The sequence below is a fragment of the Balaenoptera musculus genome, chromosome 6 (genome assembly GCF_009873245.2).
Source record: "Balaenoptera musculus isolate JJ_BM4_2016_0621 chromosome 6, mBalMus1.pri.v3, whole genome shotgun sequence".
Lineage (NCBI taxonomy): Eukaryota > Metazoa > Chordata > Mammalia > Artiodactyla > Balaenopteridae > Balaenoptera > Balaenoptera musculus.
This window is the reverse complement of record NC_045790.1, coordinates 83,496,899-83,628,025: the sequence shown is the minus strand read 5'-3', so window position 1 is coordinate 83,628,025 and position 131,127 is coordinate 83,496,899. Positions and strand designations below refer to the sequence as shown.

The 131,127-nt window shown below is 40.2% G+C and overlaps 1 protein-coding gene across 3 annotated transcripts; it reads right to left on the bottom strand.

Annotated features, from left to right (window-relative positions):
- Positions 1-60,327: 60,327 nt before the first annotated feature.
- Positions 60,328-129,610, bottom strand: TGFBR1 (transforming growth factor beta receptor 1). 3 transcript variants are annotated; one of them, XM_036855563.1, is made up of 9 exons: positions 129,435-129,610; positions 94,205-94,450; positions 91,045-91,287; positions 84,725-84,955; positions 80,522-80,689; positions 78,574-78,730; positions 68,712-68,836; positions 67,574-67,704; positions 60,328-64,615 (listed from the first exon to the last, which is right to left on the bottom strand). In XM_036855563.1, exons 1-9 carry the CDS (start codon positions 129,517-129,519, stop codon positions 64,490-64,492), a joined length of 1,512 nt encoding a protein of 503 aa, XP_036711458.1. In that variant the 5' UTR covers positions 129,520-129,610; the 3' UTR covers positions 60,328-64,489. The 3 variants fall into 3 exon arrangements, with proteins under 3 accessions (XP_036711458.1, XP_036711459.1, XP_036711460.1); XM_036855564.1 differs by having other exon boundaries at positions 91,045-91,275; XM_036855565.1 differs by lacking the exon at positions 80,522-80,689.
- Positions 129,611-131,127: the final 1,517 nt, after the last annotated feature.

Sequence of the window (131,127 nt, the reverse complement as noted above, 5' to 3'; positions counted from 1 at the left end):
GATGGTTAACACAAAGAAATATTTATAGATTTGTGTCTATACATAGGTTAGTGTACACACATGTATTTCCTTGCCTTCTCACCTGAAAGGGGCTACAAAATGGCAACAATGACTCAGTAGCAAAAAGCAAACCTAGCACCAACTCTTGGTTTCTAATACCATACTCCAGTAAAAGAAAGCGTTCACAGGGAAATGGCTGAGCCTAGAATGGTGCAGGAAATATACAAGATGAGCCTAGAGCTTCTTGTAATGCCCAAAAGTAAGAAATTGCTAAAAAAATTTAAAAACCCACATCGATGGGGGGTATGTCAATGGGACATAGGAGCAACAAAATAAATAAAGTAGTATTGGATCATAACCCAAAATATAAAACAAATACCCATGAGTCCATACTGATATAAATAAATGATTGAATAAATAAATAAATGGGGGAAAATAGAATAGACAAATTACCCATGTAGAAGAATTCCGAATAATTTATGTAGACGTCCCACCCTCAAGAGGTGGAGTGTTAACTCCCTCCTTGCTAATTTTGGGGCCTCGCATAGTTACTTCCTTCCAAAGGGTACAGTATGAAAAAGGAGAAGAAGAGTAACTTGACAGTGGACAAATCTGAGAAACACTACCTCAACCGACTGATCAAGGTCAACATCAACAGTGATAAGTCATGTTGCTAGGGTGTACCCTTGATATGATGTGATGAGATTGGCAATTCGCTTCTACGGCCTTCCTCCCCAAAACCCATAACCTCAGTCTAATCAAGAAAAAATATATCAGACAAATTTCAATAGAAAGACATTCTACAAAACACCTGACCAGTACTCCTCAAAACTGATCATCAAAAACAAGGACACTCTAATGTAATATGTCAGTTAACATCTCAATTTTTTTAAACTACAAATTAAAAAAAAAAAAAAAAAACAAGGAAAGTCTGAGAAACTGTCACAGCCAAGAGGAGCCTAAGGAGACATGGTGACCAAATATAATGTATCCTGGATGGGATCCTGGAACAGAAAATGGACCCTGGTTTAAACGGGTAAAAACTAAGGAAATCGAAATAATTAAGATTATTAATGGACTTAACTTAATGGACTTAAGTTAATAATAATGTATCAATAATGGTTTATTAACTGTGACAACTGTACCATGCTAATATAAGGTGTTAATAATAGAGGCAACTGGGTATGAAATATACAAGAACTCTCTTTGCTATCTTTGCAGTTTTTCTGTATGTCTAAAATCATTCTAAAATAAGAAGTTTATTTTTTTAAAAAGGAAGTTAGCAGCATCTTTTGTGCTTAGGAGGAAGCTAGTAGTAAGACTACTCCTGATGTCAGGCAGGCATCAGCCAGACTTCTTAGTTGCAAGTGACAGAAATTTACTCTAATTTACACAGACAAGGAATTTGTTATAGGACATTGGGTAGCGCACAGAGTTTATGAAAGGGCCCAAACCCCACCAGGGAGGCCATGCAACTGCAGAACTGGCCTGGTGGAGACTCCACTGCTGGTGTCATGAACCCACACTCCACAGTTTACATGGTCAGCCTTCTGATGTTAGATTCAGATGTAGCCACCAGATTGGCCAGCCCCTTGCCAGAATGGCTTCTGTGGGGTCCCTCCTTCTCTGCTTCACTAGCTTGCAGTTCAAAGTGATGAGTCAGCCTGGCTGAGCCGGGGTCATGGTCCAGCTTGGTGCAAAGGATATGGGGCAGTGAGTATCTGGTGTTTTCAGCTTCTACAGTAGGAGGATTCAAGGAGGGGACTTCAGGAAGAAACTGAGGACTGATCTGGGTTTTTTTTCTCCAAGTTGTGATAAGTTGGCACTTTCTTTCACTGGGTCTGCAGACATAGCCAAGTGGAAACTCAATTAAGGGGAGAAGAAATGCTCAGCATTGAAGAAAATAAGTAGGATGTGGATGATCCAAATGGCTGTCTACTCTGTGCTGAGCCAATTTAGATGGGACCAAAACTTTTGTTTTTTAGTAAAAACACTGAACAGGTCTTATGGACTGAATTGTGTTCTCCCAAAATCCACATGCTGAAGCCTAAGCCCCACTGTGACTGCACTTGGAAGTAGGGCCTTTAAGGAGGTAATTAAGGTTATATGAGGCCATAACACTGGGGACCTAATCCAATAGGATTGGTGTCCTTATAAAAAGAGGAAGAGACACTAGAGAGCTCTCCCTCTCTCTCTCTCTTTCCTCCCTTCCTTCCTTCCCCCCCCCCCCACCTTGAGTGTGCACACAGGAAAGGCCATGTGAGGACACAGTGATAGGGCGGCTGTCTGCAAGCCAGGAAGAGAGGCCTCACCATAAACCAGCCCTGCTGGCACCTTGATCAGGGACTTCCAGCCTCCAGAACTGTGAGAAAAAAATGTCTGTTGTTTAAGCCACGCAGTCCGTGGTATTTTGTTATGGCAGCCAGAGCTGACCAATACAATAGGTTTTTCAGGGGCAATTATTCTGGAGATGCTTTTACTTTCTTTCAGTGCTTTTGTTTTCTTTAAGCTCTCGTCATGGTTTTTGTGGAATGCTACGAGAAGAATCACCACCATTGAGAAACCACCTGCCCTGCCCTGGGGACCATTTCTTGCTTAAGTGTCAGAGTTACTCACTGCACGGCTGAAGTCGCAGGGGGAGGGGAGCAGAGTTCTGGCTTGGTGATTGATTAGTCGGCTTAGGTTTTGAGTCTCTGCTCTGCCACCTTCTAACTGGTGATATCGGTCAAGGTGCATTTCTAAGCCTTAGCTGTTCGTGCTTCTGTTCATCTGCTCTCTGGAGCACTTACCACTCTGTACTGGAATCATCTGTTAATGAACTCACTGGCCTGTGTCCTCCTCATTCATCTCTGGCCCCCTGGTGTTCAGCCCAGGGTTGGCACACAGTAAGAAGTCAGAGATTTTGAATAGATGCATGCAGGAGGACGGTGACAGAGTTATGTGCCTTGCAGAGTACCCTCTGTCAATAAGAATTGCTTTCTGAAAAACTTTTGTGAACTTGAATCAAAGAAATGTGGGTTCAAAAAAAAAGAAATGTGGGTTCAAATCCTTGGTCACTTATTAGCAGTGGGACCTTTAGTCAAGTACTGTGCCCAGTTTTTCTTTTGTAAAAGTGAGGCCAGTAATGAGGCAGACGCTGTTAAATGGCCGCCCGAAGGCCATTCCTAACTCCTTTCTCTCTTCTCACCACCACAGAGGCTAAAAGTGCTAACCACTCAGTTTACTTGTGGTAGAAGTGTCCATATAACTCGCTTTAGGGCAGTGAGTTGAGAGGGGCAAGTTTTCAGGTGAGCTCCTGGGAAAGCCATTGTCTCGTGAAACATAAGCGCAAGAAAATAAAGGCTCTCACAGCCATGGCCTCTGCCCTGCTTCCTGCCTTTGAACATAGAAGTGGAACCCAATAGCCATCTTGAGATCATGAAGGAATAAGCCCAAGGAAGGAATGCAGAGCAGGCTGGACTCCTGATGCCGCCATCTGAACTAAGATGACATCCTCCTACAGACATTCTGTTAAGGAGAGGATAAATGTCCTCATGGTCCATGCCACTGTTGGTTGAATTTCTTTTTACTTACAGCCTAAGGCATCATAACCAATAATCTTGCTTCACAGGATTAGGTGAGGGCTAATTAGAAGCATCTGTGTGCCTGGTATGCAGTGAGCACTCAATAAATGGGAATTTACTGTTATGACTATGGACCATGGCCCCATCCCCAGGAGCTCAGTGTGGTTGAGAAGACAGACGGGAAGGAGAAGGAGGAGGAAGGGATGAGGGAGGGAAGAGCAGGGGAGAGGAGGGCAGAAGGGGTGAGGTGGGGGGTGGAGAAAGGCAGAGCCAGGGGGAAAAAGAGGGGGAGGAAGAGAGAAAGGTTGGAGAGAGGGAAGGAGGAAAGAGGGCAGCGAAGGAAGACCCCAGTGATAACTGAAGCAGAAAGGTAAAATAATCATGGTAAAAGAACTCAGAGAGTCCAAAGTTGATTTAAAGGAAATAAAGAATAATAATATTTCTTGTACACTTGGGTTTCTGAGCTGAGACTCGTAACCACTATACTGCTCTGCAGAGTTTCTGTGAACATTTAACAGTGTAATACATGTGAAAGGGCCAGTGCATGACAGACACTTAATAAATGTTTGCCAAATTGAATGGTATCAGTTTGAAACTGGCAACTGCAGAAGGGGTCAAAGAACCTACTTTGTTGCAGCCCATTCATCCTCCCTGAGTGGATATTCCATGCTCCAGGAGATAGAAGCCTAAGGTCTTCCTAGATACAGTTGGAAAGAGGAATTGGAAAGGGGCCAGCTCTCCTTATAAGCCTCAGTAATTGACGTTACTTAACAAGAGCGTGCAGGGCAAGCCCTGCAAAGTCTGGTGACTTCCTTTCACAAAGGACCCTGCAGTGCAAGCAAATGCTGTGTAATGAACAGAAATGCCAATTACTACACTAATCAAATGTTGGTTTTACTCCAGGTAATTCAGAAAAAACCACCACCACCACAACAGAGTAGATTAAAACAAAACAGCTATAAAATCCATTTTAAAGACATTTGAATATAGACTTGATGTTAGATGATATTAGAGGATTATTATTAATTTTCTTAGTAATAATGGTATATGGTGATATAGGAGTGTGTTATTCTTAGGAGAGTTGTGCTACAATACATAGGGATGAAGAGTTATGATGCCTGGAATTACTCTCTAATAGTTTTGAAAAAAAAATTTAAGAAATAGATAAAGCAAATATGGGAAAACATTAAAGTAGATAATAAGCTCATTGAAATTGGTGACCTCGATTTATTCATTTTTGTGTTTCTCTTCATCCATTCACTACTCCGTGCCCAAATCCATTCTCTAGTCTGCCTGGCACGTGGTGGACACTCAGTATATTTGGTGAATTCATATTAAAGATAAAATTCTCTTTACCTGCAAACATCTGCATAACTAAGTAAAGACACGGTTTCAAGCCATTTGCAAGGAAATATCCACAGCTAATTACTTTCTTAAGTAAACACAATCTGTTTAAAATCACAATTGAACACTGATTTTTCCTCCCAGCCTAGCATCAAGCAAAAACCTACCTGCCCTCTGTCCCAAGAGGCCCCTGCCTGCCCCGCCGTTCCCCAGAAGGCAGCTCCCCACCCCCAGCACACCCTCACCAAGTGCTGCGCGCCTGCTGCCCTTACTCGGAGCTGTGTTCAGATTTGCTCCACATGATTCCATTGTCTCCTTGGAACAGCAGCTGCCAAAGACACATTCTTCATGTGGAAAGTCAAAGAAGCACTAGAGAATATAAAAAAGACATTGCCTCTTAAGGCCTTGGCTCTTCCTTTCACATGTCACTGGTCTAAACAAGTCCCTTGGCCAAGTCCAAAACCAGTGAGGCAGGGAAATATATTCTATCATTCTGTGTACCAGGAGGTCACCAGACAGAGGGAGAGGGCGGTGTTCAGGGTTTACTAGAAAGTTGGAGGAGGAGAAACTATCCTTGAGAAGGCTTCAGGGACAAGATGACCTTCATGGTGTTTTTAAAAATCAGCAGTTGTTTACCAAATGGCTCAAGAGGATAGACATCTGGGCAGACATTGCAGGTTGAGGGACCAAGAAGTGGAGAGTATGCACTGAGTTCACAAAGCCTGGTGTGATGGGAAATGAGCCTGGAGAGAGGGGCAGTCAAATCACAGAGGTTTTATAAGCCAGGCTAAGGATTCTGAGGGTTGGACTTTGTTCTAGAAGCCATGGAGAGTCTGTGATAGGTTTTTTTTAATCAATTTTTTTTAATTGAAGTATAGTTGATTTACAATGTTGTGTTAATTTCTGCTGTACAGCAAAGTGGTTCAGTTATACATATATACATTCTTTTTTTATATTCTTTTCCATTATTATTTATCATAGGATACTGAATATAGTTCTCTGTGCTATACAGTAGGACCTTGTTGTTTATCCATTCTGTATATAATAGCTTACGTCTGCTAACCCCAAGCTCCCACTCCATCCCTCCCCCAACCCCCTCCCCCTTGGCAACCACCAGTCTGTTCTCTATGTCCATAAGTGTGTTTCTGTTTCATAAATATGTTCATTTGTGTCATATTTTAGATTCCACATGTAAGTGATATCATATGGTATTTGTCTTTCTCTTTCTGACTTAATTCACTAAGTATGATCATCTCTAGTTGCATCCATGTTGCTGCAAATGGCATTATTTCATTCTTTTTTATGGCTGAGTAGTATTCCATTGTGTAGTGTATATATATATATATATGTACCACATTTTCTTTATCCATTCATCTGTCAGTGGACATTTAGGTTGTTTCCATGTCATGGCTATTGTGAATACTGCTGCTATGAACATAGGCGTGCATGTGTTTTTCTGAATTATAGTTTTGTCTGGATATATGCCCAGGAGTGGGATTGCTGGACCATATGGTAATTCTATTTTTAGTTTTCTGAAGAGCCTCCATACTGTTTTCCACAGTGGCTACACCAACTTACATTCCCACCAACAGTGTAGGAGAGTTCCCTTTTCTCCACACCTTCTCCGGCATTTGTTATTTGTAGACCTCTTAGTGATGGCCATTCTGACCAGTGTGAGGTGGTACTTCATTTTAGTTTTGATTTGCGTCTCTCTAATAATTAGTGATGTTGAGCATCTTTTCATGTGCCTGTTGGCCGTCTGTATTTCTTCTTTGGAGAAATCTCTATTTAGGTCTTCTACCCATTTTTTGATTGGTTTGTTTTTTTGTTGTTGAGTTGTATGAGCTGTTTGTATATTTTGGAAATTAAGCCCTTGTCAGTCGCATCATTTGCAAATATTTTCTCCCAGCCCATAAGTTGTCTTTTCATTTTGTTTATGGTTTCCTTTGCTAAGCAAAAGCTTGTAAGTTTGATTAGGTCCCGTTTGTTTATTTTTCTTATTTCTACTGCCTTGGGAGACTGACCTAAGAAAATATTGATACGATTTATGTTAGAGAATGTTTTGCCTATGATCTCTTCTAGTTTTATGATGTTATGTCTTATATTTTAGTCTTTAGGCCATTTTGAGTTTATTTTTGTGCGTGGTGTGAGGGTGTGTTCTAACTTCACTGATTTACATGAGGCTGTCCAACTTTCCCAATACCACTTGCTGAAGAGGACTGTCTTGCTTCCTTTGTCAAAGATTAATTGACCATGGTGTGTGTTTATTTCTGGGCTCTCTATTCTGTTCCATTGATCCATATGTCTGTTTTTGTGCCAATACCATTGCTGTTTTGATTACTGTAGCTTTGTAGTATTGTCTGAAGTCTGGGAGGTTTATGCCTCCTGCTTTGTTCTTTTTCTTCAGGATTGCTTTGGCAATTCTGGGTCTTTTATGGTTCCATATGAATTTTAGGATTATTTATTCTAGTTCTGTGAAAAATGTCATGAGTAATTTGATAGGGATCGCATTAAATCTGTAGATTGCTTTGGGTAGTGTGGCCATTTTAACAATATTGATTCTTCCAATCCAAGAGCATGGGATATCTTTCCATTTCTTTGAATCATCTTCAATTTCCTTTGTTAATGTTTTATAGTTCTCAGTGTATAAGTCTTTCACTTCCTTGGTCAGGCTTATTCCTAAGTATTTTAATTTTGGGCGTTTGATTTTAAAAGGTATTTTTTTTTTAGCATTCCCTTTCTGATATTTCATTGTTGGTGTGAAGAAATGCAACCAATTTCTGTATGTTAATCTTGTATCCTGCTGCCTTGCTGAATTCGTTTATCAGTTCTAGTAGTTTTTGTGTGGAGTCTTTAGGGTTTTCTATGTATAGTATCATATGTGATGGGTTTTAAACAAGGAAGAGGCCTGACCAAGGCTAACAAGTGGGAAGCAAACATGAGTCTTCTCATTCCCAAGCAGTGCCCCCCATGAGGAGCCCCCACCCTACTTCCAGTCACGCAGACCCCCAAATGCCAATATGTCTTCCTCTGCCCCTCTCGTGTCGAGAATCACCGATAGCTCCTCACCTGAACAGTGAAAGAAGGGTGAGGGGGCCTCTTTTGACGATCCTAGAAAAAAGAACTGCATCATTTCATATGACCTACTTACAAACCTGGGTGGCTGTAGACCATCAATATAAATTCCTAGTTTCTATCATATTTATTTTAGTTGGTGACTATGAATGTTTGAACAGCATACAAATTTATGGTCAGAAAATATTAGCTCCTAAACACTGCAACCCTGCCCCCCAGTCACCTCTTTAAATTCAAATTGTTTCCTCATTCCATCATTTGCGATCAGAGTTTTCATCGCGGGCAGATTTGTACAGGTCGGCCCTAGACCTGGGATTTATTTGTGCCCATAAACAAAACCCCAATATTAGTCACAAACTATTTCTGATTCTCAGTTAACATTCTTAAACATCTTGTATCCCAGGGGACTCTTTGCCCTGTCATATGAAGATGATGTTTCAAGATTTATATTTCCCCAAAGAAGCAAGTAGATCATAAAACCTAATGTATTCCGTGGTTTGGAATGATAATTTCACAAAGAGGTGAAGGAATATTTCACTGTGGATCATTACAACATCAATGTAAGTTGTTAATATACTACTTACTACTTCCCTTTAAATATTCATCCAGCTCCTGTTTATGGAACGGCTTCTATGTCCCCCAGTATGGGCTGTGGGTGGGTCATGTAATGGGGATGGGGGCAAAGCTGGGGACAGCTCCCTGACTGGAGTGGGAGGGCTGTGGATGGAGACAGAAGAGAAGCTGGCAGAGGCAAAATGACCAGTCGTGGGCAGCATGCTGGAGACCACGAGGGGGGAGAGCTTTGGCAAGGAGAAGGGGCAACAGCAGAGTCCAGGCATGATGCTGTACATGGCCACAAGGATGTCTGTCCCTGGAGACTTGGCCGTGATGGGCAGAGGTATACACAGAGTCCAAATGCAGAGAGGATGAGGAAGAGGGTAAGAAAAAGAGGTATGCGATACCGGGAAACTACTGGAACAGAGGAGGATTCAATTTAACCAATGTTTTCTGAGTATCTTTGCCTTGATCTCATGCTTGAGTTGTTTCCAATCTAGTAATGGAGCAGAGAGGCACACGGCAAAGTGTCTTTCAAGGAGGACCATAATAAGAAAACCTGGAGGCAAAGATGAAGGAACTTTGAATTCTGTCCCTTAGGAGTAATCTCAGAAAGCTTCTCAAAATGATGAGGTGGATTGTACTGTGATAAGGGGCGGTCTTTGAAAACAGGATTCAAATCTCAGCACCATCCCTTCCTAACTAAGTGACCTTGGGCCTGGGTCACTTCTCAGTGCCTCAATTCTCCCATCTGCAAAATGTGGATAATAATATGACCCACCTCTTAAGATGGTTATGAGGATGAAGTAGAATAGCATACATACAGCACTTAGTGAAGAGCCTTATGCAGAGTGAGAGTGCAATGAATGTTAGTCTTTGCTATTATTCTAAGTGGTAACAGCCTAAGGACAGTGACGCTGGCTGAAGGCAAATAGGAGCCACCCTTATCTTTAGGCAAGAGAGTGATGGGATCCAGTCTTCATTTTAGAAAGGAGCCTAGAGGAGGTTAATGCTGGTCTCACAGCTAGGGAAGAGGGAAGCCAGATTGTGTCCTGATATAAGCACAGCAGCAAAGGAAGGCTTGTTTGAAACTGGGAAGAACTGTACCTGTATGCAGCAAAGAGGAGGGAGAGGGTAGAAATGCAGATCTTGGGAGGAGAGGGGGGAGGTAATCCCAGTTCCAAGTGGGGAGTTTTTAGATGGATTCTCCTTTCCTACACTCTGTAAACTTCAGTTTGCTTTAAATTTGCACTGGAATTTAAAAATCAATGGAGGGACCTCCTCAGTGGTTAAGAATCTGCCTGCCAATGCAGGGGACACAGGTTCGAGCCCTGGTCCAGGAAGATCCCACATGCCACGGAGCAACTAAGCCCGTGTGAAACAACTACTGAGCCTGCGCTCTAGAGCCCACGAGCCACAACTACTGAAGCCCACGTGCCTAGAGCCCATGCTCTGCAACAAGAGAAGCCACCGCAATGAGAGGCCCGTCCACCTCAACAAAGAGTAGTCCCTGCTCACCACAACTAGAGAAAGCCCGCGCAGCAACAAAGGCCCTACGCAGCCACAAATAAATTAATTAATTAAATAAATTTAGAAAAATAAACTGTGTGCATTTAAACTACAAGATGCACAATTAAAATAAAAAGTATGAAAGAGAAAAAGATGAAGTAACAAAGTTTTTAAAAATCAGTGGAAAGCATTAGAAGATAAAACTGAAGAAATATGGGCCACACAACGTAACAATGTTCCACGGGCCACTGGAGCCACAAAAGGACCAGGTGCCAACATGGGGCTGACAGAGCCTCAGTGTGCTGGAGATGAGGACACGAGAGACTGGACAAAGGGCAACTACGGCCACAGCTTGAAGGTGGAGCTTAGCATCCAGGCCCTGGAGCATCAGGAGGGCAACCAGACCGTGGTTCTCACCACCATCCTGTTAGCCCATCGTCTGGTTGGACTAAGTGTTCTATCATTTTACCTCTGATGATAGTGGGGGGAAGGGCCACATGTGCACATGGTAATGTTCTCCAACTGTCGTTTAGCTGGGACACGTTAGGGGTGCTGTAGATGTCAGGAACAGTCCAAGGGCAAAGTGTTTGTTTGCTTGTTTGTTTGTTTTTCTAATGGAATCAGAATCGGGGAATTTTAGTATCCACATGGATTCTACGTGTATTTATTGAGACAGGTTAGGGGGAGACAATGGTTAGAGATCAACTAGTCCAATCTGCCGATTCCATAGATGAGAAGATCAAGGCTCAGAGAAAAAGAGTCCCAAGGTTCCCTGTGCTTCTGGGCTACGCTTCAGCCCCTCCCCTCCAGCTCCCCGGATCAGCGATCTCTCTCTCCCTGCCACTGCCTCCCATGTCATAACAGCTCAGGGGACACTGAAGGGTGGGAGCTACTGGAAAGGCAGAGCTGGAAGGGCACAGAGAGATCCCATCTCCTGCCCACTGTACAGATCGAGAGACTTGCCTTAGGTAACGCAGCGAGGCAGGGTCGGACAGAACCCGTGAACCATGACCAAGCCTCTCCCAGCTGCCCCGCCTCCCTCGCCCTTTAGGTCTCCTGCGCTATGGGCTCCTCGGGCTCCGCCTCCCTCCCCGTGACAGGAAGGATGCTGGCAACGAACAAAGCAGCTTTGATCAAAATCTCTTGCCTTCACAAATCCATCCTTCAGAGCTCCTTAATTTCTTTGTCTCATTTAAACCTCATGACCAATTGGTAAGATAGGCACGACAAGCAGTGTTATCCCCATTTTACAGATGAGGCAACTAAGGCTGGGGGTGAACACAGTCTGTGAGCATCAGAGCTGGGGTCTGAACCCAGTTCTCTTGTGTTCTGCCAGATCAAGTGTTTTTGTACCTCAGGAGCCATTGTTAAACTAGACTGCTCTCTAAGATTGGAATACATCCCACCCTTAAAGGTTTTTTAAAGCTCTGAGGGTGCGGAAGTCCCTATCATCTTCCCCAGATCGCCCAGGCAGTTGCGACACCCTGCCCCCCACCCCCACTTCGCCACAGGAATATCCGATGTGTGAACTACCGTCGCCCTCTGGTGGCCGATGGACAAAGAGCTCCATAGTCGCAACTCCGAGAACAAAGACCTGCCTCCTCTCACTGGCCAAGCGAGAAGTGGTGGTGGCAGTTCTTTTATTCTGGGGGCCCTGGCCTTGGCTGCCTCAGCTTGACTGACTAATGAGATGCATATCAGCTCAGGAAAGAGCTGTTGAGTGCCAGGCTGAAGGGCCGAGGAACTGAGGTGAAAATGTGACTTCTGTCGGTTGCTTTGGCAGGCATTTGGCTAAGTCATCAGCCACCAGAGTTGCTCCAGTGCTCATGAGGGCAACGCATGCATGTCGGTTCCCTCTTAGGACCCCCCTCAGCCCACCCCTCGGCTGTCACTGAGATCCAGCTTCAAGGCCCAGATCCTCCAGGAAACCTCGCTCACTCCCTCCTGCTCCCCCAAAGCAGGGACAGCTTGCACGCTGGCTACCAGCCCACACCTCCACATGTCAGGGCCAGCAGGACCGTGGCAGATATCTGCTCAACTCTTACATTTCTGAAGGCGGGGGCTGGTCTTGTTCAGCTCCTGGAATAAGGCCAGGCCCGGCCTGGAGCCACTGAGTGAGTTTGTTGAAAGAGAGAAAATTCAGCCCAGCCATCATCTCCCAGGCCTACTCGGGGAATGAGACCACTCTGGAGAAAGGCAGGCTTTGCAGCTGTCGTACCTGTCAGTGCTTTGCTACAGGTTTGAAGATGAGGCCACAGAAAGAGTTTCTAGGGAGAATGGGGTGGACCGAACATCTGACCTGCAACGCTTATTTCTTCACCCGTTTTTGCAGCCTCCGCTTCTCCAAGGCACATCTTTTGGGCAAGCCCCCAGGGAGGAGCGAGTCCGCGGGACCTGGGGTTGATTCTGGGGGAGTTATCCTGGTGCTTCTTTTTCTCATTTAGACAATAAGAGCAAATAATATTGATTGACGGAGGTTTCAGACATTAAATGAGAACTGATGAAGAGCTGTTAGTATCACGGTCAGTCTTCTGGAAATTTCTGGGCTCTGAGCGCTGGGTAGGCATTTCCTCCCAAATGATTCATTCAGTCACTGCTGCAACAGTACAGCATAGTGACCCAGAGTCTGGGCACTGGCGCCGGACTGCCTGAGTTTGAGATCTTGCTCTGACGCTTCCCAGCTCGGTCACCGTATGTGTGTTACGTGACTCACACGGCCCATCTAGAAAAGGGTGATGGCAGCAGCACTCACACCGTAGGGGTGTTGTGAGCATTAAATACATGAATACACGTAAAGAGATGAGAACAGTGCCTGGCACTTAGGAAATGCTCAGAAAAGTGAGCTCTTACTGCATTATTATGTAGAAGCCGCTTGTCATGAGGTTGGCTCAGCCTGGAATGGTGTACCTCAAAGTTGGAGCTGAGCTGCCTTTTACATAAAAATTGATCTTTCTAATGCACATATTTGGTATAAGCTTCTTCACCCTGTGGTCAACATGCCACTGATGTGAGAGGGAAAGTAAAGGAGGCCTTAAAGGCATTTGCTGGTCTAATATTTATTGAATTAATTAATGGGGGGGTTTTCTACATAGATTTGCACTACATGTGTGGATTTGTAAATGAGAAAATGGTAACCTACAACTGAAATATTGGGTGTGATCTCGAACCTGTAACTGCACCAAGCGGAGGCCAGTGGCAGATATGGAAGCCATACATCTACTGAGAACCCTGAAGACCTTCGTACCAACCCAGGACCATTTAATATTTTCATTAATGACTTGAAGGATGGAATCGAGACCCAGCTAATCAGATCTCTGCATGATACAAAGCTGGAAGGGATCTTAGCTACTTTGGAGGACAAGATTAAAATACAATCCAAGCTTGACGAATTGCAGAGAAGGACCTAAATCAATAAAGAGACTGGCAATAAAGATAAATGCAAGCCACTCTGAACAGAGCTGAGAAAATTAGCCAAATACCGAACGGTGATGAGAGAAATGAGTTTTGAGGGGGCCGGGAGGAGCCACCTGGATGTAAATTCATCAAGTTGTACTCTTCGTAAAGTGAAGGCTCAGCTCTGTCATCTAGTGGATCTCAAACTTCAGTGAGTATGAGAATTACCCAGAAACCTTGGGAGAATGCAGATTTCCAGGCCACAGCCCTGAGATTATGATTCAGTGGGTCTGAAATGAGGCTAAGCTGGTTCTGACGCAGGCGTTCCATGGGCAGCGCTTTGAGAAAGCTAGAGCCCAGCAGATAAGGAGGCAGCCTCTGCCCACACCACTATTGCCCAAATATTTACTCTGGACACATCCCGTGGGACACTCTAAAAGAAGTGACTTCCATCTCTACAAGCTTGGGGATGCTGTCTTTTAGAAAGAAAAGTAAAAAATCACAAGATGAGCATATTAATGACTCCAACATTTTCTGCAGCAAAATAAACAGCTTCACTTGGTTTAATCAAGAGTTTCCCAAACTTTGTGACCTGGGAGCCATTTCTTCATGTAACATCCAACAGCATCTTGTGGAGCACACTTCAGAAAATGTGATGCCCTTCAAGCCCCTCCCCCACCAGACTCTCCAGGATTTCTCAGTCCTTTCACTGCCCTGTGTTAAAACTTATCCAGGGGGCTGGAACTTGAAATCCTTTTAGATTCTGCTGTATCTCCTCAACTTCCCTGGGTCTGAACTTTCCTCTTACATTTTAGAAGACGTGTTACCGAGTCCAAGCTCCCTCTGCTCGCCGCACGACAGGCCAATAAATGAGAGACGAGGTGTTGAGGGAAGGAAGACGACTTTATTCAGAAAGCCGGCAGACCGAGAAGATGGCAGACTAAAGTCTCAAAATAACCATCTTATCGGGGTTTGGATGCCAGTTTCTTTTATAGTACAGAGAGGGGGTGGAGATGAGGAAGTAAAGTAAAAAGGCCATAAGTTTTGCAAATATCACCTGGAATGGCCAGCCTTGGTGGGGGGGGGATGTGTTAATTTCTTCTTTCTTGTAGCCATCCACAGGTGGACAGGGTCCGGATGTTTGCCTGAACAAAGGCACTTTGGTTAACATTCAGGCAGAGGGGCAGGGTTCTCCGAGGCAGGCCATTATGTATAGACAGTATCCTTTTAATGAACAAAAGCAGCGGAAAGCAAAGGTTAAAGTAAAAGAAACAGATCCAACATGTAGTCAGATTTGCCTCTTCCCTGTTACAGATGGAAGCAAATTAGTTAGAGCTTCCAGTCTTGGGCTTTCTCTTGCCTAGTAACAGTGCACCACGCATCGCAGGTTGAGGAGGAGAGGGGGAGCGCTTTGCCTTCTTTGTTCATTGTCTTCCTTGAGCTTGTGTCACAAACTGCTACTTGCCTGGTCATGGTCTATTCTCTCCTCTCCCTTGGTAACAGAATCCCCCTCATGGCTGAATGCGGCCACATGCCACGCTACAAAACCCCATGTCTCAGCCTCCTTTGCAGATGAGGTGGTCCATCAAAAGTACACAGAAGTCACTGGGGGGAGGGTGGTTTCTGGGGAATTACTTTAAAGGGGGCCGACACATTTGGAAGGCACCCTTTGTGCTCTTCCCCACATCCTTCTTCTTCCCAGCAGGAGCACTGGCAGCTACCTTGGGCCATGAGGTGAACTTGCAGAGGGAATCCACTTACGAAGGATGGCAGAGCAGAAAGATAGAAGGTTGTGATAACATGGTGAGGCCGCCAGAGCAACCCTGCACTGCCCAAGAGGAAAAAGCGCACTCCTGTTTCGTTTAAGCTGCTGTATCTCAGGTCATTGCTATCAGCAGTTAAATGCAATTTTGAACTCACATGGAGCAGAACCAGCAAAATTTTGGTTCTTTTCCACAAATCTCAGCCACAGTGGGCTACCATCCTGACCATGTCCCTACGTGCCCTTGCTGCACCTCCTGTGTGTCTGTGTGCACGTGTGTTCTTACTGCATCTTTGGCATAGAGCGGTTATGTTTCTCGAGGCTGGCACCATTTCCTGCACAGCCATGCCTGGGCCTTTAGCTGCCTCTCTCTTTTCTCCTTTATTGGAATTAACTACGGAATGGAATTAACTCAGAATGACAGTTTTGAGAGCTTCACATCCCTCTATAATGAACTTCTCTTTTGAAATATGTCTTTAGAACAGTCTTTTTCCTAAAATTTTATAACCTACGTTCCTGTCTGAAACCAGTAAGCAACTCCTAAGAAGAAGTGGGTTGAGTGGAAACTTCCCCTCAAGAATTCCCTTTATATCACCCATGAGACTTGCTAAAAAGGAAAGAAAAATCATGTAATTATAAAGAAAAACAAGAAATGAATGTAATCAAGAGTCAGAAGGATACACATGATTCACTGCAGTGATGCGTCAGAGGGCAGAAGGGTCCTCTCTGCAGCCACTGCCCTCACTCCCACCTGGCTGCCTCCCAGCCCCAGGGCTCCTTGGAGCTCTGGTCTGGGATGCTCCCCTCTGTTAGAGGTCCCACCCAGCCTGGGGCCTGAATTTGGCCATTTAGGTACCTGCCACAGGACAACAGGAGATGTTGCAGTTCCCTTCTGCTTCTGACCACAAGGCCTCAAAGCAACGCAAAGGTCTGAACTTCTCTCCTGTTCTTTGACTGGGAAGCCCACTTGCAAGGAGCTTTTTTCCAAGTTCAGAGCTAGTGAGGCTGTTGCATTTCTGAGAGCTTCAAATGGGAGCTCTCCTGGGAGAAGGAACTAGCGTCCACTGAATGCCTGTGGGCTGACCGGCAGCTACTCATCACTGTTTGCCTTCAGTTAAGCCCACTCTCATCCTCTTCCTGATCCCTGAACCGGCTTCACTGACTTTGCCACCTGGTATCTGCAGGTATTCACGTTGTAAATCCGGATGTACGTAACACAAGCGCTTGCAAAGCACCTATTTTCGCCCAGTAATACAGGCGGCATGTACGCTAAAACGGCATGCTGCTTAAAACGGGCAGGAGCCTCATATCATGCATTGTACATCCCCATCGCCTCCTGGTGATCGAATGGATGAATGAACAAACAAATGAATGCTGAATAAATATTGAACAAATTAAATACTTATAAACATGTACAAACCGTGTTACTCCCATAGGGAAGAAGTTTAAGGTGAAACTCAAAAGGTTTCACTGGAGGATAATCAGACTCTCTCTCCCTGATACTCAAAACAAAAACTACCCTGTTCTTTCCTGAGTAGCTCCCAGATGATATCCTCTCCTTGTAAATTAATCTGTTCCCTCTAAAAACTTCATGAAATAGAAGAGGTGGGTGTCTCTGAAATGTCAAGTCATTTTTTCAATATACTCACTGGGTTGCTTATCAGATGCCTTGTGCTTCATCTTCAGCATCCTTTGGCCAAATAAACCAGTCAGTGCTCAATTCTCCAATTGACTGGATAGCCCAGGGAACAAACCCTCAAATCTGATTACAGGAAAATTCATTACTTTAAGTCCTCCCTCAGGGTTCGGAGCTCATAAAAGAAACCTCCAGAGGCCCTGGCTTAGGGGAAGAGAGGCCCCTGGGCTGCAAATCTACAGATTGGCAATAATTAACCTGAACTAATTATGGTCAAGCCCCAGGTCAGTCTTCCCAGATCAAGGCTTCCTCCTGACAAGTGGGCTTTCAGAGCAAGAACTTTTCACTCAAACACGAAAGGATCATTCAGCAGATTTTAATATAAAAGAGCATGACCCAAAGGCATCCTCTACCAGGCAGAGACCAGCCGGGTAGGAGGCTCAGGGGCAGGGACACAGAGCCCCCAAAGGCAGATGTGCAAGAATGCTTTCCCTGGCCCTGGTTATGAGATTCCTAAGGATTTTAAAACAAATACTACCACAAATATCAACACAGAAAGACAAACAGCAGGCTACGAAAGGAATGTACTTTATATTTAATATATTAAAGGATCACATGGAAAAATAAGAAAAAAAAATTTTCCTAAAGAAAAAATGTTAAATTATTCGGAGAGATAGTTCGCTACGGAAACAATAGCCAATCGACACAATCAACGTGGTATTTTTAATGTTCAACTTTACTCTAGTAACAAAATCAAACAATGAAAGAACTTTTTGTCTTAATAAATTATTAAATTATGGATATAATGCTCATATCCATAGAGTAGTAAATTGGGCACGCTCATACAGTGTTAGTGGGAGTATAAAGTGATAAATCCTGCAACTTTTAGAAGGTGATTTGGCAATAGATAACAAAAGTCTTAAAATATGCATATCATTTAAACTTTTGATTTAAGAAATTTATCCTTAGGGCAGTGGTTCTGAAGCAAGGGCAATTTTCCCACCCAGGGGACATTTGGCCATCTGGAGATATTGATTGTCAGGACACTGGGGGAGGGATGCGCTACTGATACTGACATCTAGTGGGTAGAGGCCAGGTAAGCTGCTCAACATTCTACAAAGCATTCTGCAATGAACAGCCCCCCAGGGATAAGAATTATTGGTCCAAAACATCAACAGTGTCATTGTTGAGAAACCCTGACTTAGGGGGGAAAACTCAAGTAAGTACACAGGATATATATACAAGGATATTTAATGTAGCATTTTACAAAAAGTTAAAAATTAGAAACAGTGATCAATAGAGGACTAATTAAATAAATCATACTCCCTGCATACACTAGAATACCATAGAGCCACTAAAAGTTAAATAAATCTGTGTTGATTGATATAGAAATACATTCATATAGTGCTAAGTAAAAATATCTGGTTTCAGAATCACATGCCTAATATGATAATATTTTTGTATGCATGTATATGTATAGAAAAAGTCTGAGTGCTTTCAACCACCATGTCACACATTTGACAGTGGTTTTCTCTAGGTGGAAACATGATGGGTGATTTTAACTGTTTATTTTAGCTTATCAGTGTTTTCTATTTTTCTTCCAATAGCATGGCTAATGGGGACCTTATAATGTTTAGGAGCAAGGACTTTATGATCAGACACCAAGAATTCTGGCTCAGTCCTTTCCCAGCAATATGAATACCCGAAAGATCTGGTACCAAGGAGCCCACAGCCCACATGCCAACAAGCAGCTGGGGCTGCCCCCCAGAGAGCTTCATCCCAATCCCCATAAAGTCACGTCATGACACGATGTCAGCTAACCCCTTTTCTCTTCCTGGAAATCATCCAATGGCAACAATTTTTATTGAAACTGGAGACAAATAAAACTTAAAATTATGGAAGGGCTGCCCAAAGCAGTGGAAATAGAGCAGGAGAATGAACAGGGGAAACGTATGAGGAGGTGGAGAGGCGGCAGACCTCCAGGAAAGCCAGCGAACATAATTCTGAAAATGCACACCCCATGACATGCAAAACTGGAGTAGCTTGTTTATTGCTGTGGGAAGGTAGGGGTTATCAGCTAGCATGAGGACGCTTTCTGGACATGGTTTGGTTTTAAGAAGCGGGTGGGGGGCGGGGGAAGGAATCTAAGCGAGAGATCACCCAAACTTGCTGTATTTGCAGGAAGCAGTCTTCCTCAAGCAACCAAGGAGAAGAGGGAATTTGCATGGCAAAAACAAAACAAAAAAACAAAACAAAACAAAACAAAAAACCCACTGCTCCCCCACAAAAACAAATGAAAACCAGCTTCTTATCTCCATTGGCTTGGGAGCAATAAAGGCTGAACAAATTTATGTGCAATACTTTGTATCGTTTAAAAAAAAAAAATCATTGTGTTGGGGACATGGTGGCGAAGCAATCAAGCATGCTCCCCATCTTTGCAGAGCTCACAGTCTGGTGGCGGAGCCAGAAGTTAGTAAAATAATTCCACAAATTGCAAATGTGACATGGTGGGCAAGAGCTTGGACTTTGGAGGTGGACACAGTCGCCCGCGTAGCCTCTCACAGAGTCGTTGCTCGTGTGCCAAATGGACACGTGTAACAGCCCTGCCTTGCAGGGCTGCTGTTAAGGCATGCAAGACGCTTAGCGCCATGCCCAGCATAGAGTGGGCGCTCACTAGATGTTTGCTGTTGTTATTAGTAGTACAACTGACAGTAGCAGCAGCAGCAGTAGTAAGAGCACAATGAAGGGAAGACGAAATTTGTGGGGTGGGGCTGAGGGAGGTCTCATTTAGATGGTGGGTCGTGAATGCTTCTTTGGGGAAGAGCTAGAGGGGACAAAAAGAACACTAGTCTCCAGGAATTTACAAAAACCTTGGGAATGATTCAGATTCCGCTCATGCGTGGCACCAATGTCCTAGCTGAGCTTAGCTGGATCTCAGGGGCCGGGAGACCCCCAGCCAACATGACATCTGAGCCATATGATAAAGCAGAAACCCCCTCACCCACCCTGTTCTGCCTCTCTGTCAGCAGGTGCGAGCAGCCTGGCAGGAACTAATGAAATGTTTACTGAAAAGATTAGCTTGTCAGTGGAGCTGGACAGATGGCTATTGATGCTCTGCTCGTCCATCATCCCTACCCCATCTGAGACTAGGTGTGGGAGCAGTTCTCTCTGACCCAGAACTCAGGGTAGGGGCTCAGGCCCCAGGTACAGTGAACACAGGAAATGATGTCTGCAACGTGAGAAGGTCTCTTAGATCTGTGACATGGTCAGAGTGGTCTCTGAGTCACTGGAAGACCCCTTCTCTGCTCCCTTGGATTGTTGAGCTCTGGGATCATGGGAAGAGTGTGAGAAGTCTCAGGCAGGAGTTCACATCCTGCCTTAATTATTTTGTGACCTCAGACTCTGTGAGTTTCAATTATTCTCATCTGTTAAATGGGGGCAATAGTGCCTACCTCATGGAAGTGTTTCATGCCTTAAATCAAGAAATGGATATCAAAGTTCTAAGAACCAACATTGCTGAAGGGACGTTCGTTTGATTTTTAAAAATGAGAAAATTGAGGCCGAGATGCGAACTCTTGTCCTAATCCATGGGTTTTTCCAATGTGTAATCTGGCTTGTAGGGTGTTCTAAAGAGCTTGACCCTTGACCTGGGGGCAGTGCTGAGCTACTGAAGTGTGCCATTTGACAAAATATGGGTTTAGCAAGATCACTCTAGCGGTAGGGAGGTAAGACTGGAATTTGTCACAGCTCAAGTCATGGCAGTGGGAATAGAGAGGCCCCTTGGAGACTGAATGTATAGGGCTTGAGGATTAATTGATTGACTGATTGGAAAGGAGAGATGGGGGGAGGGATGACTCCCATGTGCATGGGAAGCCCTAGGGGGGCAGCAGACAAAGGGAAGATAATGAGCTCATTTTGAACATGGTGAGTGTGAGATGCTTACTCCCGAGTGAGATGTCTGCCAGGTGGCTGGAGATGAGCCTGACGCTCAGGAGCCGATCTGGACTCCGTATAATTCAAGAGGCATCGTCGTTATCACCCGTCACCACCGCCAGCAGCAGCGTCATCTAGTTGGTAACGGACGCCATCACCTAGAGTGGGTGGGGCTGCCCGTGGAGAGTGCTTGAGGAGGAGACAGACAGAAAGGGATGGCTGGAAAATGAAGAGTGGTTCCATGGAAGCCAAGGGACAGTGAGTTTCAGGAAGGAGGGAGGGAGTCATCAACCATAGAAAATTCTAAAAAAAAGGGTCATATTTTTTTTAAAAACCCAAACCGAAAACATGTCTCCTGGATTTAGTAACAAGGAGCTTATTTTGAATTTAGGAAAGACCGTCTCTATGGGGCAACTGAGAGTGGGTGGGAGGTTGAGAGTATACAATGAGTGTAGATGGCTCAACACAAAAGAGGAAGAGGGAGGGAGGGAGGGAGGGAGGCTACAGCTGGAGGAGGGGGGCTGGGGAAGCAGTGCCCTTTTAAGATGGGAGTCACTTGAGAGTCTTCCACTGTGTGGGAAGAATGCAGGAGAGAGTGAGATGGTCAAGTCAGAGAGGAGCAAGGTCCCTGAGGAGGCACAGACTCAGAGCCCAGGTCGGGGACCCAGGACACCTCTGCAACTAAAGGGCAGCCCTGTAGGCAGGGCAGGCCCAGTCCCAGCAGGAAGGAAGGGAACTAAGCAGAGCCCCTCCCCCATGGTGTCTACTTTCTTGGGGAGGGAGGTGAGGTTATCTGATACGGACGTGGAGGGATGGGTGAAGGGCTTGAGGCATGTCAGGAAACTGTGAAACAGTCGCTGGGGGGAATGGAAGAGAGAGAGAGAGGTGACCTCGGGCACTGCCAGGCCAGGAGGAGGCCCAGCTGGGATGGAGACCAGGAACATGTGCAGGAAGAGAAGAGCTGGGTTTGAGTGATGCCCAGGATTCAAACGGGCAGGACGTGGGAACTGATGGCAGGCGGGGGTGAGGGAGAAGTGTCTGCCATGACCCTCGGATTGCTGGGCTGCAGGGTGTAGGTGCCATTCAACCCACGGCACACCTGGGGAGGGGCCGGGAGCGAGCCTGGAAGGGCGTTTTAGAGCAGGCTGCCCGGAGACACTGCACCTGCTGCCCACCCTCCTCATGCCCTCCGAGAAGCCTCTTGCTTCTCACCCTTCATCAGTCAGCATGAAAGCTGACAAACCTGATCGTCTGGCACCTGGGGACCAGAGAGGGTGCTGCCTCTAGATTCAGACCACCGCCAGTGCGCAGCGCGGCGAAGAGAAGCCCGGCCAGGGAGGCAGCCAGCTGCTGTCGGAACCTGCGACTCCGGGCAGTCCTCTCCTCTCTTCTCCACCTCAGTTTCCCCATCTAGACAATAAGAAGATTGTTCCCAGAAATCTGTAAGGACGCCGGTCAGTGTGGACATTCTTCAAAGTGAAGTTTCACTTACGAGTGTGTTTTTTATAACCTGAGGTGCTGGAGGGGATGGAGGGGGGAGCGCAGAGCCGAGTTCAGAAACACAAACCCATGGTTATCGGCGAACCGTCTAAATAAGATCTGAATGTGCAACGTTTCCCATTAATTAATGGCTTCTTTTGAGGTTATTAAGTTAGACTGGGTAGGTGTGTGGCCTTTCTTTCTACTGCCCTTCCAATTAACAGGCAGTTTTCTTGGTAAATGTTAATGTAGAGTAATTGGGCGTGCAGATGAGGGACATGTGGGGGGGGGTTGGGGGGGGTGAGCAGTGCTCCCTTTAGTGTAGGTTAATTGCTAGTAAGTGTTGTTCCTGCAGCCCTGGTCCCCAATGATTAATGGCCTGGGAGTCCAGGCTGAAACCCCTGAGGGTCTGCAGAGGCTTAACCCCTCAATGACCGAGATGAAGGCAGAGAAAAATCCCAGCGGGTCTTCCTGGGTTTAGGAACAAGCCGGTGGTGTGCGCCTCACCTGTGAGACCAGCCAGTCAGCTCTCTTCCCACTGGTCTGTTCTGAGAGTCAGCTATCCATGGATATGTGCTGGCCATCTGCAGCAACAGGGATGGACCTAGAGATTATCATACTAAGTGAAGTCAGTCAGAGGAAGACAACTATATGATATCCCATGTGGAATCTAAACAACGGATACGAATGAACCTATTTACAAAACAGAAGTAGACTCACAGAGGTAGAAAACAAACTTTCAGTCACCAAAGGTGAAAGGATGGGGAGGGATAAATTAGGACTCTGGGTTAACAGATACACACTGCTATAAATGAAATAAACAAGCAGCCCCCTATTGATCACCTCTCTGCTCTGAGAGTGATCTCATCCACCCCTCCCCCTTCCCAACACACACACCTTTTCCCTTTCCCCACCAACCCAGGTGGATTCCTGGCTTCTCTCTTCTTTTTAGAAAGTGTAGAAAATTCAGAGGAGATGCTGTCCAGTCCCCAGTGCTTTCCCTCACAAGATCAATTCAGGGCACTGGAATCCAGCATGGGGACATGACAGTGGGGGAGGGGAAAATGGGCAGAGAGTGGACAGACCATTCAAGGAGCATTCAACAATCTGCTTCATTCTTCAGCTGTGACATCTGCATTCAGAGCTTCCACAGACAGCACCAGGTTTGGGCTAATGGATGAGACCACTGGGCAGCCACTGGAGCACCAAACCCTATCATACAAAGGCCCCAGAAAGATACAAGATGGGAGAAAAAGTGAATTTACTGGAACTCCACACAGATTATTCTGTGTGGTTGCAACATTTCAATAAATCTTTCTTTTTAGGGAGAAAGGAATAACGAGTCCTCTGAGGAACATGCTTGTAAGAAACCATCACAAAGCAGGGTGAGCTGAGCTTTGGTTTTGTGGGGGATGGTACGCACGTTTGGAGACAGAGCTCAAATTGTCAGCACCGAAGAGGAAAAGTTGAGCTGAGGGCTGTCACCAGCAATACTCCTTCTCAAACAGAGCTTGGCCTCTTCTCTAAAGAACAGCTTTTTGGTACAGCACCATTTACGTAAAAATAGAGAGGGGCTACATGTGTGTATGTACGTTTATGTATGTATGCGTGCACTCATGCATGTATGTATTAGTCTATGCATGAAATATCCCTGGAAGGATCCAGCAATATGTTCACACTGGTTGCTTCCAGGGAGGAGAACTGAATAGCCCAGGGACTGTCTCAGTTAGGAGATAGGATAGGCTGCTACAAAAAGTGACCCCAGAATACAAGGCTTAAACAAGACAGCATTTCATTTCTCTCTCACAAACCAGGGCTGGTATAACAGTGATGAAGTGTCAGGGACTCCCCAGGCTCCTTGCATCTGCTACTCTAACCGGCCCTACAGCGTCGCCCTCCCCTGCATAGATGAGGGTGGCTCCCCACTTTGTCTGCATTCCAGCCAAGAGCAAAGAGGAAATCAAAGAAGCAGAGGCACACCCATGCCCTTTAGAGGAGCCAGAGCGAGGCTGAGCAGCTGCTCTGCTCACCTGCCATTGGCCAGAACTCAATGACTTGGCCACACCCAGGAAGTGTCCTCCTTAGCTGAGCAGTCACGAGCCCAGCTAAGATTTGGAGCTTTGTTTCTAAAGGAAGAAGGGGAGAGAAGATATAAGGGGACAGTTAGTAGTCTTTATCTGGAACAGGATGAAAGGGATGTTTCCACTTTATATATCTGTCTTATACCTTTTGAATCTCATAAATTAAGAAAGACTCTTAAGTTTGAAAAACTTATTATATCAGAAGTCACAAATTGAGTACATGCCTTAACCACTCCACCATACCATGGTCCCATATAAGGTATTTTTTAAAGAATTATATCAGTGCTAGAAAATAAGAGAGGGTGCCAGCAGATCAGGAAGTCTGAGAAAATGCAGGAAGCTGGAAAGCAGATGGGATCGGGCTGACAGACAAAGAGCAAAGGTAAACCATAGCCCCGAACACCAGGGCCAAGAACTTCCCTTCTCAAGGGAGTTCCAGAGAAACTCCCAACTCAGAGCCAAGAACTAGAAAACAGAAACACAGGGCCTCGTCAGAATAACTGAGTGAAGAACTGCATACACAGTACCTGGGCCAGTTTGGGCTCCCACATTTCTCCTTCCCCCTACCCCCCAACATACTCTCAATCCATAAAAAGCAACTAGTAGTAGAAATTCTGTCTCTTGGGTCCCTAGGATCCAAGAATTATTATCAAAAAAAATGTGGGTGATCTATCCAGAAAGGGATCTTAATATGGGTGTCAAAACTCAAGAGAGGAGCAGAAGAGAGCTTAGCATCGCTCTAGACATCCGCAATAGACATGTACATCAAGGGGGGGAGGGTGTTTCTCTGCCCAAGAAGAAACCATAGTGAAGTGCTCCAGCGCATTCTTTAAACCTGTCCGTACACTGGCAAGTGTGGGGAGCCCCAGGTAAAGCCTGCTGATGATGTGACCCAACCACTGATGAGCCTGCAACCAGCCCTTCCTTCAAGGGAGAGGCCCCCTGGGGAAACGGGCCTTACCAGCTATCTAGACAGATTAATCTAGTCCTTCATTTGTGAAAGTGGATGAACAGCCATGGGCTGCCACACATTTCAGGGAAACCAAGAGCATGAAAGAGCTAAACAAAGATGAACAAACAGAAGTTATCTTGGAAAAAAACAAGACATAGTAGGGAATGTTCAAGAAGAAAATTCTATCTTTGGAGAGATTTGACAGAATGTTAAATCTCTAAAACAAGAACTAGCTGCCATTAAAAAGGGAGGCATCAGAGAAGGAGAAATCATTTGTGGAAATTTAAAATTATTGTCAAAATTTTAGAAAATCCAGCAAACAGAGGAATAGTAGAATGGTCAAGACTGAAAACCTGACCAGTTATCTGAAAGTCAATGGAATCTCCTAGAACACAGGAAAAACACAAAGCAGTGAAAAATGAAAGAAAAGTCCAGAGACAAAGGAAAGATCTAGGAAGTCAGCAGTCATTCATTCAATACGAGTTTGAGAAAGAACCAAAAAAAAGGGGGGGCTGGGAAGCAGAACCATAGACATAATAGAAAATTTTTCTGAGCTAGGGGAAAACACAAATCTTCAGATTGAAAGAGCCCACCAGGTACCAAGCAGGATAAATAAAAACAAGACCCATACCTAGACACTCGTAGAAATTTCGGAACCCCAAGGACAGTGATAAAGTCTTAAAAGCTTCCAGACGGGGAAAAAAAAAGAGTCAGCTACAAAGGAATAAGAATCTGACTAACATCAGACTTTCCATCACAAACACTTTTAAACCATGTCTTTAAAATTCCAAGGGAATATGAATTTAAGCCTAAAAACTCCAGGCCAAGCCAACAATCAGTGGGGGAAAGATATTTTCAGCTCTGCAGAGAAAGCTTATAACAGATGTACTAAAATTTACAAATTACTCAGGGAGGTACTTGAGCAAAGCAAAAGGGAAAAAAGAATGAGATTTCAAGAAACATGAGATTCAACAAACTAATAAAAAACAGTGACAGCTGAGTAAAAGTGAGGAAAATAAAAGTGAAATTAAAAAACAGCTTTGAATCTTGACAATTTTATGCTATGGGTTAAGTACATGTGATTTTCTTTTCTTCTCTGTAGATCTGATCACATTTTGTTCTGCAGTGATTAATATTTACATAACCACAATATGGTAAATGCTATTTTTATTGGGTTTAAGTATTCAGAAGTTCAAGCCTAGAAGACTTGACTATAGTTCCAGAACAGAATGTAAATGTCATAAACCATGAAAGTGGGAAGAGTGAAGATCGTACGTATTGACGTGGAGGAACACACACTATGTAAATAAGCAAATGTGAGTTGTAGAATAATATGAATAGTATGACCCCATGAATATATGTAATGTTATATATATATTTTATATGCAGAGTAAAACACCTGAAAAACTTTCATTCACTTTTACTTTCTACATTTCTGTGTCTTTTGAATTTTTACAACCATGTCTAACTTTTGTAATTAAAACATTTTAAATAGAATACTAGTTTGAAGATTTACTTAATTATTAGTCTGCCCAAGGGACTTAGGGTTTTTGGTAGGGCCCTGAACAAAAAAGACTGATTGAGTAAAAAGAACTACATTTTGTGGAACCCACAATCTAAGCTAGACAGAAACCTCAGCTGTTCTAAATCTTATAGAAACAAAGCAAAACAAAAACAACAAAAAAACACCCCTAAGACCAAAAACCGGTGAAAGAGCAACACTGCCATCTACTGAGTATGTTTGGAGAATAGGTTGCATTGGAAGGCTTTTTGTTTTGTTTTATAAATATCATTACCTTTTGAGACCCGCACAGACCTGAAATCTGGTTTATCTTCTCCAGGAGCGTGGATTAGTAGCAATATAGTAAGAAATCAGGATCATACAGAGAGACGCTTGGGAAAGCATGAACAGCAGTTTCAGAAGCGCAGTTTGTTCACCGGAGCAAAGAGCTGACACGAGGGACATGGTGTTGATTTCTGACACGGCTGTCCCGGGGCAAAGGCTTGATGTGTGGGACCAATGAAAAGGAGTGGTAGTGTACCAGAAAGACCTTTTAATAAGTATTACTTCCCAAAAATCACATATTGTCCCATGAAATAGGGGATGCACCCCTGGTCACTGAAAATGGGTACCCCAGAAAGGCAGGCGAAGCCTCTATCCTGGAAAGTAGCAAAAGAGTGTCTGCATGTCTGAGAGAAGTTAGAGCACGTGGCCTTGGCAGGCAGGCATCCAACAAATACTTTTCGAATGTCTATTATATATCACATACTGTGCAAGTCCCCTTACTCCCTGAGTCACAGATCCACGGCCTGACTTATGGAATAACTCAGACATAGCCAAGGAACCAAAGGGTCCAAGAGGAATCAAACTATATCTGGTGAGCCATCCTGCCAAATCCAACCTGTATTTAGCAAGCGCTGGATTTCCATATCACACTTACCCACACCTAGGACACATTCCTTAGAAACCCAGGTTCTGCAGTCTAATAAACCGAACTCCTGTTCCTTTTTAAAGTAAAGATTGAAAATATTAACATCCCAATAAGATCAAAGCAGACTTCATTCACTTATTGGTTTAAGAAAGAAACAAAGTAAAACCTATATTAGAATCACAAAATATTAGAGCTGGAAAGGCTTCCAAAATCATCTGGTTCACTAAACTCATAAGCTGGACTGAGGTTGGGAATGTTATAAATAAGAATTCCGGTTGCTTTTTAATTTGGTAGGGCAGTACAAGAAAAGAAATAGAAGGTGAATAATAGGTACAGGACTTGTTTTATATAGTCTATGCTCAATAAGTATTTATTGAGCATGTAAAAATATTCTTTCACTTTAAATAATTTAAGTCAAAAAACTCCAAGGTGCTGTGTTCTAAGGAGGGCCCACTGTTTTTTTTTTTTTTAATATCAAGTATGAGAAAAATAGTATCGACAAGAAAAGGATGATGGAAGTCGTTGATGGAATAAGTAAACAGAATAGCAAGAGGGAGGCCATCCAGAGGCTGACGGGGTGGTGAGTAAGGACAGTAAGAAAGGTCTTCTCTAGGACTTCCCTGGTGGCGCAGTGGTTAAGAATCCTCCTGCCAATGCAGGGGACAGGGGTTCGATCCCTGGTCCGGGAAGATCCCACATGCTGCAGAGCAACTAAGCCTGTGCGCCACAGCTACTGAGCCTGTGCTCTAGAGCCTGTGAGCCACAGCTACTGAACCTGTGTGCCACAACTACTGAAGCCCATGCGCCTAGAGCCCATGCTCTGCAACAAGAGAAGCCACCGCAATGAGAAGCCCATGCACTGCATCGAAGAGTGGGCCCCGCTCTCCCCCACTCAGCAACGAAGACCCAATGCAGCCAAATATAAATAAATAAATAAAAATTTTAAAAGCCCTGGGGGCTGGAATGTCTATAAAAAGCTGGCAGGCCCTCCATTTGGGGATCACCAGAGTGAAGGACTTTGCTTTTGTAAAGTAAATATGCAGCTCCATAGCTGGATTCTGTCAGATCAGTTATATTCTTTTAGGATTCCTTTAACTGGATGTTCATTCATTCACCAAAGTCTTCTTGGGACCTGCTCGGCTCTGGGCTAGGCAAGAGGTTCAAATGGATGAGACACGTCCCCGTTCTTGAGGTATTCCTATCTAGCTGACAGAGATATACCTCGGAACCACTTAAGGACACAAAATTTATACAAGAGCTTAAAGGGCAGAGTGTGTACATATGACATGGCTTCATAAACAGAGTGTGGTGGGGACACAGAGATGACAGCCCCAGAAGCGGTACCGTGATTGACAGGGCACGTCAAACTCAGAACAGGCTCCCTGAAAAGCCAAAGGTCCAGCAGAGTTAGCATCCAAGTAATCCTGGAACCTATTTTGTTAGTCCTGATGTTAGGTGCTTGGAAAGGGAAAAGTGTGAAAACCATCTGCTTCCTTCAAGGTGAAGAGGAAAAGAGTTCTAAAAATCCCCAAGGGGGTTAAATCAGGACTGAAGCACAATTAGAATTTGAGGCAAGTGACTTGGAAATACTGCCGGGAATCAGTGATCTACCAACAGGCAGCATGAGTGAAGGTGGAGAAAATGACATTTGAGCTGGGCCTTGGGGAATGATTCAGTTAACAAGGCAGAGGAAAGGGCACATGTGGTCCCAGCAGCCAGCAGAGTGTGAGCACAGAGGCAAGAAGCAGGGTATGCTAGGAGACATAAGGATGATTTCATAGGACTGGCACATAAAGTATGCTGGGGCCAGGAAGAGTGGCAGAAGAGAGGTTTTGTGTGTTTTTTTTTAACAGATTTATTGAGGTATAATTTACACAGTATATAATCACCCATTATATGTGTATAATTAATGATTTTTTATTGAATTTATAGAGTAGTGAATTGATTCCCAAAATTCAGTTTTAGAATATTCCCCTCATTGCAAAAAAGTCCCCTAGTTTCCACCTGCAGTCTTTTGGTCATGCTTATTTCACTAGCCATGATGGTGTTGAGGTCCATCCATGTTGCATCGTGTACGAGCAGTTCATCCCTTTTGATCACTGAATAGTAAGCCATTGAATAAATATAGCACTTTAAAAAAAAATCAATTTATCAGCTGGTAGACATTTTGATTGCTTCCATTTTTGGCTATGATGAACAATGCTGCTGTGAACATTCACCGGCAATTCTTCGTGTGGATGTCTTCCATTTTCTTGAATTAGGGTCGCCATGCTTAGCAAGTAAAGGCAGATACCTGAAACCACGGGTTAAATCCATTTCACCTGCCTTCTCTAATCAAGGTCATTTAAAGACTTGAATGTTCTCCAAGTGGCAGGCAGTCCAAACAATAGGATGCTTGCCTCAGTTATTTTCTAGGAACTTGCGGCCAGCTGCGTCTAGTTCAAGCTAAGCCAGTTAAGACTAGATAGGACCACCAACCCTTCAACTGGGCATGCGCGAGTGTGACGTTTTGACTGCGCAGAGGCCTGTAGCCTGGTTACGCCTGCGCAGAATGACATAACTGCTCCCTAGCCTCAGACCACCCTGCTGCTTTCTTAGTTATCCCACGAACACCCGAGGCCCTTGCCTTGAGAAAGGCAGATTTGAGATTTGTCCTCTGATCTCCTCGCTTGGCTGCCTTGTGAATAAGCCCTCTCTTTGCTGCAAGCCTGGGTATCTCAGCGTTTTGGCTTCCTGTGTGTCCGGCAAGACGAGCCAGCTAGGAGGTAAGTCCAAATGGAGCTTTTGCCCGTGGTTCGTGGGCCCCTCGCCGGTACTGAGAGCCTGTGCATGAGTCCAAGCAGCTGCCTGGTCCATTAGTTCCAGGGACCATCCCTTGGATTTCCCAGGTGAGGTGCCACTGACCTTCGGCACTTACGTTTTGTTTTGCAATGAAAAAACGGTTTGGGGGGTTTGGGTTTGGAAGACGCCTTCTGGGTAACCTCGTTAAAGAAACGCACCTGTGCACAGGTTGTTTGTGCGATCCTGACCGAGTCGTGGGTTGGAGACCCAGCTGGTGGGATGTGGGCAGACAATATAAAAGGTTACAGCTGCTGAGGTACCTGGGTTAAAGGCCCAGGACTTTTTTTTTTTTTTTTTTTTTTTTGGTCTTTTTTGTTCTGCTTTTGTTTGCCCTTGTCTGTCTAGGTCTGATTGTCTTAATTGTTAGGAATTGGCTATTGGGGATTGAGCTTCTTGGTGCCCAAGAAGCACCAAGCAGGGAGAACCTGTAGAGAGGTTTCGTTGATGCAACTGGAAGCAAAGCCCCTTCAAAATGGGCAATGTTGATTCGGTTCCCTCTTGCAGCCCTCTAGCCTGCATTCTCCAAAAGTAGATGACTTTGAGTTACGAATCCATAGAAGAGAAAGAAAAAGATGGTATTTTTTGTAACACTGTATAGCCACACTATCCTTTAGACTCCAGAGCAAAATGGCCTGAAAATGGATCCTTAAATTACAATAAAATCTTGCAACTAGATTTATTTTGTAAATGGGAAGGAAAATGCTGTGAAATACCTTTTGTACAGTCTTTTATGTTATTGTGTCATAAAATGCAAGATAAAATGTAAGATTATGGCCCAACAGGAAGGGAAGGCAAAGAAACTTGTTTCACTTGATTGTAAAGCAAAGGAGGAGGACTTGCTGTTAATTCAAACACTTCGACTGCTCCTCTCCCATCCCCACACGCTCGTGCTGCTGCTGCTTCAGGCTCGTCCCACCCCCGTCCTGTCCCCGCTGGTCTCTGAGGGTAGAGAAACAGGAAATAGGACCCGTCTTCCCCTCTCATACCTGCCAGGGTACTCGATTTGGCCAGGGAGCTACCCAAACTCAGGTGGGGCAAAATCCCTTAAGGCAGGTCCCCACTGGAGGTGTGATTGCTGAAATGGGGCAGCCGATGGGATTGACCTGGGTCCATTCTCCTTTTTCAACTTCAGATTTATTTAATTGCAAGAACAATATGCCAACTTATAGAGATGACCCAAAAAGAATGGAAAACTTTCTTTCATCGATTTCTTGCAACCCACAACCCAACCTGGGCCGGTGTTCAAAATTTATTCACCCCCCTCCTCATTTCAGAAGCATGTAGAATGGTGCTGGATAGAGCTGGGGAGGAGGCAGGTGAGCTTCATTCAGAAACCCCTGGCGGCCCGAAACAGGATGCTGCCAGCACAGCTGAACCAACAGTGCATCCTAACTGGGATGTGATGCTGGGGATAGGCCCAAACTTGGACATTATCGAGACTGCATTCTTGCAGGATTGTGAAGAGGGAGCCAAAACAAAGAAGCCTTAATAAAGCGCAGAAGGAAATACAGAAACGGAATGAGGAGCCTTCAGAATTTCTAGAGAGGATCTTTAAAGCCTATAGGCATATACAGATACAGTCCCTAAGGCCCCAGAGAATTTAAAGATGGTTACTATGACTTTTATTGGTCAGAGCATCCCTGACAGAGGAAAGTGCAAAAGGTGGAAGGGGCTTTAGGAATGCTTATGTCTCAACTTTTGAAATTGCCTCCAAAATTTTTAACAGCAGGGACCAGGATCTTTTCTACACATCCTCTCCAACATTTGTTATTTGTAGACTTTTTGATGATGGCCATGCTGACAAATGCGAGGTGATACCTCATTGTGGTTTTAATTTGCATTTCTCTAATTAGTAATGTTGGGAATCTTTTCATGTGCTTGTTAGCTATCTGCATGTCTTTGGAAAAATGTCTATTCAAGTCTTCTGCCCATTTTTTGATTGGATTGTTTTGTTTTTGTTTTTAAAAATTTTTTTATTCAAACAGAAGGTCACAAAAATTATAATTATCCTCATCAGTTCACTCAGTCCCATGTAATTTTTTTTTCATCTTGGTCTTTTGTTAGCACTTTTATGAATTCGTCAGTTTTCCATTAGAGTTCTGAAAATGCTTATTCATTCAGTTCAGCAGTATAGTCAGTTACCAGAAACCTGTACTTGTCAGAGTCTTTTCCATGAATTCCTTGAAGATGAAACCCTTTTATAGGAACATATTTGCAAAAGCATCAGAGTACACCCAGAACTGTCTGTAAATGACAAAAGACTTAAAAATGACCACGGTTAAAGATTTGATGAAAGTTCATAATAATGCAATTGACAAGGAAATTTAGTTATTTCTGAGATATACATTTTAAAGTAATAGAATTATGACTTATAACATTATACCAGAACATATAAGATTTTTAGAAATTTCGTGTAATGTCTGAAACATTTATATTAACATATTTCCATACAAATAACCCAAAGAAAGTTTAGTATTAGTTGTTTTTTTTTGTTTGTTTTTTTATACTGCAGGTTCTTATTAGTCATCAGTTTTATACACATCAGTGTATACATGTCAATCCCAATCACCCAATTCAGCACACCACCATCCCCCCCCCACCATGGTTTTCCCCCCTTGGTGTCCATACGTTTGTCCTCTACATCTGTGTCTCAACTTCTGCCCTGCAAACTGATTCACCTATACCATTTTTCTAGGTTCCACATACATGCGTTAATATGCGATATTTGTTTTTCTCTTTCTGACTTACTTCACTCTGTATGAGAGTCTCTAGATCCATCCACGTCTCAACAAATGACTCAATTTCATTCCTTTTTATGGCTGAGTAATATTCCATTGTATATATGTACCACAACTTCTTTATCCATTCGTCTGTTGATGGGCATTTTTTTTTAAACTTATACATTAATTCAAATAATTATTTATTTTTGGCTGTGTTGGGTCTTCGTTTCTGTGGGAGGGCTTTCTCTAGTTGCGGCAAGCGGGGGCCACTCTTCATCGCGGTGCACGGGCCTCTCACTATCGCGGCCTCTCTTGTTGCGGAGCACAGGCTCCAGACGCGCAGGCTCAGTAGTTGTGGCTCACGGGTCTAGTTGATCCGCGTCGATGGGCATTTTTGATTGGATTGTTTTTTGATATTGAGCTGTATGAGCTACTTGTATATTTTGGAAATTAACCCCTTGTCAGTTGCATCATTTGCAAATATTTACTCCCATTCCGTAGGTTGTCTTTTCACTTTGATGGTTTCCTTTGCTGTGCAGAAGCTTTAATCTAGTCCTATTTGTTTGGTTTTGCCTTTATTTCTTTTGCCTCAGACTGATCCAAGAAAATATTGCTATGATTTATGTCAAAGAGTGTTCCGCCTGTGTTCTCTTCTAGGAGTTTTATGCTTTCAGGTCTTACGTTTAGGCCTTTAAACCGTTTTGAGTTTATTTTTGTATGTTGTGTGAGGGAGTGTTCTAATTTCATTGTTTTACATGTAGCTGTCCAGTTTTCCCAGCACCACTGCTTGAAGAGTGTCTTTTCTCCATTGTATATTCTTACTTCCTTTGTCTTAGATTGATTGACCATAGGTGTGTGGTATTTCTGGGCTCTCTTTTCTGTTCCATCGATCTGTATGCCTGTTTTTGTACCAACACCATGCCATTTTGATTACTGTAGCTTTGTAGTATAGTCTGAAGTCTGGGAGATTATGCTTCCAGCTTTATTCTTTGTTTCTGAGGATTGCTTTGGAAATTTGGGGTCTTTCGTGGTTCCATACGAATTTTCGGATTATTTGTTCTAGTTCTGTGAAAAATGTCCTGGGTATTTTGATAGGGATTCCATTAAATCTGTATATTGCTTTGTGTAGTGTGGCCATTTTAATATTCTTCCAACCCAAGAGCACAGGATATCTTTCCATTTCTTTGAATCATCTTCAATTTCCTTTATCAGTGTTTTATAGTTTTCAGAGTATGGGTCTTTCACCTCCTTGGTTAAGTTTATTCCTGGGTTTTTTTAAGCAATTTTTAAATGGCATTGTTTCATTTTCTTTTATTTTATTATTAGTGTATAGAAATGCAACAGATTTCTGTATATTAACTGTGTATCCTGCAACCTTGCTGAATTCATTTATTCTAATAGTTTTTGGGTTGGAAACTTTAAGGTTCTCTATATAAAGTATTATTGCATCTGCAAATAGTGACAGTTTTACCTCTTCCTTCCTGTTTGGGTGTGTTTTATTTTTTTCTCATCTGATTGCTGTGGCTAGGACTTCCCATACTACATTAAATAGAAGTCATGAGAGTGGGCATCCTTGTCTTGTTCCTGAATTTAGTGGGAAGGCTTTTAGCTTTTCACCATTGAGTATTATGTTGATGTGGGTTTGTTGTAAACGGCCTTTATTACGTTGATCCCTCTATACCAACTTTGAGAGTTTTTATCATGAATGGATATTGAATTTTGTCAAATGCTTTCTCTGCATCTATTGAGATGATCATATGATTTTTATCCTTTTGTTTATGTGGTGTGTCACATAGTTTTTGTTTGTTTTTCTTGTGTGTGTGTGATTGTTTTTTTTTGTTTTTTTAAACATCTTTATTGGAGTATAATTGCTTTACAATGCTGTGTTAGTTTCTGCTTTATAACAAAGTAAATCAGTTATACATATACATATATCCCTATATCTCTTCCCTCTTGCATCTCCCTCCCTCCCACCATGAATTACTTGAAGATGAAACCTATCCCACCCCTATCCCACCCCTCTAGGTAGTCACAAAGCACCGAACTGATCTCCCTATGCTATGCGGCTGCTTCCCACTAGCTATCTATTTTACATTTGGTAGTGTATATATGTCCATGCCACTCTCTCACTTTGTCCCATCTTACCCTTCCCCCTCCCCATATCCTCAAGTCCATTCTCTAGTAGGTCTGTGTCTTTATTCCCATCTTGCCCCTAGGTTCTTCATGACCTTTTTTTTTTTTTCAGATTCCATATATATGTGTTACTATATGGTATTTGTTTTTCTCTTTCTTACTTACTTCACTCTGTATGACAGACTCTAGGTCCATCCACCTCACTACAAATAATTCAATTTCGTTTCTTTTTATGGCTGAATAATATTCCATTGTATATATGTGCCACATCTTCTTTATCCATTCATCTGTTGATGGACACTTAGGTTGCTTCCATGTCCTGGCTACTGTAAATAGAGCTGCCATGAACATTGTGGTACATGACCCTTTTCGAATTATGGTTTTCTCAGGGTATATGCCCAGTAGTGGGATTGCTGGGTTTTATGGTAGTTCTATTTTTAGTTTTTTAAGGAACCTCCATACTGTTCTCCATAGTAGCTGTAACAATTTACATTCCCACTAACAGTGCAAGAGGGTTCCCTTTTCTCTACACCCTCTCCAGCATTTATTGTCTGTAGATTTTTTGATGATGGTTATTCTGACTGGTGTGAGATGATATCTCATTGTAGTTTTGATTTGCATTTCTCTGATGATTAGTGATGTTGAGCATCCTTTCACGCGTTTGTTGCCAATCTGTATATCTTCTTTGGAGAAATGTCTGTTTAGGTCTTCTGCCCATTTTTGGATTGGGTTGTTTGTTTTTTTGATATTGAGCTGCATGAGCTGCTTGTAAATTTTGGAGATTAATCCTTTGTCAGTTGCTTCGTTTGCAAATATTTTCTCCCATTCTGAGGGTTGTCTTTTTGTCTTGTTTATGGTTTCCTTTGCTGTGCAAAAGATTTTAAGTTTCATTAGGTCCCATTTGTTTATTTTTGTTTTTATTTCCATTTCTCTAGGAGGTGGGTCAAAAAGGATCTTGCTGTGATTTATGTCATGGAGTGTTCTGCCTATGTTTTCCTCTAAGAGTTTAATACTGTCTGGCCTTACATTTAGGTCTTTAATCCATTTTGAGTTTATTTTTGTGTATGGTGTTAGGGAGTGTTCTAATTTCATTCTTTTACATGTAACTGTCCAGTTTTCCCAGCACCACTTATTGAAGAGGCTATATTTTCTCCACTGTATATTCTTGCCTCCTTTATCAAAGATAAGGTGGCCATATGTGTGTGGGTTTATCTCTGGGCTTTCTATCCTGTTCCATTGATCTATGTTTCTGTTTTTGTGCCAGTACCATACTGTCTTGATTACTGTAGCTTTGTAGTATAGTCTGAAGTCAGGGAACCTGATTCCTCCAGCTCCGTTTTTCTTTCTCAAGATTGCTTTGGCTATTCGGAGTCTTTTGTGTTTCCATACAAATTGTGGAATTTTTTGTTCTACTTCTGTGAAAAATGCCAGTGGTAGTTTGATAGTGATTGCATTGAATCTGTAGATTGCTTTGGGTAGTACAGTCATCTTCAAGATGTTGATTGTTCCAATCCAAGAACATGGTATATCTTTCCATCTATTTGTATCATCTTTAGTTTCTTTCATCCGTGTCTTATAATTTTCTGCATACAGGTCTTTTGTCTCCTTAGATAAGTTTATTCCCAGATATTTTATTCTTTTTGTTGCAATCGTAAATGGGAATGTTTCCTTAATTTCACTTTCAGGTTTTTCATCGTTAGTGTATAGAAATGCAAGAGATTTCTGTGCATCAGTTTTGTATCCTGCTACTTTACCAAATTCATTGATTAGCTCTAGTAGTTTTCTGGTAGCATCTTTAGGATTCTCTATGTATAGTATCATGTCATCTGCAAATAGTGACAGTTTTATGTCTTCTTTTCCAATTTGGATTCCTTTTATTTCTTCTTCTTCTCTGATTGCTGTGGCTAAAACTTCCAAAACTGTGCTGAATTATAGTGGTGAGAGTGGGCAACCTTGTCTTGTTCCTTATCTTAGTGGAAATGTTTTCAGGTTTTCACCATTGAGGATGATGTTGGCTGTGGGTTTGTCATGTATGGCCTTTATTATGTTGAGGTAAGTTCGCTCTATGCCTACTTTCTGGAGGGTTTTTTCATAAATGGGTGTTGAATTTTGTCGAAAGCTTTCTCTGCATCTATTGAGATGATCATATGGTTTTTCTCCTTCAATTTGTTAATGTGGTGTATCAGATTGATTGATTTGCATATATTGAAGAATCCTTGCATTCCTGTGATAAACGCCACTTGATCATGGTGTAAATCCTTTTAGTGTGCTGTTGGATTCTGTTTGCCAGTATTTTGTTGAGGAATTTTGCATCTATGTTCATCAGTGATACTGGCCTGTAGTTTTCTTTCTTTGTGACATCTTTGTCTCGTTTTGGTATCAAGGTGATGGTGGCCTCGTAGAATGAGTTTGGGAGTGTTCCTCCCTCTGATATATTTTGGAAGAGTTTGAGAAGGATAGGTGTTAGCTTTTCTCTAAATGTTTGATAGAATTCGCCTGTGAAGCCATCTGGTCCTGGGCTCTTGTTTGCTGGAAGATTTTTAATCACAGTTTCAATTTCAGTGCTTGTGATTGGTCTGTTCATATTTTCTATTTCTTCCTGGTTCAGTCTCGGCAGGTTGTGCATTTGTAAGAATTTGTCCATTTCTTCCAGGTTGTCCATTTTATTGGCATTTAGTTGCTTGTAGTAATCTCTCATGATCCTTTGTATTTCTGCAGTGTCAGTTGTTCTCCTTTTTCATTTCTAATTCTATTGATTTGAGTCTTCTCCCTTTTTTTCTTGATGAGTCTGGCTAATGGTTTATCAATTTTGTTTATCTTCTCAAAGAACCAGCTTTTAGTTTTATTGATCTTTGCTATCATTTCCTTCATTTCTTTTTCATTTATTTCTGATCTGATCTTTATGATTTCTTTCCTTCTGCTAACTTTGGGGGTTTTTTGTTCTTCTTTCTCTAATTGCTTTAGGTGTAAGGTTAGGTTGTTTATTTGAGATGTTTCTTGTTTCTTAAGGTAGGATTGTATTGCTATAAACTTCCCTCTTAGAACTGCTTTTGCTGCATCCCATAGGTTTTGGGTCATCGTGTTTTCATTGTCATTTGTTTCTAGGTAATTTTTGATATCCTCTTTGATTTCTTCAGTGATCTCTTGGTTATTAAGTAGTGTATTGTTTAGCCTCCATGTGTTTGTATTTTTTACAGATTTTTTCCTGTAATTGATATCTAGTCTCATATTGTTGTGGTCAGAACAGATACTTGATACGATTTAAATTTTCTTAAATTTACCAAGGCTTGATTTGTGAACCAAGATATGATCTATCCTGCAGAATGTTCCATGAGCACTTGAGAAGAAAGTGTATTCTGTTGTTTTTGGCTGGAATGTCCTATAAATGTCAATTAAGTCCATCTTGTTTAATGTATCATTTAAAGCTTGTGTTTCCTTATTTATTTTCATTTTGGATGATCTGTCCATTGGTGAAAGTGAGGTGTTAAAGTCCCTTACTATGATTGTGTTACTGACGATTTCCCCTTTTATGGCTGTTAGTATTTGCCTTATGTACTGAGGTGTTCCTATGTTGGGTGCATAAATATTTACAATTGTTATATCTTCTTCTTGGATTGATCCCTTGATCATTATGTAGTGTCCTTCTTTGCCTCTTGTAATAGTTTTTGTTTTAAAGTCTATTTTGTGTGATATGAGAATTGCTACTGCAGCTTTCTTTTGATTTCCATTTGCATGGAATATCTTTTTCCATCCCCTCACTTTCAGTCTGTATGTGTCCCTAGGTCTGAAGTGGGTCTCTTGTAGACAGCATACATACAGGTCTTGTTTTTGTATCCATTCAGCCAGTCTATCTCTTTGGGCTGGAGAATTTAATCCATTTACATTTAAGGTAATTATTGATATGTATGTCCCTATTACCATTTTCTTAATTGTTTTGGGTTTGTTATTGTAGGTCTTTTCCTTCTCTTGTGTTTCCTGCCTAGAGAAGTTCGTTTAGTATTTGCTGTAAAGCTGGTTTGGTGTTGCTGAATTTTCTCAGCTTTTGCTTGTCTGTAAAGGTTTTAATTGCTCCATCAAAACTGAATGAGATCCTTGCTGGATAGAGTAATCTTGGTTGTAGGTTTTTCCCTTTCATCACTTTAAATATGTCCTGTGACTCCCTTCTGGCTTGCAGAGTTTCTGCTAAAAGATCAGCTGTTAACCTTATGGGGATTCCCTTGTATGTTATTTGTTGTTTTTCCCTTGCTGCTTTTAATATTTTTTCTTTGTATTTAATTTTTGATAGTTTGATTAATATGTGTCTTGATGTGTTTCTCCTTGGATTTATCCTGTATGGCACTCTCTGTGCTTCCTGGACTTGATTAACTACTTCCTTTCCCATATTAGGGAAGTTTTCAACTATAATCTCGTCACATATTTTCTCAGTCCCTTTCTTTTTCTCTTCTTCTTCTGGGACCCCTATAATTTGAATGTTGGTGCGTTTAATGTTGTCCCAGAGGTCTCTGAGACTGTCCTCAATTCTTTTCATTCTTTTTTCTTTATTCTGGTCTGCAGTAGTTATTTCCACTATTTTATCTTCCAGGTCACTTATCCGTTTTTCTGCCTCAGTTATTCTGCTATTGATACCTTATAGAGAATTTTTAATTTCATTTATTGTGTTGTTCATCACTGTTTGTTTGCTCTTTAGTTCTTCTAGGTCCTTGTTAAACTTTTCTTGTATTTTCTCCATTCTATTTCCAAGATTTTGGATCATATTTACTATCATTACTCTGAATTCTTTTTCAGGTAGACTGCTTATTTCCTCTTCATTTGTTACGTCTGGTGGGTTTTTACTTTGCTCCTTTATCTGCTGTGTGTTTCTCTGTCTTCTCATTTTGCTTAACTTACTGTGTTTGGGGTCTCCTTTTCACCAGCTGCAGGTTCATACTTCCCGTTGTTTTTGGTGTCTGCCCCCAGTGGGTAAGCTTGGTTCAGTGGGTTGTGTAGGCTTCCTGGTGGAGGGGACTAGTTCCTGTGTTCTGGTGGATGAGGCTGGATCTTGTCTTTCTGGTGGGCAGATCCACGTCTGGTGGTGTGTTTGGGGTGTCTGTGGCCTTATTATGATTTTAGGCAGCCTCTCTGCTAATGGGTGGGGTTGTGTTCCTGTCTTGCTAGTTGTTTGGCATAGGGTGTCCAGCACTGGAGCTTGCTGGTCATTGAGTGGAGCTGGGTCTTGGCGTTGAGGTGGAGATCTCTGGGAGATTTTCACCATTTGATATTACATGGAGCTGGGAGGTCTCTTGTGGACCAGTGACGTGCACTTGGCTCTCCCACCTCAGAGGCACAGCCCTGACGCCTGGCTGGAGCACCAAGAGCCTGTCATCCATACGGCTCGGAATAAAAGGGAGGAAGAAAAAAAGAAATAAAGAAAGAAGAAGATAAAATAAAATAAAGATTATTAAAATAAAAAATAATTATTAAAAAAAATTTTCTAACTAATAAAAAAAAGAAAAAGAAAGAAGAGAGCAACCAAACGAAAAAACAAACCCACCAATGATAACAAGCACTAAAAAGTATACTAAAACAAAAAACAAAAAAAACCCGGACAGAGAGAACCCTAGGACAAATGGTAAAAGCAAAGCTATACAGACAAAATCACACACAGAAGCGTACACATGCACACTCACAAAAAAAGAAGGGAAAAAAATATATATATCGTTGCTCCCAAAGTTCATCTCCTCAATTTGGGATGATTCATTGTCTATTCATTTATTCCACAGCTGCAGGGTACATCAAGTTGACTGTGGAGATTTAATCCGCTGCTCCTGAGGCTGCTGGGAGAGATTTCCCTTTCTCTTCTTTGTTAGCTCAGCTTCTGGGGTTCAGCTTTGGATTTGGCCCCACCTCTGTGTGTAGGTCACCTGAGGGCGTCTGTTCTTCACTCAGACAGGACGGGGTTAAAGGAGCAGCTGATTCGGGGGCTCTGGCTCACTCAGGCTGGGGGGAGGGAGGGGTACGGATGTGGGGCGAGCCTGTGGCAGCAGAGGCATCGTGACGTTGCACCAGCCCGAGGTGCGCCGTGCGTTCTCCCGGGGAAGTTGTCCCCGGATCACGGGACCCTGGCAGTGGTGGGCTGCACAGGCTCCCGGGAGGGGAGGTGTGGAGAGTGACCTGTGCTTGCACACAGGCTTCTTGGTGGCTGCAGCAGCAGCCTTAGCGTCTCATGCCCGTCTCTGGGGTCCTTGCTGATAGCCGCGGCTCGCGTCTGTCTCTGGAGTTCCTTTAAGTGGCGCTCTTAATCCCCTCTCCTCGTGCACCAGGAAACAAAGAGGCAAGAAAAAGTCTCTTGCCTCTTCAGCAGCTCCAGACTTTTTCCCAGACTCCCTCCCGGGTAGCTGTGGCACACTAGCCCCCTTCAGGCTGTTTTCCCCGCAGCTAACCCCAGTCCTCTCCCTGCAATCCAACCGAAGCCCGAGCCTCAGCTCCCAGCCCCTGCCCGCCCCGGCGGGTGAGCGGACAAGCCTCTCGGGCTGGTGAGTGCTGGTCGGCACCGCTCCTCTGTGCGGGAATCTCTCCGCTTTGCCCTCCGCACCCCTGTTGCTGTGCTCTCCTCCATGGCTCCGAAGCTTCCCCCCTCCGCCACCCGCAGTCTCCGCCCACGAAGGGGCTTCCTAGTGTGTGGAAACCTTTCCTCCTCCACAGCTCCCTCCCACTGGTGCAGGTCCTCTCCCTGTTCTTTTGTCTCTGTTTTTTCTTTTTTCTTTTGCCCTACCCAGGTACATGGGGAGTTTCTTACCTTTTCGGAGGTCTGAGGTCTTCTGCCAGCATTCAGTAGGTGTTCTGTAGGAGTTGTTCCACATGTAGATGTATTTCTCATTTATTTGTGGGGAGGAAGGTGATCACCACGTCTTACTCTTTCGCCATCTTGAAGCTCCCCTGTGTGTGTGAGTGTTGATTGATCCTCATGACCCTGAACTAAATCCAACTCAATGATGGTATGTGAATCTTTTTATGTATTGTTGGAGTCAATATGTTAATATTAATATTTTGAGGACTTTTGCATCTATATTCATCAAGGATATTGGCCTGTAATATTTTTTGTAGTGTCTTTGGTTTTGGTATCAGGGTAATGGTGACCTTATATAATGAATTTGGGAATATTCTCTCCTCCTCAATTTTTTTTGAAATAGTTTGAGAAGGATAGGTATAAGTTCGCCATATGTTTGGTAGAATTCCCCAGTGAAGCAGTCCAGTCTTGGACTTTTGTTTGCAGAGAGCTTTGTTGTTGTTGTTGTTGTTGTTTTGGGGTTTTTTTTTGGTTTTGTTTTTATCACAGATTCTATTCCACTTCCAGTGATTGGTCTGTTCATATTGTTTGTTTCTTCTTGACTCAGTCTTGGCAGGCTGTGTGTTTCTAGAAATTTGTCCATTTCTTCTAGGTTGTCCATTTTGTTGGCATATAACTGTTCATAATATTTACTTATGATTGTTTTTGAATTGCTGTGGTATTCGTTATTCCTCCTCATTAATTTCTTATTTTATTTGGGTCTTCTCTCTTCTTGGTGAGCCTGGCTAAAGGTTTATCAATTTTGTTTATCTTTCAAAAAACACTTTAGCCCTTGAAACTAGTTCTTGGTTTCATCTTTTCTTGGTTTTCATCTTATCTCTATTTTATTTCCTCTGTGATCTTTCCTTTTGCTGACTTTGGGCTTTGTTCCCTTTCTAGTTCTTTTAGGTTTAGATTGTTTGAGAATTTTCTTGTTTCTTGAGAAAGAACTGTACCACTATGAACTCCCTCTTAGAACTGCTTTTGCTGCATCCCATAGATTTTCGGAAAGTTGTGTTTTCATTTTCATTTGTCTCGAGGTATGTTCTGATTTCCTCGTTGATTTCATTGTTGACCCATTGGTTTTTTTAGCAGTATGTTGTTTAGTCTGTACATGTTTGTTCTTTCCTTGTCTTTCTTTCTGTAGTTGATTTCTAGTTTCATGCCATTGTGGTCGGAAAAGATGCTTGATATAATTACTATCCTCTTAAATTTATTGAGGCTTCTTTTGTGACCTAGTATGTGATCTATCCTAGAGAATGTTTCATGCACTCTTGAAAAGAATGTGTATTCTTTTTTTGCTTATAGTTTTCTGTAGATATCAATTAAGTCCAATTGGTCTGTTGTGTCACTTAGGATCTCTGTTGCCTTATTGCTTTTTGTCTGGATGGTCTGTCCATTAATGTCAGTGGGGTGTTAAAGTCGCCTATTACTGTATTCATTTCTTCCTTTAGCCTGTTAGTATTTGCTTTACGTATTTAGGTGCTCCTGTATTGGGTGCATATATGTTAATGAGTGTAATAGCCTCTTCTTGTATTGATCCCTTTATCATTATATAATGCCCTTCTTTGTCTTTTCTATAGCCTTTGTTTTAAAGTCTATTTGGTCTGATACGAGTATTGCTATCCCAGCTTTCTTGTTGTTTCCATTTGCGTGAAATACCTTTTTCCATCCCCTCACTTTTAGTCTGTGTCTGTCTTCCACCCTGAATCAAATCTCTTATAGGCAGCATATTGAAGGGTCTTTTTTTTTTTTTTAATATTAATTTATTTATTTTATTTATTTTGGTTGTGTTGGGTCTTCGTTTCTGTGCGAGGGCTTTCTCTAGTTGCGGCAAGTGGGGGCCACTCTTCATCGCGGTGCGCGGGCCTCTCACTATCGCGGCCTCTCTCGTTGCGGAGCACAAGCTCCAGACGCGCAGGCTCAGCAATTGTGGCTCACGGGCCCAGCCACTCCGCGGCATGTGGGATCTTCCCAGACCGGGGCACGAACCCATGTTCCCTGCATCGGCAGGCAGACCCTCAACCACTGCGCCACCAGGGAAGCCCCTGAAGGGTCTTTTTTAATCCAGTCAGCCACCCTGTGACTTTTGACTGAGCATTTAGTCCATTGACACTTAAATTATAGGTATGTACTTACTGCCATTTTACTTCTTATTTTCCAGTTGTTTTTGTTCATTTCTTTTTTGTTTTTCCTATTGTGGTTTGATTTTTTTCTGTAATATGCTTGAGTTCCTTTCTTTTTGGTTTTTCTGTATCTATTGTAGGTTTTTGATTTTGTGGTTACCATGGGGTTCATATATTTTGATCCATAATTATATCTACTTGCTTTAAACTGTTCGTCACTTAAGTTCAAACACATTCTAAAAGGTCTACATTTTCTATTCCCTTCCCCAACATTGTTTTTGATGCCATATCTTACATCTTCATGCCTATCCCTTTACTGTTTATTGCAGTTATAGTTGCTTTTACAGTTTCTTGTTTGTTTTTTAATCAATGTACTAACTTATTTAAGTGATCTTCAATCCTTACTATATACTGGCCTTTCTTATTGGGATTTTCCCTTTCCTATAGATTTTTGCTTTTCCATTTGGAGAAGACCCTTCAACATTTCTTTTAGGGTATGTTTAGTATTGCTGAATTCTTTTTAGTTTTTGCTTATCTGAGAAATTCTTTATCTCCCCCTCTATTCTAAATGATGATCTTCCAGATAGAACATCCTAGGTTGCAGGTTTTTCCCTTTCAGGACTCTGGTCCGCAAATTTCTTCAGAGAAATCAGCTGTTAGACTTATAGGGGTTCCCTTGTAATTAACTTTGTTTTTCTCTTGCTGTCTTTAGAATCCTCTCCTTATCTTTAACTTCTGTCATTTTAATTATGATGTCTTGGTGTGGGCCTGTTTGGGTTCATCTTGTTTGAGACCTTCTGTGCTTCCAGTACCAGATATCTGTTTCCTTCTTGAGGTTTGGGAAATTTTCAGCTGTAATTTCTTCAGATACATTTTCTATCTCCTTCTCTCTCTCTTCACCTTCTGGAACTCCTGTTATGCATATGTTGGCACATTTTATATTATCCCATAGATCTCATATGTTACTTTCATGTTTTTTTTCATTTGTTTGTCTACTGTTATTATTGGGCGATTTTCCTTTATTCTGTCTTCCAGCTTACTTGTTCATTCTTCTGTGTCACTGAGTCAGCTATTCATTGCTTCTAGAGTGCTTTTATCTCAAAAATTGAATAATCTATTTTTGATTAGGTGTTTATAGTTTCTAGTTCCTTGTTAAAATGACCAGTGTTTATATCAATACTCTTAATTCAGTTAGCATTTTTATTACTAATTTTTAAACTCAGTGTCTGGTGGACTGATTACCTCTGTTTCATTGTTTGTCATGGGTTTTCTCTTGCTTTTTCAACTGGGAGTACTTCCTCTGCCTTTTCATTTTACTTTTTCTATGAATTTAGATGAAACAGTTCTCTATTGCCGTCTTGAAGGGGTGTTTTTATGTGGGAATATCCCTGTATAGATGGTATGTGTCTAATGTCTTTGGTGTGAGGGCTGTATTTAATGTGGACACCAGCCACATCTTTCTTCAGGGTCTGCTGGCCACTATCACTTTGATAGAGAGTATAGCTAGTATTGGAGGAGCTAAATCCTGTGCAGGGTGTGAGGTGGGATTTCTTCTCTGCTCAGTATCTGCCACAGCCCTGCCAGGGATTGGGGTCAGCTCCCAAGTCGCTGGAGCAGAAGCCCTCAGGGTCAGACTCAAGCAGGCTCTGTTCCTTTTAAGTGTTTTTCCTTCTCCCCACACTGGGGTTTTTGGCCCAAAGGAGGGGAGCAATGAATTAAGTGACTTGCATGCTTACAGAGGTCTGATGTGCTGCCTGTGTAGGCATCTTAGGCTCTGCTCAGTCACAGCCCAAGGTTGTGTCTTTTCCTGTTGTGGTTGTCCCAGATCTAGTGCAAGGTTGTGGCATGGAGTGAGCAGGGCCAGAGCGTTTACTAGGCTGGGACTGAGGCTTGGGGCATGTGGTTGCAAGAATTAAAGTGGCTGCACTGCTGTGGAGGTCAGCGCTGCTTTCCTGGCGCTGTTTGAGTAAGTGCCAACAATGGCCAACAATGGCCCCACCTGGACTACAGCCCAGCCCACCTCTGTGTCACTAGATAAAGTCTTTTCCCAGGACCTGGCTGCCCTAGATCCTGTGCCAAGCCATATATGGAGTGGGTAGGGCCAGGGTGTTTGCCCAGCTTGGACTGGGGAATGAAGTGAAGGAGCAGCCACTAGGGCGGGCCTCTCTCCGCCCTGTCTGTTGGCAAGCCAGCATCCATGCACTCCTAGCAAGTGGAGTCTAGGCTTCTCCAACCTTTATCTCTGTCCCAGTGGTTCTCTCAGCAGCCAAGGATGCTTGTCTCCTCCGTGTAGGACCCCAGGACTGGGACACCCAGTCTGTGGCTCAGCCCACTCACTCCCCAGAGCAAGAGTCTACCTGCACAGTCTTTCTTTTCCTCTTAGACCCCTTTTGGAAGCACAAGTCCCAACCCAGTGCTTTTTTTCCTGTCCTACCTGGTTACATGGGAATCTTTCTTTAAGCCTTGTTTGTATAGTTCTTCTTACAGTTTCCAGGTAGTTTTCCATGAAAATTTTTCCACATGTAGATGTATTTTTGATGTGTTCATGGGGGAGGGTGAGCTCTACATCCTCTTACTCCATCTTGATCCCTGCCCCTTCGGTCTATATTTAACTTTGGAAGAAACTGTCCTTCAGAAAAGAAACTGTTTTCCAAAGGGACTGTACCATTTTACATTCCATCAATGTATGAAGAGTTTAGTTTCTCATCCTCACCAACACTTAGTATTTTTTTTTAAAAAAATTATTACTATAGTCATTCTAGTATGGAGTAGTTGCTTATTATGGTTTTAATTTTATCAATAGTCTTAAGAAATTGTTTATTAGCTATTCGTATATCTTGGCAAAATGTCTATAAAGCTTTCTGACCATTTTTAATTAGATCATTTGTCTTGAATTATAAGAATTCTCTGTGTATTCTAAATACAAGTCTTTTATCAGCTACATGATTTGTAAACTTTTTCTGTCAATCTTTGATTCATCTTTTCTCTTGAAAGTAATTTTTAAATTTTTTATTTCAGTTTAGTTGATTTACAATTTTGTGTTAGTTTCAGGTGTACAGCAAAGCAATTCAGTTATACATATATTCATTCTTTTTCAGATTCTTTTCCCATATAGGGTATTACATAATACTGAGTAGAGTTCCCTGTGCTATACAGTAGGTCCTGTTGGTTATCTATTTTATATATAGTAATGTGTATGTGTTAATCCCAACCTCCTAATTTATCCCTCCTCCTCCCACCCCCCCGCCAATTTCCCCTTTGGTAACCATAAGTTTGTTTTCGAAATCTGTGAATCTGCATCTGTTTTGTAAATAAGTTCATTTGTATCATATTTTTAAATTAGATTACACATATGAGTGATATCATATGACATTTGTCTTTGTCTGACTTACTTCACTTAGTATGATAATCTCTAGGTCCATCCATGTTGCTGCAGATGGTATTATTTTGCTTTTTTTATGCCTGAGTAATATTCCATTGTACATATGTACCACATCTTCTTTATCCATTCATCTGTCGATGGACATTTGGGTTGCTTCCATGTCTTGGCTATTGTAAATGTGCTGTAATGAACATTGGGGTGCATGTGTCTTTTCGAATTATGGTTTTCTCCAGATATATGCCCAGGAGTGGGATTGCTGGATCATATGGTAGTTCTACTTTTAGTTTTTTAAGGAACCTCCGTACTGTTCTCCATAGTGGTTGTATCAATTTACATTCCCACCAAAAGTGTAGGAGGGTTCCCTTTTCTCCACACCCTCTCCAGCATTTATTGTTTGTTGACTTTTTGATGGCCATTCTGACTGATGTGAGGTGATACCTCATTGTAGTTTAGATTTGCTTTTCTCATAATTAGTGATGTTGAGCACCTTTTCGTGTGCATTTTGGCCATCTGTATGTCTTCTTTGGGGAAATGTCTATTTGGATCTTCTGCCCATTTTCAAATGGGTTGTTTGGGGTTTTTTTGCTTTTTTTGCTTTTTGGTATAGAGCTGCATGAGCTGTTTGTATATTTTGGAAATTAAGACCTTGTCAGTCACTTCATTTGCAAATATTTTCTCCCATTCTGTGGGTTGTCTTTTCGTTTTATGGTTTCCTTTGCTGTGCAAAAGCTTTTAAGTTTAATTAGGTCCCATTTGTTTATTTTTGTTTTTATTTTCATTACTCTAGGAGGTGGATCAAAAAAGATATTGCTGTGATTTATATCAAAGAGTGTTATGCCTATGTTTTCTTCTAAGAGTTTTATAGCATCCAGCCTTACATTTAGGCCTTTAATCCATTTTGAGTATATTTTTGTGTATGGTGTTAGAGAATGTTCTAATTTCATTCTCTTACATGTAGCTGTCCAGTTTTCGCATCGCCACTTATTGAGGAGGCTTCTTTTCTCCATTGTATATTCTTGCCTCCTTTGTCATAGATTAATTGACCATAGGAGCGTGGGTTCATTTCTGGGCATTCTGTCCTGTTCCATTGATCTATATTTCTGTTTTTGCGCCAGTACCATACTGTTTTGATTACTGTAGCTTTGATTATTGAAGTCAGTAAGCCTGATTCCTCCAGCTCCGTTTCTCTTTCTCAGCACTGCTTTGGCTATTCGGGGTCTTTTGTGTCTCCATACAAATTTTAAAAGTTTTTGTTCTAGTTCTGTGAAAAATGCCATTGGTACTTTGATAGGGATTGCATTGAATCTGTAGATTGTCTTAGGTAGTATGGTCATTTTGATAATGTTGATTCTTCCAGTCCAAGAAAATGGTATATCTTTCCATCTGTTTGTGTCATCTTTGATTTCTTTCATCAGCATCTTATAGTTTTCAGAGTACAGGTCTTTTGCCTCCTTAGGTAGGTTTACTCCTAGGTATTTTATCCTTTTTGATGTGATGGTAAATAGGATTGTTTCCTTAATTTCTCTTTCTGATCTTTCATTGTTAGTGTGTAAGAATGCTAGAGATTTCTGTGTATTAATTTTGTATCCTCCAACTTTACCAAATTCATTGAGCTCTAGTAGTTTTCTGGTAGCATCTTTAGGATTTTCTATGTATATTATCATGTCATCTACGAACAGTGACAGTTTTACTTCTTTTTTTCCAATTTGGATTCCTTTTATTTCTTTTTCATGTCTGATTGCCATGGCTAGGACTTCCAAAACTATGTTGAATAAAAGCGGCGAGAGTGGACATGCTTGTCTTGTTCCTGATCTTAGAGGGACTGCTTTCAGCTTTTCACTGTTGAGAATGGTGTTAGCTGTGGGTTTGTCATATGTGGCCTTTATTATGTTGAGGTAAGTTCCCTCTATGCCCACTTTCTGGAGAGTTTTTATGATAAATGGGTGCTGAATTTTGTCAAATGCTTTTTCTGCATCTATTGAGATGATCATATGGTTTTTATTCTTCAGTTTATTAATGTGGAATATCACACCGATTGATTTGTGTATATTGAAAAATCCTTGCATCCCTGGGATAAATCCCATTTGATCATGCTGTATGATCCTTTTAATGTATTGTTGGATTTGGTTTGCTATTGTTTTGTTGAGGATTTTTGTGTCTATGTTCATCAGCGATATTGGCCTGTAATTTTCTTTTTTTGTGGTGTCTTTGTCCGGTTTTGGTAGCCAGGTGATGGTGGCCTCATAGAATGAGCTTGGGAGTATTCCTTCCTCTGCAGTTTTTGGAGGAGTTTCAGAAGGATAGGTGTAACCCTTCTCTAAATGTTTGATAGAATTCACCTGTGAAGCCATCTGGTCCTGGAGTTTTGTTTGTTGGAAGTTTTTAAATCACTGTTTCAATTTCAGTACTTGTGATTGGTCTGTTCATATTTTCTATTTCTTCCTGGTTCAGTCTTGGACGTTTGTACCTTTCTGAGAATTTGTCCATTTCTTCTAGGTTGTCCATTTTATTGGCCCATAGCTGTTTGCAGTAGTCTCTTACGATCCTTTTTATTTCTGTGGTGTAAGTTGTAACTTCTCCTTTTTCATTTCTAATTTTATTGATTTGAGCCCTCTCCCTTTTTTTCTTGATGAGTCTGGCTAAAGGTTTATGAACTTTATCTTTTCAAAGACCCAGCTTTTAGTTTCATTGATCTTTTCTGTTGTTTTCTTCATTTCTATTTCATTTATTTCTGCTCTGATCTTTATGATTTATTTCCTTCTAATTTTGGGTTTGGTTTGTTCTTCTTTCTGTAGTTGATTTAGGTGTAAAGTTAGGTTATTTGAGATTTTTCTTGTTTCCTGAGGTAAGATTGTATAGCTATAAACTTCCCTCTTAGAACTCTTATGCTGCGTCCCATGGGTTTTGGATTGTCATGTTTTTGTTGTCATTTGTCTCTAGGTATTTTTTTTATTTCTTTTTGATTTCTTCAGTGATCCATTGGTTGTTTAGCAACATATTGTTTAGACTCCACGTGTTTGTGTGTTTTACATTTTTTTTCTTGTGGTTGATTTCTAGTCTCATAGCGCTGTGGTCAGAACGGTGCTTGATATGACTTCAGTTTTCTTAAATTTACCGAGGCTTGATTTCTGGCCCAAGATGGAATCTATCCTGGAGAATGTTCCAGGTGCACTTGAGAAGAAAGTGTATTCTGCTGCTTTCAGATGGAACGTTCTATAAATATAAATTAAGTCCATCTGGTCTAATGTGTCATTTTTTTTTAATATTTATTTATTTATTTATTTTTAATTTTTGGCTGTGTTGGGTCTTCGTTTCTGTGTGAGGGCTTTCTCTAGTTGTGGCAAGCGGGGGCCACTCTTCATCACGGTGCGCGGGCCTCTCACTATCGTGGCCTCTCTTGTTGCGGAGCACAGGCTCCAGATGCACAGGCTCAGTAATTGTGGCTCACGGGCCTAGTTGCTCCGCAGCATATGGGATCTTCCCAGACCAGGGCTCGAACCCATGTCCCCTGCGTGGGCAGGCAGATTCTCAACCACTGCGCCACCAGGGAAGCCCTAATGTGTCATTTAAGTCCTTGTTTCCTTATTGATTTTCTGTCTGGATGATCTGTCTATTGGTGAAAGTGGGGTGTTAAAGTCCCCCACTATTATTATGTTACTGTCGATTTCTCCTTTTATGGATGTTAGAATTTGCCTTAGATATTGAGGTGCTCCTATGTTGGGTGCATATATATTTACAATTGTTATATCTTTTTCTTGGATTGATCCTTTGATCATTATGTAGTGTCCTTCTTTGTCTCTAGTAACAGTCTTTATTTTAAAGTCTATTTTGTCAGCTGAGTATTGGTACTCCAGCTTTCTTTTGATTTCTATTTGCATGGAATAGCTTTTTCCATCCCCTCACTTTCAGTCTGTATATGTCCTTAGATCTGAAGTGGGTCTCTTGTAGACAGCATATATATAGGTTTTGTTTTTGTATCCATTTAGCCAGTCTCTGTCTTTTCGTTAGAGCATTTAATCTATTTACATTTAAGGTAATTATTGATATGTATATTCTTATTACCATTTTGTTAATTGCTTTGAATTTGCTTTTGTAGGTCTTTTTTCTTCCCTTGTTTTGTTCTTTTCTCTTGTGATTTGTTGACTATCTTTAGTGTTGTGTTTGGATTGCTTTTTCTTTTTTGTGTATCTATTGTAGGTTTTCAGTTTGTGGTTCCTATGAGGTCTTGATATAGCAGTCTTTGTATATACACGACTGTTTTAAGTTGCTGGTCTCTTAATTTCCAATGCATTTCCAATATCCTGCATTTGTACTCTCTTCACAGTTGCTGGTTTTGATATCATATCTGTGTGTGGATGATTTCCTACCTTTACTTTATGTTTGCCTTTACTGGTGAGCTTTCCCATTTGTAATTTTCTTGTTTCTACTTATGGCCTTTCCTTTTCTGCCTAGAGAAGTTCCTTTAGGATTTGTTGTAAAGCTGGTCTGGTGGTGCTGAATTCTTTAGCTTTTGCTCGTCTGTAAAGCTTTTGATTTTTCTGTTGAATCTGAATGAGAGCCTTGCTGGGTAGAGTACTCTTGGTTGTAGGTTTTTACCTTTCATCACTTCACATATATTGTGCCACTCCCTTCTGGCCCCAGAGCTTCTGCTGAAAAATCAGCTGACAACCTTATGGGGATTCCCTTGTATGTTATTTGTCGATTTTTCCCTTGTTGCTTTTAATATTTTTTCTGTGTCTTTAGTTTTTGTGAGTTTGATATGTGTCTGGGTGTGTTTCTCCTTGGGTTTATCTTGTACGGTACTCTCTGCGCTTCCTGGACTTGAGTGTTTCCTCTCTCATGTTAGGGAAGTTTTTGGCTATAATCTCTTCAAATATTTTCTCAGGCCTTTCTCTCTCTCTTCTCCTTCTGGACCCCTATAATGTGAATGTTGGTGTGTTTTATGTTGTCCCAGAGGTCTCTGAGACTGTTCTCATTTCTTTTCATTCTTTTTTCTTTATTCTGTTCCACAGCAGTGATTTCCACCAGCCTGTCTTCCAGTTCACTTATTCATTGTTTTGCCTCATTTATTCTGGTATTGATTCCTTGTAGTGTATTTTTCATTTCAGTATTGTCCATTTCTGTTTGTTTGTTCTTTAAATCTTCTGGCTCTTTGTTAAACTCTTTAAATCTTCTAGCTCTTTGTTAAACATTTCTTGTATCTTCTCGGTCTGTGTCTCCATTCTTTTCCCAAGATCCTGGATCATCTTTACTATTATTACTCTAAATTCTTTTTCCGGTAGATTGCCTATCTCCACTTCACCTAGTTGTTCTTTCGGGTTTGTATCTCGTTCCTTCATCTGGAGCATATTTCTCTGCCATCTAATTTTGTCCAATTTTCTGTGTTTGTGGTCTCCTTTCCACAGGCTGCAGGATCGTAGCTCCTCTTGCTTTTGGTGTCTGCCCCCTGGTGGGTGAGGTTGGTCCTAGGTCTTGTGCAGGCTTCCTGTTGGGAGGGACTGGTGCCTGCCCACTTGTGGGTGGAGCTGGGTCTTGTCCCTCTGGTGGACGGAGCTGTGTAAAGGGGTGTGTCTAGAGGTGGCTTGGAGATCAGTACAGCTTTAGGCAGCCTGTCTGCTGATGGGTGGGGCTATGTTCCTATCCTGCTGCTTGTTTGGCCTGAGGTGTTCCAGCACTGGAGCCTGCAGGCTGTTGGGTAGGGCCAGGTCTTGGTGCCAAAATGGCGACCTCCTGGAGAGCACACACTGATCAGTATTTCCTGGGGCCTCTACCACCAGCGTCCTTGCCCCCACCAGTGATCCACAGCCAACCCCTGCCTCCCCAGGAGACCCTCCAAGACTCGCAGGTAGGTCTAGCCCAGGCTTCTATGGAGTTACTGCTTTGTGCTGGTCCCAGTGCATGTGAAACCTTGTGTGTGCCCTCCAGGATTGGAGCCCCTGTTTCCCCCAGTCCTGTGGAGCTCCTGCACTCAAGCCCTGCTGGCCTTCAAAGCCAAATGCTCTGGGGGTTCCTCCTCCCAATGCCAGACCCTCAGGCTAGGGCACCTGACATGATGCTCAGAACTCTCTTGTGGGAGAACCTCTGTGATATAATTATTTTCCAATTTGTGGGTCACCCACCTGGTGGGTATGGAATTTGATTATGTCGCAGAAGCGCCCCCCCCTTACCATCTCATTGTGGCTTCTTCTTTGTCTTTGAATGTAAAATACCTTTTTTCGGTAGGTTCCAGTCTTTTTTGGTTGTTCAGCACTGAGTTGTGATTTTGGTGTTTTTGTGAGAGAAGGTGAGCTCAAGTCCTTCTGCCGTCTTGTCCAGAATTGAGGGGCTGCTTTTAGTTTGGATGCTTGCTGCCTCTTTCCTCAGCATGTGCTGGCCATTATCCCCTTGATGTGGCATGTGCAGGTGGAGTGGTACTTGTGTGCTCCTGGGATGGCGGGGGCAGGGCTTGGCGCCTGCTTGTCATCACATAGGGGTGGCTGCGGCCCACACACTCCTGGGACCGAGTGGGGCAGGGCTTGGCAGCTGCTTTCGAGTCTCATAATGGCAGCGGCGGCCCATGCCTGCCTCTGGAGCCCACGATGGTGGTGGCGACCTGCCCCCACCCCCAGAGCTCCCGTAGGTGGTGTCCTATTGCCTGAGAGCACTCACAGGGAAAGAAGCCCTTATGGTGGTCCCACCTCGCTCCTTGTATGCGCCCCAACAATGGCACCTTGCCTCACTGGTGGGCCCAGGCTCCTTCTGAGTACACCCTCAGTTGCCACAGTCCAGCCTCTTCAGGCTGTCTCCTCGCAATCAACCCTGCTCCTCTCCCTGGGTCTGACCTCTGAAGCCTGAGCTTCAGCCCCCAGCCCCCACCCACACCGACAGATGAGCATCTCATGCTGGGGAGTGCAGGGTGGTGGTGCCGACCTTCTGTGCAGATTACTCCCCATTTTGCCATTCTCAGACTTGTTGCTGCACTCTCCTTCTAGGCTCTGAAGCTCCCCCTCCATCCAGACTGGTCTCCCCGCTGGTGAGGGGCTTCCCAGGGTGCAGGAACCTTTCCTCCTTCACAGCTCCTTCCCTGGGGTGCAGGCCCCGTCCCAATTCCTTTCTTTTTCATTTTGTTCTACCCAGCTACGTGGAGGTTTTCTTGCCCTTCTGGAAGTCAGAGGTCTTCTGGTAGCATTCAGCAGATGTTCTGTGTGAATCATTCTACTTGTAGGTGTGTTTTTAATGTTTTTGTGGGAGGAGGTGAGCTTCACGTCCTACCCCTCCACCACCTTGATCCCATCCAACAGTAATTATTTTTAAGCCCAAAAGATTTTAATTTTGAAGTCATTTATCAACATGGTTTTAATTTTGCTTTTGGTGTCACATTGAAGTCTTTACCTAACCCAAGGTCATGAAGATTTTCTCCCATTTTCTTCTAGAAGTTGTACAGCCTTTGCTTTTATCTTTAGGTCTATAATAAGCTAAGGGTCTAAATAACTCTCTCTTCCTGTCCTTTTTATTTCTTTTTCCATATTGGTATCCAGTAGTCCCAGCACCACTTATTGAAGACTGATCTTTCTCACATTGAAATGTCTTGGCACATATGTCAAATCAATTTTTCATATATGTAAGGTTTATTTCTGGACTGTTAATCCTGTTCCATTGCTTTATCTGCCTATCCTGATGCCAGCAAACACTGTCTTGATTATTGCAGCTTTTTAAGTTTGAAATTGGGTAGGGTAATTCCTCAGTTTTTTTTTTTTTTTAAATCATTCTGGCCGTTTTAGATACTTTGTATTTCCATTCAAGTCTTAGGATCAGCTTGTCAATTTCTAAACAAACAAAAAAGCCTGCTGGAATATTGATAGGGATTGAGTTGAAGCTAGAGAACAATTTGGGGAGAATTACCATTATAAGAGTATTGAATCTTTTAGTCCACAAATATGGGACGTTTTTCCATTTATTTAGATCTTTCTCTCAGCAACTTTTTTTTTTAAATAAATAAATTTATTTATTTTTGGCTCCATTGGGTCTTCATTGCTGCACGTGGGCTTTCTTTAGTTGTGGCGAGTGGGGGCTACTCTTTGTTGCCTTGCACAGGCTTCTCATTGCAGTGGCTTCTCTTGTTGCAGAGCACAGGCTTTAGGCACGCAGGCTTCAGTAGTTGTGGCCCACGGGCTCAGTAGTTGTGGCGCATGGGCTTAGTTGCTCTGCGGCATGTGGGATCTTCCCGGACCAGGGTTCGAACCCGTGTCCCCTGCATTGGCAGGCGGATTCTTAACCACTGTGCCACCAGGGAAAACCCTCTCAGAAACTTTTATAATTTTTCAATGAAATTTATTCTTGTATTCTTAATGCTATTGTGCGTGGAAGTTTTTTAATTTTAAGAGGATTGCTCATTGCTAATAGAGAATTTCAATTGATTTTTATATATTGATCTTGTATCATACAACCTTGCAATTTATCCTAGTAGCTTTTTTGTGGATTCTTTAGGATCATACAAGATCATGTCATTTGTGCATAGTTTTACTTTTTCAAATTTGAATGCCTTTAATCTTTGGCAGGGGTTGGGGGAAGGGAGATCAGGAACTGGATAGAACCTCCACTACAGTGTTGCATAAAAATGAGTAGATATTTTTGCTTGCTCCTGATTTCAGAACAAAAGCTCTCTTTTATCACTAAGTTTATTAGCTGGGGGATTTTCATAGATTGAAAAAATTCTTCACTTAGGTTGAGGAAGGTGCCTTACATTCCTAGTTTGGGTTTTTATCATGAATGGGTTTTATGATTGAAAAAATTCTTCACTTAGGTTGAGGAAAGTGCCTTACATTCCTAGTTTGGGTTTTTATCATGAATGGGTTTTATGGCATAGTATGTGCTCTTTCCTGGAGACTGTTCCATGTGGACTTGAAAAGAATGTGTGTTCTGCTGTGGTGGTTGGACTACACATGTCAGGACAAGTTGGGTGATGACATTCTCTTTTTTGCTTTTTGTCGAGTTGTTCTATCAATTATTGAGAATGTGATATTAATCTCCAAATGTCATTGTTGAATTGTCCACTTCTCCTTCAATTGTGTCACTTTTTTCTCCATGTATTTGTTTTTAGGTGCATATACATTAATAGCTGTTATATCTGAAACCAAGCAGGACCCTGCAGTCCCCTCCCAGGGACAGACCCCCATGTTCCCCACCCCTTCTTTGTAGAAAAGCTTTAGCCTCCAAGGCCTTCCCCAAGTACCAAAGGGCAAATTTAATCAGAAGTGAGAAAATGCAGAAACAAAAGAAAACAGTCAAGCAAGGCAAAATAATATATCTATAAAACAGAGTCAAGGACCTTTATTTCCTCCTCAGGGGCTATAGATAATATCCTGAGGCATATCCATGAATTGTTTTGCAGATACTAAAACCCCTACCAGCTGGAAGAAGTTAACTGCATTCTGACCACAACCATGTAGACCCCAGACCATTGGGAACCAGAAAGTTGATGATTGAGAGTCCCAAAACATCACCCTGTTGCCTCACCACCAACCAGTCAGAATTATGCATGAACTGATCACTGACCCTATGGCCCTCCCCCTCACTTTGTCTTTAAAAACCCTTCCTTAAAATCCACTGGGGAGTTCGAGTCTTTTGGGCATGAGCTGCCCGTTCTTGCTTGGCCCCACACTGGGTGCCTTGCAATAAACACTGTACTTTCCTTCACCACAACCTGGTGTCACTAGATTGGCTTTACCGCATGCAGGCGAGCGAACCCAAGCTTGGTTGGGTAACATATCTCCCTCATATACTGACCCTTTATCATTTGAAATGTCCTCTATTTCTAGTAATTTGTTTCAAATCCCACTTTGTCTGACATTATCCATTCTGGCTTCCCTATGGTTTCTGTTTGCATGGTATATATTTTTTTCCATACTTTTATACTATTTGTCTTTGAATCCAAAGTGTCTCTTGTAGATACCATATAGTTCAGTCTTGCTTTTTTATCCATTATGACAGTTTCTACCTTATGATTGGACTAAATACTTGAATCAAATTTAATGAAATCATTGGTATGGTTAGATTTATGGCTACCATTTTACTATGTTTTCTAAATGTCTCATGTTTTTGCATCTCCATCTTTCTATTGCTGCCTTCTTTTGTGTTATTATTTAGTGTGCCATTTTTTAAAAAAATATTTATTTGGCTGCGCCGGGTTTTTAGTTGCAGTACACGGGATCTTCGTTGTGGCGTGTGGGATCTTTTGGTTGCAGCATGCAGGATCTTTCGGTTGCAGAATGCGGGATCTAGTTCTCTAACCAGGGATCGAACCTGGGCCCCCTGCATTGGGAGCATGGAGTCTTAACTGCTGGACCACCAGGGAAGTCCCTAGTGTGCCATTTAGATTTGTTTTCTTAAACTGTATTTTGAGTATTTTAGTGGTTGCTGTAGGGACTACAGTATGTATTTTAATTAACCAAAATCTTCAGATTAATACTAATGTAATTCCAATAAAATACAGAATCGCCCTTTGTTCCAGTATAGTTCCATTTCCTACCCACTCCTTTGTGCTATTATTGTAATGTACATTGCATCTGTGTAATAAAACCAACAATACAGTATTATTATTTGTGTCATACAATAACATGCCATTTAAAGAGAAAATACGTATTGTGGTAGGCAGATGTCTCCTCAAGATTCCCATCCTTTGTTTATTCAATCAAGGTTCTGCTGTGAAAGGATTTTACAAATGAAATTGAGGTTACTAAATAGGGAGATTGGGCCTTTCTGGATAATCTAGGCTAATGTAACCACATGATCCCTGAAAAGCTGAAGAAGAAAGTAGAAGATTCCATTGGAGAGAGATGCGGTGGAAAGGAGAAGCAGAGGAAAGATGGAGAGAAGGGGAGATTAGAGAGATGAAGTGTGAGAAGGACTGGAACTGCTTTTGCTGTCTTTGAAGATGGCAGTGGGGACCAAGGAATGTAAGTGCTTTCTAGAAGCGAAGAACAACCTCTGCCTGACAGTCCCCAAGGAAATGGGGATGTCAGTCCTACAACCACATGGAACTGAATTCTGCCAACGACCTGAATAAGCTTGGAAGTCAATTCATCCTGAGCCTCCAGAAAGGAATGTAGCACACCCAATGCATTGATTTTTTTTTTTTTTGGACTTCTGAAATATGCAGCAGAGAACCAACTGAGCCACTTTATACCTGGACTTCAGAAATGTGACATCATCATAAGTAGGTGTTATTTTAAGTCAGTACATTTGTAGTAATTTGTTACAGCAGCAATACATTTATACAGTCTTTTATCTTTCCCATTTCCAGTACTCTTTATTTCATTCTGTGGATTCAAGTTACCACCTGGTATCATTTTCATTCTGAAGAATTTCTTTTAGTATTTCCTGTAAGGTAGATCTACAGGGAACAAATCATTTTAGTCTTATTTTGCCACTTTTTTTTTTTTGGTCTTCATTTTTGAAAGCTGGTTTAGTTGTATCCAAATCCTGTAATTCTCAACAGTCTAGGGTCCCTTTCCCTTCTTTGAAATACTTAAGTTGCCAATATCTCTTTCTTATAATTCTATTCTTTCATAATAGGAAAGAAAATAGTCATCTTAAGTTTCTTCTTTTTTCCATTTCTCTTTAACTCACACTAAGAATCCTTTATTTCCACAATGATTTAATATTATTTAACTGAATATTTTCTAACTCGTAAAAGTCATACATGGCTGAGCCCTAGCTTTTGTAACATCAGATTTTCTACTCACTTTTTCGGAATAGCCCCACTGTTTTCTAAATCCTCAATTATGAAACAAAAAAAGCAGAGTTGCAGGCCATATATGTAAAATCACTTTCTCCAAATTATGAAACCCCAGGGGCAGAAGAGGTGATAAAGAGATAAAGCTAGTTCTGCTTTCTCTGAATCTATGATGTTTTAAAAATAATCTCACTTTCTTCTAACTTCCAACAAAAGCTCTACATCCTAGTGATATGTCTTTATTATGAAGGAAAAAAAAAATCCCTAAATCCAGTCTCTGAATTGAAGTGACTAGTCTTTAATGCAAGAACAATCTGATCTGCAAAACCTCTCCCAGAGTCCATCGAGGGCTTGGGGATAACATCTCCCCTCTCTACCACTACCTTCCTTAGTTCTCTTATTAGCCAAGTTCTCACTCCCAGGAGACTGACTGTTCAAATCTACTTAAAAAAACAAAAAACAAAACAAAACAAACAAACAAAACTTACTTCTACAAATTATTTCTCACAAATCCTTAAATTAGGAAAAGAAGGAAAAATAAGGTAAAACTTAGAAGGTGAAAATACTCTAAATTTCCTTTGAAAATCATCGAAAAACTTTCACACCGCTTTAACACGAACTTAGCAAATTCGCTGAGCCAGAGGCAAAGCAGTTCACATGTAGACATGTCCCATCCTGTCCACTGACAGATCAATAACCTCCAAGCATGTGGAAAGAAGCCTCCACACACACAGATGCACCTGTGTGCACCTGTGGGGACTTCTCAAACATGTTCTGATACTGTAACCTGTACCAGGTAGTCATCCAAAGCTTCTAGTCTCTATTTACAGCAACTACATTTCATAACAGCATGGCTCACTCCAATATACACACTTTATTTTAAATTATGCCACTAGCACTTGGGAAAAAAAGTAATTTATTTGCATTGCTTCCATTTTTCTACTGTAGTGTTAGGACTTGACATAAGCATTATTCTTCTACTTCCTATTTACAGTTCATTCAGAATATTACTACAAATACAATATACAGTTTAAAAAAACCTATGGGGAAGTGCAGTTTTCGTTTTTCTCTCCTCTTTAGAGGATTCTCAAAATCATCCAACTTAAATGAAAATTTATATGGACATTTTCTGTACACATCTTATAGGCCAGAGATTACAGTGATAAAGCCAGAAGGATTTTGCACAAATACAATAAAATATAGAAATCAAAGTATAGATGTTATTTGGGGTACAAATATAAACAATACAGTACCATTTGAGTAATTTAGCAACATAATACTCATACTTTATAGAAATAAAACTGCAAACCTGGAGAATGCTCTGACAAATATTAAACATCATATATACAATGAGGTAAATGTACCTTGGTCTCTCAAGAGGTAATTTAAGTTTAAAGCAACTGACATTTTGAAGCATCTCCTTGACATATAAAGAAATACCAAACACCCCATTCCATTGGCACAATGTGAAAAAGGGATATCAAAACATGGTTCATGATATTCAATTCACAAAATTCATTTAAAAATAAAAACATTCACTGAAGTTCTTTTTAAGCTTTAAGAAACTGGTTGAATGTTATTAACCACATTTTTTTAAAGTTTACAATTACAAATAAGACTGCATAATAGGGTTGAAAAGTTTAAATGTACTGACAATCCTCAGAATGTCCTAGAAGTCCAGCATTTCTAGAGAGAGGGCCCATGGGTATCCCAGCATTGCAAAACACTCAAGAAGCTGTAGTACATGTCATGAGCTATTCTTTAGACTCTCAAAAACATCTGAATTGGCATTTTCTGCCAAGCTGTGACAGAACCAGTATTTGGACTCTCTACCATCTGGAGCCAGAACACTGCCATGGTCAAGAAACAGTTTACTTAAAACCACTCTTTCAGTGCAGGGGTAAAAATAAACTCTTGATATGACATGTCTAATGGAATACTAATTTTGTTGTGCATTTTAATTAGCACTTTGCCATTTTGTTTTACAAAATATTCTGTATGTGACAGTTCTTTAATGTAGAGGGGGGAAAAAAAGGTAACTCATGCATGAGCTGCAAAATGGCCAAGTGACCAGTGAAATTTTTTAAGAACTGAAATTTGGAATTCTTGATGACCATGGCACTGTATCCTGACTCAAGGCACTTCCTGAGCACTATCATTACAGCATAACTAGAGGCTCAGCTCTTTGGACCTTACCCTGTCCTATGGAAGATACAACTGGCTACTGCTTCATTGCCACAGCTACCACCTTGCTGCCATCCCACTCTGAGTCAGGGACCAGCAGGAAGGCAGTTTGGGAGAGAGAGAGCTGAGATATGAAGAAAGGACCAGGAATGTCTACACCCCACTAGGTCATACCTGACCCCCATCCCCGTTCCTCTGGGGATACTAACAAAGTGGACGTGGACAGATAATTTGCCTGAAGGTATATTTTAGCCAAGTTGAAACTTGGAAAGTGAGCATCTGAAGATAGGCAGTATAAACAAAGGTTTGTGTTTTTAAATAATAAAATTAATTCTCAAATTTTTCTGCAGTTATAGCCACAGTAATCATGATCTATAAATCTTTTAAGTTACTTTCATTTTCAATACTAGCCAATTGGCGTTATCAAACCATCATTAGCCAAAAAAATGGAATTAGCTAGAGTAACATGTAAACCCAATTTAGAACTAAATTCCAACTTTTAAAAAATTCCCTGATTCATCAAAAGTACATTTTATACATTTAGGCAAGAACAGTAAAATTGTAACTTATTTTTTGACTTAATAAAGAATATCTTCAGCAAAAGTTGATTACCTTATATGAAAGTGAGAAATCATGTATCACAACTTTAAATCAGAGAAGAACTTTTGGTATGTTCTTAAAATTATATAAAAATAGCTTTAGTGATTAACATGCATTGGTCCCCTGGATTTCATAAAGCAGATCTGGTAGGCTTGTAAATGGCCAAAAAAAATTTCAAAGTACCTGATTATAGAGCTAGAGATTATTAAACAGGAAATATAACACAATTATAAAAAACAAACCTCTCAAACTCACTCATTTGCTTTGATGAAATCATGGTAACTACAAAAAAACCTCAAATTTGGACTCAAAATATTAACCTCTAAACATATTTTCCTCATGATGTTTTTAAACACATGAAATTGACACTAAATTCCTATGTAATATGTCATTCATTCTGAAATTACTTTGGCTTTAAGACCAAATAGTCTTTCAGATTTGTTCTATGTATAAGAGATAAGACATTAACAGAATGCAGCTCAGTCAGCATAAATGGCCACTATCTCTTACCAAAATACTGTACAGGTTATTCTGACCCTTTCATCAGGAAATTGATAGCACTATAAGGTGAATGTCTTGCCTCACAGCTATGATAGGTTCCCCACCCCCACCCCCAGATTAAGATCACAGTGATAAAGAGGACTTCGAAAACTGTAAAAATCTTGCAGACTTTTTAGCACTGGAAGTAAAACCAGTTATTATAAGCTAGTTTCAACTTAATGTGAGAAGACTGTGACAAATTTGCTTTAAACATTTAATTTGACCGAAAACATCTGTAAATGGAGAACCTCTCCTCAGAATATTCCTTAGCTACCACTTTCCCAAATATCAAGGGTGCACCGAATTCATTCCATAACCATGTGAATTAGGCATTTGCAGTATCTGCACAGAGAAGGAAAGACTGAATTAAAAGCTGCCTTCCTCAAAGTGTAGTGAGACCTCAAAACCACACTAACTCTAACCTTAGGTACAAAGACAGAAAATCCACAGAACGTTGACTCCTACACAACAAATGTGACTCTCTAACACACTGTTATCTATTCAAATTATTAACTACCTTTACTTTCCAAGAAAAAGGCCTGTTATTTAACATTAACCGTATTCTAATTTTAAACGTAGTTCATTTCTTAAAAAAATAACACTGTCTTTGATCAGATAAAGAAAAAAAATGGCTTACAGAATGCCACACAACTTTTCACAAGCAGCTAGACAAACTTTCCCTTTTAGAAAAATTAGTCTGTATGCTACAGATTTTAAATTATTAAAGTACTATAAGCATCTAGAGTGCCACTTGATTTTTTTAAAGTATACTTAGATAACACAATTAAAATGCAAAAGCTTGACGTGAGAATATTCAAACATGACCATGATAACAATTTACCAATTAATGCCACTTCATTTCTTTAGTGGTTTAAGCACATTTTGGTAGGAAAAAGGCATTTTCAAAATGGAATACCAAATGACATACCAGAAAAACTCTTCCAAAAAACAAAACAGAAAAAGTCTGGGTTATCCAGGTAAATAAACTTTGAATTAAAACACTACACGTTTTAACACACAGAGACAGACTTTAAGCAGTTCTACTCATTTCCATTAGAAAGACACAGAGGTGGCACTTACTGGTATAGTACAATCCCATTTTGAAGGCATGTAATGTTCTGAATATGTGAAAGAACAATAATAATATACAAAATACAATTGCATAAATTATGTTCCTCACTACTATATGAGGTCATTTTTTAGACTCAAGATAAGAGTTTTATAAGTGTCAGTTTTAAGATCCTGAAAATTATAGAACAGTACATTCAAAGTCTGCATCAAGGAAACTCTTTAGTGGTTCAGAATCCTCTGAGAATGTACTAACCAGGAGTAAATCACTTTCTTTAAAAATAAGAAATGTTTCATATAACTCAGCAATTCAGCTCCTTTACCCTTAAAGATGATCTTCAGCACAGCAGAGTTACCTAAAGTTAAGACCAGCAATCATTTAAAAAAACAAGTTTTGTGTTAATATAAAATAAAGGTAGACCACACAACATTTTGTAACTGTCCTGGGAAAGAATCGTTCATAGTGCACAGAAAGGACCCCCACATGGCTGTTTCCTGGGTCCACAGAAATCCTGGGATGTTTTTAATTGACCTTATTACATTGTTGCAAAAGGAAGCAATATCCTTCTGTTCCCTCTCAGTGAGGTAGAACAACTGACCTCCCAAATTAAAACCCAGGAGCAGATCTGAAGAAAAAGTAGAGTTCAGGCAAAGCCGCAGAATTTACATTTTGATGCCTTCCTGCTGACTGAGCTGTGACAATGTTTTCTTAATCCGCAGAGCTGTAAGCCTAGCTGCTCCATTGGCATACCAACATTCTCTCATAATTTTAGCCATCACTCTCAAGGCCTACAAGAAAAGACAAGAAAGATCATTAATGCATGCACCACTTTTAACTGATCTGGATAATAATCTTTACCTGTACATTTTCTTTTTAAATAACATACATACAAGTATTTCTGTTTCAGCATTACTTGTAATAGCAAATGAGTAGAAATGACCTAAATACCCATCAACAGGGTACTGGTGCCAGCAGCTGGAAACCAGATGGACAAGGGGTGATTTACTTTGCAGACTGAAAAGGCTGAATACTAAAGCAGAGTTGTTCAAGGCAAAGAAGGAACCTGACTCACCATGAAATGCCCCCCAGAACTGAGGAATTAACTGCATCAAGTACCCCTGGGGTGAAGTTCAGGCTAAAAATAGGATCAGCCAAAGGAGCCAGAACCCCAGATAGCTGCCCCCCCCAGCCTCACACAGCTGGGTGACTTGCCCCACTCCCACCCCAGCAGAAGACGAGAGGTTCGCACCTGAGAGAGTAGAACAGAGATTTCTGTCTTGGGGAACATGGCGAAGTTCCACACTGACAACACACTGAACGCTAAGACCATAAACTTTCTTCTGAAAACACAGCCACTGACTTTACATACTCCTCCAGGTAAGAGACTGGAAGAGTCTTTCGCCCAAGAGGAAAAGCCTGAAGAGACTGACGTCAGTGGTTCCCCAAGGAAGCAACCCAGTTACATCACACTCACATCACAGTTGATGATGATAAGCTCCATTCGTGTGCACAAAGCTTCCCATCAGCTTTCAGTGCCCCTTTTATACGTGAAGAGTATGAGCTTGATCAAACATTTGAGGAAAGTAATATGAAATGCAGAAGTTGACACAAACAGAAAAAAGCACCTTGGAGAAAACAGAAGGTGTATAGAAAGAAGACAGTATCAACAATCTATCATTAATATCCTCAAAGAGATAAAAGAAAACATTGATATTGGACTTATCGATAATTTTTTGGTTTTTGTTTGGGTTTAGAAAAGCTTTACAGAACTAGAAGATACACCTGAATAATAATAATAATAATAAACTCAAAAGCTGATACATCTCCCAGAAAGTTGAGAAAAAACCCCCAAAGAGATGGATAATAGGAGGGAAAAGATAAGAAAATTAGAATGCCTGTTCAGGACATCTACATTCATAACCAGAGTTGAACAAGAAGAACAGAGGAAAATGGAAAGGAACACATCAAGGAAATACTTGAGGAAAATTCCCTAGAAATGAACATTTGTTTCCAGGTAAAAATGACCAAGGGCCCAGCCCATACATAAATTCATCCAACAAACTGAGTGCCTATAATCTACTAGATAACCATCCTAGGTGTTAGGGAACTAACAGCAGTGAGCTAACAGACAAAATTTCTGCTCTCATAAAGCTGATATTCTAGAAGGCTAAAGCATATAATTAATAAATAAGCAAAATACATGGACTGTCAGTGGTTAAGTGCTAAGGAGAAACATCGTTTAGAGAAGGAGATAAAATATGCCAGGGAGGGAAGGTGCTATTTTAAATAGGTTGAGGGTAATGTCTCACTGACAAGGTAACATCTGAGCAGAGAGCTGAAAGAGGGGGAAAATGAGCAAACCAAGAAACAGGAAGATGTGGGATCCAGGAAGGAGGACTCATCATAAAAGAGGCAAAGGGAATCACAGATGAAAGGTGAGGGATATCCCAAGATGAAAGCTGGCCTAGAGAACACCCAGTCCAGACTGGAAAAAGTCAGAGGGTTCTGAAGACGCTTCTGTAGGTATCCTATCAGTTTCAAATTCTTGATGTGTTTCAGCTATTGAGAGGAGATTTGTAAAACCCTAGAAAAGTGAAAGATTGAGTTAGTGATAAGTACATAGAAAACTAGCCAAATGGAGAAAAAAACAAAAATGCCAGTGATGGCATTAATTCAGCATGCTGTGACAGTAAGTGCAAATTGCATGTGCATTTTTAATGTTAACTGCTAACTTTCCTTCATGCTTAAAAAGCCATCTGTTTAATACTAATCTGCTCTAATCACTGAATGAGTACATGAGTAATTCCAATTTGTAAATGCTTTGTAGTATCAAGATCAAATTTTTAAAAGATGAGATCTAGCCCAATTCCATTCGTTAAAACATGCAGATTCTGTGAGCACACAATATATTTTATCTGGGCCTGGATACTTGATTTGGTTGGAGGTAACCAAGGAACTCTCTTGATGTCAAAGGTGTCTACTGAGGCCTACATTATTTTAAGATGTAAAATCAACTACTTAAGTAACCAGCTTTTTATTCTTCCTAAACTACAAAACATCAAATCTGGAGGGAAATGCTTTGTTTCACCAATATTATAATAGTATTATAATAGTAACAGCTAGCAATTTAGGACAGATTAAATAAAATTTTTCTTATGAATTCTTTAAAGGTACAACTACAAAAATATTTCTAAAACTTTTTGTAAGAGCTGGGATTGAAAAGCTCAGACACTGCTAGAAAGCACTTTCCCCAAATTCCTGGTGAATAGTCATATAGGCAGTGAGATGAATAAAATGTAAAATCATCTGAACCATCTTCATAATCATCCAAATCCCTCATTTTACAAAAAGGCATATTAAGGTCCAGAGAACAGAAGTGGTTTGCCCAAAGTCAGACTCTGAAATGGTAGCCAGGCTGATCTAGAATACAGGCCTCCTAATTCCATCCAGCACTCATCCCACCATTCTGGGCTGCCCTGACTGAAGGGAAGCTTTAATTAAAAATGTAGGAGCCTTGTTTCACTGGCAGATCTAAACACTGTTCTGATACACTAATGGCCACTGAAAATGTTCCACAGCCCTTTCAATATACTTAAAATTGAACATGAAAAACAAATTATTCTGTTTTTACTCACTGAGGAATGGGAATTCTTAATGTCTGTTTTCCTTAAAGAAAAGTAGCAAATTTCCACTTACTAACCAGAAGCAGTTTAAAGAACTGTGTAGTATCCAAAATAAATACTCACTTCACAGCTCTGCCATCTGTTTGGAATATTTGGCCTTAACTTCTGTTCACAAACAACTTTTCTCATTTCTTCAACTGATGGATCAGAAGGTACAAGATCATAATAAGGCAGCTGGTAATCTTCATGAATTCCTACATTGGTAGAGAAAAAAAATCTATTTTGAAGGATTTACTCAGATAATCTCAGAGCATTCTTTGACCAGACAGAAAAGGAACAGCCGAGAGTCCTGTTACAGTGTCCCATTACTAAATCAGGTAAGTGGAACACAGCTTACAGACTGCAGTCTCTCATCCACGTCTGCATCAACAACCCACCTCCCTGAGTCAGTACTGAGCCCACACCTTGAAACTAAGTATCACCATGGGATCAGCAAAGGCTATTTTAATGATGGTTAACTATGAGCTGTGATGACCAGATTGACATTTTCTCCCAGAACCCTAATGCGCAAGAAATGAAACCTTTTATTCTACAAGTGCACAGCCTCTCAGTTGGTACGGGGATACACACTCTATCACTAAGGTGTGAATCTTACAAGGCAAGCCTGAGGTGCAAGTCCCTTCCTCTACTTGCGTCTGTCAATAACCTGTCCTATTTGCTACTCCACCCCTCACTGCCTCAAAAACCTGAGGCACTAGTCTCAGGTGAGCCTGGTCCTCAAGGATAAGAGACTATTTCTCAAGTAAACATTGAAAGTGCTCAGTCTAACACAAACTTACTTTAAAAAAGTAATGCAGCGCAGTATATGTATTCTGTATATGTAATTTCCAGCTCTCAATATTGAGAAAACCACAATCTCAGGGGGAAAAAAATCAGTCTGACTCAGGTACATGCTAGAAATAGCTTCCTGGGTGGCCTCTCAAGTAGTCATCCATTCTAAATATCTATATTCCAAGATAACAAGGGGTTGGTTTCTGTTGCTTCCCAAAATTCAAGTGGAAATAGAAAAAAACTACACTGGAATAAAGCTGTGTATTAGGATAAAACTATACACTAGGATAAAGCATGTCATGTCATTTATCTCTTTCATTTTTTCTGGCACTCTCAGTGATCACCAGGTAAACAATTTCATTCAATAAAAAAGGCAATTCTTGAACAACTTGTTCATAACAAAATGTTGGGGGAGGGGAGAGAGATTTACCACCAATGGAACATCGTCGAGCTATTTCCCAGAATACTAGTCCCATTGCATAGATGTCAGCACGTTTGAAGGATTCAAAGTGTTTCATATTTATGGAATCATCTAGAACTTCAGGGGCCATGTACCTAAAAAAGAAGTCAGCATTTTATTTTATGTAATAGTGATATTACTTTTAAACTGTTTCATAAACTTTTTTTACTCCTGGGCGGGGACGTGGGGGGAGGGTCAATATTAATTTTGACCTTTTCCCCCTTTCACTATGCTTCTGCTGTTTTTTAAATTAAAAAAAAATTTTTTTAAATTGAAGTATAGTTGATTTACAATATTGTGTTAATCACTTTGCTATACAGCAGAAATTCAGTTATGCATACATATATATATATATATATATATATACATTCTTATTTAGATATTCTTTCCCATTATGGCTTATCATAGGATACTGCATATAGTTCTCTGTTCTATACAGTAGGACGGTGTTGTTTATCCATTCCACATACAATAGCTTACACCTGCTCACCCCAACCTCCCACTCCATCCTTCTCCCAACCCCCTCCCCCTTGGCAACCACAAGTCTGTTCTCTTTGTCCCTGAATCTGTTTCTGTTTTGTAGATAGGATTATTTGTGTCATATTTTAGATTCCACATATAAGTGATATCATATGGTATTTGTCTTTCTCTTTCTGACTTGCTTCACTTAGTATGATAATCTCTAGTTGCATCCATGTTGCAGCAAATGGCATTATTTTGTTCTTTTTCATGGCTGAGCAGTATTCCATTGTATCTATGTACCACATCTTCATTATCCATTCATCTGTCGATGGCCATTTAGGTTGTTTCCATGTTTTGGCTATTGTAAATAGTGCTGGTATGAACACAGGGGTGCATGTATCTTTTTGGATTACAGTTTTTTCTGGACATATGCCCAGCAGTGGGATTGCTGGGTCATATGATAATTCTGTTTTTAGTTTTCTCCATACTGTTCTCCATAGTGGCTGTATCAACTTACATCATTCCCACCAACAGTGGAGGGTTCTGTTTTCTCCACATCCTCTCCAGCATTTTTTATTTGTAGAGTTTTTAATGATGGCCATTCTGACCAGTGTGAGGTAGTACCTCACTGTAGTTTTGATTTGCATTTCTCTAATAATTAGTGGAAATTGAGCATCTTTTCATGTGCCTATTGGCCATTTGTATTTCCTCCCTGGAGAAATGCCCATTTAGGTCTTCTGCCCATTTTTTGATTGGGTTGTTTTGTTGTTGTTGTTGAGTTGTATGAGCTGTTTGTATATTTTGGAAATTAAGCCCTTCTCAGTTGCATCGTTTGCAAATATTTTCTCCCATTCTGTAGCTTGTCTTTTCATTTTTTTAATGGTTCCTTTCCTGTGCAAAAGCTTGGAAGTTTGACTAGGTCCCATTTGTTTGTTTTTATTTCTACTGCCTAGGGAGACTGACCTAAAAAACACTGGTGTGATTTATGTCAGAGAGTGTTTTGCCTGTGTTCTCCTCCAGGAGTTTTTGGTGTCATGTCTTATGTTTAAGTCTTCAAGCCACTTTGAGTTTATTTTTGTGTATGGCGAGAGGGTGTGTTCTAACTTCATTGATTTACATGCAGCTGTCCAACTTTTCCAACACCACTTGCTGAAGGAGAGTCTTTTTCCCATTGTATATTATTGTCTCCTTTGTTGAAGATTAATTGACTGTAGTGGTGTGGGTTTATCTGTGGGCTCTCTATTCTGTTCCATTGATCCATATGTCTGTTTTTGTGCCATTACCATGCTGTTTTGATTACTGTAGCTTTGTAGTATTGTCTGAAGTCTGGGAGGGTTATGCTTCCTGCTTTGTTCTTTTTCTTCAGGATTGCTTTGACAATTCTGGGTCTTTTATGGTTCCATATAAATTTTAGGATTATTCTAGTTCTGTGAAAAACGTCATGAGTAATTTGGTAGGGACTGCATTAAATCTGTAGGTTGCTTTGGGTAGTATGGCCATTTTAACAATATTCTTCCAATCCAAGTGCATGGGATAGCTTTCCATTTCTTTGAATCATCTTCAGTTTCCTTTATTAATGTTTTAGAGTTCTCAAGTCTTTCACCTCCTTGGGCAGGTTTATCCCTAAGTATTTTATTTTTGAGGGTGCAATTTTGAAAGGTATTGGTTTTTTTTTAACATTCCCTTCCTGATGTTTCATTGTTAGTGTAAAGAAATGCAACCAGTTTCTGTACGTTAATCTTGTATCCTGCTACCTTGCTGAATTCGTTTATCAGTTCTAGTAATCTCTGTGTGGAGTCTTTAGGGTTTTCTATATATAGAATCATGTCATCTGCTTATAATGACAACTTTACCTCTTCCCTTCCAATTTGGATACCTTTTATTTCTTTTTCTTGTCTGATTGCTGTGGCTAGGACTACCAATACCATGTTGAATAGAAGAGGTGAGAGTGGACATCCTTGTCTTCTTCCAGATTTTAGTGGGAAGGCTTTCAGCTTTTCACCACTGAGTATTATATTGGCTGTGGGTTTGTCATAAATAGCTTTTGTTATGTTGAGATATGTTCCCTCTGTACCTACATTGGTAAGAGTTTTTTTTTATCATGAATGGAATTTTGTCAAATGCTTTTTCTGCATCTATTGAGACAATCATGCAGTTTTGTCTTTTCTTTTGTTCATGTGGTGTATCACGTTGATTTGTGAATGTTGAACCATCCTTGTGAACTTGCAATGAATCCCACTTGGTCATGGTGTATGATCTTTTTTGTGTGTTTTTGGATTCAGTTTGCTAATATTTTGTTGAGAAATTTTGCATCTATATTCATCAATGATATTGGCCTGTAATTTTCTTTTTTGCTGGTGTATTTGTCTGGTTTTGGTATCAGGGTGATGGTGGCTTCATAGAATGTCTTTGGGAGTGTTCTCTCCTCTTCAATTTTTGGAAGAGTCAGAAGGATCGATGTAAGTTCTTCTTTGTATGGTAGAATTCACCTGTGGAGCCATTTGGTCCTGGACTTTTGTTTGTAGGGAGTTTTTATTTTTTATTTTTTATTTTTTTTAGAAATTCACGTTCTTTTATTTATTATTTATTTATTTATTTATTTATGACTGTGTTGAGTCTTTGTTTCTGTGCGAGGGCTTTCTCTAGCTGCGGCAAGTGGAGACCACTCTTCATCGCGGTGCATGGGCCTCTCACCATCACGGCCTCTCTTGTTGCGGAGCACAGGCTCCAGACGCGCAGGCTCAGTAATTGTGGCTCACGGGCCCAGTTGCTCCGTGGCATGTGGGATCTTCCCAGACCAGGGCTCGAACCCGTGTCCCCTGCATTGGCAGGCAGATTCTCAACCACTGCGCCACCAGGGAAGCCCTGTAGGGAGTTTTTAAATTACAAATTGTTTCACCTCTAATGATCAGTCTGTTCAAATTATCTATTTTATTGGAATGTAACTGCTTTACAATGTTGTTAGTTTCTGCTCTACAACAAAGTGAATCAGCTGTATGTATCTATTTCTTTTGGATTCAATTTTGGTGGGCTGTATGTTTCTAGAAACTTGTCCATTTCTTCTAGGTTGTCAAATTTGTTGGCATATAATTGTTCACAGTATTCCCTTATGGTTTTTTTTTTATTTCTGCAGTATCAGTTGTTATGTCTCCTTTTTCATTTACTTTATTTGCATTCTCTCTCTTTTCTTCTTGGTGAGCCTGGCCAGAGGTTTGTCAATTTTGATTATCCTTTCAAAGAACCAGCTCTTGGCTGTATTGATTTTTTTCTATTTTTTAAAAAATCTCTATTTTATTTAAAATCTCTTATTTTATTTTTTCCTCTGATCTTTATTCCTTCCTTCCTTCTGCTGACTTTCAGGTTTTGTTTGTTCTCCTTTTTTCTAATTCTTTTAAGTAGTAGGTTAGGATGTTTGAGATTTTTCTTGTTTTTTGAGCAAGGTCTGTGTTGCTACGAACTTCTCTCTAAGAACTGCTTTTGCTGCATCCCATAGATTTTGTATGGTTGTGTTTTCATTGTCATCTGTCTCAAGGTATTTTTTTAAATATTTATTTTATTTATTTATTTTGGCTGCGCTGGGTCTTAGCTGTGGCACGCAGGATCTTTAGTTGTGGCATGCAGACTTCTTAGTTGTGGCATGCGGACTTCTTAGTTGTGGCATGCGGACTTAGTTGCGGCTTGCGGACTTCTTAGTTACAGCATGCAGACTTCTTAGTTGCAGCATGCATGTGGGATCTAGTTTCCTGGCCAGGGATTGAACCCAGACCCCCTGCATTGGGAGTGCGGCGCCTTACCCATTGGACCACCAGGTAAGTCCCTCAAGGTATTTTTTAATTTCCTCTCTGATTTCATCACTGACCCATTGGTTTTTTAGTAGCATGCTGTTGAGTCTCCATGTAATCTTTTATTTTTTCTCATTTCTTTTCTGTGGTTGATTTCTAGTTTCATGCCATTGTGGTCAGAAAAGATGTTTGAGATAATTTCTATACTCTTAAATTTGTTGAGGCTTGTTTTATGCCCTAGTAATGTGGTCAATCCTAGAGAATGTTCCATGTGCACTTGAAAAGAATGTTTATTCTGGGTTTTTTTTTTTTAATGTAATGTCCTGAAAATGTCAATTAAGCCTAACTGTTCTATTGTGTCATTTAGGAACTCTGTTGCCTTACTGATTTTCTGTCTAGAAGATATGTCCATTGATGTGAATGGGGTGTTAAAGTCTCCTACTATTATTGTATTCCCATCAATTTCTCCCTTTATGTCTGTTAGTATTTGTTTTATGTATTTAGGTACTCCTATATTATTAGGTGCATATATGTTGACGAGTATAAAATCCTCTTCCTGTATTGATCCTTTTATCATTATATAGTGTCCTTCTCTCTTTCTTTATGGCCTTTGTTTGAAAGTCTATTTTGTCTGAGTATTGCAACCTCCCCTTTCTTTTCATTTCCATTTGCATGAAATCTTTTTCCATCCCCTCACTTTCAATCTGTGTGTGTCCTTTGCCCTAAAGTGGGTCTCTTGTAGGCAGCATATTGTAGGCTCTTGTTTTTTTCTATCAAATCTGCCACTCTGTCTTTTTTTCTATTTAAAAAAATTTATTTTATTCAAGTATTGTTGTAATTTCTACTGTACAGCAAAGTGATTCAGATATACATACATATATATATATATATATATATATATATATATATATATATATATATATATTCCTTTTCATATTCTTTTCCATTATGGTTTACCACAGGATATTGAGAGATCTCTTTTTTTGAGAGAGAGTATATTTTTATTCTTATTTTTTAATTTAATTTTTTATTTTATACTTGGGTATAGTTGATTTACAATGTTGTGTTAGTTTCAGGTGTACAGCAAAGTGGTTCAGTTAATATATATACATATATCCATTCTTTTTCAGATTCTTTACCCATATAGGTTATCACAGAGTACTGACTAGAGTTCGTTGTGCTAGACAGTAGGTTCTTACTGATTATCTGTTTTATATATAGTATTGTGTATATGTTAATCCCAACCTCCTGATTTATCACTACCCCCCTACCTTTCACCTTTGGTAACCATAAATTTGTTTTCTAAGTCTGTGAGTCTGTTTCTACTTTGTAAATAAGTTCATTTGTATCATTTTTTAAATTGCACATGTAAGTGATATCATATGATATTTGTCTTTTTCTGACTTACTTCACTTAGTATGATAATCTCTAGGTCCATCCATGTTGCTGCAAGTGGCATTATTTCATTCTTTTTAATGGCTGAGTAATGGTCCATTGTGTGTGTGTGTGTGTGTGTATATATATATATATACATATATGTGTGTGTGTGTGTGTGTGTGTGTATACACACACGCACCCCACATCTTCTTTACCCATTCTTCTGTCAGTGGACATTTAGACTGCTTCCATGTCTTGGCTATTTTAAATAGTGCTGCAATGAACACTGGGATGCATGTATCTTTTTGAATCATGGTTTTCTCGGATATATGCCCAGGAGTGAGATTGCTGGATCATATAGTAGTTCTATTTTTAGTTTTTTAGGGAACCTCCATACTGTTCTCCATGGTGGTTGTACCAATTTACATTCCCACCAACAGTGTAGGAGGGTGTTCCCTTTTCTCCACATCCTCTCCAGCATTTATGGTTCGTAGATTTTTTTGATGATGGCCATTCTGACTGGTGTGAGGTGATACCTCATTGTAGTTTTGATTTGCTTTTCTCTAATAATTAGCTGAGCATATTTTCATTTGCCTCTTGGCCATCTGTATGTCTTCTCTGGAGAAATATCACTTTAGGTCTTCTGCCCATTTTTTGATCGGGTTGCTTCTTTTTTTGATAGTGAGCCATATGAGCTGTTGGTAAATTTTAGAGACTAAGCCCTTGTCCATTGCATAGTTTGCAAATATTTTCTCCCATTCTGTGGTTGTTTTTTCATTTTGTTTATGGTTTCCTTTGCTGTGCAGAAGCTTACCACTCTGTGTCTTTTGATTGGAGCATTTAGTCCATTGGCATTTAAGTAGCTATTGATAGATATGTTATTTATTGCCATTTTGACCTTGTTTTCCCATTGATTTTATATTTCTTCTTTGTCCTTTTCTATTATTTTTCCTTTTGTGGTTTGATGATTTTCTCTTGTATTACACTTATGTTCTCTTCTTTTTTGTTTTTGTCAATCTACTGTGATTATGTTTTTGATTTGTGGTTACTCTGTTTCTCAAATATGTTAACCCCGTCCTATATCTACTTGCCTTAGACTGGTAGTCATACAGGCTCAAACACATCTAGGAAATGAAAAAAAAAAATCTACATTTTCTTACCCTCCTTCCCCACAGTTTATGATTTTGATGTCCTCTTTTACATCTTCATGCTCGTCCTCTTTTACATCTTCATGTTCATCCTTTTGCTGTTCATTGTGGTTATCTTCACTTTCACAGAATTTTTTTTTTTTTAATCTGTGTGTGTACTGGCTTATTTAGGTAATTTGCTTTCCAATTGTGATCTTCTCTTCCCTATAGACTGTTACTCCTTTTCTATTTAGAGAAGACCTTTCAATATTTCCTTTAGGATATCTTTAGTATTGCTGTATTCTTTTAGTTTTTTGCTTGTCTGAGAAACTTTTTCTCTCTCCTTCTACTCTCAATGATAATCTTGCTGGGTAGAGTATCCTAGGTTGCAGATTTTTCCCTTTCAGGACTTTGAATATATCTTGCCACTCCCTTCTGGCCTGCAACATTTCTGTAGAGAAATCAGCTGATAACTTTACGGGGGATCCCTTGTAATTAACTCTTTTTCTCTTGCTGCCTTTAGAATCCTCTCTTTAACTTTTGCCATTTTTATTATAATAGGTTGTTATGTAGATCTGTTTGGGTTCACCTTGTTTGGGACCCTCTGTGCTTCCTGTACCTGGATATCTGTTTCCTTCCTTAGGTTTGGGAGGTTTTCAGTCATAATTTCTTCAAATACATTTTCGATCCCCTTTTCTCTTTCTTCCCTTTCTGGAATCCCTATTATGCGTAGATTGGCATGCTTTATATTATCCCATAGGTCTCTTTTTTTCGTTTGTCTGCCATCCTGATTGGGTGATTTCCGTATTCTATCTTCCAGGTCACTTACTCGTTCTTCTCAATTATTTATTCTGCTATTCATTGCCTTTACTTCAGTTTTTGTCTCAGCAAGTGAGTTTTCTAATTTTTCTTGGTTCCTCTTTATGGTTTCTAGTTCCTTTTTATAGTACTCTGCATTTCTGTTGATAGCCTTTCTTAATTCCTTCAGTATTTTCACTATTTCCTTTTTGAAATCAGTGTCCCCTAGACTGGAGAGGTCTGTTTCATTGTTTGTTCTTTCAGGGGAATTCTAATGGTCTTTTAACTGGGAGTGGTTCCTCTGCTTCTTCACTTTACTTGTATTTCTCTTATTCTGTGAGTTTAGGAGAAAGTTATCTATGGTGGTCTTGGAAGACTGTTTATATGTGGGGGTGTCCCTGTGTACCTTGTGTGGGTTTAATACTTTTGGTGCAAAGGCTGTTTTTAGTATGGATGCCTGTCACCTCTTTCCTCAGCATGTGCTGGCAGTTATCCCCTTGATAGAGGGTGTGCAGATGCAGTGGCCGATGCCTGGTCCTGGGGTTCTTGGTGGTGGTAGCAGCTCACGTGTGCCCCCAGAGCACATGAGGGGAGCAGAGGCAGCTCACAATCGCTCCTGGAGCCTGGGGGGGTGGTGTGGGGGGTGGGCGTGTATCGTGACTGCTCCAGGAGTTTGTGTAGGCTGTGTCCTGCTGCCTGAGAGCTCATGCCAGGAAAAAGGCTGTAATGGCAGGTCCCAACCCTCCCCTCATGCACTGCCCACACAATGGCACCTGGCCTCTAAGGCAGCCCAGGCTTTCTCTGTGTATAACCTCAGGTGCAGTCAGTTGCACCAGCCTCCAGCCCCTTCAGACTGTTTCTACACAGCCCACCCCTGTCCTCTCCCTGCGTCTGATCTCTGAAGCTCAAGCTTCCACACATAACTGAGATCATATTAGACTCGAGAAAAATATTAAATATCCCAACTGGTTTGCAAATTAATGATGTCAACCAAATCCCATGAAAAGCTGAAACAGCAATTTTATGCTATCTGCCTTATGATCTAAGTTTCCAATGACCCACACGTAATAACTGACTATCCTAGGTGTCCTAATATACCCCACCTATTTGGCTATGTACTATGTACTATATTTTAATATAGAAGTCTTCTCACTAATACAGGATAAAAGGAAAGACAAAGACATACTCCAAGGAACAAAATAATAGATAAAAATGAATGCCAGTTCTCCTATTGATACCACCTTGCACAGTTCTGAGGTTTCAAAAATCCTAGGACTCACAAAGACCTGCAGCAACCACTGCCTGGAACACTTGAGTCAAGAGATCTGAGAGTCCCTGTTGAATCCATAAATCACAAATACGACTGAGATAGAATGAAGTTTGGCTCTATTCAAGTCCAAGGTAGCAGTTTGAAGATGTGCGGTGGCAAATGCTGTGATACACAGAGCAAAGCCTTTTGGGTCAGAAAGGCCCAGGTTCAAATCTCAGCTCTTCAGCTTACCATCCATGAGGTTGGTTGGCCACATTACTTAACCTCCACAAGGCGGTTTCCTCATCTCTGAATTGAGGGTAGTGATACCTACCCTAATTAGGTCCTTTGAGTACTCATAGACTCAACAAATATTTATTGAGGACTTACTATGTATTAGGCACTGTGATGGATGCTGGGAATACAAGGCTGCTCTCAAGCAGCTTATGATCCAATGGAATATACAGACAAATAAATGGACAGTTATAATGTGCTAAGTGCCTCAATGGTCCAAGTTTAGCATGCAGTGAGGGCCCTTGCCAAGGACACCTAACAGTCCAGAAAAGGATTTCTATGAGAAAGGAAGACTAAGTACAAGTTAGGGAAATAAAAGCAGAAAGTATGCTCTAGGATACAGCACATGGGAAAGTTTGAAGAGAGAAAGTCATGTTTTCAGGAAATAAAAATATGAAAACAGTTGGGCTAACTACAGCACAACATTTGAAGAGAGCAATAAGTGATATACATAAAAGACCCATTAAAATGATTGGCACATAGTAGGTACCCCATAAACATTAGCTACTATTATGATAACTAACATAACGGTAATATTTTCTGGAAAGGCCACCTTTCATCAGCAGTTACCTTTTTAAGTCAGGTAACCTTGGTTTCAGAGCAGGCAAGACCATGAGATCTTCTACCTGTGAGCAATCTAATAAAGTACAAGGTCGAGTTTCAGAAAAGATATGTATCTAGAAATGAGAAGGAAAAGAAGTCAATTTCAGAACATATTAATCACTGTGTAGCCATAAGTATACCTTTTTGTTCCCACTCTGTGGTTTGGAGCAATATCAATTGTATCTGTGGCCGAATCATGTCTTACTGCCAGTCCCAAGTCTGCAATACAGCAAGTTCCATTCTTCTTTACCAAGATATTCTTTGATTTCAAATCCCTATGAGCAATGGCTGGTTTTCCTAAAGAAAGGAAAAAATTAAACATGGTTGCTTAAATGGTAATACCAATCACAAATCTCACCTTTAGGTTCAAAAGCTTCTCTTCCCATCCCAGTGTTGAAGCATTTCAGCCCCCATCACCGCAGTACCTGGGCCATTACTAAACCACCTTAAGTGAATCATTACAGAAAAAGTTGCTGAAATTACATTTCTTCAAAGAAAATAGATGATGCTCAAAAAATATAAGTCTAATACTCAAAGACTGGGGGGTTAAAGATACTAGTTTGTTGATACCCTATGAATTTTTTACAGGAATCCTAGTCACTGATACTCGAATTCAAGAACCAAGAATCTCAATCACTTCCTTTGTCTATCAACTGGAATATACTTATTAAATGTATAATACCTTAATACTAACCACTAGAAAAAGTTGTACTATGCAGGGACTATGTATTTTAATCTAGAAGTCTTCTCACTAAAACAGGAAAAAAAATAAAATTTTAAAAATAATTTAAATTTAAAAATAATAATTACAATGTGGAAAACTTGGAACCCTCAGAGACTGCTGATGGAAATGTAAAATAGTACAGGCACTTGGAAAAAAAAGTCTGGCAGTTTCACAAATCTTTAGATCCAGTAATTCCACTCCCAGGTATATATCCAAGAGAACTGGAAACATGTCCACACAAAAACTTGTACAACAATGTTCATAGCAGCATTATTCATAACAGCTCAAAGTGGAAACAACCCAAATGTCCATCACTGATGAATGGATACCCAAAATGTGGTATATCCATACAATGAAATATTCCTCAGCCATAAAAAATGAAATATTACTCAGCCATAAAAAAGAATGAATTTCTGATAAATGCTGCAGCATGGATGAACCTTGAAAATACACTAAGAGAAAGAAACCAGTCACAAAAGATCACATATTGTATGATTCCATTTATATGCTATGTCCAGAATAAGCAAATCTATAGAGATGGAAAGTATATTAGAGGTTGCCTAAGGCTAAAGAGTTTGGGGGGAAATGGGGAATGACTGCTAAGAACTACAGGGTTCTTTCAAGATGATGAAAATGTTCTAAAACTGATTGTGGTGACAGCTGTACAACTCTGTGAATATACTAAAAACCACTGAATTGTATACCAATGGGTAAATTATAACTCAATAAAGCTATTATAATCAACAATAATAAAATTTACAAAGATGGGGCTGGCTGAGATAGTAAAACAGCATGTGTGTTGTGTGTTGTAAAGTTGGGAGTGGGGGAGTTATCAGGTAGCAAGTGGATAATCATTAGAGCAGAGAATATATTGGCATCTGATATCTTATATGGCACAAAAATCAAAGCATAAAAATTTCATAACTAAAACTTAGTATTCAATTTTTCAACTGTAAAACTGTCTCATGCAGTCTCCTTATCCTAGGGTCAAATATAATTATTAGGTAGCCAGATAACATTTATGTAGCATGTTGATGTTTACAAAGCTTTTTCACATTTCATATGGTACTGCACATAAACTAAATTCCAAAATCAAGATCCTCAAAAATCACAAGAAAGACTAAACGCTACTACTTTTAAGAACTTACAAAAATATCAGTATTGTTACAATGATTGGAGAATCTCTGAACAAATTCCCAGATTCATAACTCCACCTTAGATTTTCAACAGAAAGGTAAAATATTCTCATCTAAAAACTCATTTTAAATATCTCCAATTAAGCTGACTTCTTGCAAAAATTTTCTGAACAGACATTAGATCCATGGGAATTTAAAGCTTAAAATAACAGGATTGCTTTGAGTTACCTTGGGTACCAACTATCTCCATGTGAAGATGGGCAAGTCCACTTGCTGTGGACAGAGCGAGTTTTATCATTCCTTCCACAGTAACTGTGTATCTGTTCAAGTAATCAAAAAGGGATCCATGCTCATGATAATCTGACACCAACCAGAGCTGAGTCCATGTACCATTGTCTGCCAAGTAGAATAACAATATTTCAGATGGGCTATAGAACATTTATGATTTATTCAAAAGTTATCACTTTTTACTCTCAATCCTGAATCACACAACTGCAATATGTTGGTACCTTAAATTTGTATATATTTCTTTCATATTTTCTTGTATTTCAGTTTTCTTATACTTTCATGTATGTATCCTTTAGATCCTTAAAGTAAGCCCCTTAATCTTGAGATAAGGCAAGGATAACTAATCCCATTCAAGAGAGAAGGAATCATAGTTCAAAAATGGTGATGTTGAGTCCACACAGATGGTAGCAGGGCTGGGATAATGCTTCGAGGAATGCCTGGTTCAAGTTAGGTGCTCAATGATTGTTTTTGGAAGGGGGGAGGGAAACAAGGGAGGAGGGAGGGAAGAAGATGAGAAGTACCTGGAACCTAGTGTGGCTATAGTGGGAATGGAATATTATTGGACAAACTGAAAGGGAGCTTAAATGAGAAATGCAAGCTTTAATGACAAACAGACTGTGTATACCGTTCACAAAGAAGCCAGAAAAGATTACAATTCCAAGGTTTCCAGATTAGAAAAATATAAAAATAGTGGTATCACTGACACATGGGGAAGCTGAGACAGGAGCTAAAAATGTCATGAGGAGAAAAGGCTAGGACTGAATCCAGTTTTACACAAGGTGATTTTGAACCTCAACAACTAGGAATATGTGTTCTTCCAAAAGTTCCTTTGTAAGCCAGGACATGAATTGGAAATGTAAGTTCCCATGAGAATCATGGTAAAGGTTCTGGCTGGGCTTCTAGGCTAGGCTGGTCCACAAAAGCCAATTTAACCTAGGAGTAGCTGGAAAATCATATATTTCACAAAATCATGAAAGCAAAAAAAGTATTACAACAATACTAGGAGGCAGGACAATTCAGTAAAAGATGCACACTTGGAGTCATTCTGACCTGGGTTGGAATCAGGGCCTGGCTGTCACTGACTACATGACCTCAGACAAGTTTCTTAACCAATGAGCCTTTGTTCCTTCTTTTACACAACAAGAATACCTTACTTTGCGAGACTACTAAGAAGATTTTAAAAATAGGATAATAGATTTTTAAAAAGCATTTAGTACAATGCATGGCACATAAGAACTTCCCCATTGTTGTAAAACAAAAGAAAAAACTCAGATTGACATAAAATAATTTCTATATTTTGAAGGTTGTTAATTGAAAGAAAGCAATTCTGATTAGAAAAGATTAAGGAATGAAATGTTTTCAGAAGATTCTGGAGGAGATTTCTGGGTATTTTCGAAAGGATTTAGATATTCATGATACTAGTTCTTTATCAACTTGTTTCTTCATAAACTTTGTAAACTGATTCTGTTCAAACTTATACCTTTCCTTGATACAGGTACATCACTAGCTTTATCTGCATGCTTATTAACCATACCTGAATTCTGAAAGGCTCACAAATACAAGAAATAAATAGGAACACAGCAAGATGGAAGAATGGGAGGTTTTCTGAGGTAACTGACAAGACAGGTGGAAGGAAGAAGGACATATTAGAGGCTATGCCCACATGAAGGGTTGTCTAAGGTGGAATTAACTAAATCAGTATGAGAAAGATAACGAAAACGGGAATAGGGGGTGGAGGGGCTAGGTTCTAGGCAAAGTCCATTAACCCCTGACAAAGAAGAAAGGAGGTGTAGGGAAGAGCCAGCAGGGTTGCCAGTTCCCATGGTAACCTCCAGATGACAGTACCAGCTTGGCTGCTGCCTGAGCGAAAGGGAAGAGTTCAGGGCACAGCAGCAGGAACATTTTGTGTCGGTTAGTGTGTTTACAACTTGGAACAAGCCTAAAACATGCTGGGCCTGGGTAAGGGTTGAACCTCAAAATGCAGATTTGAAAGTCACCACTACCTACCATTGAGTTTGAAAGCAAAAATGTGGGTAAGTTCTTTGAGGGAGAAATTACTATTTGTAGAATTAGAGCCTTCATATGTATTAAGAAAACAAAAACACCTATTAAGAAATAAGAAAGTCCAGAGTCACAGAATACAAAGGTTGTTTTAAGGGTTGAGGGAGAAGCTAAATTGGTGTCGAAGACAGAAGAAAGTGAAAACTAAGGACTTGGTCAGACTATGATCACTGCTTTTGTTTATTTGTTTTGTTTTTAAATTAAGTAATACTGAATTGGTAGTATCTATTGATAATCCCTGCTTAGATCCATCACCGCCCCTAAGTCACAAAAAGCAGATAATCACACACACCTCCTCATTTGATGCAATAGAAAGAATATGTAGAAAGTATATAATATTTTCAGGAAACCAATAAAATAATCAGATTCAGTCTCTAATTTTAATTACCAGTTTTCAAATTATACAAGGAGCAAGTTCAGAGATACTATAAGAATTCAATTAGCAAATCTAGAATATGATAAGCCCTATAGGACAAACAATCCAGTGTCTTCAACTGCAAGAAGAAAAAAAAAGAAAGACAGAGGGGAACCCTAGTGATTTTAAGGGATTTGAGATAAATATCAACCCAATGCAATGGATCCTAAAGAAGTGAATAACCAATTGTTAAAAAAAAAAAAAAAAAGGGGGGGGAGACCACTGCAGAAATGTGAAACTGACTAGATATTTGATGGCATTTTTAAAATTGACAATGGTAGTATGGTTATGTTTCACAAAAAAAGATTCCCCATAATCTAAAGATACAAACTGAGATATTTATGGATGAAAAGATATGCTATCTGGGATTAGCTTCAAATAATTCAGAGGGGGCAGAGTAGGTGGAATCAGAGCTCAAATATGGTTGGCAGTGAGCTGATAATTGCTGAAGCTGGGTGATGGGGGTTCATTATACTATTCTCTACTTTTCTATATACTGGAAATTTTCTATAAATGTTTAAAAAAACAAGTAATAAATGTTTGTTGTAAATAAATTTGAAAATACAGAGAAGCAAAAAGAAAAAATCACCCATGAACACAAACTGAGATTAAACATTGTTAATATTTCAAAGAAATAAATATTGTTGAAGAAAATGGGAAGGGAGAGAAGTAAAAAGATGACTATGGTTATGGCCTTTAAAAAAGATAATGATAGCATTTTTTTAAAAAAAATAGGAAAGGTGGGAAATACATTTGATTCAGGGTGGGTGTGATGAGAGTCGAGTTGTAATACTGGGTTGGCCAAAAAGTTCGTTTGGGTTTTTCTGTAACATCTCACGCAAAATCCCAAATGAACTTTTTGGCCAACCCAATACAAGCCTCTGACAAAAGCTATAAAGGTAGGATTGTGGGCACTACTATAATAACTGAAGCCAGGAAAGTAAATGAAGTGCAGTCTGAAATCACTTTTCACAGTCACCTCTCATGCTGACTGTCTACTGACATGGCTTCCTCACTTGCTTCAGCATCTGATCTGCCCCCAGGCCTCAAGCACCTGTGTACCACAGGCAAGAAAAGGTCCACATGGTTACTAAGGGCAAGGTGGTTTTGGAGAAACCATTTCTCTATTTAAGTGAGTTTACTTAAAAGATTAATCTGTTTAGCCCTTAGCAATTTAAACACAGAATACACTGAGAAGTTATTCTTACTCTCCCTATCCATAAGGTCATTAGGAAATATTAGAATGCCCTAATGGTCAGGAAGAGATTAAAAGGAAACATATCTGAGCTCTAGCCTATCATCCCAAAACTCTGGGCAACCAGAGTTTATAAACTTTTTTTCTACGTTATGACTATCCTCAGTAACTAACTTCCCAGAACCAAACCAAACCAAAAGCATGTAACCTTTTTTTTTTTTTCTTTTTTAAAATAGCTCTTTACATTTTATAAAGCAATTTAGAGGTTTAGGAACATGTTGTCAAAAGTCAAGAAAATCCTTAAGAAGTACCTGTTTCTAAAGGCTTCTAATATATTCTGTTTTACTTAATGAGTCTAATTTATATGGCAAACATCCATTTCTCATCAAATATGACAATGTTTAATAGTCTTATTTGTGGAAAGGATTAAATATATTTTGTTACACTCAAAGGAGAAGCAAATGTTACTGACCTTTATTGTCTGCTGCTATAAATCCCAAGATGTTTTCATGACGTAACATGACGGTCTGATAAATCTCTGCCTCACGGAACCATGAACGTTCTTCTCTAGAGGAGAATATTTTAACAGCAACTTCTTCTCCTCTCCATTTTCCTCGCCAAACTTCTCCAAAACGACCTTTGCCAATACTTTCTTGTAACACAATAGTTCTCGCAATTGTCCTCTGAACAAGCAATGGTAAACCTAAAGATAAAAAGAAATAGTATTCGACACAAACAATCAATATCGGTACCTGTTTCTAACACCACGATAGGCGTTAAAAGAGTGACTCAGAAAGGTTTAACTCCTTAAAGGAACTTACAATCTCACTGAGGAAAGATAGAGTAAAATTTCAAAAACAATAATTCATGATAAAAGGAAAATAATAAATAAAATAAAATAAAAGAATCCAGAAACTCCTGCCTAGAGAGTCAAGGTAGGCTTTAAAAGATAAGCTGGATTTAGACTGTCCTTTACAGAAGGGATAGGACCAAAGAAGAAGACAAGGAGGTAAGGTGTTTAGGTAGGAGGAATATGCAAGCAAAAGTAGAAGAAACAAATGGCTGATACATGTTTAGGGAACCAGCTTAGATAGATAAGCAGAAAAAGGATGTATGTAGTAAAACAGTAGAAGAGAAGAGAAGAGAAGCTGCACCAGAATGTGAAGAGTACTGAATGCCCGGCTCAAGATGACCAATGAGATCTGTGGGTGAAAGAGGAACTAGTAAACATTTCCATTCATTTCATGAAAGGAAAGAAATAATTTAAAAATCTTATTTCAGAAAGATGAGTCTGGTAACAGTTTTACAAATGGGAGGAGAAAAGTGTGTAAGCACAAGAAATGTAGAAGTAAATTCTGGTCTAACTTTTAATAAATCAGTAAAAATTATCACAGAAACCATTTCAAGACAAGCAATTTACCAATTTACGCACCAGGAACTGGCTGCCTAGGCGACACTAATATCTTAAGGAATGATGCCAAGTAACTTACCTTGGTGATGAGACATTGGCAGTTTTCTCACCAACTGAACTTGCCTTACTATAAAATACATAGTTTTAAATATTACCACACTTATTTCATTTACATAAAAGTATTTACTAACTACCTACAAAATTTAAGTAACACTATATTTGGGACTATTCCAATTCCCCATGGACTAAGAACTGTCAAATTATACTGACACTGACAAAATATCAGTGTACATCATGTTCTACAGTATTTTATTTATACAGTCTAATACATATAAATTTGTGTCACTTATAAGCTATCTTGAGTTGCCTGCTAGATCAAATTAAACTAATGGAAGTAAATTGATACAGCCACTATGGAGAACAATATGGAGGTTCCTTAAAAAACTAAAAATAGAATTACCATATGACCCAGCAATCCCACTACTGGGCATATACCCAGAGAAAACCGTAATTCAAAAAGACACATGCACCCGAATGTTCATTGCAGCACTATTTACAATAGCCAGGTCATGGAAGCAACCTACATGCCCATCAACAGACGAATGGATAAAGAAGATGTGGTACATATATACAATGGAATATTACTCAGCCATAAAAAGGAACGAAATTGAGTCATTTGTTGAGACATGGATGGATCTAGAGACTGTCATACAGAGTGAAGTAAGTCAGAAAGAGAAAAACAAGTATCGTATATTAATGCATGTATGCGGAACCTAGAAAAATGGTACAGATGAGCCAGTTTGCAGGGCAGAAGTTGAGACACAAATGTAGAGAATGGTCATATGGACACCAAGGGGGGAAAACTGCGGTGAGGTGGGGATGGTGGTGTGCTGAATTGGGCAATTGGGATTGACATGTATACACTGATGTGTATAAAACTGATGCCTAATAAGAACCTGCAGTATAAAAAAACAAACAAAACAACTAATACTAAACTTTCATTGGGTTATTTGTATGGAAATATGTTAATATAAATGTTTCAGACATTACATGAAATTTCTAAAAATCTTATATTTGTATTTGTATGGAAATATGTATGGAAATATGTTAATATAAATGTTTCAGACATTACATGAAATTTCTAAAAATCTTATATTTGTATTTGTATGGAAATATGTATGGAAATATGTTAATATAAATGTTTCAGACATTAAAAAAAAAAAAAAAAAAAGGAAAAAAAAAAAAAAAAAAAAAACTAATGGAAGTAAATAAAATTATCTGGTCTCTTTGATTCTCTGGTATGAAATACTTATAAATCCAAATGTTAAACCTTTAAGTTATCTCTTTTCATCTTTAAGTTTCTCAAATAGATCCTTCCTTCCCCTTGCTCTATCCATCCTCCCTACTTCCTGCAAAGTAGTTAGCAGTCTAATTGTAAACAATTGTTTTTATAAGGAGACTGCTGGTTAAAAATAAATCTGTGAAAAATCCTTATTTAAATCAAGGAGCTCTTTTGTATTATGAATAACCAATTCCTAATTATGTTGTTTACAGTAGACACTAGCTTACTAAATTTTCTTAAAGCCTTTGAACAGGGCCACACCATGTACTTAAAGATTTAAAGTATACTTAAGAGTTCATTTCAGGAGGCTGATCTGGAAGTTAGAAATGCAGGGAGTAAAGAAGAAAGGGAATAGCAAATGGGAAGTCTGAAAATGCCTGACACATTCAGGACTCACGCAGGGTCAAGAAAGCCTAACAGGACAAAGAAAGTCTTTGTCTTCCCCTTCACAACTGGATTCTAGATGCAGAACTGGAATTAAAAATCAAATCTAGATTTATCATATTATCTGTATTTGGTTACCATAACCCACATGAAAATCTGAGCATTTTTTAAAAAGTAATAGTTTTCTTCTAAAGACAAAAATAAACAGGCCTAATTCAGATCTCTATATTCTCTGCTTTACTTCTGTACCTTTTAGAACTGCTTGAGAGAAAACTTCAACAGGGTCCAAGCACCTTTACATGCAGTGAACAACAGAAATAAGACCTGAAGGACATGCATGCATTAAAGAGATCATAAGCATGAATGAGACATAATAAACATTGGCCTAAGAGACGCACACTCTCAAAAACAGGCACACAGGGGACTTCCCTGGTAGCACAGTGGATGGAACTCCGCACTCCCAATGCAGGGGGCCTGGGTTCGATCCCTGGTTGGGGAGCTGTATCCCGCGTGAGTGCCACAACTAGGGAGCCCATGTGCCACAACCAAGGAGCCTGCCTGCCGCAACTAAGACCCAGCACAACCAAATAAATAAATCTGGCCCACATTTGCGTGTTCCCACATACTTTGCAATCTAATGACAGCTTAAATATGGGCACATGCACAACCTGTGATTCAAATAAATGCAACAGGGATACAATTAGCTTTAAGTTTAGAGCTAGGTGCCAGAACCCATCTCTCCATTGTCTCCCTGCAATTCCTAAGTTAAAAGTACAGTCTTTGAAAGGGAGATATAGGGCCTTTCCTAAATTATGGTCATATAGTACTGAGTAATAAACATTTGAATTCATAACATAAAATGTTTTATCTTTTCCTCAATGAGTGAAAGAACTAAAAAGGATATTATACACAGACATTTGACTTACTCAGAGGCATGAGTCCCATTCATGAAATGGCATTCAAGCTTATAATAAATAGAAGGAAAAGCAATGGAATTTTCTGCTGTCATTCAACAGAAGACAGCTTTTGTCTGGATAAATCTGAAAGCCATTAACACAGAATAAACTATGACAGGGAAGGAGGCCTTAAACTAGCTTTTTTGTACAATGCAGCAAATTCATACTGTATATCAGATTTTTTTCCAAATATCTTTTCAATAAGAATAACACCTGTCATTTGGATATAACTTTACAATCTACCAAGTGCTTAAGTGCTTTCACACAAACATCTCGTTTCATTTGAACCTCACAACAATCCAGTAACGTACACTGGGCAGGGTTCATTACTTTCATTTTAAAGATGAAATAACTCAGGCATGAGACATCAGCTAACTGCCCAAAGCCACAGAGCTGGCAAACAATGCAGACAAGTTTTTGCAGGGTGTAAAAGGAGGCATAAAAGGAGGGAGAGAAGCTTTCAGACAATAGAGCTGGGTCCCTGACAGATCTAGAAATACTGATAAAATGGAAAAAGAACAATTCCATTCTGTACTACAATTCCATTCTTCATGTCTGTATCTTAAAAGGTAAATAAATATATTCTTATTCAGAAACAAACTGCCATCCAGACAGCAATTTCTTTTAATCCTTTAGGTAGGTTTGCTCTCCTTGAGGCCTGATACATACCACTGTGCCAAGTGGCATGAGCTGCTTTGATTTCCCTCGGTGTAAGTGTGGCAACAAGAGAGCAGGTCCAAGGGATTAATTCCAAATGATCTAAAGCCACCCTAATTTTCTGTGACTTTGGCCCCTGCTTATCATACTTTTTTGGTCCAAGTTAGCTTCTAGAATGAGCCAGATATTCTTTGGGAACCCTTTGAACTAACTCAGGATCAAAGGGGAACCCTAAAATAATCTCTCTCCACTCTTCCACCACTCCTGCCCAAAGACTGTCACATCTTCAGTATAAGGCTGCTCCATCTCAGTCCAGCCAGTCACTGCCTCCCTCCTCACAACAGTCACAGGGATCCCTAAAGGCTGCCTTAAGAGACCCAGGCTCCACCGTAAGCCTGTATGTATCCTAGCAGTCATGGGCAGAACTCACTTACTGAATACGTACGGCCAGATTCTACAGAAGAAAACTTCATGTCATGAAATCAGTTTCTTCATATTTAAATGAATAAACATACATACATATACATGAATATACCTTCATTCCCTTAAAGATATTTGTCATTATGTGAACTTTCTGTATCATCAGATGTGATTTTGTGCTTCAGAGTCATATTCCTTCCCCAGTCACAATTTCTGCTTTAAAGTTCCTTCAGGGACTTCCCTGGTGGCGCAGTGGTTAAGAATCTGCCTGCCAATGCAGGGAACAAGGGTTCGAGCCCTGGTCCGGGAAGATCCCACATGCCATGGAGCAACTAAGCCCGTGCTCCACAACTGCTGAGCCCGCGTGCCACAACTACTGAAGCCCACGCACCTACAGCCCATGCTCCGCAACAAGAGAAGCCACCGCAATGAAGAGTAGCCCCCACTCGCCACAACTAGAGAAAGCCTGTGCACAGCAACAAAGACCCAACGCAGCCAAAAAATATAATTAATTAATTAATTAATTTAAAAAAACAAAGTTCCTTTAATCACTTGATTATAAAATTCATGAAATTTTCATTATACATATTTTTAAAATCTTTTTATCCGTGAATCTAGCCCTTATTTGAAGTTAATTTATACTTTTTAAAGGACAGTACATCTCATTTAAAAGTCCTAACAAACCACTTTAAGTATTATTATCAGCAGTATCTGTCCCATATTTCTGATGAGGAAATAGAAGCCCAAGGAGAAAACATGGTTTAACCAAGATCAGACAGCCAATCAGTGACAAAGCTTGCACTGGAATCTAGATCTCTTAATTCCTGGCTAGGAATTAAGTGTCAAATTACAATACTGTAGAGGATAGGAGTCTTCTTCTCTTAGTATCCTTCCAAAGCACATGTAAGAAAAAGTAAAAAATAAATCCCTTTTTGATTTAAATATGAAGCACTGATTGCTATGCCAAAATTTGCTTCAGGTAATTAGATAATCTATTTCTGATCCCACAAAAATCAAAGAGAACTGAGAAAAGCAAATATCAGAAGGGCCATGGATCCATAAAGCTATATTAAATAAAAAGGTGGTCAGACTTTTTTCTAAAGTGAGAAAATGACTAAAAATTCATTAGTTTAATAAAAAACTAGGCCTGAGCCAGAGACAGCAATTTAATATTGAAAAAGCAAATAACCTTCACAATTCCAAACACACTCTCTGTCATGCCTGCTTTCAATACAAAAATAAAGCTGCTAAACAGTCCTGAAGAGAATGGGTAAACTGCAGATTATTTGAACATCTGTGAACTTCGGCCTCAGCTACAGAGGAATAACTGTCTTTATTCTCACAGAGTCATGAGAAGGTGAGAATGTTTTCAAAGTTACACAAATGTGAAGGTGACTTACTTTTACTGCTCAAATAAGTCAGTCAATTCTATTTGTCCTTACTAAACTAGCCGTGGTCAGATACAGACCTAGCTTAAAGACCTTTATTAGGTTCAACGCTGGAGTAGTATTCACACTATCCCAAGTTTTAACATACTAAGCCAACTGGCTTAGCCAACTAATAAATAACACAGTTAATTTTAAAAAGACATCTTAGGAAAAAGAAAAAAACAAATACATTACCTGATCCAGAACCCGATGTTGTCATATCATAAATTAAATCTTTTAACGTAGTACCCTCTGAAATAAAGGGGCGATCTAATGAAGGATCCTCTTCATTTGGCACTCGATGGTGAATGACAGTGCGGTTATGGCAGATATAGACCATCAACATGAGTGAGATGCAGACGAAGCATACTGGTCCAGCAATGACAGCTGCCAGTTCGACAGGACCAAGGCCAGATGATGGCTTTCCTGGAAAAGGGCCTCAAGTGAAATAAACATCAACAACAATAACACTGTAGGCGGCATCCACAATTTCCTAAATCCTCCACATTTCCTGCAGTTGGCCACTACCACCATTAGTCAGAGCCTCTTTACAGCAGCTCATAGAGCTCAAACCCGTAACAAGTGAAGCACTTAATCTTCTCCCATTGGCTCTCCTTTTATGATCACCAGCTCTGTCAACATCCACTTAGTCTTCCTGAAGTCTTGAGCCATCCCCTAAATAACAAGGCCAGCTACCACAAACACTGTAGGACCACCCCCCACCCCACTTAGCCCTCTCAGATCTTTAATAGAAGAACCAATAATCTGGAACAACTCCCATTAAATATTTCTTAAGTCACTGTCTTCTTTTTTCTTTTTTTTTTAAAGTAGTTTAGCTTATCTTCTTATTCCAAGGCTAGTATATGCTCATAGCAGGAAAAAAAATTAAAAAGTATAAATACAGATGAGCAAAATTTTTAAAAAAATGAACTACAGCCTCACCATCCCCCCCCAAACTCACCTGTGTATATATCTCCACCAATTTTTTTTCATGCAAAAATATATCTTTTTTTTAATAGAGTTTGCATGTGTATACTTTCTAGTTTATTTTAATCACTTAGACTTTTAATTAAAGACTTTTTTTTAATAATCTCTTTTAACAATTAACAATTTGCATTGTTTCAGAAACATTAATTACAACTATTTTGGCATTCATCCTGACACGTGCTGGTTCATGGCTCACCACCCTTTCTTTCACATCACATCTTTATCATTCTTGAGATCTTTATTTGGATTGATTTCATATGATAAAGAATCCTAATTCTAGTAATTCCTTTCAGAAAGAGTATATGGGTCCTTATACACTGAATACTTAATTATCTAAAGATGCTTATTGCCTTTATATATGAAAAATCTTGGCTCATCTAAAGAATTTTGGGTAACAAGCAATATATGATATTCCATTGCCTTCTGGTATTTAAAAAAAGCAAAAAATCTGAACTTTTTTTTTCCTTTTATAGGTAACCAGTGTTCACTTGTGCTGAATGTGTGCACAATTTTTCTTTATTCTTGAAAACTGATAGTTTTTTCATTATATATATTTGGTTAAGTATTTTTTCATTAATTTTACATAGTATTTCTTCTCTCTTCTGTCCTTTTGCCTTTTTCTGGTTTTATGCTAAGCATATTGGATCACCTAGATCTGTCCTCTATGTCTCTTAATTTGCTCACCAACTGTCTTTTTCTCTGAATTGTAACACAATTTCTCAAGTTTGTCTTGCTTTAAGCTTGTCTCACACTTGACAATAAAGTTACAACATCCAGTCTGCTGTTCACTTTCAGTACTGCATTTTTAAAAATAATTCATCAATTGAGCTTTTCATCTGAAAGCGATCTTAACAACTGTGAAATGTTCTCGTTTCATTGTGAACAACTGAAAACAGACCTTGGACTGTCTGAAAGTTCTTCCCTAACATGTTGTAAGTGTATTTCATAGGATGACATCTACTCTCATTTATCCAGTTCAGTTCACTTCTTTTGAACCATGGAATCTTTCCATTTGGTAAATTTTTTTGCTGTCTGATTATCAGGGACCTGGGAATGAGGTATTTGTGTATTTTAGCATTAAAAATAAAGTGAGTTCTTCATAAGGTTTTGTGAGTCTCCATTCTGATATTTCAAGCCATTTCAAACAATGGAAATGGGGAATTCTGGAATTATCATTCACCTTGTCATATTAGAATTGCAGATACCTATTAAAAGTCAGAAAAAATTAAAAAACAAAAAGTCAGAAAAATTACAGTCTGACAGAGCTTTGCCACAGGGACCTTCTCTATCATGCTGAAGATTTGGTTTTACTTTGCTGTTATCACTCGAACTAGGTGGAGGACTGCCTTCCTTTTACAACTGGCAGGACTGGCCCTTTTCCTCTGAGCTACAGCAGTGCTTCCTACTTTAATTAGCATGATGCCTAGACCAACTCTGAGTGGGAAGTGAGCACTGAAAGCAGATGCTTCCTAAAGGAGAATTTAGAGTTTGCCCCTGTAGCCTAGCCTCACACCCAGCCCCTCAGCTTAAGGTATTGGTGGGATTCTGCAAGAGGGTCTTTCACCTACTTCTTTTCCTATAGTTAGTCAGTTCTTCACTAGTCTGTTACAATCTGCACTATAAACTGCAGAGTTCCTCACAACTATAGGCATGTGGGTGGCATTTCTTCCATTAATTCTCTTAGCATTAATATAGGTTTTCCTCATTTTTGTATACCTTTGATTATTATAGTAGGTATTTTGGATTTGGGGAAAGTGCCAGAAGAGTTAAACAGATGAGCTCAGACTGGCATCTTAAATCAGAACCTTAGAATTAATCTAATCCTAAGCATTTATGAAGCTTTCAAATCCCTGGCTCTTCCAGGACATTTTAAAATATAAACTATGGTGAAGGACCAAAAACCTAGAAATCGTATATAATAATTTATACATAAAGATCATAAGGCAAGGTGATATTACAAAATGAAGGCACCTGGACTGTTCAGTGCTGCTCTCAATTCCCGCCCATTACTGACTGCTTTAAAAGGCTGGAGCATTATACAAGGAAAAAATTTCACTCTGAGGACAAAGTAGGGATACTCTGAGGACATATTGCTATGGTGGGCTTTATCAGGATTCTCTAAAGGAGGCTACCCTTTTAGGCACAACAGACCTCAGAGAAAGTATCTTGGAACCACCTTCTCAAACAACACACACGCAGGAGTCAGGATCTTGGCTACCCTTATAACTCTAGTACTTTGGACAAGTTACTTCTTGCCTCTATACTGAATAAACTGGGGTAGACAATTTCTAAGATCCCTTCCAGCTCTAAAATCATAGTCTAAAAGCTTTTCTTGTAGTATCAAGAAAAAACTTATACAACAACTTACCAACAGTTGGGAGTTCTATTTTATTGCAATGGTCCTGATTGCAGCAATATGTTGTAGTAACAGACCCAGTTTTTGAAGATGGTGCACATACAAATGGCCTGTCTCGTGGAATTAGGTCGATTTCAGCTATACACATGCTATTATGTATAACTTTGTCTGTGGTCTCTGTGACAGAGACAAAGCAGAGCCCATCTGTGACACAAGTAAAATTGTCTTTTGTACAAAGGTGGCAGAAACACTGTAATGCTGGGGGGAAAAGAAAAGATCCTATCAGAAAAAATTCTCAAGGTTAACAATTTTAAATTATCCCATATTCTCTGTACTAATAACATACCTGATTCTATTATAATTATACAATTTCTTTGCTCTGTTCAAAAAACCAAACTCTTTGTTAATCTGAGAAGTTCCAAATTCTGTTAAGAAGCACACATATGTAGGAGCCAAACATGTTGAAATTTGGACCCAGGCTTTTTCCTAAAACTTTTGGCTTCCAAGTATAGAAAAACTGTTACATGCAATTTCATCAATGTAAGGCAAGCATTTGGCCTCCCATTTGAAACAAAGTACACTGAAATTTATAAAGGTTATACTTATTCTTATCAGTCCAAAAGTAGGCATTCATATATTCCCCCGACTGGGGAGCAATGTGAAAATACTACCACCTCCTCACTGTAGGTTGGAAATGTCAGGGTAAGTTTATGGTAATGGAGTAATGGAAATAGATTTGTATTGAGCCAGACATTCCTTTCTCCTTTGCAAACCCCCAAAAGACATGTATCTTCTAACTAGGATTAGGGTACTTTCTCATAAGCAAGGTAACAATACATATGTGCTCCAATCACACAGGCAACTGGCTACAAAAATGACTGGAGAAACACTAGCTCCATGCCCACTTTTATCTATTTGATCTTTATACTCAACTTAAGGGAAGTCTTCTAATTATCACCAGCACCTTCCCATACACACACACAACCTTTCACTAAGCTCTCCAACAAGATTAAGTGTTCCCCAAAGCATACACTGCTTACCATAACTGTTATTTTTTCCTCTCCCTCATGATCCACATCTAGAACTAGGCCTGGTACACAGCAACATTCAAAAAGTGCTGAATGAGTGACAGATCACTAGGATCTCATGGAACAACAAAGCACACATATGTCCTTGAGTCCAATCAAACTTTACAATTACATGTTGGCAAGGGCAAAGGAGGAGTCCAGGTTTGCAGAATGGCCATCTGTGATGAGAGGTCTACTGTAACTAGAAAAAGAGTGGCTAGGCGGGCAGGCCAGAAGAAAGCTAGCTAACTCTGAACAGCTAACTTGGTGTGCAGGAAAGGGTTCACTCAGCAGGCCCAAGTTGATCAAACCTTGCACATCCCCAAGAAAGGCCTGTCTTCAGGACTGGCCCTTGGCCAGTTCCTGGGAGATGAGCTCTGACACCTTGAAATATTCTCCCTGATAAGAATGCTGCAAACCCTTTGTGACTGAGCCCCAATGAAAACCCTGGACACCAAGGCTCTGGTGAGCTTCCCTGGTTGGCAACACTTCACATGTGCTGTCATACATCATTGCTAAGCTATGGAGTGCACCTGTGCTACTGCACTGGGAGAGGACATCTGGAACCTTGTACTGGGTTTCTCCTGGACTTTGCCCCATGAGCCTTCCCTTTTCCTTTAGATGATTTTAATATGTATCTTTCCACTATAATAAATAAAAACCATGAGTATAACAGCTTTTCTGGGTCCTATGAGTTCTTCTAGCAAATCATCAAGCCGGAGGATGGTCTTGAGGACCCCTAACTCACTTGCTAAACCCAAACTCAAGGAACATCAGCATTACCTTAAGCAGCTGCTTCCTGGTTGCTAGCTTAATTAGCATGCTTGTCTATTATCTTTACAGACCAGGAAAGTTTTACCTTAATCATTATAAAAATTCTTTTCTTTCTCCATAGATAATTCAGTTCTTTGAACTAAATCCTCCCAAGCATGAAGAGAATTCAAGAAAAGTATAAGAAAAAGATACAGTTATAATCTAACATTTAAAAGACTGTTAAAAGAGACAGTAGTTTATTCATGGTGAGGTTTGGTGGTGATTGTAGGTTCCCTGGGTATAATTTCCTAAGGAGGGATTCTGAACCAGGAATCCACAGACTGGCTTCAGGGATACAAGGATCCCATGAAACTGTAGGCCAAATGTTGTACGTATTTACCTTTTCAAGGAGAAGGTTTATTGCTTTCAACAGAACCACAAAGTGGTCTATCACCCACAAGAAATTAAAACCACCACAGGAGATTGTCATTATTCTCTCCCGAATCCTCTTTACTCATGATTAATCATTCAACCAATGTTTTCTAAGCATTAGCTTTAACAGCTGCTCTACCAAAAGCTTAGTATACAAAGATTTGTAACTCATGGTCATAGCCCTTGAGGAGCTCCAACAACCAGTGAAGGAGAACATTACAATACACTGTGGTAATTGCTACATATAAAAATACTGCCATGAATACCTCTCCCTGTTCTACGATCTTCATGGCTCCCTTAGAGTATATGAAATAAGAGCTAAACAGTGGGTCTAACAATTAAAACTTCTACTTTGGGGTTCCAACTTACTGCTCACATTACAAATGCTATCCTGGGCCATACACATCTCATCATTATGATAATCATGTCTTTCATGACCTTGGTCTTTACACATACTATCTCTCTTCCTAGTTGAAACCCACCCTCTCGTCTTTTAAGACCCTATTCAAACAAGGTCTTTTCCATGATGTGATCTAAACCTCTCCCCTATCCATAAGACAACTGGGTGACTCCTTTCAATTTTTTCCCATAGCCCTCTTTGCATACCTTTAGGTTAGCACAAATCAATCTACTTACACTTTGCCGTTAAAGTGTCTCTCATTACATTAAGGAGGGCCAAGTTTTTAAAATTTGTTTTATTTTCCCATCTTTGAATCCTGTACTCCTAGACAGTGATCAGCAAAATATCTGCAAGGGAGACCTTCAAGATGGCAGAGGAGTGAGACGTGGAGATCACCTTCCTCCCCACAAATACATCAGAAATACATCTACATGTGGAACAACTCCTACAGAACACCTACTGAACGCTGGCAGAAGACCTCAGACTTCCCAAAAGGCAAGAAACTCCCCACATACCTGAGTAGGGCAAAAGAAAAAAGAAAAAACAGAGACAAAAGAATAGGGACAGGACCTGCACCTCTGGGAGGGAGCTGTGAAGGAGGAAAAGTTTCCACACACTAGGAAGCCCCTTCACTGGCTAAGACGGGGTATGGCAGGAGGGAAGCTGCGGAGCCACGGAGGAGAGCGCAACAACAGGGATGCAGAGGGCAAAGCGGAGAGATTCCCGCACAGAGGATCGGTGCCAACCAGCACTCACCAGCCTGAGAGGCTTGTCTGCTCACCCGCTGGCCAGGACGAGTGGGGGCTGGGAGCTGAGGCTCAGGCTTCGGAGGTCAGATCCCAGGGAGAGGACTGGGGTTGGCTGTGTGAACACAGCCTGAAGGGGGCTAGTGCGCCACAGCTAGCCAGGAGGGAGTCCGGGAAAAAGTCTGGAACTGCCTAAGAGGCAAGAGACCATTGTTTCAGGGTGTGCGAGGAGAGGGGATTCAGAGCACCGCTTAAACAAGCTCCAGAGATGGGTGCGAGCTGCGGCTATCAGCATGGACACCAGAGATGGACATGAAATGCTAAGGCTGCTACTGCAGCCACCAAGAAGCCTGTGTGCAAGCACAGGTCACTATCCACACCTCCCCTCCCAAGACCCTGTGCATCCCACCACTGGCAAGGTCCCATGATCCAGGGACAACTTCCTTGGGAGACTACACGGCACTTCAGGCTGTTGCAACGTCACACTGGCCTCTGCCGCCGCAGGCTCGCCCTGCATTCCGTACCCCTCCCTCCCCCTGGCCTGAGTGAGCCAGAGCCCCCGAATCAGCTGCTCCTTTAACCCCGTCCTGTCTGAGCAAAGAACAGACGCCCTCAGGTGACCTACACGCAGAGGCGGGGCCAAATCCAAAGCTGAACCCCAGGAGCTGTGTGAACAAAGAAGAGAAAGGGAAATTTCTTCCAGCACCCTCAGGAGCAGCGGATTAAATCTCCACAATCAACTTGATGTACCCTGCATCTGTGGAATACCTGAATAGACAATGAGTTATCCCAAAATTGAGGCAGTGGACTTTGGAAGCAATGATATATATATTTTTTTCCTTTTTCTCTTTTTGTGAGTGTGTGTGTGTATGCTTCTTTGTGTGATTTTTGTCTGTATAGCTTTGCTTTTACCATTTGTCCTAGGGTTCTGTCTGTCCGTTTTTGCTTTTTTGTTTTGTTTTGTTTTAAGTATAGTTTTTAGTGCTTGTTATCATTGGTGGATTTGTTTTTTGGTTTGGATGCTCTCTTCTTTTTTTAAAATTACTCTTTAATTTTTTTTATTTTTAATAATTATTTTTTATTTTAATAACTTTATTTTATTTTATTGTTTTCTTTCTCTTTCTTTTTTTCTCCCTTTTCGTCTGAGCTGTGTGGCTGACAGGGTCTTCATGCTCCGGTCAGGTGTCAGGCCTGTGCCTCTGAGGTGGGAAAGCCGAGTTCAGGACATTGGTCCACCAGAGACCTCCCGGCTCCACGTAATATCAAATGGCAAAAGCTCTTCCAGAGGTCTCCATCTCAATGCTAAGACCCAGTTCCACTCAACGACCAGCAAGCTACAGTGCTGGACACCCTATGCCAAACAACTATCAAGACAGGAACACAACCCCACCCATTAGCAGAGAGGCTGCCTAAAATCATAATAAGGTCACAGACACCCCAAACACACCACCGGATGTGGTCCTGCCCACCAGAAAGACAAGATCCAGCCACATTCACCAGAACACAGGCACCAGTCCCCTCCACCAGGAAGCCTACGCAACCCACTGAACCAACCTTAGCCACTGGGGGAAGACACCAAAAACAATGGGAACTACGAACCTGCAGCCTGCGAAAAGGAGACCCCAAACACAGTAAGTTAAGCAAAATGAGAAGACAGAGAAACACACAGCAGATGAAGAAGCAAGGTAAAAACCCACCAGACGTAACAAATGAAGAGGAAATAGGCAGTCTACCTGAAAAAGAATTCAGAATAATGATAGTAAAGATCCAAAATTTTCGGAATAGAATGGAGAAAATACAAGAAACGTTTAACAAGGACCTAGAAGAACTAAAGAGCAAACAAACAGTGACGAACAACACAATAAATGAAATTAAAAATTCTCTAGAAGGACTCAATAGCAGAATAACTAAGGCAGAAAAACAGATAAGTGACCTGGAAGATAAAATAGTGGAAATAACTACTGCAGAGCAGAATAAAGAAAAAAGAATGAAAAGAATTGAGGACAGTCTCAGAGACCTCTGGGCCAACATTAAACGCACCAGCATCTGAATTATAGGGGTCCCAGAAGACGAAGAGAAAAAAGAAGGGGACTGAGAAAATATTTGAAGAGATTATAGTTGAAAACGTCCCTAATATGGGAAAGGAAATAGTTAATCAAGTCCAGGAAGCGCAGAGAGTCCCATACAGGGTAAATCCAAGGAGAAACACGCCAAGACACATATTAATCAAACTATCAAAAATTAAATACAAAGAAAAAATATTAAAAGCGGCAAGGGAAAAACAACAAATAACATACAAGGAAATCCCCAAAAGGTTAACAGCTGATCTTTCAGCAGAAACTACGCAAGCCAGAAGGGAGTGGCAGGACATATTTAAAGTGATGAAAGGGAAAAACCTACAACCAAGATTACCAGCAAGGATCTCATTCGGATTTCGCGAAGAAATTAAAACCTTTACAGACAAGCAGAAGCTAAGAGAATTCAGCACCACCAAACCAGCTATAAAACAAATGCTAAAGAAACTTCTGTAGGCAGGAAACACAGGAGAAGGAAAAGACCTACTCTAACAAACCCAAAACAATTAAGAAAATGGTAATAGCAACATACATATCAATAACTACCTTAAATGTAAATGGATTAAATGCTCCAGGCAAAAAAGACATAGACTGGCTGAATGGATACAAAAATCAAGACCTGTATATATGCTGTCTACAAGAGACCCACTTCAGACCTAGGGACACATACAGACTGAAAGTGAGGGGAGGGAAATATATTCCATGCAAATGGAAATCAAAAGAAAGCTGGAGTAGCAATTCTCATATCAGACAAAATAGACTTTAAAACAAAAACTATTACAAGAGACAAAGAAGGACACTACATAATGATCAAGGGATCAATCCAAGAAGAAGATATAACAATTGTAAATATTTATGCACCCAACATAGGAGCACCTCAACACATAAGGCGAATGCTAACAGCCATAAAAGGGGAGATCAACAGTAACACAATAATAATAGGGGACTTTAACACCCCACTTTCACCAATGGACAGATCATCCAAAATGAAAATAAATAAGGAAACACAAGCTTTAAATGATATATTAAACAAGATGGACTTAATTGATATTTATAGGACATTCCATCCAAAAACAACAGAATACACTTTCTTCTCAAGTACTCATGGAACATTTTCCAGGATAGATCATATCTTGGGTCACAAATCAAGCATTGGTAAATTTAAGAAAATTGAAATCATATCAGGTATCTTTTCCGACCACAATGCTATGAGACTAGATATCAATTACAGGAAAAAATCTGTAAAAAATACAAACACATGGGGGCTAAACAATACACTACTAAATAACCAAGAGATCACTGAAGAAATCAAAGAGGAAATCAAAAAATACCTAGAAACAAATGACAATGAAAACACGATGACCGGGCTTCCCTGGTGGTGCAGTGGTTGAGAATCTGCCTGCCAACGCAGGGGACATGGGTTCGAGCCCTGGTCTGGGAAGATCCCACATGCCGCATAGCAACTGGGCCCGTGAGCCACAATTACTGAGCCTGTGCTCCACAACAAGAGAGGCCGCGATAGTGAGAGGCCCGCGCACCACAATGAAGAGTGGCCCCCGCTTGCCACAACTAGAGAAAGCCCTCGCACAGAAATGAAGACCCAACACAGCCATAAATAAATTAATTAATAAAAAAAAAAGAAACAATTTCCATTCAACAGACCAAACAACATAATAAAGTTTCTTGAGGCAACTCTTTAAGAAAAAAAACAAAACAAAACACGATGACCCAAAACTTACGGGATGCAGCAAAAGCAGTTCTAAGAGGGAAGTTTAGAGCAATACAACCCTACCTCAAGAAACAAGAAACATCTCAAATAAACAACCTAACCTTACATCTAAAGCAATTAGAGAAAAAAGAACAAGAAACCCCCTAAAGTTAGCAGAAGGAAAGAAATCATAAAGATCAGACCAGAAATAAATGAAAAAGAAATGAAGGAAATGATAGCAAAGATCAATAAAACTAAAAGCTGGTTCTTTGAGAGGGTAAACAAAATTGATTAAACCGTTACCCAGACTCATCAAGAAAAGAAGGGAGAAGACTCAAATCAATAGAATTAGAAATGAAAAAGGAGAACAACTGACACTGCAGAAATACAAAGGATCATGAGAGATTACTACAAGCAACTATATGCCAATAAAATGCACAACCTGGAAGAAATGGACAAATTCTTAGAAAAGCACAACTTTCTGAGACTGAAGCAGGAAGAAATAGAAAATATAAACAGACCAATCACAAGCAATGAAATTGAGACTGTGATTAAAAATCTTCCAACAAACAAAAGCCCAGAACCAGATGGCTTCACAGGCGAATTCTATCAAACATTTAGGGAAGAGCTAACACCTATCCTTCTCAAACTCTTCCAAAATATATCAGAGGGAGGAACACTCCCAAACTCATTCTACGAGGCCACCATCACCCTGATACCAAAACGAGACAAAGATGTTACAAAGAAAGAAAACTACAGGCCAATATCACTGATGAACATAGATGCAAAAATCCTCAACAAAATACTAGCAAACAGAATCCAACAGCACATTAAAAGGATCATACACCATGATCAAGTGGGGTTTATCCCAGGAATGCAAGGATTCTTTATTATACGCAAATCCATCAATGTGATACACCATATTAACAAACTGAAGGATAAAAACCATATGATCATCTCAATAGATGCAGAAAAAGCTTTCGACAAAATTCAACACCGATTTATGATAAAAACACTCCAGAAAGTAGGCACAGAGGGAACTTACCTCAACATAATACAGGCCATATATGACAAACCCACAGCCAACATCGTTCTCAACGGTGAAAAACAAACCATTTCCACTAAGATCAGGAACAAGACAAGGTTGCCCACTCTCACCACTATTATTCAACATAGTTTTGGAAGTGTTAGCCACAGCAATCAGAGAAGAAAAAGAAATAAAAGGAATCCAAATCGGAAAAGAAGAAGTAAAGCTGTCACTGTTTACAGATGACATGATACTATACATAGAGAATCCTAAAGGGGCTACCAGAAAACTACTAGAGCTAATCAATGAATTTGGTAAAGTAGCAGGATACAAAATTAATGCACAGAAATCTCTTGCATTCCTATACACTAATGATGAAAAATGTAAACGAGAAATTAAGGAAACACTCCCATTTACCATTGCAACAAAAAGAATAAAATACCTAGGAATAAACCTATCTAAGGAGACAAAAGACCTGTATACAGGAAACTATGAGACACTGATGAAAGAAATTAAAGATGATAACAAACAGATGGAGAGATATACCATGTTCTTGGATTAGAAGAATCAACATTGTGAAAATGACTATACTACCCAAAGCAATCTACAGATTCAATGCAATCCCTATCAAACTACCAATGGCATTTTTCACAGAACTAGAACGAAAAATTCCACAATTCAAACACAAAACACCCCGAATAACCAAAGGAATCCTGAGAAAGAAAAACGGCGCTGGAGGAATCAGGCTCCCTGACTTCAGACTATACTACAAAGCTACAGTAATCAAGACAATATGGTACTGGTGCAAAAACAGAAATATAGATCAATGGAACAAGATAGAAAACCCAGAGATAAACCCACGCACTTATGGTCACCTTATTTTTGATAAAGGAGACAAGAATATACAATGGAGAAAATACAGCCTCTTCAATAAGTGGTGCTGGGAAAACTGGACAGCTACATGTAAAAGAATGAAATTAGAACACTAACACCACACACACAAATAAACTCAAAATGGATTAAAGACCTAAATGTAAGGCCAGACACTATTAAACTCTTAGAGGAAAACATAGGCAGAACACTCCATGACATAAATCACAGCAAGATCCTTTTTGACCCACCTCCTAGAGAAATGGAATAGAAACAAAAAAAAAAACAAATGGGACCTAATGAAACTTAAAAGCTTTTGCACAGCAAAGGAAACCATAAACAAGACAAAAAGACAACCCTCACAATGGGAGAAAATATTTGCAAATGAAGCAACTGACAAAGGATTAATCTTCAAAATTTACAAGCAGCTCATGCAGCTCAATATCAAAAAAACAAACAACCCAATCCAAAAATGGGCAGAAGACCTAAACAGACATTTCTCCAAAGAAGATATACGGATAGCCAACAAACGCATGAAAGGATGCTCAACATCACTAATCATCAGAGAAATGCAAATCAAAACTACAATGAGGTATCACCTCACACCAGTCAGAATGGCCATCATCAAAAAATCTACAAACAATGAATGCTGGAGAGGGTGTGGAGAAAAGGGAACCCTCTTGCACTGTTGGTGGGAATGTTAATTGATACAGCCACCATGGAGAACAGTATGGAGGTTCCTTAAAAAACTAAAAATAGAACGACCATACGACCCAGCAATCCCACTACTGCGCATATACCCTGAGAAAACCATAATTCAAAAAGAGTCATGTACCACAATGTTCACTGCAGCTCTATTTGCAATAGCCATGACATGGAAGCAACCTAAGTGTCCATCGACAGATGAATGGATAAAGAAGATGTGGCACATATATACAATGGAATATTACTCAGCCATAAAAAGAAACAAAATGGAGTTATTTATAGTGAGGTGGATGGACCTAGAGTCTGCTATACAGAGTGAAGTAAGTCAGAAAGAGAAAAATACCATATGCTAACACATATATATGGAATCTAAAAAAAAAAAAAAAAATGGATATGAAGAACCTAGGGGCAGGACAGGAATAAAGACGCAGACATAGAGAATGGACTTGAGGACACAGGGAGTGGGAAGGGTAAGCTGGGACGAAGTGAGAGAGTGGTATGGACATATATACACTACCAAATGTAAAATAGCTAGCTAGTGGGAAGCAGCCGCATAGCACAGGGAGATCAGCTTGTTGCTTTGTGACCACCTAGAAGGGTGGGATAGGGAGGGTGGGAGGGAGACGCAAGAGGGAGGGGATATGGGGATATATGTCTATGTATAGCTGATTCACTTTGTTATACAGCAGAAACTAACACACCACTGTAAAGCAATTATACTCCAATAAAGATGTTAAAAAAATAAATAAAATAAAAAGATAAAATTTAAAAAATTTCTTTAAAAGAAAGAAAAATATTTGCCAGGGACTTCCCTGGTGGTCCAGTGGTTAAGACTGGGTGCCTCCACTGCAGTGGGGGTGCAAGTTCGATCCCTGTTCAGGGAACTAAGATCCCACGTGCTGCGCAGCGCGGCCAAAAAAAAAAAAAGAAAAATTTTTTTTTTGGCCAAAGCGGTGTTTCCCAAACAGGAGGTCACAAATATGTTGGGAGAAGAAGGGGAGTCTAAAATTGTGTACAAAAATTTTTTTAAATATTTTTATTTAAAAGATAATCTAAGATGAGAAACATTCTGGATCATGAGTAACTGCTATCTAAACAAGTACTGTCAGTAGGCTTTCACTGCTGCTTCTTCAGCTAGGTTAAGATCTCCTTCAAATGTCCTCATGGCACACACTACGAGCAAGGGTTTCATAGTAACTGTAATTTAAAGAGTGAAAAGTACAGGGAACTTGAATCATCAGACCATATGGTGATATAGGCATGGTATATTCATGGTATTTTCAAAAGCCAATACCAAATACACGCTACAAGTACTACATGGGTCCTACCTCTGTAGTACAATCTGCAAAAGTTCATTAGCAGTAAATGTGGTTGTTAAGTATGCAGTGACATTTTTCCATTCTCACTTCCAGCATTAATTGTGTTAGAGAGCCATTTAACAAAGATTTCAATAATGTCATAATGTTAACCTCATCAGCAAGTGAACATCACAATTGACATCTCATTAAAATTGGTATTTGAGGAATGTGTGCGGGCAAGTGTTTGGTTAGGTATGAGGTCTGAAAAACCTGAACTTAAAAAGCCTTGAAGAAATTAATACCACCTTGCACAACATTACATCTGAGAATCAGCACTTGCAGCTTTCAGTATCACTGAAGTTAAAATATAGAAACAGATTTAAAATGGAATCAGACCCAAGGCTATTTTTTTCTACTGTGAAACCTAAATATCATCCGTCACACTGAATAACTGTATTAATTTGAATTTCTTGGCTTTGTATAATTGTCTTTATATTTAATTTGCAGACTTGGTTTATAGTTGTCAATGAGCCAAAGACAAAGATTTTATATCTACTTTCATGTCTATACAACTACTATGAAAAATACATTTGTATTTTTCTTTTAAAAGGGGTCATTACATTATGGCAAGTTTGAGAAAGTCAGTGCTAAAAAAGGGCTTCTCTTAACAAGAGTCTTTCAATAAGAAGAACAGGTCTCTAGATAAATATAAACATCATATAACACAATGCTTAACCAGGTACGGGTTTATTTCTTGAGGGAATTAAAAAATTTGATTGCAGTACTCTAAATCAGTCTTAATTAAATATAAAGTTGCTGTTAAATGTGTATGATATAGTAATATAGTTTAGGGAAAAAACAAAACAGAAATTTAAAAATTCCCATGAATTCATGAGCTTTAATTCCCATTATTTAAAAATCCAAATTTATTTCATTAATAGATCTGACCCCTAGCTACCTCCCTTTTATTAAACTAGGTTATTGTTTTGTTTTTTTAATTTTTAAATCCATGTACAGGGCAAAACTTCTATCTAAAAAAAAGTATACAAGATGTCTTCTTCCCACCCCAGAGCCCAAGTTTCCCCTCCTCCACAGCACCCTTTTAACACCAGCCCATCAACTGGGCTCTTTCATTTCATTCTGCAATTTTTCATTGAGCATCTCTATATGCCAGGTGCTATGTAGGCTGTGGGGTGTAAGGTATCTGGACTTAAGGAGTTCACTAGGGTGAATGAGTAAGGCATTAAACGGATCATTCAAATCCAGAGTCCTGAGCAGGCTGATCAGAGTGCTTCAAATATGCTGAGGTATAAGAAAAATCAAGAAAAGCTTTGCAGGATATTCAAGTCAGAACTGGAGAATATGTAAATTTGCCAGATAGATGAAGGTAGGGAAGCTGTTTTGACAGGGTTTTCTTCCTCAGCGGCAAGATTTCATCCTCGTGACTAGTATCTCAAGTGTTAATAAGATCATCAAATTTAAATAACTATTCAATATGCTAACCACAATGGTTTCATTTCATCAGCAAAATGAATATAATACCTTCCTGACCTATTTCATTATCTCATTGAGATTATCAAATGAGATACATTAACATATTCTGAAACTAATATAAATTATGTGAACATACAGAATTATCACATATAATACATAGCATTGTTCCAAACATGATTTTTATCTGTAGGCCACCAAAGAAACACCTATTCCCAAATGTAGTGCCTAAATTCCACTGTGGAATCCTGGACTGACAGAACCACACAAAACCTTGAAAATTATCTAGTTCTAATGCAGTTCTACCATTTTATTAATGAAGAAACCAAAATTTAGGAGTACAAAATGACTTGTAACAATATTCTACCCAGCCTAAGGTGGATGTGAGTAAATTATCATCATGAACCTGAATAAGTATATGTGGTTCTTTTCTATGTGGTATCCATATGTGAAGTAACTCAAACTTTTCAATAGCACAGCTTCCTGTTGACTTTTCTGCTTGATTGCAAAGGTAAGAACTAAACTCCCTGTTTAGTGCCTTTCTCCTACCTTGGCCACCTTTTGCTTCTGTGCCCCAATCTCTACTAGTAGCCACAGCTTCCTCAATTCTAAGATGCACATTTTCCCACACTTAAACATTTTGGAAATCTGCACTCGTGTTACAATCAAGGTCGAACAGAAACACAAAACTCTAGCCTCTAGACAGAAAGGTAAGACATGATGTACTTGTTACAACCTATGCATGTGCAAACTTGCCTATGCATGGAAGGTATTACTCAGTTAATCATCACTTTAACTATTTGCACTGGTAGCTCTCCTGCAACTAAAATTTAACTTAAGCTTGATCCCTATTAAAATGTATTCACAGGGGCTTCCCTGGTGGTGCAGTGGTTGAGAGTCTGCCTGCCGGTGCAGGGGACGCGGGTTCGGGCCCTGGTCTGGGAGGATCCCACATGCCATGGAGCAACTGGGCCTGTGAGCCACAATTACTGAGCCTGCGCGTCTGAAGCCTGCGCTCTGCAACAGGAGAGGCCGTGATAGTGAGAGGCCCGCGCACCGCGATGAAGAGTGGCCCCCACTTGCCGCAACTGGAGAAAGCCCTCGCACAGAAACGAAGACCCAACACAGCCATAAATAAATAAAATTTTTAAAAAAATGTATTCACAAAGATTTCTCTGTGATTCAGCACTGCAATGAAAAGTTACTGTGTTCACAGAAAACTGTCAGTCCCAGGCCAGGAATACAATTATTAGCAGTAGGAATTTCCAAATATTGCAGAATAGGTCATAGAATTGTCGAGTTTGAAGATGTTGGTGTGACATGAAGGACTGTCAGAAACCAAACATCTAGCTGTCAAGGGAAGTGGCAAGAGTAAAAAGAGCGGTTATCATTTTCACTATATTCTAGTATCAGAGGGCTAAATTCCAAGTTGAGATTCTGGCTCTTGGTCCCATCTGTAAAGGAAATTTCCATGATTCCTTCATTTCAGTGTATCCAGCGGTCACATATCAAGGCACTATTACTTCTACCTAATACCAGGGCTACCAAGGGTTGATTCACAAGCCCTTATAGCTGACAACTGAGAGGTAGACAGCCTGTGAATAGTATATGGAACAGGCATTTCTATGAGCCTTGTTGATGAAATAAAAATTAGTACCAGAAACTTTGTCTTCCCAGGCCTAAAGTGACTGTCTATACAACTTACCCTTCTTTTTAGGCATACCCTTCAATACTCTCTCCTTTTTCAACCCTTGTTATTTGGTCTCTCTATCCTTCCATCACCCATCTTCCCCCATCAAGAACTAGACTGAAACATCTCATTGAAATTCACTAGTGATGCCCTTTTGATTGAATTCATTCTTTTCTAAATATTTTAGGACATGAGACACACTGACAACCTTCTGTCTCAGTCACATGACACTGCGCCCACCAGCACACTCAGCCCTTTGCTGCAGCTCACATCTATCTCTAAACTCCCCGTTCCTTGCACTTGTGCTCCAAACTCCTTTTCTAACTGCCTTCCAGGGCGTACTTTGGCTTACCTGTTAGTGCAAAGTCAACACATTCAAAACCAAATAAGCATTATTCCTCCAAGAGTGGTATCTGTGATAAAAAAAAAGGCCCCTGGAAGGATTCAGAGGTTTTTTTCTTGCTAAGACATAAGACAGATCAGCAGCTAAAAAGGAACAGGAGGATGAAGACTGCTCTCACCAGACACTGGATTCCAATCTTTTCACCACTCTGACTTTGCTGGTAATGACACTTCTTTCCCTTACCCTGTCTATTACAGCACAGTTATTCTTTACAGCACAGTCAGTATCTCCAAATATAACAAATACACACCAACAGACAGGTAAAGGAACTAACACGCACAATGCCTTTTATTCAGTCTGCTTAGCTAGCTTAAAAGCAGAAGATCACGCCATTGCTGGCAAAGGCAAAGGCAAAAGTTCAAAGTTAAATCCTTTCCAGTACTAATGTCAATTTACCATCTAGTCTACTGGTCTACTCGAGCTTCTCTGAGTAAACCACCTTTCTCTCTTCTCTCCACTCCCATCTCAAGGAGGCCTATCCTCTCCTCTTCTCCCTCTTCCAAGTCTAGGGAACCGCATAGGTTCTCTTCCTCTTTTTAAAATATGCTGCATATCTCTATAAACAAGGCTAAAACCCTTGTCCACAACTCCCTCTAGCCTACTGCTAAGGGCTTTGTTCCTCAAAGGATTCAGTGGTTCTTCTTAACTCCACACCCTCTGGGTTGCTCTGCAGCAGTAATGTCAACGTGAGCTTATCAAAATAACGGCACCAAACATTGTGAAAGTAATCTCTCCTTTAGTCTGGATAACATTTCACTCCTAAATGTTGGGCTTCAAAACAAAAACCTGACTTATCCAAACATTTCTTCAGATAAATTCCATTTACTTCTGTCACATTTAAAGCACTTAAGAAGAATCATTTATGTAATTCAACAAACGAATGAGGGCACTTTGAAATTCTCAATCACTTGGTTTTCACAATACCTCCATTTTCTAGTCTCCAAAGCTCCACAGAATTAGCTGATATAATGTTAACTGTTATCAGAGAAAAGCACACTACGAAAAGGCTGCCTAAATGGCAAGATGAGATTTAATAGGGGCAATTACTACAAAGGCCTTCACTTAGGTTCAAAATAAACTGCAGAAGTGCAGGATAATTGCTTAGTAGATTTGGGGAATCTGTTTAAGAACAGATTTAAAAAGAGTCAACAACATTTACTGTTAACTGTAGCCATGGTGATGGGGGAGACAGAGGGAGAACTGGGCACAAAATCCCACAAATATCCAATACAACAACTAATCAGTAAGTGTTACTTGAATATCAATCTGCCATGTAAATGAGTCAGAGAATCAAAGAATTAATTCAGCAAAGTTTGATCTGAAAGATACCATAGCTGTGAAGACAATCTCATTTTATAGATGTAGCAACTGAGTCAATTTATCTTACTCCAATACTAAATCAAATCATGAGGTCAGCAAGTGGTAAATTTTGTTTCATAAAGAATCATTTCCTAACTACAGCTCCTCCCTACAATGGAATTGGCTGCTCAGAAGGTTATGACTTCCCTGTCATTAGAGATATTTAAGCAGAGGCTTAATGACCAATAGCCAGAGTTCATGAAGTAGGGATCTTCTGTAACAAATGAAAAGTTAGTCCAAAACTCAACAATCCTTTAAATAGTAAGATTCTATTATTTTACAAGTTACATCAAATATTAAATATCCACGTTTTCATTTTTTGACCTAGTTCAACTTAACATCTTCAAGGTACAATAACTACAGCAGTGCACCTCATTTTATAATAGTTTATTCTTTTTCCTCCATTAAACTATGAACTGCTTCAGGTCAGGAACTAGTTTAATGCTTTAAGCATCTCCGCATCCCTAGATCCTGGCACACAGGAGAGATCCAGTATGTGTTTCTTAAAAAAACATCCAAGGAATATCTCTTTAGTATGTGACTGGTTGCTACTAGCAGGGTCCTCAATAAAATGGCCAAGCAAGCAAATTTTCTCTTTTACCCCTTACTACCTTCATTTTTGAAATCTTTTCCCCAATTCTCAGTGCTCTCCTTTCAACTGTCCAAAATTCCCATGTACGTACCTCTCAAGTCCATTTGATGTAAAATATCCCATTGCCCAGAATAACTTCTCTCATCATATAAATGGAGGACAACCCAACACTTTCAAAATTACAAATGAACATACCCTCTGACCCAGAAGGAATATAGCTTATAGATAAACTTGTACATGTGTAAAGTGGCTTACATATACTTACATAACAGGTTATTAATTTCCTAATCAGTTATACTAGACTGTAATTTTTCCTATGCATCTATCAATAGAACTGGTAAAATAATGGTACCACTATGAAATGGAAGATCATATAGCCACACACACACACACAAAAATATGATGTTTTCTATGTACTAATGTAGACCGACCTGAAGATATATTAAGTGAAAATCCACATAGTGCACAACACTGTATTTGTTTTTTTAATATAAATTTTATTTTTTTTAATTGGAGTATAATTGCTTTACAATGTCGTGTTAGTTTCTGCTGTACAGTGAAGTGAATCAGCTATATGTATACATTTATTCCCTCCCTCTTGGACCTCCCTCCCACACAACCCCATCCCACCCATCTAGGTCATCACAGAGATAGTAACATTTGTGCTAGAAAAAGGAAGGAAGGAAGGAAGTAGGAATGGAGGGAGGGAGGAAAATGCATACATATATTGGCTTGCAAATATTACAAAGTATCTCCCTGGAAGGATATAAAAGAAACAGGTAACACTGACTTCCAAGGAAGGGAACTGGGTACCCAGAAGATAGGAGTGGAAGGAGACTCTTCACTATAAACCCATTTGCACTTTTTGAATTTTGAAAAATGTGACTGTATTATGTCTATTCAAAGTTATAAAAAATGTTTAATATGCCCCTCTGTGCTCCATCCCTCTTCCCTATCTTGTCTTCAAAACTCCAACTCAGGATATTTAACCCTAAGGAGTACAGTCACTTCATGTCAATTTCAAACTGTTCTTTCTGGAAAATAATTTGCAAAGATATAGTAAGAGCCTTTAAAAAGTCTATATCTTTTAATTCATTAATTCTACTTCCTAAAATTTAGTCTAAGGAAACAATAGATGATAGCAAAGATATAAGCACACAGATGTTTGTTACAGCATTTTATGGTTGAAAACAACCTATATGAGTGACAACAGGGCAATGACAGAATAAATTATGACACAATTGTAAGTGGTACACTATATAGCCGTTAAAGCTGATACTTTATAGAAGTATGTTTAAGGACAAAGGAATGATCGTACTATTAAAGCTATATACAAAGTGATTATAATTCCATTCCTATCAGGTGATCTTCTTGTTTTTGTTCCACTGCAATGAGTAGAGGCGGTATGTAAATATACAGAGCAGATGTGTGCACTCTGCCTCACCCTAGCCCATGAAAAAAATGGACAAACTTGTATTTATGATGGTGAGTGCTAAAAAATAAATAAATGAATTTCTTATTTTCCCCAATCTAAACACACTATTATACAGTTTCTCATTGGATTCTATGCTGACTAGTGGGTATTACAAGAGAACAGTAGTTCATTTCATTCTTTCATGAAATTCAGAGACCAAAAAAACAAACAACAAACAAACAAGTTCGAGTCCTATCTCTGCCAATCAGCCTCTAAGTAATTCTGAGGAAGCTGCTTAACTTTTGGAGCCTGTTTCCTAAATGTATAACAATAGCATTCTCAGAAGGTTTGAGGGTTAAATGAGATAACAGAACATTTAGTAACAGTGCCTAGCACATAATAAAATGCTCAAAAATTCATTTATGCACTCATTCAACAAGTATTTTTAACACCTACGATGTGCCAGTTCCTGTTCTAGATGCTGGACAGAGAATCAAAACAAACCTTTATACAGCTCTAGGAGGCAACACTGACACAATATAATGTAAACATGCGCACGTACAGCACTGAGCGAGCATTCATGGTAGCTATTTCTCTCTCCATTCACAAATATCCACACAGAGTTTTTCAGCAATGTGACTGCTTGAACAGGGTTAACCCAAGAACTTCACTCTTGTAGCATGTGAGAGATACCTACGGGGAAGTATGTTTTCAGTTCCAACCCAAATTAACAAAGTGTTGGGACACATCCAGTATACACATTTATATGTAATACCCCCAAATGATAAAGAATCGTAATTCATTAACCATAAAATGTTCACGCTGGAAGGCAACTGATAATTACCTGATCCTAACCCTTTATTTTATAGATGAGTAAAGAGGAGTGCCCTAAGAGTTATACCAATGTAATCTAGATTTACTCGAAAAGCACAAAAAGAAAAAAAGGATTATTAGATAATCTAGGGTGATCTCCCCCAAGCAGAACAAGACAAAGGATTCAACCCTTTCCCTCTGGAAAGCAAGAGTGGCTGTAGGAGACACTGTGAGTTGGTTGCATAGATACCAAGATATGGTGATGAACCTAAATGAACGTAGCATATCATTCTGGACTAGGGGAATGAGGTATGAAACAGAACTGTGGTAAGAGAAGGAAGTGGTAACCACCCACCAGCTGCCTTTGAATTAAGAGCAGAGGAGAGTTACACCTCGGCCAGCAAACAGCAAAAGACCTACTAGAGCCATAGTTGAAGATATGAGGCGAAGGCCTGTATAGTTAGTAATTTTAGAAGCAGAGAATAAGGCCTGAACACACACCTTTTACTAGAAAAGAACATTGTGTTGTCACCTGTGAAGGAAGAAAGAACACACCTCTAGGAAGACAGATGATTAGGATGAGACTCCTACTCTCAAGGAGCTCACAGTGTAATGTGGAGAACAAACATGCAACTGATAAAGGGTAATATGGACAAAGTGCAGAGGCAGCACAGAAATGGGAGACTTATCTCAAAGATGACATCTCAACTGAGGCTTATGGAAGGCTAAAAAAGGAAAGGAGGTCATTCAAGGGCGGTGATATACAAAGATATTGTATGTAGACTCAGGAATAAGAGAATTAGGCAGTTTAGGAAAATGTGAATAGATCATATAAACAAAAATACGGATAAAATTCAACACCTATTCAAGATAAAGCAAAGTCACTATACAAAGAAGTTATCGCCTTTTCTTAAACCAGCAACAAATAGAAAACACAAATTATAAAATATTATCATTCACAAAAGCATCCCCCAAAATCAAATATCTAGGAATAAATCTAACAAACAACATGTAAGACCTTTACAGTGAAAGCTTCAAAACAATACTTGATAGACATTATGAAAAATATAAAATAAAATGTATTTATCTATAAATGGAGAAACATGCCAGCCTCCTCACTGGATGGTTCAATACTGTAAAAATGTCAATATTCTGCAAAGTGATCTGTACATTCAACAGAATCAAATCAAAATCCTACAGGTTGGGTTGTGTGTATCATGTGTGTGTGTGTGTGTGTGTGTGTGTGTGAACTGACAAGGTGATTCTAAAATTTATGTGGAAAAACATCCCAAGAACAGTCAAAGCAATCTTCAAAAACAATGCTTTTGGAAAACCTAACTACTAGATATCAAGACCCATTATAACATTATAATACTAAGACAGTGTGGTATTGGCACAATGGCAAATAGACCAATGAAATAGAATAGAGATTCCAGAAACAGACACTCACATATACAACTACTTGATTTATAGTACAGGTGACAACACAGTGTGCTAGGAAAAGGAAGGCATTACCAACAAATAGTACTGGGTCAACTGGGCATACATATTTTTAAAATGAAAAAAAAAAAAAAATCTCATACCATAATCAAAAATCAACTCCAAATGGACTGTGCATCTCAAAGTGAAAGGTAAAACAAGAAGCCTTTTAGATGAAAACACAGAAAAACATTTTCAAGACATTGAATCCAGAAATATTAATCAAATAGCATTCAAAAAGCACTAACCTTAAAGAGAAAAAGACTGAAATTGGACTACATTAAAATACATTACAGTTCAACAAAAAGACACCATTCTCCTTTGCCATTTTTCTATTCATGTCTTTCTGTTTTAGATTTACCAAATATTTGTCTATTTTAATAATGTGTTTACAAAGAACTGATTTGGGGTTCTATGTATCATATCTGTTTTTCTTAATTTTTTTCTAAATCCTTATTTTCTTTGTATTTACTTGGTCTATAGCTTGATTTTGAATCTTCTTACTTTCAGATTTTCCTTTGGGTACTCCTTCAGCAAAACTCCCACTAAGTTTGATATGCTCTTGTTCATTTCTAAATGGCTTGTAATTTACAATTGTAACTTCTTCTTTAACCTGAGGATTATTTAGAAGAATAATCTTACATTTCCAAGTAGATACATTTTTTATTTTGTTTTTTTTTTTTTTTGGCTGTTGTTAATTTTTAATCTGACCTTTCTTTGTAGACTTCCAAATCATCAATTTCCTGGAAAACTGCAGAATTATTTTGCAAAATTATAATTCATGATTATGAAATTGGAATACATTATTTATTATTCTGTTATTCAAGCACTGCTTTCTTAATCTACAAACAGTGAAATTATCAATGTCTTCTTGTATTTTTAACAATTCTGGCCTTACATATTGACAATATTTTATTAGTTGCATAAAGATTCATGACATGTCTTAAGAGATGGTACCTCTTATCAAAATAAAATATTAATACATCTCTTTCTTCCCTTTAATGCTTTTGTAGTTTGAATTTTGTCAGGTATGAATCTTATCATACCTACTTTTTTTGGGGTCAGATTTGCCTTTTTCTATTCCACTCTTTCAACCTTTGATGTCACTTTAAGTGTCTCTTGAAAAACTTTGTTAGATTGCAGGCCTCTGTGTCTATATTAATCCTATCTAAGAATCTGTCTTTTCAACAGGGGAATTCAATCCTTCATATTTACTAAGCATTCATGGACTTATAACTGCCATATATTTACCATTAATTTTTTTTTATTTATTTAATAAATTTATTTATTTATTTATTTTTGGCTGTGTTGGGTCTTCGTTTCTGTGTGAGGGCTTTCTCCAGTTCTGGCAAGCGGGGGCCACTCTTCATCGCGGCGCGCGGGCCTCTCACTGCCGCGGCCTCTCCCATTGCGGAGCACAGGCTCCAGACGCGCAGGCTCAGTAGATGTGCCTCACGGGCCCAGCCGCTCTGCGGCATGTGGGATCTTCCCAGACCAGGGCTCGAACCCATGTGCCCGGCATTGGCAGGCAGATTCTCAACCACTGCGCCACTAGGGAAGCCCCACCATTAATTTTTTTAACTTAGATTTATTTTGATCAAAGCTGTACATGTACAGAGTTTAAGGCGTCAAATAGTTCTACAAGATTGTTACAAAAAAAAAAAGGTAACAACTCCTGAACAATCAACCCTTCCTATTTCCCGCTCCACAGAAGCAATCACATTTTCTACTCTTAATTGAGTCTCTTGGTATTTAGCTTTATGTAATTCCCACCCCTTTGCAAAACAAAGGAAAAAATAACAGAATTTAGCCAAAAGAGAGATGATAGATACTGTTAGAAATCTGAGACTTGGTGAACCACAACTTACACAGGCTATAACCTTCTTGCCTTCCCTAGTCTGAAATGGTCATCTCCCTTGTCAAATAAAATTTCAAAGAAAGCAGTTCAATTCTAGTTACAGTCTCCTAGAGAAAGAAACCTGAACTAAACCAAGCAAGGACAGAAAAGCCCACTCAAAATGAGAGGCTTTTATAATAGTTATATTGTTACAATATTTCTAACCTTTGAATCCATGGCCTCCCTTGGGGCATGAGGATGCAAGCAGCTAGTGTTGTCTGAACTCCTTTGAGGAACACTTACCCTTTTAAGACTAAACTATGTGTATATAAAAACTAGAGCTTGGGGATGTACTGTAATCAACCTAAAAGTTTTCAGACCTCAAAATCTAGGCGTCCCAAGACTTAGCATTAGGAATTCAGCTTTCAAATTACTAGTACCATTTTGGTTACTGAAGAAGGCCTCTAGCAGGGGGTTGGTTAGAGTCTGCTAAGGCTTGATGTTACTTATCCTTTGGAGAATAGAAGATACAGCACAGAATTATGTTGTACAGAATTATGCAGCATGTGTATATGGCGGCACAGAGTTATGTCTATACTCTGTTAATATTAACTTACTAACTATAAGTTAATAGTTATTAGGCCCTAGCAATGGTTTATAATGGTTCATAGGTGATTATACTCATTTGCTCCATGAGACTTTTTTTCCCTGTTCCAGGATCTCTAAGCTAAATTAGATGCAAGGACCCAATTGCTTAGAGCAGCTATTTCCTTAGGGCATACCATCTGTTTGCAATGCACAGCTAATTCTGAGTCTGCTGACCCTTGAAGAGTATCCCCTAAGGTTTCTGCCTGACTCCTAAAACCCCATTTATTGAAACTCCCTCCTTCGCCTTCTCCCATCATATGGCAAGGGTAGGCTGGATCTGACAAAACTTAAGTGATATATGAGAAAGGGTGGAAAGGCCCCAGCTAAAAGAATATTTATGTGGCCATGTTTTTGTTTTTGTTTTGTTTTTAAAGGATAAGGTGGAAGAAACAATTGTGATCTTAGGGAGAAAGATTATATAAGAACAGAAATACTCAAGATTATAAATGCATTAAAAATAAGAAGGAAAAGAACAAAAGTAAAATTTACCATGGAAAGGGAGAAAGCAAAACAATAGAAAGAAAAAAAATAGAGCCTTTGTTCATAGGAAAGTCATCTATAGTGCTAATTGTGTTAATTGGCTTGTTTGTTGGTGAGTAGGGAATTCCAAATCTGCAATGCACAACTATCACTTGTAATTTAAAAAAAGGATAGAGAAAAGAAAGAAAAGGACAGGAAAACTTGAAACAGACCTGTGGTTCTCAATCCCTGGAGACTGTCAAGGAAAGGGCCTAGAATGTGCATGCCAGAGGGCTCTGGACCCCCGGTTGTTTTATTTCCTTTGGCTGTAGCAAGTACCGCTGGTTGGTCTGTGTTCAGAGAAATCAGTAATAGAAACATATCTGGGGTGAGGAGATGGTATAGATTTTTTTTAGTCCCCCCCCCAACATTATATTATGAACGTTTTCAAACTTTCAGAAAAATTGACAGAAATGTGAACACCTCTATAGCCACCATTTAAATTCCATAACTGCTACTATTTTGCTATATTGATTTTATCATTATTTATCCATCTATGCATCCATCTGTTAAGGGTCTGATTTGATAGTATTTAAAGAAATCTTCCACAAAGTTAGGCGATTTTTAAGAAATCATTCTCCCTAATGGAGGCTTGAGTCAGAAAAGGGATGCTAAATAAAATTGTGAGGAGGCAGTTGGATTCCTGTTCAGTCATTAGCTGAATTATCATCCTGAAATTATCCTGCTTATCCTGAAATACCACGTAATGTCTGAGCTTCAGTTTCCTCACTTATAAAGTTAGACAAAATGATAATCATGGTCTCATGGTCCTTTCTAGTCTAAAAATTCTATGATTCTATAAAAAACAATTTTCTTAATAACTATCATTTACTCCATGTTTTCTATGTGCCAGGAAGTATGCTCCAAGTTTAGGAGCATAAACTCATTTAATCTTCACAGGTTCCTTAAAATTTCTGAGATACCACAATCATGAAAACTGTCACCTGTTTTAGCAGCATGTGGCCAGCCTGACCTATTTCCAGTTGCGCTTCCTCTCCACATGCTCAGTGCTCTTTACTAGCACCAACTATACACTTCTCTGGTGGAACCAGCTGGAACTAGCAATCAGAAATTAGCTTTCCTCATTGAGAAACAAGAGCAAACTCTAGCCCCTGGTCTGTAATTTTTTCCCCAAATGTGAAATGAGATAAAATAGCTAAAACTACTTTAACTTGTTTATTTTGGTAAAATAATTACATATAATTATTGTTGAAGGAAATCTACAATACACAATCTTGGTGTTTTTATTCAAATCTGTTGTACACTGAATAACAAAATTAAAATGTCAGTTTTTCAATTGGAGAAAGGACTCAAATCAATAGCCATGTGCTAAACAAAGAGACTCAATTAGAACACATTATAGTTTGGTTTGGGAATGAATACATCAAGAAAAAAAAAAAGCCCCATACACATATTGTGTTTGTATGTGTGTGTGTGTGTGTGTGTGTGTGTGAGAGAGACAGAGAGAGAGAGCGGGGGACAGAGAGAGAGAGAGGGAGGGAGGGAGTAAGAGTTTGTGTGTTTGTATAAATGAAAAGCCACCGTTACTGCTTTTATCTCTATATTCCTCTTCAGGTTTATCTCCTCTATGTTCAGTGCTCCCAAATATGTATATTAGTCCTTATTTCTAGTAAAAAAAAAAAAAAAATTTGTCTTTGCTTTTTTCCATGGGAGCTATTTGTTATTTCCATACATATTTAAAGATCTTATATTGTAGAAATGTAACAGGATGCCTGCACAAGGTGTCCTAGAACTATAAATATACACTATTATGCAATCAGTGAGGTTCACACCTCGGAAATCTAGATGGAATGGTTATCCTGAAGCAAGTGAACAAAAATAAGGAGGTTCAGCCTGTTGATTAGAACAAGGAAACACTGGAACAGGCCTAAAGTAACTCTGCAACTGCAGAATACGCAAGGCAAGTGAATTCACTCAAGTCATGGAGAGTGATAAACCCCAATTCTTCACTTTTTTCCCAATGCCCCTTATACAAAGCTTCTATAATAGATTCTGCTCAAGAGCAGGGAGAAACTTGTTTTCCCCAGTGAAATAAGCATGTCTCTAACCAAAGAATGTCCTTTATGGTAACATACGTGGGTATCTTTTATATGAATATTGGGTTACTATACAACCAACATATATAGGGCCACGCTCTCTAGGTAAGTGCAGTCTCTCCTCAAGGAAGTCATCATTCCCATAATTCATCACCCAGAAAGGAGGCAGCTCTTCAAACAGGAAACCCAAGCAAAGACACTCTCTGGACCTTGCTGAGTTGGGACTGTGGGAAAAGAGGTAGATGTGGCTCAGTTCACTTGGTGGCAGTACTCACTCTGTCTGCCAAACGGAGACAGGCCAAAAGATAAGGACCTGAAGACAGAGTCTTTGTAAACCAGAATGAATAGTTTTATGTTGCTTTCTATCCATAGCTTTTAGGATAGCTTGATTTAAACATTCCAGCCTTATATCAGCTGTTGCACTGGCATTAAGGTAAAACTAGTGTGTCCTTAAGAGTAGAGAATAAAAATGGTAGCAGCAGCACTAAACTGAATCCTCAAACATATTAAAGAGGAAGGCTGAGAACAAGAATCAGGGCTGCCAGGTCCTGGAACTCTTTTAACACTTGGAGATTCTCCCTGCATTGTCGCCTTCGTGTTTGGGGGCTCCATTTTATTAAGGAAGGTGGCAGCCTCCTCATGTGTTCTCAACAACAGGCAATGAGATCTATGCAAACTCTCAGGTTCCCTTATTGCCCTCAATCCTAGAAAACTCAAAGCTAATTATTGTGCTCAACTACTAAAGCTTTCCTCAGGTAAAAGTTATAGTTAATTTTTCTCTTTCTTTTCCTCTTTTACTTGTTGGTTGTTATCTTTCTGATCACTAGTTTTGGTCTTACTGCATATATTTTTATTTCAAGCGTCCTAAATTCTTTTATAGAAAACGGCCAGAGGACAAGCCAAGCACTGAATAAATTTTTCCCATACAATAAGATAAAGTTATAAAACAGTGCTCACCTTGAAGCCATGAATGCTAGGGAAGTCGAGAGCCTGTATGCTGGCTAAAAACAGTGAGCAAGGAAGCCTGGACTACACCTGTAAGTAAAGAATTCTGGGGTAGAAGAAGAGCTTGGAGATAATCAATTCCATCCTCTCACCTAATGCAAGAAATGTGTTCTACAACTTCTTGGACAGAAGGTTATCTCTGCCTCCCACCTCTGTCTGAATATTTCCAGTGACAGGGAACATAGCACCTTATAATGTTCCACTTCATGACAGCTCCCATTGATAGAAAGTCCTTTCTTACATTGAGTGAAATCTGCCTCTCAGTCTACCAATTAATCATAGTTCATTACACAGACATGTATTTCCTCTTCCAAAAGGCATTCCTTCACTTATTTAAATGTATAAGTCTCATTTATTGAATATCTATCAGTATCAGGCTATGTGCTAGGTACTCTATAAACACTACTATTGATACATATTATCTTCACAATCATCATTGAAGTTAGGTGTTATCCTCCTGCGAAAAGTGAGTCCCAGAGAGACACACTGATTAGAATCTAATGCCAGACAAATATGTGGGGGCTCTTATACCTGTTCCCATAAAGATTTTATTACATTTCTGGCAACCAAGTCACATGATTTAAACGCCTTCAAAATTGGAAAGAAAACAAATAAGTTAGATCAATCCAAAGAGAAAAATAAAGATGGTCTAGAGATACGTACAACTGCACCAGTGTTTAGTTCACGGAGAAAAACAGTAGCATGAAAAGCGTTTAACAATATTGCCATCCGGAAGCTCCAAGAGACAGCAAAGGTAACACCTATTAACATCACAACCATGACGTGAAGCCAGTGGAGTAAAAGCAGGCTTCAAACAAGAAACTCCCTCTCTTGTACCTCAGCCAGGAACCAGAGCAGATTCCCAGGAAGTCAGTCATATTACTGCAGAGAAAGCAGCATAGCCTAAAGGCCAATTTCAGTAGAACCAGAAGTTCACAAACGATTCTGAATATATACTTCTTTGGATTGGGGGTGGGGGGGGTGGGTAACAAAACATGGACCTGCAACCAGGAGCGAAGAATGTAACAGTGAATTGAGCAAGGCTCCACATCTAAGCTAGGAATTCAGGATCAAAATAAATACTCCACTTAAGGTGGTTTGGGGGGCATGAGAATCCAAAAGAATGGGGTGGAAGGAAATGCTGATAATCATTTCTCTGCCTAACGTCCTCTCCCATTCCAACCATGTTCCAGTCTTATATTGTTGCTGCCTACTGAACCATTTCACTTGCCTATCCTACTTTCACCTCAAACTCAACATGCTCAAATCAGAATTCATTTCCCTTCAATCTTTCTCTCACCAAATTCCTTACTAGTTAAAGGCATTATCTCGGTATAAAAATCCTGGAGTCATTCTTTTTTTATTTCATGGAGTCCTTCTTAATTTTTTTACTCCACCTTTTTACAGTTAAGAGCTACTGCCATTCAACAAATATTTACTGAGTGCCTACGATGCACCAGGCACTTTCTTTGCACTCTAGATACACTGATGAACAAAACAAAGATATACACTTTCATGAAGCTTATATCCTAGTAGTTAGAGGGAAACAATAAACATAGTAAATAAGTAAATATGATAAGTAAATACAGTATTTCAGAAGGTAGTGTTAAAAAAAGAAAAAGCAAAGCAAGATAATGACAATTACAAAAAGGGTGGTCAGGGTAAGGCTCTTTGAGAAAAAGGTGACATGTGAGCAAAGACACAGAAGAGGTGAGGGAGGAAGCCAAGAGCCTGCACGCAAGGCAACAGCCATGCAAAGGCCCTACTGCCAGCTCCTATTTCTTTAAAATGTCACAGAGCCACCCTTTCACTCCATTCCCAAGGCCATCATACCTACTCCAAAAACTCCTAGGTAGCCACCCTGCTCCATTTCCTCTGTGGTGCAGTTAAACATTCTTTTTCCTGATTTTCAAGGCTCATAATTCTCTGAGCCCACCCTCTACATCATGAACTTCCATTCCTCCCCTTAAAATTCTTGAAACTTAGCACGCTCCTTCTTCACTCACATCATCCTCCCCTACCTAGGAGTACTTTCCCTCTGCCCCTCATCCTCTCTAAACCCTACCTATTCTGCAAGGCACAAGATCAAGTCCTATCACCTCTAGAGAGCAGTCCCTGTTGCTATTACTGTATTCATATTTCCCCAGCATCATACTCCTTGAAAGCAAGTGTGCGTCTTTTTCTATACCTCCCACTGAGTTGACCATTACTAAATATTTGCTAAGATTAAATGAGCTATTTCTACTACAAGCCAGAGCTCTGCCATCTTAAAAACATATTTATTAGCTTTGATAAACTATTGAGACAGAATGATTAAAGAATGATTATATTATACAAAAAAATGCAAAGGGGACAGAATAAGCCAAAATGTTAACGATGGACAATGATAGCTTTTTTCTCTTCTCTGATTCAAATTTTCGGCCTGTGTGCCTATGTTAATTTGAGAAGCAAAGAGTTTGCTATGAATATAAATAAATCAACACAAATAGTGAGGGATCAACCATCATTAGAATCATTGGAGAGACTCAAATTACCTAAAAATATAATGTCAAAGAAAGACTGCAAGCATCTGAGTAAGCTGTAGTTGCAAAGAGGCAAACTGTAATAAAGACAAGCTGAAGCATAGTCTCATGGTGAAGGAAAGGAAGGAAGGAAAGAAGGGAGGGAGGGAGGGAGGGAGGAAGGAAGGAAGGAAGAAAATCTTCCTGACAAAATGACCATTATAAGATATTTACTGTGTATGAAAGCAGCGTGATGCAGAGGAAAGAGTACACACTCTGCAAAGGTTAAACACAGGCTCCACCATTCATTAACATCATGACCTCAGTTTCCTGGTCTGTAAAATGGAAACACAGAAGCTCTTCTATTTACAAACTTTCATAGGAACAAACTAAGTTCCAATCTGAGCAAAATCCTGACAACTCTGCCTACCCAGGCTGATGGAGTTAATGGTAATGCACAATCATTTGAGTCTCAGTGGCTGGACTACTGTTAGTCACTATCTGTTCCATCTGAAGGAGTGTCTTCCTTTTACAAATGTATTTATGATTAAAATATGAATGACAAAATATTAACATCTTTAGATAATGTTTAAGAGAGCTGAAAAGAATCCTGGGTTAAAACCAATGTTATCAAAATCTACAGTTATCTCCTGGGCACTGGTCACTGGACCTGGGAACAAACGGACTTAAAAAGAGTCTTTTGGAAATTAACTGGTACAAAAGTAAGAAGCTTTTGTACTATTACACAACTATCATCCAAGGTTGGTTATGCGAATTAAATGAGACAAGGCAGGTAGAATTCCTAGCACATTCTTAAATATATTCCTTTCAGATTGATAAAATGGTGCAAGGACCACTGAACCTTCACAGAAATGTCAAAGCAACCTGTGTGTATATGCTGCAAGTCATAATATTTTTGTTATAAATCATTCTGTATAATGTATACTGCTCTCAGATTGCCAAAATGAGGGAGCAGCTTTACAAAAGGCCAGATCTGATCTATAAAATTGTACCCATAAAACCAATCAGACTTGCTCCACTAGTGTTTGAGAAAGTGTCTAAGGCAAAAAGCCTACAAGTCAATCAATCGTTAAGTTCACATCTAAAAAGGGTAACCATAAGAAACTTACTTGTAGTATTTGGACTAAAACTGTACAGCTAAACCTGGATCTAATTCAGAGTAGCAGCAAATCTTAATGTTTATGGAAGCTGCTTAGATTTGATATTGAGAAAATTACATTAAGTAATGCATTAAATATTATCCTAAGTATTGCAGTTAGGCTGGGTCAAGACAGACTATAAATTTTGAGGAGATTCCAAAAGTTTTCTTGAGCCAGTTCTATGGAACAAGACATGAAAATTCCTGAGAAACATGCCAGCATCTGCTGTCAGTTCCAGAATCAGGAAGCGAAGATGTGACCCAATCACATGGTACCAAACCAGGGTCCATCTGTTCAGAAAAAGTTGCATTATGCAAGCCATGACCAAGAAAAAACAGCAAAAGGCATGAGGTTTTTTGACATGTGCAGGGGATTCTGTGGTTTGAAAAGATATGTTCTCATATCAAAAGGGCCATCCATAGGATACTGGCATTTTCAAAACCCACTTCATTAGACATGAACGTATCTGATACAATACAACTGTACTAAAGAATAGTATTGAGTTCAGGCAACTGTTTCAATTAGGCCTAGGAGAAGCTGTCAACAAAAGTCTTCACAGGAGCATCCTTCCCCACAGGAACAAGATTTATCTCCTTCTTCATTATTTTGAACATGTCAGTTCCCCATTTAATTTTTTTTTAATTAATTAATTTATTTATTCATTTATTTATTTTTGGCTGCGTTGGGTCTTTGTTGCTACACAAGGGCTTTGTCTGGTTGCGGTGAGCGGGGGCTACCCTTCGTTGCAGTGCGAGGGCTTCTCATTGAGGTGGCTTCTCTTGTTGCGGAGCACAGGCTCTAGGCGCATGGGCTTCAGTAGTTGTGGCTCACGGGCTCTAGAGCGCAGGCTCAGTAGTTGTGGCGCACGGGCTTAGTTGCTCCACGGCATGTGGGATCCTCCCAGACCAGGGCTCAAACCCGTGTCCCCTGCATTGGCAGGCGGATTCTTAACCCCTGCACCACCAGGGAAGTCCCTCCTCATTTAATTTCAACAACAAAGCAGATCATCTAAAATTCTAAACCTAACCATGTGCTACAAGGCCTTTCAATTACATCCCACTTCAATTAAACCAAAATTTCTTCCAAACTACTATAAGCCTACTTTTCTCAATCAATAAGCACTACACCAGGCCCTTTTTTTCAGCAGTATAAAAAAGGTACTGACCTTCTCTTGAGGACTTTATAACCTATAATTATTCCCCCTCCCTCCCACTTTCAGAACTCACTTTTCTTAAGCTCTGTGAAATTCAAGGTAACTTGACTTAGGTAAGTCACTCCATTAACTCTGTTCCTCCCCCCTCCAAATCCTTCACATTTTAAACTGCCATATAGGACACAAGATCTAGAATCAGAAAAATCAAAGTTCCTGTCCTGGTTCTGCCCAACCCTGAGAAATTCACCTAACCTCTAGAGTTATGCTTTTCTATCTGTAAACTCAGTGATTTATGACTTTCAACATTTGAATGCCTAGCCCTGGTGGGCATCCCATTATATTATACTCTCCCTTACTCATCCCACTTAGATTACCTTTCTGTTTCCAGTCACATATTAGAGAATTTTTAGAATTTGGGAAAAAATAATAGTGGTTAATATATCCAAACCCCACATTTCAGAATAAGGAAATTAACTCTATAAAGAGTAACTTGCCAGCCAGACAATAGAAGCTTTTGCTTCCTGCCCTAGGGGAGCTGGGGGACACAGCTTACAAAGAGAGAGCTTAACACTCATCAAATCCCCCTCTCTGCCCAACTGAATTCTAGCCACCCTTCAAAGTCAGTTTAAGTCCTAAAGTGTCCAGGAAGCCTCCCCCAGTCACTTCAGTCGAGAATACTCACTTCCCTCTTTGAATACTGATGCCTCTCTGCAGGGGTGATATTAAAAGTATTAACAACTAGCACCCCAGTGGTACCAACCAATCAGAAAGGATGTCTAACCAATCAAAACACACGTGGCCCAGTGGGAATTGCTGGTTGAACATCAGCCCTCCTATTAATAACAATACAAAATAGCAACCTCAAACGCCAATACAATTTTCTCATTTGATCTTCACAATCTCATAAACTGGACAAAGTAGGTATCATCCCCATTTTCTACATATCTAGAAGTTGGGACTAATAACCAAATCTAATAACCAACTGCTTCTTTTACCACATCACATGACTTTTCCTGATTGTACACAGAATTCTCAATTAATATTGTATAAACTGTACTTACATATAACAGTATAAACACTAAAGGAATACTCAAGTCAAACAGAATTAATTTAAACAATAAGCATTTAAGTGGAACAGAATATAAAACATAGTGCTAGGTTCTGAGACCATAAAAGAAATAAAAGGCATGATCCTTGCCCTCTGGGTACTTATAACATGTTGGAGAGTATTTGTAAGTAACAGTGCAACATGGTAGAAATAGACAACACAAAGTGTACGTTCTATACAGTTCAGGGAAACACAGACTAAAGCAGTATAGGAAATCAGGACTGAGAACTTCTCTCCTCACACGCCCAAAAGGGGCAAAATTAAATATGTAGTGAAAAGGCTGAAAAGTCAGGAGTGGGTGGAAAAATAGAAAACGCTGGAATCGAGGGTATGCAGTAGTGGGATGTGAGATCTCTGGTTGGATACACAGAGATGGCCCTAATCATAAGCCTCAAGTACTGCTCTAAGCACTGAATACAAATGGGAAATCTCGTAAACCCTTTGTGGGGATGGCTGAGGAAGATTAGCTTGGCAGCAGCCTATAAAAAAGCCTAGGTGAGAGAAACTCTGGAAAGCAAATGGATTTGAGGGATAACAGGCAGGACTAAACTGATGGCTGCATATGAAGTAAGGACAAAACATTCAAGAGGCATCAATGTAAAGAAGAGTTGGGTTTTAGGCATGTTTTGAAAGAAAAAGTTACGAAATGGCAGAAAGGAAGCATTCTCACACAGGATATGTATGTATACATAGTGGTACTAAACTGTGTACCACGGACAAGGAACCAATTTCCCTAGAGAAATCTATGTTGGAGAGAGCAGAAGCTGGGCAGAGAAATACAAAACTGATACCCAGACAATAAGGAACAACTGCAAACTCTTAAAAAGGAAGTCAAATTATAAATTTTAAAAAGCATTTGCGCTTCTTCAGAATATATGAAAGGATGAATGGAAACATCAACATAATGAAGGAGAACAGGCAGACCAGTTGAGGTAGTCTAGACTTAAGCATAATAATAATAGCTCCTGGATCGGCTTTGTATTGTAGGCATGCCAGGGTAGTCTGTAAGCTCCTCCAGGGCATGGACTGAGCAATACTCTGTACATCTATTAAGTCCAATACTGATGCTTGAATACACGAACACTTTGTGTGCTAAGCTAGGTGGAAAAGAGTGAACTATGCTACTTGAGTTAATAGTGGTGTGGAAATGTTACTTATGCTTGATGCATAACTATATGGATTCTCCCACCTGTCCACACGTTTATCTTGTCCCCCTTCTCAGGCCAATGTCAAAAATCCATTGTTTCCTCTAATGTAGGCCCAGTGTGAAGGGACTCCAAGAATGTACTAGGAGTGGTTAGGGTTCGGCACTTCCACTGCAGGGGGCACGGGTTCGATCCCTGGTTGGGGAATTTAGATACTACTGCGCGGCGGAGCCAAAAAAAAAAAAAAAGAATGTACTAGGAGTCAGAAAGAAGCCAACCTGTTTTTCTAATTGTGAGGACAAAAATCTAAAAGTGAATAATAAAGATCACTCATTAGAGGACTAAAAAAGAAAAATGGGCTATGCCAGACAGTGAGGTGTATATATTAAGGTGTATAGGTTTTGGAAACTCTGAACCCTCAGTGTACTAACTCCAGCTCTTGGTAATTGAGTACTTACCCTCTCCACACCTTAGTTTTCTCATCTATAAAATGGGGCAAATGCCACATAGCCCTAAGGGTTTAGTTGTGAGGATTAGATAATGTACTTTGGTGTACTTCATGCATCTACATCATAGTAAGCTCTTAAAAGACAGTAGCTATTAATAATAATTGGCACCCTAAGTCTTGAATTTTTTGTTTTAAAAACATTTGGTGTTCAATTACAGACACAGAAACGTACTTTCACTTTATCTTAGTTGCTTACACTAAGGCTCTATATTTCAGTTTCTAGTACTATAACTTGGATGCTAACAAAGTTTTTCCCTTCTCCTTCCGCGGGGTAGGTGACGACCACATACCCCATCCTAATTTAATATTTTGGAAAACGCAGCAAACACTCCCTCGAAAACCAGCTACACAGACGACTGATTCAAACTACTGTCACTCAAAAAATGGAACATCTCTAGCGATGTTCCTTCGAGGAAATAAAAGCGTTTGATCAATTCAGAGTCATTTCCATTCAAACATTCCAAACCCCCGCAGAGTGAGCAAACGTTCAAGTTTCTACTACGAAAACAATCTGTAGCCTTCTGGTTACTGGATTCACTTCAACACTTCCCCAGAAGCACGAAAGAAGAAGCACTCCGCACATGTTAGTGCCTCCTTGTCCTCACACAAAGCTTCACAGTAGCTCCCCTTCCAAAGCCACCCCTGGCTGGAGAAGCGGCCCCTCTCGGCGGGGTCAGGCCGGCGCCAAAGGCCAGGGCGGCCCTGCTGACCCGGGGGTCTCTGCCACACATTCCCCCCTCCCACTGCTAGGGGAGGCCCTGGAGGCTCAGAGCTCACACCCCGCCCTGGAAGCCTCCTCGGACCCCAACCCCTCCCGGGCCCCCGGAGCCTGGAGCACCTACTCGTTCGGGGTGCGGTGCCCGGGACAACGCCACACAGCGCCCCGCAGGGAATGGGGAGCAGCCCCAGCTCTGCCGGTCCCGGCCAGCCCCACACCCTCCGGCCGTCGGCCCGCGCCCACTCGCTCCCCAAAGGGCAGCCCCCGACCCCGGACGGCTTCGCCCGACGCCACTTCCCCCGGAGAGCGGGCAGCCGGGGCGGCCGCGGGCTGCCGGGCAAGTCCACCCGCGCTCCGACCCACGCCCTAGCCCCGCCTCCGCTCCCCGCCCGCGGCTAGCGTGGCGGCGGCCCGAGCAGGAAAGCCCGGCCCCGGCCCAGGCGCCGCCACCTGCGCCCCCGGCCCCGCGCCATGTTTGAGAAAGAGAAGGAGCGAGCCAGAGGCCGGGCCCGGTCCGCGCGCCCCGAAGCCGCATGCCAGTCCCGCCGCGCCGCCGCTCACCCGTCACCTCCGGGACCAGCGTTGCCGCCGCCGCCAGTACGAGGAGGAGCAGCCGGGGACGCGGAGCAGCGGCCGCCGCCTCCATGGTCCCGCCGCCACCGCCTGTGGCCCGGCCCGGCCCGGCAGCCGCTTCTCCTCAGCAAGCCTCGCCTCGCCCCACCTCCCCCGCCGCCGCGGCGGCCTCGCTTCGGCCCTTTGTAACTGCTCCGGGGCTGCGCGTCCATTGGCTGCCGGGCTCCCGCCGGCCCCGCCTCCCCGTCGTCTGCAAACAGCCGAGCGGGCCCCAACCCAGAGCCCCGCCTACGGGCCCTCTGGGCAGCCAGTCCAGAGCCGCGGGCGCCTGGCCGCTGGCCACGCCCCCAGACTCCCCGCTTGGGGGGACACGCCAGACGCCTGCAGTTGTGGAAGCCGCTGGGAGTTCGGAGAAGGCCCGGTGGGAAGGGTCTAGCCAGCGCCGGTACAGCCTTGCCTCCAGCCACCGAGGGCACTGGGTTGTGTCTGGGACGATGGGTGTGTCTGGGTGTGAGTCGCTTTAGGAAAAAGGCTGTGGCTGCTCGACGCTCTTTTCTTCTAGCCTCTTTACTTCTCCCCTAAGATCTGGTACTGAGCCTGATTCCCATTCACAGCCCTGCACCATCAGTACCCCACACATTCACCCAGATCCTTAAGTCCTTCAAGCAGGCTTCAACTTCCACTCCCCAGATCCTCGCCTCAACTTTCAACGCCCCCCGCCCCAAGATCCTACCTCAGTGCCTTTCAGATATGACCCAGTCTCCTGTTTCCTCCCACTGTCAGCGTCCACCCCCAAACCTAGATACCCCCCAAAAAAAAATTCTGAAAAAAGTCTCCAAATCCTGGCCTCAGACCTCAGATCCCGAGCTCAGACACACCCCCGAACTGCCTCCCGCCCCTCTCCGGAACTCAGAGCAGAGCCAGACTGGACTCCAAACCACACTCCTTTCCTCCTGTCCCTTCCTGATCCAGGTGGGAAAGGGAAGATTCCCACCCCCCAAAGGAGAGGGATTCCCCCTTCTTAGCACGCAGCATCCCGAGGGCGGAGGAGGAGCAGTCATTACTCTGAGCCGCCTTTGACACGCCTGCACAATAATTCTGAGGTGTCACTAGAAACCCAAATAAACTCGGCTACGTTTTCATTCTGAATTCCTAATTTACTGTGAGACGCTCCACCCACCTTTCCTCCGGGACGCCGAAACGAGCTCCAGATTTATCCCTCTTCCTGTCAGACTAGTCCTCTCTTCAGACACAAACACAGACGAGGAGGCTGTTACACAGAACAGAGAACATTTTCCACAGAACCTTTTAGGGAGAAAATTTTATTTTCTGTGCGATTTGAACTTGGAGTTAAAAAACCCTTGGTAACGGGAATCAGAACCAGCCTCTAGTATCGCTTTGTAAATTACTTTAGCACTACTTGGTGAGCATTTTACAACCCTGTGAAGACCTCCCTCCTGAGCAGTAAAGGGGCATGGTGGAGGTGTTGGAGCTGAGATCCGAGACGGGCACTATTCCCCTTCTGGCTTGAACATTTACTTGAGAAAGTCAGTTAACCTTTCTGAGCCTGCATTTCTTCATCTATAAAATGGAAATAATATCTATCTCCCAAGGTTAGTGAGAGGATATGTTCAGATTTGGGGGCTCCCCTTCTTCCCTTTCAAATTCTACTTCTAGGCTC

Coding starts and splice junctions, on each gene's coding strand:
- TGFBR1 (XM_036855563.1), bottom strand. CDS start 129,519: ATGGAGGCGGCGGCCGCTGCTCCGCGTCCCCGGCTGCTCCTCCTCGTA. Junction 94,451..129,434: donor GCTGGTCCCGGAGGTGACGG/GTGAGCGGCGGC, acceptor TTTTCCCCCCAG/CATTACAGTGTTTCTGCCAC. Junction 67,705..68,711: donor TCGACGATGTTCCATTGGTG/GTAAATCTCTCT, acceptor CTACCAATGTAG/GAATTCATGAAGATTACCAG.